Raw genomic sequence first — 121,455 nt, forward strand, 5'->3', positions numbered from 1 at the left:
CGAGTGGAAACCCACATGCTCCAAGGTAGGAGCACCCATGTGGCTGAGCTCCCTGATGTGGGCTAGGTGTGCTGGGGCCCTGGCTGGTGTCTGCAGGCAGCAGTGCCGGAATAGAGAGGCCCTTCAGCTGCGCTGCCACTCCTGCCCCACCTGGGCTGGAAGATGGAGCTAGTTCCCAGCCCTGTGGGGTGGCAAAAAGCCTTGCTTGCCCCCACCCGCCATGGCCCCCCACCCCGCGGCGACCCTCGCCGCGTAACCGCACGCCGCCGCCAGGGGGCGCCCAGGCGCCCGGCAGCCGGGGAGAGCCGAGGGGGCGGTGCCGGCGCTGGCGCGCTAGCGTAGCACCGCCCCTTGGCGAATAGCGTGCGCTACGCGGGTGGCGCAGGGGCTGCCCGCCGCTCGGGGGCAATGGCCCGGCGCAGGGGAAAGCCCTGCCCGGGGGCGGCCGGGCCGTCGCCGCCTCCCGCCTGCCGCTGCTGGCGTAACCGCCCCATCTCTGCAGCTCTCCCCTCAGTAATAACGGCTAATGAAAGGGAGGGCCCGGTTCCCTTCCCGCAGGCTCCTCGCAGGAACCCCCGATGAGGTTGCATCCCCTGTTTGTGATGGGCAAAAGTCACCCGCACCTGTGGGGGTGATGGGGCAGCTCACGGGGGTCTGCTGCAGGGATCAGCAGGCTTCACTGCATCCTCCTGGTGTCATCGCCGTCCTGCCAATCTGCCAGGCTCTGGAGTGTTCAGGGCGTCTCCTGGGGCTGCTGCAGGAGGTGACGTTTGTCCCCCGGGGTGAAGGACGGGGAGAGGGGGCACACCTCTGCCCCAGGTGAGAGAAAGGCTGTGCAGTAATGCAGTGCCCGGGTGCCATGGGACTGTCGTGTGGTTTAGTGCCCAGTCTCTCAGATAGTGGTAATTTTTCCTTCTGATCCTTTAAGGTCCTGCAAATGTGGTGCCAGGACCCACCTCAGAACAGCACAGTGCCAGGGCCACAATCCTGTCCTCAGCAACAGTGAAGCCCAGCAAGGAATCACCACTCTTGGTACAGTAAACTGAGTTTCCATCTTTGCCTGGAATCCTCTTTGCATGCATCTTCTTTCTCAGCTTGTTTTTGGAAAGGAAAACGCTTACTGGTGTATTTACCTTGGAAGCCCATTGTTCACGTAGAGTTTAAACCTGGACTTTAAAGCCTCAGTTTTGCGGGATCTGCCACAGACAGCGGGAAGTTGAGGATCCCGCTAACAGCATGAGAGGGGGTCATTTGCAGGTTGGCAGTTCTTGCCATGCCTTCTGCTTCCTTCAGGAGCCTCGGGGTTGTGCTGTGCTTGCTGTGAGATAATGCAGATTTCTGACCAGGTTACTAAATTTTGGAATCCGCAGGCAGAGACTTCCCTGGGCGGTGCTCTGCAAAGTACCAGCTGGGTACCATTTCTCCTGCAAAAGCAGCCCCTATGCCCCTGCCAGGCTCAGTCAAAACCTCTGATGCAAACCTGGCTGTTCATGGACCTTGGGCATATGTGTACATGTCGGTCAGCAGTGTCCCCTTCCCCAGAGACAATCCCACGGTGCCCTGACAGATGGCTGGTGGTGATTCCTTCCCACCGAAGGCTGTTTGATGTGTGACCCCAAAAGAGGGAGCATTAACCCGCTGTGAACAGCACTGGTCTGCAGCAGTGAATGCAATCACTCTTTCCTGAGAAGAAAAAGTGATGATCAAGGAAAAAAAGAAACCTGAGGGTAAAAGATCATTCTTACTAATTTCTTTACTGGCGGGTCTCAGGTTCCTCACACACAGCTCTCCTGCCTGCCTACTAAAGAATGCCTGCTACCGTGTCTGCATTGTTTTTCCCCAGGTCACAGGTATTGCTCAGCCAACTGATCCGTTCCAACAGAAAGGATGGCAGGCAGCAGAGCACATAGCCTCACACAGATCACCCAGAAAGCAGGCTAAAAGGCAGCCTTAGCCTCTGCTCTGTACTCCAGCAGCCCAGCCCTGGCTCTGATGTTGGGGTGGCCCTGGTGTCCGAAGCAATTTGTCAGAGGGCAGGAGTGCAGATTGGGCAGAGCAGATGTTCCTCAGGCTGGCGTTGTGCTGGTGTAGATGGACTAATGCATCTTTTGTAGCCTGATTGCTCTCAGGTTCGCTGAGGACTTCACTGAAGGAGACAAACCCAGAGAGATCCTGTTCATCTAAACAAAGTTAAGAGATTGACAGAAATTCAGGCAGGGATATGGACCCAGTCCTGAGTGCTAGAACAGAGTAATTGAAGCTTTAACACCCACGTACAACCATTTCAAGTTTTAGGCTATTGTGCTTTGCAGGGCATACCTTCACTTTGGTGGCTCAGGGATTTGCAAACAGTGAGTCATAACTCCCTGGGGTCAAAAATGCAGCTGCTGAGGCACCAGGGATTGAAAAGTGTTGTCCAAGATAAAAACAAAGCAAACCTCACTGCCCACACACCCTTATCCTTCAAGGCTGGGTATCTTTGTCACTTCTTTGAAAACATGCACTCAAAATTATACAGGCTTCTGGTGGTTGCCATTGATACGGAATTTACTTCTCCTTTTAGAGCAGACAAGAGGGGATTGCGAAAAATCTGTGACTTTAGTGAGCTGAGGCAGATAGATCTGAAGCTAATACACAGCACCCCGTGCTTGCAGAGAGGTGGCCGGCGTTTGAGGAGGGAATTTCACTGTGGGACGTGTCCATGTCCTTCCCAGGAAGGGTGCCAGAAGAGTTCCCTGAGCCTCTGCAGACAACTCCTGGCCCTTTGCATCCAGGATGGACCTGCAGATCCTGGCATGCGGCCAGTGTGGTTGCTCGCCATGAAGTGTTGTCTTTGGGACATCTCTTGGCACTGACTCACCGCTAAGGAAGAAGCAACATGTGAGTCACCTGTCCCATAAAGTGTCCCACTCGCAGTGCTCACGTGGCACCAAGCTCCTGTCCCATGACACATTCTGGGTACAACAGCATGACATGGCCACCTTTGCCATAAAACAGCTGGTTGCAGAGCTCACATGGCTGGTCCACCCCATCGCGCAACACCCCGTGCAGAGGAGTGCTGGCACGCAAGCTGTGGGTCCCAGAATGCAGAGCAATCCAGGCACTGCCAGCCATCGGCTTGTCCTGCCTGTCCCCATGGCTTCAAAGCCACTAGTGTCATGAGGTGAGAGGTCTCAGGCACACCAGACCTTCACTGTGAAGGCTTTGGAGCTTGGTAAGTAACAGCTTGCAGAACCTGCTGCTTTAGTAACACACTGCTCTAACAAAACCTTGATTCCTGAAGAAAGGCCAGTTCTGCAAAGGCCTGTGTAGTTTTGTGGTGACTGTGTGCCCTCTCTTTGTACCTATTTTTATACTGTTCCTATGGTTTAAAAAAACCTTTAAGAAATGTCCATGTTTAGAGGGACCCAGATCTGACAAAGTAACTGACTCACTTTGGCCTCAGGAAAGTTACTTCACTCCCTGGATCATCTTCTCCACTTGAGTACTGAGAACAATCATATGAAATTACCTGGTACACCTCCAGCACAGCTGTAAAAAATTAATTAGCTGGTATTTAGCACTGCCTGTAAAAGTGGCAGGGTGTTGGTGTTGTTGGAGAACCTCTGTAGCTGGGGAGGCCAGCTGGGAGTGCTGCAGGGGACTCGGGTGATGGTCACTATTTGTGTGACAACCTTTTGGGATTACGGGCATAAATAGGATGTAGGCACCTCTCTGCCCCCGAGCCCAATGTCTGGACCACCAAAACACCTCTTTGCCCTGTGACGCTTGAACTTTCCGTGGGCTTTGGTTTCTACCAGTCCAGGCTCCAGGTAACTACGGTGGTGCCAAGGGGTAAGCGCAAAGCTGTGTGGTGCTCATCTTACACCGTCTCCCAGCAGCACGTGGTTGTTCCTCCCTGCCTGTCCTGCCAGGGCCAGCATAGGCACTTGTCTACGGGGATGTCCCCTGTGCTCAGCATCCATAGCCTCTGTAGGAGGCTGTGACTCAAAGGCAGAGCAAGGGAGAGATTTGGACCTTCACATCTCAGGGAGTGAGCTGGCATCTAAGGGGAGGTGCCAGCATTGCCGCATCCCAGTATTAAAGGGATCACAACTACAGTGGTTTTGTGGCTCTTGCTATTGAGCAGGGGGAAGCTGTCAAACGAGTCCAAAGCCATTTCTTTTAGGTGCTTGTGTCTCCTTTGGTGGGAGGGGATGTGGCAGTTAGGCTTTGCAGCATTGCAGGTCAGCCCCCGCCCACTGTGTGGGGCTCAGGCTTCCACGGTTGCATTTAGACCCTTTATTAGTGCTTTGTTTTTTAAGATGTTCAACCTCCAGCAGCTGCGTTTTATCAGTGAGTACAGATGGTGGTAATCCCTTGCACTATATGCCATGTCCTCTGCACCCCAGCAGAAGCTTGGATTGGAGATCTGCCGTGAGATAATGCGATTGCAGTTGCTTCCTACAGTTGGTATCTGGTGAGCAAGTCTTGTCCAGACCTAGCTTTTTGCTTTCATGTGTTGCTGCTGTATGACTTAGAAATCAGCTGAGGATTGCAAAGGTGAAAGCATTAGTAGATTACCGGAGCCGTATTTGTACTGGAGGCAGGGATTAGAGAAGAGGGCAGGCAAAAGACTACGGCTGTACTCTTGCCTGTGGAAATGCATATATGGTCATGCAGTAGCAGAAGATTTCTCATGAACAAAATGCCAGCAGAAGCAGGGTGAATCTGCTTTAGACAGGATAAAGGGTGACAAAGGTTGGAGTACAAAGGAAGATATTGTGTGTTTGCTGCATTTTAGTTCCCCTTTTTTTACTTTAGTAAGTTAGATCAGTATAATGATAATTTGAGGAAGCTGGTCTGGAAAGCCAAAGATGACAAAGGAAAGTGTTGCATAGCTAGTTGAGAGAGGACGGCTTTACGTAGGGATCTCTGGACAGTCAGTTTTCACTGAGCAGTACAGCCACTGTGCGCTGGTGCTACATCTTTCTGGGTATAGAGACAAAGAAGGGTCCCCACGGCTGTGCCCAGCAATGAGGAGGAGGCACTGAAGGACTCTGAAGAGCTGAAATATGCTGGACAAGTATCAGAGGAATTGAGCAGGCTCTCCCCAAGTCACAGGTGGCCAGAGGGGAGGTAGCTGTGTGTCCACGGAAGAAGGTGAATGCATTAGGCACTGTGGGGAACGTCAGCTGTTCACAGCCAACGTCAAGGATTTGTAGGTTCTACAGCTGAGGTGCTGTGCTCCCTGGAGGCCCTTCCAAAATCGGTAACCAGCAGGTGTTTTTTTATCTCTGCTATTTCGTTCACTTTGCTGTCTTATGGACTAAGAAGAGAAAGGTCCAAGGACAAAAGCGAAGAGATGGTGTAAGACATATCATGTTTTATTGTCTCTTAATTGGACAGATTAGTAAACAGAGATTAGATGTCACAAAGGGAAGAAAATCAAAGCTGGACACATTCTTACTTCCTGGTTTAGATGGATGAGTGCATGAAATAGGTTGAGGTTTCTGCCCTAGTAAATGTCTTAAGACCTGTCACTATAACCTTAGGGATCCGCTCACCTGTGTGAAGGTCCCTCAAAGGCAGAGAACAGATTTCTTCACAGCAATGTTAGCGATTGGGAATGATCAGCATTGGGTTTCAAACTGATCCTTTTTTATGGGTTTTGATATTATGAAAATAAGTGGTCAGATGAGGAATACAGTTTTCTTCACAGGCTACTGAGTCTAAGTGTGCTGGGCTGCTCACTGCACTGCACGCTGGTTTCTCCCAGGCCACCTGTTTATTCTGGTCGGGAGGCGTGCGTGTGTGTGTCCGTATGGCCAGGCAAAATGCAAGAGCCACGGCTCAATACTTCCATTTGCCACTTTCTTACCACTGTCTCTCTACTTTCATTCTGCCACACTGAACGTAGCTGTCACTGGTGCCAAAAGACAGGCATCCAGCCCGGATAGCAAGGACCTCTCTGCTGGCATTGGCCCTCCCGAGTGCCAGGATTTGTGTGTTTTTCAAGGCAGGCAGGATCTTGCCTCATCAGTCTGAGAAATTGCTGCATTCCCACAGAGGACCAGAAACTCATCACAAACAGCTATTGCATGACACAGCTGTTGGTCATGCCAAGAAAGCTGGCGAGCGACACTGGAACTTGGTGTGAGGTTATCTTCTGCGTACCAAAGGTATGTAACAGACGGTGCCAGGATCACTCTGTGGTAGAGAAGGAAGGATGAAATTTCATTCACAGTTTTTGATTGCTTTTCATATTGTGTAAAAAGAAAGAAAAAAGGAAACTCTTAGGAAAAGAATGCTGAGGAACGCTCTTAACTCACCATTAATGTCTGCTTATAATAGCCCAGCATGTGGGTCTCCTGTTAAAGGAAACGGACTGGGGCAAGCCAGCGCTCTGCCCCACCAGCTGCTGATGTGCCCAGGGCCCATAGTCCTGGGGCTGAGCTGAGAGGGTACTTTCCTCCCCATCCAAAGAAATCGTGTGTTTGGGAGGGGTTTCTCCATAATTTCACTAATCAAACTTTTCCCTCTTTTGTCCAGTCTGTGTTTTAACTGGTACCAGGTTCTTCTGCAGCTTTTTGCATCTAATGGGGCACCTTAAAAGCACTAATAAACTGGATGTCACAGGCTCTCCTCTCTTGTGAGAGAGGTTGGTAACAGTGAGTCCTGCAGGTGGAGAAATGAAGGTGGTACAAAGCTGGTAACGAACTTTCTGGCATATGAGGAAGCCCAGCAGCCCTGGCTCCTGTTCACCTTCTCTTAGTCTGCATTTCCACAACATAAACCAGCCCAAGGACCGGCAGCCGTGTCCTGCCTCACCCGCTCCTTCCCTCGCACGAGAGTGCCCTGCATGCAGCTGGTTCAGTGCACTAAGATGGCAGATTTACCCATGCTGCTTTTCTTGCTAGTTATCAGCAGGTTTAGAGCAGAGGTGGTTCCCGCTGCAAGCAAAACGCACGGGCAACACGGATGCCAAATCGGGCTCAGGCCCCTACGTCACTGTTGTCTGATTTGTCTAAAGTAGGACACCGTTAAGGACACCCCATGTGCTCTACGACAGATCTTCCTCAGGAGGGATTCAGGCCAGGCCTGGCAGGTAACAATGACTTTAAAAACACACTTGCTGCGCCGCGCTACCTTTACACTATTCACCTCCAACTGCTTTGTGAGCATCAATGAATCAAACCCACTAACGTCTTTCTGAGGTGAGCGTTCCCGTTTCCAGGTGACACACAGGGAAACTGTTGTTACCCTACTGAGGAGGCAAGCAATTTGCCTAATGATATGTGGCAGATTTGTCTCAGGACAGAAGGAAGAGCAAAGGTCTCCTGACTGCCAGTTCTGCGATCTCTCTGCAAATCGGTCTCTTACAGAGCTGGAAGCAGTCTGCTGTATGCTGCTCACAAGTGATTTTCTTTTGAATGTAGCTATAAGTAGCTTTGGTCCTTTTCTCTCTTTAATTAACTCTAAAAATATTTTTTTCCTTGGTTGCTTTCCCGAGTTCACAGGCTAACTAAATCCACAATAGTCATGTGACTTGGATAAACTCAAGAGAATATTCAAGTAATTCCTGAATAATAAAACGAACTTGCTGCTGACATGCAGAGTAGAAAATAAGTATTTCTCTTGTACCACCAGGGTGGTTGTTATCCCTTGAATTAAGATGCCGGAGAGTTCACATAGTCCCATTTTACTTGCCTGTAGTATTGATCTTGGAACTGGTAACTGCCTGCTTAATCAACCTGGACGTATCTTATATTGTCATTATTTTACTTTCACTTTTCTTGACAAATACTGTTGCTACTACCTCACTCCAGATCACAGCTGCAAATAAAAAGATCCCCAAAACCCACATTTGTGCCCTTGTGTCCCCATACTTTAATTTCTGAAAGCACGACTTGGGAACATTTCTCCATCCTGTTCCTTCTCTTCTTGGTGCTCTGAGGGAGGGCCTGCGGCCAGGCACGGCGCAGCGGCTGCCGCTCGGGTCTATGGCGGCCGCAGAGGAGGCAGGCCCCTTCCCACCCACGCCCCCCACGCCTGCATGGGCGTAGCGGCTTGCGCGGTGCCACAGGCCGCATCTGGACTCCCGACGGGCGTGCGCGGCCGGGCCCGTCTTCCCACACAAGCTCCCGGTTTCAGCGGGAGGCCCCCGGCCCCCACAGCCGGGGCGGGGCGCGGCCGCCGGCGCGGCCTCGGCGACCCAAGATGGCGGCCGGGAGCCCGCGGTCACGTGACGCACGCGCCACCGCTCCCCTTTCCCCACCCCTCTCCGCTGGCTGCCGGGCGGCGTGCTGACGTCAGGGCCAGCGGGCGGGCCCCGTGACGGGAAGTTGTCGGGGGGGAGGCGGAAGTGAAAGCGGGGAGGCGGTAGGGCCCATTAAAGCCGACCGAGGCGAGCGGGGGGTGGCAGCGAGTCTCGGGCGGGCGCCGCGGCACACGCACCAGGTGAGGACTTGCCGGGCGCCGGGGCCGCGCCGCTGGGGGTGGGGATCCCCTCACGCCGTGGCCTGGGGCGGGGGGTGGCGGCAGCGGCTCCGCCCCGGCCGCAGGAGCCCCCGGGCGGGGGGTACCGCTCGGAGCCCCTCCCCGCAGCCGGGGAGGGGGGCGCCGCCGGGCCCCCCTCCGTAGGAGGGGGGGGGGGGGGGCGGCGAGGGAGGCGCTGCCTTCGTAGTCCCTGGGCGGGCTCCGCTACCGGCGCCTGGCCCGCCGGGGAGGGGTGGTGTTTGCCCGCCCCCGTGGCGGGGTCAGTCGGCCGGCGCTGCCGGGTGCCGAGCTCCCTGGAGCGGTGCCGGGCCCGGTCCTCGCTTTCTTTGGAACAATAGAGCTGGGCCGCGGGGGTCTTCCCGGGAAAGGGACTTCTCCGCGCAGCGCTGCGGGAGTGGGGACCCGCAGGCCTTTCCCGAGATGCGCGTTTCTTGAGGCCTTTGTGGGAGCCTCCCCTACTGAGAGGCTTAGAGGGGCCCGAAGTGGTACCTCCCAGGGAGGAGACCGTATTGTCTGAGACATGTGCTGCTGCTGTAGCTTCCTCTCAAAGCGTGAAGAGGCTTTGGGGCAGCTGGTGGCCGAAGGTGGCCTGAGCGCTGGTCTTCGGGGACGCGCTGGGTTGGGATGGTGAAATGCAGCTCTGGGTGGTCGGTGGATATCGCTTTTAAGATGAAGAGGCTGCTCTGGGAGCAATTACTGTGACAAAACAGGAGGCTGAAGAGACTGGCAGTTATTGCGAAAGCAGCACTCAGCATGTGTAAAGCCTGAGTCAGTTCTAAGACGTATTAGAGTGGATGTTAGAAGTGCTTTTGGCTGTGAGTGTATAATAAGGTAAATTAAATGATAGATACGTTATTAGTCTTCAGGTATATATAGACTAATAAATATGGAAATATCTAATTGTTGTACTTAAGACAACTGCACTGTCTTCCCCATAGAGGGATTATTTTCGTAGTACAACAGCTGTAAAAAGGCTGTCTTAATCTCAAGTAAGTAAGCTTAGCATTGAAATGAGTATGTTTTACCCAGTAACCCTTTGAGTCAAAGCTAGAGTTCTCAGTATTATCTCCCCGAAAACTAAAAATACTTGCTGATAGGCAGAGCTGTTGGGATATGTATGAGGGTTTTCTTATCTGTAAACTAAGAACACATGACACAACAAAGTCCTCCCAACTGTAAGCAAGCTGTTCTTTGACAATTGCCAATATGTGAACTTTAAAATTTCCAGTACTTGCCACTGGCTGGCTAGCTCTGGCCTGTACCTAGCACTCTGTGTATCCATGTGGGAGCTGGGGCTGGGGCAAGTGGAGAGTTCTCTCTTTAGGGGAATGGTTCATAGCCACCTGTGCCACAGTGTTTGGCTGGCTATGACTTAAAGGCTTACTTGTGGCTATACCGTGTTCATGAGCTGCCGTGGTACTAGTATTGAATGGTAGAAGCTGCAGCCTTATGCTGCTTCCAGTAGAGTCAGGCTGCTGGACTCAATGTACCCTGTTCTCTCAGTAGCTGTTTTTGAGGTTAAAGTGGGTGGAGTCATTTGAATATTCCTTGTTAAATAATCAGGCTTCATTGCTGTGCTTATTCAGGAAGAACAAGTATACTTGTCTTCCCCCCCTTGTGACTTCCAACAGCTGACTGAACACATGACTTGCCCTCCATGAACTAATGAGTAGACCCACCATGCCTGGCCTGAGTCCTCAGAATCCAAAGCAGCTCTAATACTGTTACTTTCAAGTGCTGCCCCCCCCCTCTTTTTTTTCTGCTATTATGTTAATACCCTACTTCTGGTGTAGAAAAGCTGTAAGATGGGGTTAATCTGACCCCTCAGTAAGGGAAACTTTTAAAACCCAATAGCAGTTTCTTGCTTTCCTAACCTGCAGTGAGAAATATAATTGGTAAGATGCAAGGCAGTAGCTCATTAAACTTTCTTCTTCCTGTGGTGTCATGCAGTGGTCCATGTCCTCAAATACCCTACTAATAATAGTTCAACATGGCACACTGAGTTGTACCTTAAAAGGCAAAGGTGCCAAGATAAGAATTTAAATAACTGTGTTGCAGAGACTGTACTACAGGCATCCTTGCCCTCCTACCAAAGCCAGTGAGTCAAACTCAATGCTGAGTAGCACAGACATGTTTCAACATTGATGAATCCTTAACTGAAAGTGGAAAATGCACAACCTCTGCTATAGGCTCTCCTCTGAAATCACCTAGGGAAGATACTACTTTGTTTGGTTTGCTACCCTAAATGAATGCCTGTGGGCAAGAGGGCTACCAGATTCAATTTCTGCAGCACCTTCTTAAAGCTCCTGTTTTAAGACTCTTGTGTTGGAAGGTCATGTGAATTACCTGTCGGAGCAAATCTCTGGTAGAGCTTGTCCTTGAGGAAACATGACAATTACAATCAAACCATCTGTGCAAAACTATAAATAGCTTTGTCTCTAACATGTATGGGATTTTGGTCTGACTTCTCTGTGAAAATGAGACTAGTTTATGCAGAACTTAGCATTTGGCTGTAAACAAAATTGCTTGTGCTTGATTAGGGTGCATTTTTAAATGCTGCATTGTGAGATAGGTGTCTGTCAAGCCCTGGTTTGGGAATAAAGGCTCTAGAATAGGGCACTTGGATGTTTGCATTGTCTAAAACTGGTGCATGTCTGGGCTCACGGATACTTACTGGTAGCTGTCTCTGTTATAACATAGCAATTTTTTCAGTTAGTGAAGTATAGTGAACATTTGATAAGCAAGGACAGAACGCTTGCCCTGCATGCTGCCAGTGTTCTCTAAGGTCTTCTGGGCTTCTCCTCAGCTGTGACCTGAACTGCTCTTAAACCCTTGTTAATAGGGCCTAAGATTCCCTTGCAGAACTGTAGAGTAATTTAAAGCTTGTGCCTTGATGGAAGGGAGTCCAGGTAAGACCTTACTTAAATGCTGAACTTAGCTGGGCACTAGCATGCTGCTTGTCTGACAGCAATCCTGTATCCTTCAGATGCTGAAGTACTTCATCCTTACATAGCATTGCTTTGATAATTGCAGTTTAATTGCCTGATGAGTTGGAGTTCAGTTGACTTCCCCCTGCAGCTTCCTAAAATGATCTCTTGTAGTTGCTGTATAACAGGCTGTCTTCAGACATAGTGAAGTTGTGTGGACATAAGTAGATTGTGAGGATAAAAGGATCCTTTTCTGCAGTGACAATCCAAACATGAGCTCTGAATCTCAGAACTGAATTAGGTGTGGGTAATTAATTGAATGACAGTAGTTAATATACCATTTTCAGTTGGGTGATTAGCTGCTCTATTGAACATTGTATTTCCCTTTAAATGCACCTTGAATAAAACTTCCAAATGAGTGCCCAAGGTCAGTGACTCCACGTGTGCTCTTCAGAAATAGCAGGTAGTGAAGGGATACCCCTCAATCACATGGTTGCTCTCTAGCTTCCAGCTTGCTTGTTGCTTTTGTGCTCTGTTCGTGGGGATGCAGTGTTCGAACCCGGTGTGCTGCTGCATTTTCTGCTCTGTGGAGATCTGCTGTGGTGATGTCATTGTTGCTGTTAGTGCTGTTCCTGCAAGATTGCTCCTCCTCTCCGGTGCCAGCAACGAGTGCTCTGTCCATGTGGGAAGCTGTGTCAACACTGCTGTTGCTAACTCATGGTCAGTGGTGGGGAGGGAAGTGAGCTTGTCAAGGCCACTGGAGTGTGTTGATTTACAGCTGATCTCAAATAGCCTTGACTTTTCTCACTAGGGAACCTGTGCTTGCGGCCGTGGCTGTTTTCACAGGGCGGTGAAGCTTCAGGAGGGGTGCACTGCTTTTGAGATGGGATTGAACTTGTGGCCCAGGTTCCTCTTTGTATAATTTAAAGGTGCTTGATATAGTGAGTGATTTGCTCTTGCCTCTCCATAACTACTTAAAATGCTGACTTAAGGTGACTAATTGTTTCTAACTACTTGCATGAGTTTCAAGCAGAAATTCCTAGATGAAACTGAGTAGATCTTTATATTGTCAATTAAGAAAATGGTATTTTTCTGGGGTCTGTCCTATGTCACTGCATGCTGTAACTTTGGTCACGTGCCAGACAAGCTGGACTAGTGAAGTGGTGGACAGAAGTGAAGGCAGGCAGCTGGAGCTGCCTTCAGAGGCTGCCTGGCTGGGGTACCTGGACCTTGGTTGCTGGGGTTACTAGTTTGTTGAACAATTCTGTGCTGAACCCTTAATCTCTCTCCAGCTGGGAAGCTGCATCCACTTGAAAGTAACCTACTTGGTGCTGTCTCCCTAAAGTGGGCTGAGTCACTTGGCTCTGTGGCGCTCTCTTTCTCTCAGCTCCAAGACATGGATAATAGTATCTGAAGTCCAAACTGGCACCATGGTGTCTCAAGCCTGAGCAGCGAGATGGCTGTAACTGAGGCATGCCTAGGCCTGATCTTCCCCCCCACCCCCTAGCAAGAAGATGCGGTTTACCAGCACTGCTCTCTTAATCTTGCCATGCAAGTCACTTGAATGAGTTTTTTTTGGTCCTTTGTGGAGCTTCATAAAGAGAATAGCTGAGCTGGTAAAGTATTGATGCAGGATCTGTGCAAGAGGCATGACGGTATGAAGTATGAGTCTGAAACCAAGTCTCCACAGTAAGAATTCCTTGTTAGGCACTGACTCAGCTGTCATGGCAAGCTACCTGTTACACTCCTATCCTGGGACTGAAATACTTGTCCTTCCTGCTCTTCAAACTGCATTAGCATAGTAAGAGGTATTGAGTGTGTGGAGGATCAGGAGTTCTGCTTGCAGATCAAGGTTTAGTTCTTAGATTGCAACCTGTCCCTAGAGGAAACTGCCTCTCTAGAAGACTCATTACTGAGAACAGGACCTCCTGGAACAGATGTACAGGAGTAAGATTTTTGCCATTAGTGTTGGTCTTGTACTTTTCCACATCTGCTGGTCTAGCAGTAGGCTCTCCTGTCAGTATTTCTCTGGGCTCTTCTATCAAGCTCCTGGTGCTGAAGGAGAGAAATATTCACTCTTGGATCTGAATCTCAGGTGTAAGTTACAAGGTCCAGTAGGCCTCCTGAGGGCCATCATTGAACTAGAAGGCCTGAACCTTGGTCAAAGTCTCCCTTCAGTCACTTGTTTCCTGCCTAGCCTCTAGGAACTGGTGGAAGCTAGCAGCCAGGAGTAGATAAACAAGGCTTGTTTACCACTGACAAGGTCTAAGATCTGTGCTTTGCTTACCACTGCAAAGATTGTCTAACACCTCCTATTTGTCTTTTTAAAACTGAAAGCATTACAGGAATGTGTGAAACCTTAGGAGGCTGTAGACAAAACTAGAAATTAATCTGAGTACTTGAAAAATACTGTCAGATATGGTAAAGATCTCACAACTTTAGCCAGGCCACTAAGAAATTGTAACTTGCAATATGGCCAGCCTTATCTTCTGGACATGAAGATTAAAACCCAGCTGGCCCTGTGATTGATTTATAGAAAATAATGAGGGAATTGTGTTCAGTGGGATGGCCTGATGTGAGAACCATGCTGGGGTATTGATATTCATATAGAGGTTACTGAAACTGTTGGTTGGCTCTACTGGTTGGGTGGCTGTGTGCAGAAGGCTGACAGACACGACTGTATAAACCAGGCTGTATGGGCACTATAGCTATGTTCTCTTTAGTAGCATAAGATTCATCTTGCATGACTTGAAAGCTCTCCACCAAGGAGACTGTGCTGGTAGAGGCATGGCAACATGGAAGCTATACTGGTATAGCTGAAATGCTTTGCGTAGGCAAGGCCCTTAGTCAAGACACATGGCTTGTTGCCTAGTGTCTCCCAGCAGCCAGCAATGTGCTCAACTCTCCTCCCACATCCTGAGATTGTCTCCCCCAGGGCAGAATAGGGGAAGTTGAGCTTGCTCTGATAAAGGGGGAGGGGTGTTAAAGCAAGCATGCCTGTTCTTGTAACAGCTTGATCCTTAGGGAAAATCAACTGGGAACTACCTGAAATCCTGTAAGATTTACAGGGGAACCGCTTCCTTCTGGAAGGTAGCGGCACAGCAATGCTGATGCTTGAATGGCAACATAACTTGAGCCTCCAAAAGAAGGGTAGCTGAAGATCTTCAGTCACTTGCTATCAGCCTGTTAAGGCTTGGTATGTGTCTGCCTATTCCTGGGAGAAAGATGTCCTATGGTATAAGAGCCCTTCAGCTGCTGGAGGTACCGGTGGAGTAAGAAACTTCATGACTGGAAACATCCAGGTTTCAGTGAAGCTTCTGGTTCTTCTCGCAGAGCTGTCTTCCTATAACCTGAAGACTACCGCTTCAGCAGCCCTGGCTTTCCGCCTCTAAATCCTGGTCTTGTTACTGTATGTGACATTAGCTCTAAAAGGGCATTCCTACACTCCTGTGCACAGCTGCAGTCTTCAGATACCTGCTACCTGCTGTGGAGATGGAGGTCATCCTCAGGCTGCATTGCTGTGCAGCATGGCTGGCTGCATTGCTGGGGATGCTTCCTGTGCTCCCTTCCCTCCCTCCCTTTGACTCGGGTTGTTTATTGCCTGGAAGTACTGCTGTAATCTTAGGCAAAGCAGCAGTCTGGGCAAAGCAGTGTTCCTGTAGACAGCAAGAAATGACCTCCAGACCTTTCCCACTGCTCCTAAGCATGCTGGTGGTCTGACTAAACATGCATGGACATGTCTGCCTTGGTACTGTAAGCAAATGAATTTCTGTACTTGTTTTGCTCCCACTTTCAAACCATGTAGTCAGATCAACATGGTATCTCCTCAAGAGAAGGTGGCTGCTGTAATATCTAAACTGGTAGAGATTGGTTTCTAAGCTTTATACCTTCCTGGATGTGGGGGCTCATGCAATGTAGTTTGGACTTTCCTAGGGTAGAGTCACAATTGATAATGGCATCTTTAGAGCAATAAACTTGTTCAGTTCCACATCTAGTATTTAAACATTGTGCAGGCATAAACCAACTCTGATCTGGAGAAATGCCGGGAGGTGTAACAGGGCTGTGAATCGGTGAGGCTTGGACTGGAGAACTTGGCTTTGAGAACTCAGGCTTTGAGCTTGACTGATCATATGCGTCAGTGCCTCTCAGGAATGCAGTGCTCTCCAAATCTCAGCACTTGCAGCCCTAATGGAGCTGCAGCTGAGCTGAGACCTCAGGCAGGGCAGACCCCTTCTCACATGCAAATCCTGTGATTCCACTGCAGAAGTGGCTCCTACCGGTGGCATGGCTTCTGCCTTCCCTGTGTCAGCTGGACTCTGGCAAACTGGCCATTGGCATATCTTCTTCCAGGAAGCTCTTTGAGCCCTTGCCCACAGCAGGGGTGCATCCTAGAGCCTCCAGCTGGGGATTGAGGGTATGTCCAAGGCAAGCTAAAACCTTATTGCCACTGAAAGTAGGGTCTTCCCCAGCACCAACTCTGGAGCTTCCTTGACCACATCGAGAGCCTATTCTGCTCACAACTGTTCCAAAGCTTTTGCTTTCCAGCTCTGTTTCCTACATGTTTCCCCAAGCTGCATGTTGCCCCATTGTTCTCTCTTGAGCACTGAACTTTAAGAGCATGTTACCCAGAAACAGGATGCAGCAGAGTATGCCTGTGGGCCTGGTGCTGTATCCAGCTGGTAGCTAGCTCACAGAGCAGGTCAGTTGGCTGTTGGCACCAGGTCACACCAGTTTGGTGCTCACACTGAAGCAGCCAGTGGACTGAATTTGAAGCCATGTGGCTGAGCTGTAGCTGGCTGCTGCTGGCTGGTTCCTGAGCTTCACTTGGTCCTAGAGCAGCTCCCCTGGCACTGGAGGCTGCAACTCCACCCTCAAAATGAGGTGGAAACTTACTGCAGACAGCTGTAGTCTAAAAAGCCAATTCTTCTGGGATACTGAAACATGTTTTAAGATTCTATTTTGATCTGAGCCATGTCAGTGTGCTAGCAAGCAACTAAAGCTCTAGGCTGTTCTTCAAGAAGGTGAAGCTTTTGGCTTAGGGCTCTCAGGTGGGGGTTGGAGATACTGAACAGCATACCTACACCTGGCAACTTGCATTGTGTTTTACACAAGGTATCAAAAATTAATTTGTAGCTGAGGCTCCCAGCTCCCTGAACAGAGGTAATTCCTGCCTCACAAGGCTGGCTGGGCACTAACTGGGCAGAAGCCTACTCTTGGTGAAACTGCAGTGAGTAGCAGGCAGCCTAGCTGCTCCTCCTGAGAAGGGAACGATGAGCTGTGCTTGAGCTCTTGGCTGGGTACCAGCAGGAGGGAATATATTGGTTAGAACAGCAACATAAACGTGTGGGGAGGAAGGAGGTGGAAAGCAGTTTTGAGATGCTACTGATACAGCAGCAGCTAGAGTGTATCCTTCTGTGAGGCTGTAACAGGAATATCTTGCCAGCTGCTTTTGGTGTGGGCTTCACTTTAACTGACTGCTTCTCTGTGGTGCATCGATGAGGCCTGAAAGCAGCTCTGAAGCACCTCTGATTGTATGGACTGTAGGAGCCTGTTGCCCTGAAAAGCAACCCATTTACAGAGAGCAGTTCTTGCAAGTTGTCAACCCAAATGCAAAATGTTTCTAATTTGCTTTTTAGGCACAAAGCCAGCACATGTCTCCACTAAATATGAAGCTTTCCTAGATGGGATCTTCCAGCCAGCTGGGCAAGCTGAGTTACTGGTAGACCCATCATGGGAGTGGAAGAGGGTACTGTCTTGCTTATGCTGCCCTTGTCAAAGGAAGACTCAACTTGCTGTTAAAACTTCATCTTCTTCTGTAGAAGTGAAAAAAAAAAATAAATCAAAGACAGGCTTATTTCTAGTTTCTTCCTTAAAGACAGCTTGGCACCTCTTAAGCCATGTTCATATGAAAGTAACAGCCCCTGCTGGTAGTCCTCTGGCTAGCACTCAGCTTTTTCCCAGCTGAAAAAGGACCGGGCTTCTGCTTATGGGCTGTTGTGGCACTCTCAGGAGAATAAGAGTGAGCAAGCAAGATATGTTGAAGGTTGATATCTGCTGGCCTCAGGTAGGCATTCATGAATTGCTCAGGCTGTCACTTGTAGCTTTGCATTAGCAGACACTTTGTTAACAATGTCTGCTTGACCAGGTAGTTAGAACCAAGGTGTTGTTATTAAATGACACTGGTACAATCTGTTTGGCTCCACCTTGAGCTCCTGGTGCAATTGGAGTTTGAGGCTTCAATGCAAAGGGTGTCTGGACCACTTGGGTGATTTGGAAGTGGGAACTGTGGTCCTGGTTAACTAATGGTGGTCACAGACTATCTACCTTCCCTCAGGATGAGGCCTTGCATTTCCAGGGTAGCTGAATTGAAACAAATTCATGTGTCTACTCAAAGCCTCAGCTAAACTTAGCTTGATAAATCATAGCAGGGTACAGCGTGACCGTGGGGCAAGTGGTACGTGCCAGTCTGGTGTGCTTGATCCTGTAAGAACAGGATAAACATTCATCGAGCATCTCCTTTCAGTGGATGAAGGTCTAAGCAGACATAACCCCCAGAGGTGCCAAACATGCTAGGGAACTTGCTACTTGTGGAAAGGAACTGGTTCAATCTGACTGAGCTGGTCCTGAATCATTCTTCCAGCTTCAGTTTCCTTGAAGAAATGCAGAACCGTTGGAGAGGGGAAATAAAAATAGCTCTTTGGTGTAGTACAGAGATTTAATGCTATGCAGCTTCCCCCACGCGAGAGCACAGTGAGCAGAGGTGGTGTTTCTGTGTCGGAAACACACTTAGCTGCATTTTGGGACACTTTTCCTGCATTTCAGGACAGAAGGTTCTTCTAGTGTTCAAATGTGGCTGTCTTCTGCTCAGTGTGGTCACTGTGGCAAGCCCACTGCAGTGTGTGGTATCTGATATCCCCTAATGGGGTACTGATCTATGCAGATTGTCTTTCTTATGGTTGGGTGTTCTTGCTAAAGGTCCTGTGACATAGTGGAGCAGTGCTGCTCTGCTTATCAGCCACAGCACCCAGAACAGACCTGCTGTGCTTCAGGTTCAAATGTGCCTTTTTGTGGAACACCTACTTACTCTTGTGCTGCCTGCTGGGATGGGGAGCAGAACTAGATATTCAGAAGTGTTGCAGTGAGTTTAGCTCTGCTTGATGCTTGCTCACCTACTGTTTTGTGCCTTGTTGGCATAGTGTTAAATATCCCTGGCAAAGGACACAAGGTGAGAGGTGCAGTCCAACAGTCTTGCTTCAGACTTCAGCTGGCTTCTTGCAGAAGGTGCGGATGGCAAGCTGGTATATGCAGGAGCAGAGAACTCCTAGTCAAATGTCCCAGTTCTCACCTCTGCATAAACATGCTTTAGTTCTTTGTTAGGCTTGTGACTTGAACTGTTTAATAGCAAAGCTGGGGTGGTAAGGATTGCTCCAGCAGCTTGTCAACAGGTTCAAAACTGATTATGGGTATGCTGCTGCTTAGGGAGCTGTTGTCTTCTGTGGAGGTGAGATTCCCCCCAAGGCTAGCTACTTTCATACTAAAACTGTCCATGACAACTTAACAGGGTGTTCCTATTGCAAGGCCTACTTCTGTTAAAGGATAGGTAATCCAAGAGGTCTGGTGGGCCATCAGTGCAACCTCCTACTGTTCTTTGCTTGTACCAACCTAATTAATATTAAAATGCATGCACTGTGACTTGACACATGTGAATATTTCCAAGGAATCCTTAACCATCCATTTCTGCTTTGAGTTAAAGGAGCTGTCTTAATATAGCAGGTGAAAGGACAGTTGTAATGTACTTTGAAGCAACAACAGAAGCCTAATTAGATTTGACATAGGCTTTATTTGCTCTTGCATCTGAGGTGCTGTAGCAGTATGGAGCGTCACAGGACAGTTTTTTACTCTTCCTTTCAGATCAGCTAAGGCACTAACATGTGCAGGTCAGGTGTTAGGGATTCTCCTTTGCTGCTCCAGCAGGCTGGCCTTATAAAGGTAATAACACTACTGTGGAAGAGAGCCTGTACCATGCTTAATCTTGTGAGGGTCAACATACTGTTAATGGCTTGTTTGCTTAGAGGCATAAGGGTTCAAAAATGAGTGGAAGGACCCCTCTTTTGTATTAGAGGCAGCTGTCTTGTTCCTTTGGCACCAGTTAAGCCAGGAGGAGGAATGATGCTGACTGGCTTCCTGATTGATGGGAACTTTCTCATGACTCTCAAGCAGGGCTAGCTGGGTGTGTTGGTAGGCTGTGTTCTGAGCAGTCATGCAGGTAACATCGCTCCAAGAGACTTCACACAGTGTAAAACAGAACTGATGTCTTGGATCAAATCTTAACGAACAGGTTTTTCTTCATGATATCTCTGAAAAGGGAAGTGTTTGTTCAGAAGTGCTCCTGGGGCTGGATGCGAGTCCTGTGTGAGCTCACACACTGCCATCTTAAGGGCTTATGTGACTCTTAACAGGATGCTGTTGTACAGTGATTATACCAAATATCATAAAGCAAGATGAGCTGCATGTATAGTGCAAAATAGTCTTAGACTTGGATACAGCTGACTCATCACTACCATAGTTTTGGTCTCAACTCAAGCTGACCTTGCTTTTTGCAAGAGCGTGGGAGAAACCCTTTACAGCCTCTGTCTCAGCTTAGGTCAGTTATTTAATGTTTCTTGCAGGTGTGACTAAAGAAACTCATGTGAACTAACTGCTCCTTCAGGTATTTAAACCTGCTTCATCTGTGAGCTAAAGCTATATTCTTCTTGGTCTCCCTTAGTTGATTTTGTACTAGCGAGGTTCACCAGAAATTAGATCTATATGGCTTAGAGCATGTATGTGGGCTTCCTTTCTGGGACACAAGGCAGTAATGAATGTACTCAGTGCCATGTAATATGAGAAACAGCCTGTGTTAACAAGGGAATAATCATAAATTGCCTCTGACATAAGGCAAGGAAGTCTTTTGGGTACTGAACCTGGCCCGGGGTTGGTTGGTTGCACTTTGTTCTACTGACACAGCAAATGGCATGCTGTAACCAGAATTGACTGAGGTATTTCTGAGCTCTTAATTGAACCGCAATGTGTGGAAGCATCCTCTGCCATGCAGGTGTTGTATTTGCTGTTGGCTTAATGTGAGCTGAAGTCACCAAATCCTTTGCATGGTGTTAAGGAGACTGTAGTAAGGCTTCACTTACAGGACCTTCAGAGAGCACTAGTGTCTTTCACTTCCAGTACCTCTGCTTGTTAAAAAAAAACTGGCTGGAAGCAGACATTGGAAGAGGCATGGTATCCTGTCCTTGGAGTTGTCTGACCTTTGGGTTGCTTCATAAGAAACCCTAGTTAAGGTAATGGGAATGTCTTCAATCAGTCTAGATTGAAGATCTCACTAGGAATGGTCAGACCTGTTTAGCACAAATAGCTGCTTTAAAGCTGGAGCTGCTGTTGGAGACCACACAGAACATGGTAAGGGTAAGGAAGTAGCAAAGGTGGTGCTGTAGAGAGCAACTTGGTGCTACTTAGAAGGGTTTCCCTCTACCAGGAGATCAAACACTGGTACTTACTCTAAGACCTGGAGATGTGGTCTCCTCTCCAAAGGCAAGATCTCTTCTTGTACTGAGCAGGGAATAACTCTGAAGTGTTGGTCTGTTTATAGGTGTAATGAGAAGATTAATAAGAGGGCTTGGCCCATCAACTGGCTGGGCTTCAAAGCAGCATTAATCAAGTCTAGTAGAACAGGGGCGGGAAACTCTGGGCAGTGTCCACTGCTGGTCCCTGGCAGGACTGGCGTTCCTTACTGTCTCATGGCCTAAACCAAATACCAAGCTGAGGCAGCTCCTTCTGTGCTGTGGCTCATATCCGTTGCATCACCTGGGATGGAAGCAGAGTGTCTCACCTGACTGGTGTTCATGAGGCAGTAATAGCCCTTCACTCTGATGGGGTAGCCCATCAGCTATGACAAGAAGGCAGTGTCTGGTCTGACTCAGACTTCCTTCCCATGGCTGCTCAGCTGAGCTACTTCCAAGGTAATGAGACTTGACAGGGCAATTTCCCCTTCCTTCATAGTGGGACTCCAGGCTGTGTTGAACTTGGGTGCTAAGCATCCAGTGTGATTTTTTTTTTTTTTTTGTGTTGTAATTTAGGTCTCTGCAAATCCCTCCCTGAGCGTGAGAACTAATGCCAGCTTGTCCAAAGCTGCTTTGAATACCAGGAAATAGTGAGCTGCAGCAGCCAGTGGCAAGTGATACTGAAAGCACTCAGAGGAAAACAGAAGCAGTACATGCTGGGTTCTGGCACAGTCACTTTGGGCTGAATTGTTTTCCTCTGTCTTGAGAACAGGTGACTCACACTGGACCTGAACCTATACAAATGCTTCCATGACAGTTCAGTGTTCACAGCTGTCTTTAAGCTGTTTCAAAGCTCTACTCACTTGCTTCTTGCTCCATCTGGGCTGATTGTGCTGCAGAAGTCTTTTGCTTGGCTAGCACAAGTGTCACTTGTGGTACATGCTTTGAAAACACAGGAGGTGCAGTCTGCTTGGAGGAACTTAACATGGTCTGTTCTCCCCATGGCTATAGATGGCATGAGCTATAGAGTGTGGATCTTGGCAAGAGCAGAAGCAGGACTAAATGTTGGGGTTGTTGACAACTTTCAGCTGGCCGCATCTTGGGTAATATAGCTGGGCTGCCAGTTGGATCATTGAGCAATGCAGTCCAGCGTAGACAGCCTTGGAAAGGAGAGCTGTTTACACTTGGAGAAGCTGTCCTGTGCAGGCTCTCCAGCATCTGTTAACACCCATCTACGGATAGCATGAGCTCTGTGGGTGGCCTGTCACTGCTGTTCACTCAACAGCCTCTGGCTGTTACCTTCTCAACAGTGTTTCCTATCTAGATGTATCAGTAAATCACACCCATGAGGTGGGTGCAGTCCAACAAGGTGTAGCTGTAAATACACCACTACCTAAGGTGGCCACAGGAGGGCTTCTTTAGCTTCTGCAGCTTTCACTGGTGGAAAAGTCTAAAAGACTTGCATGTCTTTTAGTCATCTCAAGCTTTGAGTGTTAAGATGTTTTACAACTGCACTCTGAATCTAGTAAGAGGCTCCTACACCTTGAAGCATGTTACCTGCTGTAGTGGTGGGATGAAGCAGATTGCAGTTATCTAGCAGCTTAGGCTGTTGCGTATCCCAGGAAATGCATGGGGCTGAGCTGTTCAGAAGATGCATATATCCATTTTGTTGAAGTGAAGGCCTCCTTAGCTGTGAAAGTCAGGAATAGCTCCTCAAGAATAGGAGTTCTGTGGTGCAATGGATGTGGTGTAGCAGGATGGGAATTTTAGGGTAACTGAGTCCTCATACAAGGGCTTAATACATGAAGCCTGTTGTCAAGGGTCTTTGAACTTGAGTATCACAGCTATAACCATTGTCAGGCTCCTCTTGCTGTACAGAAACTGCAGGGCTTCTCTGGGAAAGCCAAGGAGTCCTTGTGTTGTGGACCAGGTCAGTACCAAACCAGGTTCTGTGATCTGATCAAGCCTGGGCACCTAAGAATGGTTTGTCCCATTCTCTCCCCAGAGGTCAGGAGAAGGGCCTTATGGTGGTAAGGGCATGTTCAGCCACTGGTAGCAAGACTTTGTACTTGCTCTCGCTGTGCTAAAGCACACCCAGAAGTGTATCCAGGCCTGCTGCAGATGGTGTACTTGTAGCTTCTTCACCAATCTCAAGGAAACGTGGGAGCAAGTAAGAGTAAGGATCTCTGGAGCTCAACTCTCACTCTTGCTAATTGGATGGACCACTAGTGGCCCATTTAGAGCTACCTGCCTATGAAGTGGACTGTAGTCATGGCAGGATGCAGCTGAGCAAACAACTCATTGTCTAACAGAGCAATAGGTTGAATGTTGTGAGGTTTGTCACTGTAGCCTTACTTGTCCTTCCACTGAAGGTGAGGTGGCAGTAGTTAGCTTTATATGCTCTCAGCAAAGCCGTGGAGTCTGGTAGCACTTTGCCGCGTAATTCAGCTGTTCAGCTGGCCTGTGTGGTTGCGTTACGACCACTTCAACCGCAGCGTATCCTTGGGACTCAACTTTCACAAAGCACAGCTGCTAGAGAAAGCTATTGCTTCTCCAGGCTGAAGCTGAAAGGTTGGAGGAAGCCCATTTTAAATTTTTTTCTACTGATTTTTTTTTCTACTGGAGACTACTGAACAGTGTGAAACTTGAGTGTGGTATTAGACACATCTCTGCTTACATGTCACTTTGTAGCATGTGTAAGAATTAGCTTGTGTTGGGAGCTGATATACTTTACTGTGCTGTGTCCAGTGAGGCCAAGGGAGATGACCTAGGCTATTATAGCCACAAAATGGCCTGGAGATAGGGTCCAAAATGGACTGGGTACTGTAAAGGACAAGTGCTTGGCTCATCTACCTGTTGGTATTAAGTTGCCACTACTGGTCTCACATGGCCCTGCCTATGAAATGCACAAACACCTGGCTAGTGCTCAAGTGTAGCCTTGCATTGAAGGAGCCTGGTTTCAGGAGTGCTGGGCCCTGCCTGTTCCAGGTTCCTTGTTGGGACTTTGATTTCTCAGGCTCCAAATTTATTGCTTTCCGCCTTGAGGAATTGCATGCTAATGGTGTCTGATGGGATTGTTCCTCTTCTTTTCTAGTGTAAAAGATGACTTCTAGGAAGAAAGTGTTACTGAAAGTCATCATCCTTGGAGACTCTGGGTAAGTGGAGGAGCCTTTAAGCTGCTAATCTGCATCTGGCTGGAGCAGTGCTCTTGACTAGTGGGAGCCTGGATGCACTGTAAGAAACCAGCAGTGCTGGGAGGAGAGATTCTGCAGCCCCAAATAGCTGTGTTACCTTATAGCTTTAAGAACTCTTTACCACCCTCTGTCCTGAATGTGTCCCCTTAGTTAATGTCTTGGAGTCCTGCCACAACATTAAATAGGGGAAATGCAGTGGGCAGACTGCTCCAGTAGCACAACTGGATAGCCTTTCTGCAAGGAGGATGTGTGGTGTTGAAATGAGCATTTCACTTAAAGAAACAAACAAAAAAATGAAACAAAACCAACTGCTAGTAAGCAATCTTAGGTGATTTCTTAAAACTCTGCCTGTCAGAAACATAGTTTTATACTGAGCCATCTGCTTAGCTTCTTTCTGGTCTGGCTAGAGCCTGCCCCTTGGAGTGAAAGCCTTTGCTCTGTGCTGTTGAGCAAGGAGCCTGCTCTACTGTTGCAGGTTACTTGCTGTGCAGGCTGTAACCTGACTCCCATGACATAAGGCTTATTTATACCACTGTGTCCAGCAAGCTGTTGATCAGGGAGTGTTTCTCAGCCACAGAGAGGGCATGTGAGCCTCTAAGCTGGCTCTCTGGGGAGGATTTCCACCTCTGGGTGCCTAGCAGATGTGTATATCAAGTGTTGCCAGGTGAGATTATCTGTTCCTCCACCACCTCCTTCTGCAGAGGCTGAAGATGACTTTCTGGTGGGTTTCTCTGGGGCACTTAATCTTCCAAAATTGCCCTCATAATCATAATGTGATGCATGCTCCTAAACAAGGATCAGATTACTGATGGGGAAACAAGGTTTCTCAAGATTGTAATCCTTCGTATCCTTAAGTACCTAATGCTCTTACTCAGCATGTTGCCTCGACATCTATTGCTGTAAAAGCCCCTTCTTGCAGAGGTGAGTGCATTTTCCCTCATTGAAAGACCAGGCGGCTATGGTGGAAGGCAAAGGGCACTGGGTGGTTCTGTTCAGGGTGGTTAACACAAACAGTGTTGTAGAAACAGCCTACTTAGTCTTTTTTGTCTTTCTGTACAGGGTGGGGAAGACATCACTCATGAACCAGTATGTGAACAAGAAATTCAGTAACCAGTACAAGGCTACGATAGGTGCAGACTTCCTGACAAAAGAAGTCATGGTGGATGACAGGCTAGTGACAATGCAGGTAAGGAGTGACGCTGCTCTCTGCTGCAAGGGGTGCCTGGCTGCCTAGACCACACTGGTGTGGAAGTATCTGCTCCAGTGTAGTCCAGAGCGGTGCAGAGGTCAGTGTACTGAGTATGAATCATGAATCTTGTTTGCACTGAACTGCTCTTGGCCATAGGTGCTGCCGGGCTCCTCTACAAATCTCTGCATGGGAACAGGGGAAGGCAAAGATCAGTTTGGGCTCAGCTAAGAGCAGCTTTGCCAGGCCCAGTTTAAAAAACAAAACAAAAACCCAAAACCCACACCAAAACCGAACCAGCATTTGGTACTGTCAGTGAACTAGATCTTGTTAGAAAGATGCATTTCCCTAGTGTTCAGGAACTGGAAAGGGCTGGGAAAGGACTTGGGTCAGCTACTTGTGCTGCCCAGAGTCCTGCAGGTATAGTGTTAACCTACCAGTCTGCTTCTGTCTCCAGTACCTGAAGCTTTCATCTTTCTGTGGTGAGACTGACTGCAAGGCAGCAAAAGCCCTGTTGCAGCCATCAGAGGAGTGTTTGGACTGTGCTGGTACCCAAGTGCACCCAAGCACTGCAGGCAGGTCACCTGCTGACCCTAATACCCAGGTCCTGCTTGCCCAGAACAAGGATATGTCCCTTGCTGAGGCTGAACACTAAAAGGGTTAACTATCTTAGAAGGGTGTTTCTGGCTCTTGATACTTAGTGCCTGTAGAAATTCCTAAGCCTTCCCAGCTTGGGAGTTCCCAGCTCCTTTCTGGCTAGCTGGGGACTATAGTTGCCTGGTGGGGAGTTTTGAAATGAATGCCCTAATTGTGGACTGAGTAGGTCAGAGTAGAGCTGGCTTATCTGCCCTGTCTTTTGCTCCAGATATGGGATACAGCAGGACAAGAACGATTTCAGTCTCTGGGAGTTGCCTTCTACAGGGGAGCGGACTGCTGTGTGCTGGTGTTTGATGTCACGGCCCCCAACACATTCAAAACCCTAGACAGCTGGAGGGACGAATTCCTCATTCAGGCCAGTCCAAGGGATCCTGAGAACTTTCCTTTTGTTGTACTGGGAAACAAGATTGACCTAGAAAACAGACAAGTGAGTACTGGGTCTTGCTAGCCTCCTTTTAGGAAATTGCTGGAGTGGGAGACTTTGTAGGAACACAGGAGGGTTATCTGAGAAACAGGAGTGGGAGGTGCCTGAGTGTAGCTCAGCTGTTCTGTGCTGCTGGGGAAGAGTTTCTCCTGCCTGGAGGTCAAGCCCCTGTGTGCAGCATGCTCCTGCCCACTGGTGGAAGGATTGCAGCAGCTTCCTGGGTAGATGCAAGGAGAGAACTGATTCTCCTTCCCCAGAATGGCTGAGAAACTCCTATGGGAGCATGTCCCTGCTCTGCAGATGCCTGAGCAGTCTCTGCATTGTGGTCTCATCTTCCTCAGGTGTGGTGCTCCTTGCTCTGGGGCTGAGTGTATCTGGTGGTGGGCAGCAGTCTCCTGTGCTCTGTATCAAGGCTGTAGTTTTGATGAGGTCAGAACTGCTGTCTTAGCTCAGGTTGGGTATGAGGGGTCTCTGTCCTTGCCCTGGAAATAAAATCCCCTTCCTGCATAGCTGAAGGTGGTGATGCTGCTCTCTGTCCACCCAGGTCACCACAAAACGGGCACAAGCCTGGTGCTACAGTAAAAACAACATCCCCTACTTTGAAACCAGTGCCAAGGAGGCCATTAATGTGGAACAAGCTTTCCAGACGATTGCACGAAATGCACTTAAACAGGTAGGGAGGGGGCCAGTGAGTGACCTGTGCCGGTCCTGCCTGCTGAGCTCAGCTGCTGTGGGCAGCCCTGGGCTCTCCACCAGCTTTCCCCAGCTGAGAATGGTTCCTTGCATGCTGGGAGCTGTCTGTAGAGCTGTGGCACTAACTCCTCCCTTCTCTCTCACTAGGAAACCGAAGTGGAGCTTTACAATGAATTCCCTGAACCCATCAAACTAGACAAGAATGACCGAGTGAAGGCTTCTGCAGAGAGCTGCAGCTGCTGAGGGGAGAGGGAGGGGTTAAGCACAGTCCTTCACAAATGAGTATCACACTTAGGCCTTCAAACACACAGCCCCTCTTCTGTGTTTAAAAAGAAATTGAAAAAAAATTTCCATCTCCAGCTGCCAAAATCCACCCATCTTCCATGAGCATCTGAGAGTCCCGCACTTCAGAGCTCATGTCCCCACACCATCCACATCACACTTCATGGTAACAGACCTTTCTCTTAGTTTAAAATGGAAACTCTTATGTATGTTTGGAACTGAATCTAATTCCAGGTGTCCAATGGAGAGAAACTGTTTACAGGTAATCTGTGTAACAAGTTACATACATTTTTAACTGTCTCGTGTTTTCCCCTGTGAAGGCTGCAACTGGAAAGGCTGATTACCCATAGTTCATTGCAAGCTCAGCACTCAGTCCAACTAGGTTGAGTTTTGTATGTATCTCTGTTAATGCTTGTTACTTTTAACTAATCAGATCTTTTTACAGTATCCATGTATTATGTAATGCTTCTTTAGGAAAAATCTTATAGTACATGTTAATATATGCAACCAATTAAAAATGTATAAATTAGTGTAAAATTCCTGAATTACATGTTCAAGTACTGAAACACAGATTGTGTAGAAAGTGAGGGGGACACTTGTGAACTGCAGCGTGCTAGCAACACAAAGTCCAGATAGAGGCAGTATTCTGTACAGAAGAGATGAACTATGTAAGCCTTCTTGTTTTGAGGCCAAAGAGGCTTCATCTTCTGGAAAATCTGTCTGGCTTCCTTGTATCTAAATTCACAGATTTGCATAACAGCATTGATATGCACACTGGATTATTGGATTTAAAATTAAATACAGCTATGAAATGACCTCATTTGTTCACCTCCCCTACTGCTTAACTCCTAACATCCTGGAGCGAGTGTGAGAAGGAGCCAGAGCTGAGGTGTCCCAGAGGCTCTTTGTACTGTGGAAGGAGCTCCTTTCTCACCTGGGTTGTGGTAGTGGTTTCTCAATGAATGACCTGGACTATGAATCTTCCCTTTCTTCTTACTGACTGCTAATCTGGATTTTTGGTATGGAAAAACCTGGCAATCTAGTCCCTTTTCTCTCTTCCTTTCTTCCTGGTATTTGTTCTTGCGTTTGTAGCTTGCTTAAATGGAGCCCTTCTACCTGTTTTCCAGAGGTCTACATTCTAGTTCGTAGGCTGAGCTCTTATGTAAAGAGACAAACATGATGCCAATAAACTTAACAAGAACAAACCCTCTTGTTTACTCCTGTTTCTGACTCTCTTTTTTTTCCTTCACTAACCTACTTTCTTTCCTCTGTCTAGTCCCCATTTTAGCAAGCTCATTGAAGGATGTTTGTGCCTCCTCCTTACTATAAAGTCTGTGCCTTCCAGATAGGTTTTCAAGAGTGGGTTGAGCAGGCCCTGCTTGCTTGGCTGACCTGGGACTGTAGGAGGCAGCTACCCCTCTGCTGTTCTTGAAGCTGCTTGCAGTGGCAGGAACGGGGCAGGATCCCATGGCTCTTCTGTGAGCGTAGTCCTTCAGCCCTGTCCTGGGCATATGGGAACTCTGATGGAAGGGTGGAGAGGAGGGCAGTGCTGTTAACACTTGTGCTTCCCTCCTCTGGGAGGAGTTGGTGAGAATAGCAGCTTGAGCCCTTCCCAGCTCACCAGTTAGGTGCTTCAGGTGGAGGAGAAGCAAAGCTGGCCTAGGGTACATTGGTGTGAGTGAGGGACTTCTCCTTGGTCCGGCCTAGTCAAGGTTAAGCCTTTAATTTCTAGATGCTTGGCATGACTGTCTGCTTGCACTTAGCAAAGCCCAGCTCACTACTCCTGCACCCACAGGAAGGTGGAAAACAAAGTCTAGAGAAATGAGGCCAGTTATTTCAAGAGCCTTCTAACAGTCTGTGCTCTACATCCTATTTTATGGCTTTGTCCTATCATGCTTTTCTCTCACTTGACTGGGCTCTTGCTGTCTGCATCAATTTCAGATAACTGCTCTGCAGTAGCAGTGTGTCGGGGTGGGACTGCTTTCTTGTCTGTCTTTTTGAAATACTCTGCCCTTCTGCTCATCTCCATTTAAAGCATTGCTCTGCACTTGTTTTCTGTGTGGAGGAAGCTAAGCTGGGGTAGGGGGAAGCAATAATGAAGTGATGTGTTGGGGAAAGGGGGTGGTCTGACATCTGCACCTACCTCCTGCTGCTTTGGCCTTGGGTGGTGGAGCTGAGGCTGGAAGGGCTGCACAGGGCAGCTGTGGATGAGCCCTGAAGAGATACTGTTTAATCTCTCTTCCGTCAAATAAAGTGGCAGTGACACAAGGCAGTGTCCCACAGAGGGTAGGAGCTGTGGAGGGGAGGATTCCCTTTACCACCTACAAACCAATGTTTTTGCAAGTGGGAATAGGATACGTATGCACACAAGTATACAAAAGCCAGTGCAGGAGGCAAGCAGTGTGAGAATTGGTGCCCTGCTCTTACACTCAGGGCTCATGCTAATGGTGTCACAGATGGGGACTTGTGTTCTGAAAGACGTGCTCCTCCTCGCTGTGGTCTGGAGGAGCTGGCTGGACCCATTGTCCCTGCAGGGTGCAAGTGTGCTTAAAACCACTGTTCAAACGCACTCCTCGCATCAATGAGACCTCGTGGCTTTTACTGCTGTGCTGACCTTTCTGCCTGGTGAGTTGCAGGTGCAGCGATGGTGACTTGCTGCTGGGCAAATCGCAGAGGAAGCCGTGCCCTGGAAGAGGCTGAGGTGTTCAGCCAAGGCAGCTGAGCTCTAGGGCTGGTTTTGCTTTTTGTCCAGGTCCCGGCTGGGCAGGAGGGGAAGACCCGAAAAAGGAGGCTGGCTGGTGCAAGGGGAGGGGTTCGGTTCCCCAGTCCCACACCAAGTGTAATAAATAGCTACAACCACCACCTTGACTTTGCAAAGTGATGTGACCCTGGCCCCTGCCAGTGGGTGAAAACGTGTGAGGTTGCAGCAGGCGCCCAGGTGTGGGGCTCGGTGGCTGTGGCTGCTCCCTGCCAAGGGCCTGGAGCCGTTTGCGAAGGCAGCTGTGTTCTGTGAGGTGGTGGTGCCAGTGTGAAAGCTGGGGAATCGGAGAACCGCATCTGTGCCGCAGAGGCTGTGGTGGGGGAGTAGCATCAAGTGAAATAACACCGACTGCCCTCTCTGTACATGGAAAGCAGCACGGAGTTACCAAGCTGTGAAGCCCAGGGCGGGAAAGCTCGATGCATGCCTTGGCCGTGGCACCCAGGTGGGCTTTGGGGCTGGACATGTCCTGCGCTGCAACCTGCCCTGATGCCGCAGCAGGAGCACTCCTGCCAGCTCAGCACGTGCTGCCGCAGCCACTCTGGGCAGGCAGGGTGCCAGCCCTGTCCCTGCACACCTGGAGCCCCAAACGGCTGCCACCAGCTGCTGATGCCCCTGCCCTGGCACTCAGGCATGTGGCCAGGGCTCCAGCACCCAGGTGTGCACAGACCCCCTGCCTGACCTGCACCCTGGGGTGCTCACAGGGAAACGTGTGCTATAAACACAAAAACATGTTCAGGCTTCCATAGGTACATGGAAATATTTGTAGCTAAACATCTGGGTGTACATGGTTTACCTATTCCAACACATTTACGCAAGCAGTAATGTGTATATGTAGACATTTATCAAGACTCATTTGTGAGCTAGAGAGCAAAAGAGCAGGGAGGAACGAGAGCAGAAACAAGACAGCACTGACACAGAGTGTGCGCGTGTGTGTGCTGCTGTGTTACACTTACACGGACACACACCCCAAGGCTCCGAGGCAGCGCAAGTGAGTTTGCCTGTAGGTTTCCATTTATGAGACATGCGTGGTTGCAGGCTTACAGATGTACACACATGCAACATCAAGTGTTTATTTCTTCGTATGCACATATATTCAGAGAAAGAGAAAAAATTCTCTCACACATAGATATGGCTGCCCTTATACATATTTTATTTATATATTTATATAAAAGCACTTAAATATGAATGTATAGATTGATTAGATATAGAATATATATATAGACATATAGATGCTAGATGATAGAGATATACACATACAAATGTGTGTGTATGTCTGTGCATTCTCAATCACCCCCAAATATGATGAGACATGATCATAGACACAAATTATTTTATACTTACATGTTTGTATTTGCATGTGTGCATGGGTGGTTTTTTTCTCCTTCTCTTGCTCTGTCTACACACACAGATACTCCCCATATTATTTTTTTTTTATATTTAGACATTCATATATGTGTGGTTTATATATCTATTTTATCTATTTTTAATATATATTCATATATTATTTCTATATTTCTGTGTTTTATATATATAAATGGGTCATATACATGTGGGTGCATGTGTGTATGTGTAGTTTTGCTATTTTTGTATTTCTTTGAGGAAGAGAGGGGGAGGGAGGCAGAGGGAGAAAACGAAAGAAAATACAGACACGTAAATAAATAATTAAATAAATTTGATGTAGAGGTGGATATGGGGATATCTGCGTGTGAGTTGGGGGGGCCTCCCTCGCGCGCTCGCTCCATATACACACACATGCAGACAGACAATATATATGAAGATCGATACAGACACATGTATAAGTATAGGTATATGCATCCCAGATATTATATATGGGGCAGAAGAGAGCGTGGGAGAGATCGCAACCTCACACACGGATACCCCACATGCATTTGCAGGGGGAAGGGGGGAGGGGGGAAGGGTGGTGTATTTTTTCCCATTATCTGTGCAGGTGTTTTTCTCTCTCTTGAGGGGAGGAGGGGAAACAGCAAATTATGAACAAATACACACGCACACACTTAGTTACATATATAAGTAAGCAAATAAAGTCTATGTGGCAGGGGATACAGGAGATGGGAGCTGTGTGTGTGTGAATAGTGCGTGTGCGCACTCTCCACTCCCTTATACGTATGCATGTGTGTGTGTATATAGCAAGAGAAAGAGTATGTGTGTGAACAGCTCTCACTCACACGCTCTCTTTAAGTATAAATGTATAGATGCACGCAGAGAGAGCAGGTATTGTGTGTCTGAGCATAGATGTACAGATGGGATAGTGGGGGCATGTGTGTGAGACCACCTCTAATTATATATGTTATAATATATAAACATATCTATGCATATATAGCATGAGAGCATTGTATGCTTGTGTGGACAGTGCTCTCTCTTGGTGAGTAGATGTACAGAGAGAGAGGTGAGTGAGTGGGGGACTCTCTCTCCCCACCATGTGTAAGTATGTATGTATATATGCATACATATATGTGTGTGTATTTATAGCAAGAGCAAAGTAAGTGTGTGAGAATTCTGTATATATATGCACATATGTGTGTGTGAGTGTATCAGGAGAACTTGTGTGTGAAGAGCTCTCTATCCCTGTTTCTATATATGTAGTGAAAGACTTATGCATGTAAATAACTTGCATGCTCTCGCTCTGTATGTACATATGTGCACTTTCTCTATATATGAACAGTTTCCCTGTATATATAAATCTATCTAGGTGTATCTGTAACAAGAGAGAGTAGTGTGTGTGTGAGAGAGCAGCTATTGTGTGCTCTCTCTCTCTGTATCGTAGAATCATAGAATACCAGGTTGGAAGGGACCTCAAGGATCATCTGTTCCAAACTTTTCCAGTTAAAAATATAGCTTAAACTATATGGCCCAGCACCCTGTCAACCTGAGTCTTAAAACCATCCAGTGTAGGGGAATCCACCACTTCCCTTGGGAGATTATTCCAAGGCCTAATTGTCCTTATGGTGAAAAAGTTTCTTCTGGAGTCCAATCGGAATCTCCCCAGGAGTAACTAATACTCATTACCCCTTGTCTTTTCCATGTGACTCCTCCTAAAAAGGGAGTCTCCATCTTCTTGATAGCTGCCCTTTATGTACTGGTGCATGGTAATAAGGTCTGCCCTAAGCCTTCTGTTCTCAAGGCTGAACAACCCGGTTTTCTCAGCCTTTCTTCATACGGCAGGTAGATATGTACATAGAGAGGGAATATAAATCAAGATACAAACATGTATCTGTATATATTTATGCACTCCAGACATTATGCATGGGGGTGGGGGGCAAGAGACAGAGAATGATAGAAAAGAGTGTGTGTGTGTGTGTGTGTGTGTGTTTGAAAAGCTCTCGCTCTTTTTCTCAAGTATGTAAGCAAATATATCTGAATGTATATACACACACATCAAGAGAGAATAATGTGTGTGAATGGCTTTCACTTGCTTTGTGTGTGTGTATATGGCAAGAGAGACTACTGCATATGTATTTGTGCATGAACAGCTAAGTATAGATGTATGAGAGAGAGAGAGAGAACACCTCGCTCTCGCTCCATGTATATGTGTGCGCATACAGACATAGATTAAGAAAGAGGGGGGTGGGGAAGTGTGAACAGGGCTCTTGAAAAATACATGCCTCTGTGTGTATGTATGTATATATATATATATATGCAGAGAAATTATGTTTGCGTGCATGTGAACAGTCTCCCTCTGTATATATAGCAAGAAAGTATTGTGTGTGTGAGAACAGTTCTCTGAGCAGCTTTCTCAGTATGTATGTAGGGGGGAGAGGGGCAAGAGAGACGAGAGACCTGCTACTTCTCCCCCCACCCAATATCTAAGTATATATATGTGTGTGTGTGTATATATATATACACGCACGTGCATAGCAAGAGAGAATATGTAATTCTGTGAGTGAACAGCTGTCTCTGTATATGTATATATATATATATGTATATAAATATGTACGTGTGTGTATAGGAAGAGAATTATGTCAACAGCTAAGTCTATATCTGTATCTATATATATATGTAGTGAGATGTGTGTGTGTGAGAAAAGCAGTAAAGCAGTCTCTATATAGAGGACATATATGTGTATATACATATAGAGAGATAGCAAGAGAGAAGTATTGTGTATGAAAACAGCTCACTAAGTATATACATATGTATGCATACATATGGAGAGAGAATAGTGTGTTTTTGTGCAAATACTGCGCTCTCTCTAATTATATATGTATGTTTATGTATAGAGGACTGTGTGTGAACAATCTGTATATGTATATCCATCTATATATTCATATGTATATAGCAAGAGAGAGTAGTCTGTGTGAGAATGGCTCTTGCTATCTCTACTTATGCATATAGATACAGAGAGAGAATATATTGAGCTACATACATATATGTGCATATACTTATGCACCCCAGAGGCTGGGGGGGGAGTGGTGGAAAAGGTGTTTGTGTGTATGAATCGCTCTCATTCATTTTGTTATGTATATATGTGTGTGTATATATATATATAAAATCTCCAAATATATAGCTATAGCAAGAGAGACAATGTGTGTGAACAGCTCTTTCTGTATATATGTATCTGTGCAGAGAGAGAGAGAGAGAGAGAGAGAGAGAGAGAGAGCACTGTACCTGCTTTTGTGTGAAGTAGAGATGTAGCTATGCAATTTTCTGCAGAGGGGTAGCGTGTGTGTGCGCGCGCACGCGCGTGCGTGAGAAACGTGCATGCACTTTTGTGTGTGCCTACAGAGAGAGTGGGTGAGTGTGTGTCAGAGAGCAGATCTCTCTCCTTCCATACCAGCACATACACATACGTGTGTGTAGTGAGACTATTGTGTCTGATCAGCTCTCTCCCCTTTTCTCTACATGTGTGTGTGTGTATCCAGTGACAGACCTCTGTGTGTATGTGAACATCTCTCACACTCCCTCTTTGTATATGTATCCATATATATATTCCTCAAGATTTAAGATTGTATATGTATATATACATATATATGAGATCGTTATATATGTATACATGTGTATTTTTATAGTGATTTATGTGTGTGAACAGCTTTGTGTGTACATATAAGTATGTATGTATATATGTGTATATTTATAGATAGCAAGAGAATTTGTGTGAGCAGCTCTCTCTCTCTCCTAAGTACACACGTATATATAAATATGTAGTGAGTTATGTGTTTGAGAACAGCTCTCCCTGTATATATGTATATATGTGTGTGTATATATATACACATAATACAGTACACATACGTGTATATCTATATATGTATATCTGCCTATGGGGAGAGAGGGGGAGTGTGGTGTGTGAGTGATCAACTCTGTCTCTCTGTGAATATACACACGTGTGTATATATATATATATATATACAGCACAAGAGAATTTGCGTGTGAACAGCTCTCTCCCTAAGTACATGTATGTATATACATGTAGTGAGCAAATTAGGTGTGTGAACAGCTCCCTCCACCCTGTATACACAAACGTGTAAATGTGTGTGTGTGTGTATAGCAAGGGAACCGTGCGTGCCCAGCTCTCTCCCTCAGTCTATGTATGCAGTGAGAACTACGTGTGCGTGAACAACTCTGTGTATGGAGAGTATATATACATACGTATGTATACATACAGCAACAGAAAGGAGTATCGTGTGTGTAAGAACAGCTCAGTATAGATATATAGGCATATATATGGAGAGAGAATAGTGTTTCTGTAAGCAGGGCTCTCTAATTATGTATGTATATATGCATATATAATTATGTGTGAACAGTCTCTGTATATAAGTATATATGCATCTATATACAAAGAGACAGTATTTATATATGTGTGTGAGAAAAACTCTCGCTTGCTCTTTACATATGTATATCCATACAGAGAGAGAGTACACACACACACACACACACACGCATACATTTACACACCCCAGATATTCTACATGTATATGGGGTGGGGAGAGATAAAGGGAATGATAGAAAATGTGCATGTGTGAGAGAACAGCTCATGGTCTCTTTCTCAAGTATATATGCATATGTATCTATATAGAGACAGCAAAAGAGAGAGGAATGTGTGAACAGCTCTCGCTCACACTGTGTACGTATGTATGCATATATGGATGTACACAGCGAGAGGGAATGCTGTGTATGTACTTGTGCACAAACAGCTAAGTATAGATGTATATATGCAATTCTATAGATCAAGGGGGGGTATTGTGTGTTTCTGTGTGTGAAATACCACACGCTTGCTCTCTCAGTGTGTGTGTGTGTATATATATATATATATATATATATATATATGTGCATACAGGGAGGGGTCAAGAGAAAGAAATGTGTGTGAGACAGCAAGAGAACAGGTCTCTTGCCCCGATATCTGTATATATACGCATACATATATGTGTGTGTTTGTGTATAATGAGGCTATTGTGTGTTTGAACAGCATGCTCTCTCTCTTATCCTCCCATTTCTATATATGCCTATATATGTATATGGGCATATATAGTGACAGATAACCTCTTACCTCTCTCTTTATATAAGTATACATGCATATATGCATATATATATATACACCAAGACAGAAGTCATATATGCCTATACATGTGTGTGTATATATAGCAGGAGTAATTGTGTGAGAACAGCTCACTGTCCCTCAGTATATGTGTATGCATGCACATACAGAGCGTGTGAGAGAGAAGCGTGTGTTTATGTGTGAGCAGCTCTGTTATGTACGTATATGAGAGACCTGTATGTGAGCAAGCTGTGCTCTCTGTCCGTATATGTGCATATGGGGGGGGGCTATTTTCTCCCACTCTCTGTGTATCTCTCCCTCTCTGAGAAGCACACGCAGACACACAGCCTCCCCCCACATATTTTATTCAAATATTTATGTCTTCTTACATTTATACATGTGTGTTCTGTTTCCTACTATCTCTTTGGGGGGGAGGGAGAGGAGAGCTCGCAGGGACACCCCAGGTGTGGTGTGTGGGGGGTTCAGGCGCTCACTGCACACCTGCACAGACGCACGGAGCTGCGTGAGCTCGCTGCCCTGCCCAGCCTCGCTCTCACCCCCCACCCATATGTATTTTATATAAATATTTATATGTTTATGTCCATTTTAAAAATATATACCTAGGGGTTTGTGTATACGTGCACTTTCAGTTCTTTTAAATTTACACATAGCTATTACAACAAATAGTACTGTCCTGCATTACACACCTATAGCGCACACACGGCATACACACCCCCCTATACAACCACAACGCACAGCCAGCTTAGCCGCGGGGTTCCGTGTGGTTACGGCATTAGACCCCCACACGCAGACCCACGTCTGCACGCTCCACGCACGCACACGTACCCGTACATCACACGTCCGAACCCCACCCCCCCCCCCCCCCCAGCACCGCTGCGGCCGCGCAGGCGGGGCGGTGGGTGCCGCGTCCTTGGGGTGGGCGTGCGGTGCTGCCCGTCCCGGGGCCGGGGGGCTCCCACTGCGGGGGAACCCGGACCCGCGGCACACACACACCCCCGCATACCCAGGCCCCCTGCACCCGTGCGGGCCGACGCGCCCCTCCTCCTGCCCGAGTGCCTCGCTGCTCCCAGAGGCCGGGCGCAACTCATTACAGGGGTGCCTGGCCACGGCTGCTGGGGGGGGGGCAGAGAGCCCCGCTGTTATGGGGGGGCAGGAGGCGGGACAGGGCACCCCGCTGCAGCGGGGGGGGGCAGGGCACGACAGGACCGGGCAGGATCCGGCACCGGCAAGGGGAATGCCTGGCGGGCGGCCGCGGGGACCCGCACCACGGCGGGCAGCAGGGGCTCGTCCCCTCCGGTGGCAGGGGGGCCGGGCGAGGGAAATGGCGGAGAGGAGCCGGGGGATGGGGAGAGGAGGAGGAAGAGGAAGGGGAGGCGGCGGGGCTGTGCGGGCTCGGTGCGGCGTGCGTGGGCAGGGGGGCGGGGTGCGAGAGTGTGTGCGGGTGTCTACGTGTGCGTGTGCATGTGTCGGGGGGGGGGGGTACCCCCGCGGGCACGCGTGTGCCGGCTCCGGGGGTGTCCCCGCGCGCTCACGCCCCCGGCCCACCCACGGATCCCACTCGCGGGGGTAGAGGGGCCCCCCCCAGGGCCGACACCAGGGCTCTGCACGGAGGGCGTTGCGCACACCTCCCCCCCGCCCCCACGAAGCTTTGTTCCCCCGAGGGTATTGGGGGGTAAGGGGGGGGGGTGTATTTGCGGGGGCTCATAGCACCACTGCTGCCCCCCTCCAGCCCATGCGGAGCTGCGGCCTGCAGCGGGGTTAGGAGCCGCCCCGCACCCCGCGGCGCGGGGCGGCTGCAGGGGTGGCAGGGGTTCACCAACCCCCCCTGCACTGTGCCAAGCCGGGCGTCCCCCCAGTCCCCCCCACCGCCAGCCGACCTAGACCCGCCGCGCTGCCCGCATCCTCCGCTGCGGGGCGATGCCCGCCGGGGGGGGGGGGGGGGGGGGGCACACCGAACACGCAGGGATCCCCCTTTGGGGGCCCGGTCCAGGCAGCCGCGAGGGTGGGGGTCGGTAGGGGGGCGGCCCCCATCGCCGGGGCGGGGACCCCCGGCCTCGGCGCGGCGTCTCCGCGCTGCTGCCGGCGGCCGCGGGAGGGCGTCGCCTGTGTTAGTTCCCTCCGAAGAACCCGGGGCTAGCGCCGCCGCCACCGCCCCCCGCCGCCTGCCACCTCCCCCCCCCTGCGGCGGCCCCTCTTGGGCGGCGGGCGGCGGCGGCGGCGATGCTCGGGGGGGCCGCCGCGAGGCTTCAGTCGCCGCCGCGCCGGGCGCCCCCCTCCTCGCTCCCGCCGCCGCGCCGGGCGCGCCCCCGAAATCGCGGCGGGGGGAGGCGGGCGGCGGGCGGTGGGGGGCGGTGGGGCAGCGGCGGGGTGGGGGGCGGCGGGGCGCGGGGCGCCGGGCGAGCGGGGCGGCGCGGGGGGGCCCGGAGGCCGCGCGGGAGCCCCGCGAAAGGGCCCCAAGAAGCACAAGTTGGAGCTGGCGGCGGACCAGGCTGTTGTTGTTCTCAACGTGGTCCGCCCCGCGCTCATATAAAGGGCGGCGACGGCGCCCGCCCTACCAGAGCGCGGCGGCGGCGCGGAGCCGAGCGGAGAAAGAAAGCAGCGCGCCGCGCCGGGCCTCCGCCACGCCGGGCCTCCGCCACGCCGCGGCTGCCCCTGCCCGCCCCCGCGGCACCATGTCTGTGGAGCTAGAAGAAGCCGATCTGCCCCTGACCGAGGCGGAGGAGGTGCCGCTGTCTCCGGAGAAGAAAGCGGCCGCTAAGAAGGCGAAAGGAGGCGGCGGTGGCTCCTCCTCGCTGTCGCCGTCGAAGAAGAAGAAGAACAACAAGAAGAAGAACCAGCCGGGGAAATATAGCCAGCTGGTGGTGGAGACGATCCGCAAGCTGGGCGAGCGCAATGGCTCCTCGCTGGCCAAGATCTACAACGAGGCCAAGAAGGTGGCCTGGTTCGACCAGCAGAACGGCAGGACCTACCTGAAGTACTCCATCAAGGCGCTGGTGCAGAACGACACGCTGCTCCAGGTCAAGGGCACCGGCGCCAACGGCTCTTTCAAGCTCAACAGGAAGAAGCTGGAAGGCGGCGGCGACGGGGGCGCGGGCAGTAGCGCCCACAAGTCACACAAGAAGGCGACGGCCTCCACGTCCCGGCGGGCGGAGAAGAAGCCGGCGGCCAAGAGCAAGAAGCCCGAGAAGAAATCCCACAAGAAGGGAGCCAGCGGCGCGGCGGCGAAGAAGGACAAGGGCAAAGCCAAGAAGGCCACCAAGAAGGGAGCCGCGTCCCCCGGGGGCAAGAAGGTGAAGAAGTCCGCAAAGCCCAAGGCACTCAAGAGCAGGAAGGCATGAGAGCGGGGCGCAGGGAGCCCTCCGCCGCCCCGCCCCCCTTTCCCCCCCTCCCCCCGGACTGTGAGCCCCGCGGCACAGACTGCTCTGAGGACGGACCCCAGGGGACCCGCTTTGTCTTTGTGTTGCTGACTCGGCTCCGCAGCCGCCGCCGTGCGCGGTGAGCGGGGCTGCGGCTGCTCCAGCCCCCCCCTTCCCTTCCCTTCCCTTCCCTTCCCCTCCCCCTCTCCGGCGCCTTATTTTTTCCACCATCCCCCACCCTACCCCGCGGCTTCTCCCCGATCGCGCCCTTTTGTTTTCGGCCGTGCCCCTCCCCGCGTGTAGATGGTTCCCGACCCCACCCCCCTCTCGTTTCCCCGGTGCTTTACAGGGTTTTTTCCCGCCCGGTTTCCATAGCAGCCATTTTGCGGCGGCGCCCCCGCGGCCCCCCGCGCCACGTGGGCCGGCTCCCGCCGCCCGGGCCCGCTCCGCGCCCCCGCCCCGCCCCTCCCGCCGGGCGCACCGTGCCTGCTCGCAGCGATTTCGAAAAGCCACGGCGCCCCCTATTGGCTCCCGGCCCCCGGCGCCATGGCAACGGCCCGTTGGGCGCCAATTGGCTGCCGCGGCGTCGGGGCGCTCTTAAAGGGCCGGCGGGCGGCCGCCCGCCCCCTGGCGGCACAGCCTGCGGGGGGCCCTCGGGCCGCCGGTTCAGGTCGCATCTTCAATGGCCTTTAATTTTTTTTTTTTAATCGGTTTTGGGTTGGTTTTGGTTAATTTGGGGGGTGGGGGGAGGGTGGGGATTTTGTTTTCGTTGTGTTTTTTTTGTTTGGGTTTTTTTTTTTTTTTCATTTATCGTCGTTTCAAATAAATTGTTAAAAAACGTCGAGCTGTCGTGTGCTCCCTGCCGGCGCCGGGGAGCGGGCGGGGAGGGCCGGGCCGTGCGGCGTTGGTCCCCGCGGAGGAGATGGGCGGGGGGGGGGGGGCGGCCCCCGCCTGCGCCCTGTTCCCGGGGGCCGCTGCGCCGAGCGGGGAGGGCGGGAGGAGAGCAGCGAGGGTTCCCCGGCTGGGGAGGGGAGCGAGCCCTGCGCAGCGGCACTCGGCTGAACGGGGGGGGGAGGGAGTGATGCGGTGTAGGGGTGCCTCGCAACATGGATCCCCCCCCCAGTCGGCATCTGTCCGTCCACAGCACCCGAGTTAGAGCGGGGGCAGTTCCCACCTCCCTCCCAAAGCCGGCTGTGGGGCGCTCCCCCCGCCCCGGGAGCTGTGCGCAGGCCTGCGAGCATGAGAGACAGGACGGGGAATGCGCTGGGAGCCGAGGCCCACCGCACGCCCCGCGGAGCCACCGCTGTGCCTATTTATAGCTCACAGCAGCGAGGTTGCATAAAGCCTCGCCAGGGATCTGGGCCATCTTGTTCCGCCCGGCTGCAGGAGCGCGGGGAAGCCGCAGCTCCACGCTCGCCATGGCCCTCCGCACAGCGGGGCCCCTCGGCTCACACCGGGGCTGCAGGAGAGAGAGGGGACAGGAGCCCGGGCCCGCACGTTCGCTCTCGGCGGTGGGGCAAGGAGGGGGTGCTGCGGTCGCAGGGTACCCCGCGGCCGGCTGTGGTTAAGCCCACAGCAGGGAGCGCTCCCCTCGGGCCGGGCCGGCTGTCACCCAAACCAGCCTCGCACCGGGGTCCTGCTCGGCTGCCTCCACCAGCAAGGGAGGAAAGTGTCACCCCGGCGCTGCTGCCAGCCCTTCCCAGGTGCTGTACCCAGAGCGCCGACATGCTCCCGGTGCCTGGGGAGGGAACAGAGGGACAGCAGCCAGATGGTGCCTGGGGACCGCAGGGCCCTGTGGTGCTCCCTGTAAAGGAGCAGTCCCCCATCCCTGCACAACTGCTTTATCCCTGCGCCCCTTGGAGCACGAGCAGGGTCAAGAGCAGCAATTTTATTGCCTGAAGAAAGGCCCTCGGCTAGAGTCAGCAAGAGGAGCCAGCTGTGCTCCTGGAAGAGACCAGCCATGTTCTGCTTCTGGGAGGCTGCAGCCTCCCTCTGTGTCTAGATGTAGGACAGGCAGCTGCCAGGTCAGGCCAGCCACCACCCCGCTGCCCATGCAAGTCCCACACCAAGCTTGAGCGCCTGCTAGCGACCTCGGGTACCGGGAGGAGGCTGCTGCATCCCAGCACCCAGCGCAGTTGTCTCCTTGGTCAAGAGATGACGCTGCAGGTTTTGAAGGGTTGGAGGGGATGCCACCACCGAGGCCCGGCAGCAGCAGCACTACGTTTCAGGCTCAAGCAGCCGGCTGGAGCACGCAGGGCTGCAGGCAGAGGGGTCTCCCTGCTCCCCAGGAGGGGTGGGCAGACCAGCCATGTCTCAGCGAGGGCACAGCTCTGCCCTCGGCACCGGCCTGCGAGGCAGACTGAAGAGGAGCATCACCTCGAAGGCAAACCACCGGTGGCATTCCTGCAGGCAGGTATTGGGCAGGTGAGGGCAGCGGGAAGGCAGCAGGGTGACATGCCATAGCGGTCCAGCTAGGGCCCTCACCTCTGGGTCAGAGGGGCTCGCAGCATCTTACCTCACAGGTTGAGATTGCCGCGAGCTGCGATGTCGGAGCGTCCCCAGGTGAGCTCCCATGGGTGCTGCCAGCCACAAGGGCCAGGCTCTGGAGAGAAAACCAAGCCCCGAGGACTTCCAGGGGCCAGTGACTCCCATCTCATCACCCAAACACAGCCGGTCCCAGAGCTGAGGTACACAGCTGGAGGAGACTCTGCTACACATGGCGAGATGCTCAGCAGCCTCCTAGAGCAGGCAGCTTCAGTTCCAGCTCTGTGCTTATCTCCCCTTTAGGGGCCCAAGGGGAGGCAGGGGAAGAGCCCCGCAGCCCCCCTGCCCTCTTCTCCAGTGACGCAAAGACTGACAGCCTTCCAGGCTTGCATGACCTCTGGGAAGGCTCTACTCAGCCAAGTCCTTCACATTTTATGAGCTCAACTGCTCTGGTGCTACGAAGCATTCAGAAGAGCCAGGACCAGCAACACTGCTCCAAAAAAGCCACAAGTCCCATCTCTGGAGCTGCAGGCTTGAAGGTGACAAAGTCCAGCTTTCTAATAAAGACCAAGACTTCCACTCTCCTGGTCACAATGATGTTCAGATGTGACATTTGGGAGGTGATAAAGGCCAAGCATTTCAGCAACACTTGGCAATACACCCAGGATTTCCTTCCGTCTGCCTTGCAACAGCTCAGCTTTCCCAGCTGGTCCATCGCATGGCTGGCAGAGGAAGTTCAGAACCCAGCTCCAGCTCAGTGTCGAGGGCACCACATGTACCACAGCTGCAGGTGTCACCCCGCCAGCCTGGGCAGAGCCACCCAACAGCTCAGGTGTCCACAGAGCTGCTCAGCCCTGAGCACGAAGCGCACAAGCCCGACCTGTCCCTGTGCCCTGCCCCAGGGCCCCCCCAACTGCTTAATCCTCCTTCCTTCTTTTTGTTCCGGACAGCACATTTGCAGGGCAGAAGGCGCCGTCCTGCCCTAGAGACCAGCCCAGGAGCTCCCGCCCCAGCCTACACCTTCCGTAGCCCAGCATAGACCTTGCCAGCACCCAACCCTGACAGCACTGGAAGTTGTCCAAGCTTCCCACAACCCTTCCTCCCCAAAACCCCAGCTGGGAGCAACTCTGGCACGCACACCAGACACCAGGACAGCAAACTGAGAGACGTCCAAAGGGAGAGGGTGTCAGAGTAAGAAAGTCCCATATCTCCAGCCCTCCTCCCTCCTCATCAGGATCAGCTTTTCTCATCTGACCTCTGGAGGCCCATCTCCACCTACTGGTCTGCAAAGTTGCCCAGAGGGTCCTGGGGCAGCCCATTGGGTGGGGAAAGCACCTCCAACACTGGAGGAGGGTCCCTGGAGGACCAGAGGAGTCCAGCCCTGCTCCTCCTCTGCTGCTCCCAGCCCAGGGGCAGCTCAGGCACCCTGCCGCTGGTGACACATCAACCAGGAAATGTGGCATTCCCATAGCAGGGCAGGGGGGGAAAGAGTCAGAGAAGGGTTTTATCAGTGCCCAGGGGTAGGAAAAGACTACTCATCCAAGTGAAGGGCAGGTAGGACCACTGCTAGGCCAGATCTGGCATTTTACTAGTCCTTTCCCATTTGGAGTAAACCAAGCCAAGACACCAAGCTGCCACCAGAGAGCCTGCTCCTGCAGAGCCCTGCCAGACTCGGTAGGTTTGGTAAGGTGACAAGACACAGCACATTCAACAGCATTCAACAGGGAACCAGTTTAATCAGGTATTTGGTTTGCACCGTTCTTTTCAGTATCACAAGTTCTGCATTTTTCTAAGAAATACAAAGCACTCTCGGGTTGTACAGAACGCTGGTCCTGGAGAAAACAAGAGGGAGAGAACAAGACACTGGGATACAGACACATCGACCACCGCACTGGGCAGCGGAAAGGAAACCCCTCGTCCCCACCTCACCAACGGTGACAGTCACTCACAGGAGGAGGAGAGATCCCAGGGGGTCCATGCCACAGCAGCGGGGCTGAGCCCCGCTGCCCCCCACCCACCCGAGGTCAGGGTACCCCAGCGTAACCGCAGGACATGTCTGCACCCCCATGAGCACGACACTAACACACCGCTTCCACGTTCCACAACAGAGTGAGAAACCCCTTCATAAAACCAGTTGACAAGCATCCAGGTTCATCTACTCTAGATAACAATAAACTCAGAGCCAGGGTAAGTTACTTCATCCACGAGATTAACAGCTGATTCGATAGGTTGCACACATGCTACTGACAGCACATAAACAGAAGTTGCTCTTTTTTGTTTACTTCAAAAACATGTTATGAAGGTCTACGGTCCGATGGCCTAGACACTGCCGCATGCACACGACTATCAGCCTCCACAGAAGCGGGCTGCTCTGGGCAGCGAGGAGAGCTGTCTGCATCAGCTATTCAGTGTCACGGGACAGCTAGCCTGCCCCCATGCTCGCACAGTGCCCACACAGCCATTAAATAAATACGGTACTAGCTAAGAGTGGGCTTTAATGCAAACTCTAGGGTTGTTTTTAAAAAGAAATATTAATCCATAGAGGGTTACAGTTAACAGATATCATCATCACTTTATTTCTCAGAGCAAGAAATAGTGCTGAATAAACAAACAACAACAAAAAAAAAGACAGAGCATGTCATTTCCAGGAGCGCAACCAGGGTACAGGGTAGCTCTCAGCAAAACGAAGGGCTTCTGCAGCCAGGAGAGGAGGGGAGCCACGGCAGAAGATGGCAGCTCCCGCTCCCAGCGGGCGCCTGACCTTGCGACGCTCTCCGAGGGGATTTATCACCGCAGCCTCCACCCCAACCCACTAGTGGGACCCACAGCACGTGGAACCACCGAGTCCCCCAGCACCCACCGAGCCAGGGAGCTGCAGGAAGGTGACTTTGCAGGGAGATACCCCAAAATAAGAGACCTTAAAATAAATAGGACCAGAGCTTCTTTACAGTAGGCAATGCACTAGCTTTACCATGAACAAAACTAAGACTAACAGTCACTTCTTGCCAACGGAGAAACTTTTCCTCCTTTTCACATTTTCCAGCCCCCTGCCCTCCCCGCTGCAGTGCAGCCAGGATGGCATTGCTGGAGGGGGGGGAGCAGGGGGCACAGCAGCAGCAAGTCCCATCCTCATGCCAGGGCAAGCAGGGCCAGCTGGGGGGGCCCTGCACAGCTGCAGGGCTGGCAGAGGGGAGAGGCAGCTAGGGATGCCCATGTCCATCCCCACACCAGCCAAAACAATCCTCAGCAGCTACCAGCAGCTCTGCACCATGACCCAACCATACGGCTCCGGATGCCACCACTGCTGACAGCTGTGATCCAGCTGCCTCCTCCAAAAACACTTCTTCCAGCAGGAAGAGGGGCAGGGTGGGGGCACAAGCAGGGCCTGACCTCACCCATGCTCCCCCAGCACCCTGCTGCAGCCCAGGCTGGGGGGCTAGCGGAGGGCTAACGGGGTGCTGCTAGGGCTCACCACCCAGCCCGGGCTGGGGGGCAGGAAGGAGAACCCCAGCCCCATTGGGAGGGGAGGTGGGGCAGTGGTGAGGAGGGAAGCGGGAGGGGTCGGGGAGGTGTGTGAGGAGGATGAGGGTCGCGGGGCAGCGCTCACTTCTTGGAGCTCTGCGTCTTCTTGGGCAGCAGCACGGCCTGGATGTTGGGCAGGACGCCGCCCTGGGCGATGGTCACGCCGCCCAACAGCTTGTTGAGCTCCTCGTCGTTGCGGATGGCGAGCTGCAGGTGCCGCGGGATGATGCGCGTCTTCTTGTTGTCGCGGGCCGCGTTGCCCGCCAGCTCCAGGATCTCGGCCGAGAGGTACTCCAGCACGGCCGCCAGGTACACCGGCGCCCCAGCGCCCACCCTCTCCGCGTAGTTACCCTTCCGCAGCAGCCGGTGCACCCGGCCTACGGGGAACTGCAGCCCGGCCCGCGACGAGCGCGACTTGGCCTTGGCCCGCGCCTTGCCGCCGGACTTCCCCCGGCCCGACATGACCGGCAGGCAGCGGCCCCTCGCCGCCGCCTCCCGAGAAGCGCCGACACACAGACGGTCCCGGCGCCTGCAGGGAGATAAACGCCGTTACACCTCGCCGCCGGGCCGGGGCCCCACCGTCCCCGCCCGCCGCTGCCACCGCGCCGCCCTTACCCGCAGCCGCCGCCGCTCCGCCCTGCGTGCCGCCCGCCGCCGCACTGCCAGCGCCGCCGCCGCCGCGCCGCGGATATCCCTGCCCGACCCGCCGCCCGCCTCTTCCCATTGGTTACGGCCGCGGCCGGCGCGGCGCTGATTGGTCCTCGCGCCGATCCCTGATTTGCATAGGGCTCGCAGCGCCGCGGCTCTGCCGCGGGGCCGGCGCCGAGGGCAGCGCCCGGCGGGGAGCGCCCCGGCCCTGGCCCTTGCTCCAGCCGGGCTCCCGGCTCCCAACCGGCCAAGCTCGGTCGCAGCCAGCGCTCCCCGACACCGCGGTAGATCCTTCCCGGCTGGGCCGGGGCCGGAGCGGGGAGCGTGTGGCCGGAGCCCCCGTGAGTGTCCCGGCAGCGCTGCTCCTCCCCGGCTGCCCCTTTTTCCTTGCCCAAACCCCGGCCAGCGGGACGCCTCTCCTGGGAGGGTGTCAGGGTCTGCGGGCGGGGGGGAATGCTCCCCCCCCGGAGCATCCCCCCACGCTTGCAGCAAGAGCTGCCTTCCCTGCGTCAAAGGGGAAAGTTGCTCCCAAGCCAGTTTTGGGGCCCAGGTCATGCTGGGTTGAGTGCGGTCATCTCCCCGCGAGGTAGGAGCAAGTGCTGCAAACAGCACTGGGTAAGCAGCCAGGCTTCAGTTTAAAGGTGATGTGGTTGAGCAATAAAGCCTCAGTGTAGTTGGTTGGTTTTTTTTTTTTTTGGTGATGAAGCTGCTGCTGGAGGGAGGCAGTCTGTACCCTCCCTCTTTGCATCGCCCCTGCTTCCACAAGGGAAGGATTATGTTCCCCACAGTGGGGAAAGCTGAGCATCCCCCAACTCGTACTCAGCATCTTCACTCCCTCCACAGCAAGTGGAGATCTGAAATGAATTTGAGATGAGCCAATGACCTTTGGAAAAGCCTGATTCTGCACTGAGCACCAACCACGCCAGGGCAGCTGAGCTGCTCAACCTGGAGGAGCAAGGGCTGGGCAGGGAGAGAAACCTCCCTTGTGGCTCCTGCAAGGACAGGCACTGAGGTAACAGCTCCAGCACCTGAAGACCTATTGATTCTGCCAGAAGCTGCTAATGCAGCAAGTCTTTTGCCTCAACTCACCGTGGCAGCGATGAGGAGCCAGCTAGCAACAGGCTTTCTGGCTGAAAATCCTAATCCCACCCCAGCTTCCCATAAGCCAGGAGACCTTCTGGGCTCAGCTGCCTCTGTGGCACGCGAGGGATTCAAAGACGGATTTGGCTTTGAGTGCGCTCAGGTCTCCCCGGGTGCCTGTCCTGTGGCTTCTGCCCCAGCTCCACTGTCCTTTCCCAGGGACAAGGCCCAGCTACAGCTGCCCCTGCAGCTCCCCAGGGACAGATCATCTGAGGGGAGCCCTAAAATAAATCTCCAGGGAGTTATTTCCCCCTGGGGAAGGGAGATACTCCAGCAACATGGCTCTGTCATTACTCTGAGCTCAGCAGCAGGTAGCTGGTCTCCCTCTCAGCAGATAGAGAGAAGATACAAGCTCTGCCTGCGAAAGAGGAGCAACAGGGCTGTGGTGGGCAAGGGAGACACAGAGACACATACACAGACAAGGGCACTGTCAACCAGTCAATCCCATCTTATTGTTTCCGATACATAGGAAGTACTGCTTTCCAGCAAGGGTCCCACCATGTAAGGTTTTTGGTCTGTAACATCTGGCTCTGTTTACAAAATCCCTGACCTCAAAAACAACTGCCCTATGCTGTTCTGTAATGGTACTTTGGTTATCTGGGCTTTAATGAATGACCTTTATGAACAAGGCAGAGCACATCCCTCCACAGATCAAGAAAATCCTCTCTAAGTCTTCAAATCCCATTAACAGAATGACTGTACAAACAACGTGACCAAGACATGCTGTCCCACCCTGCTGCCTGCAGGGAAACCCAAGCAAAGTCCAGTTCCCCTAGGCGCCGCTTAAACATCTCCCCATTTAAGAGCCACAAATGCATGTGGCAACACTGGTGCAGAGCGGGATGACTTTGGGAGATCGCCCCAGCCTGGGCTTTCCTCCTAGTATTTATTGCATGTTCCTCTGTACTGCAGCCATCTTCTGAGGGCGAGAGTATTAGAAAGGAAATTGTACAGAATCAAAATGGAATTAAATGGAAAAGAGGTACCGGTTTAATACCAAAAAAAAGGGAAAAGAAATGAAAACAAAAGGAGACATAAACTACGAACGCTGTCAGAAGGCAGAAGCTACTCCTCCCCGCCAGGCTGAGGTGCTTCTCAGGGATTTATCTTTGCTTGGCACGAGTGGCTGGCAGTGAGGGAGGCCAGCAGGTTATATTCACTCCTGTCAGCACATGACAAAACTGAAAGTTTTAAAGACAAACACCAGCCTTCAACAAAACATGTAGAACAGAGATAACAACCTAGAGCATCGGATCAACACCTGATGTTGATCCTTAGAGAATCTCCACACCAGTCTGCAAAGCCTTCCAAAAAAACATTCCTCATTCTGCTTAAGAAAATTAGGAGGAAAAGGGATGGCCAGCCATCCCAGCTGGTGCCTAAGCCTTGCGCTTCTTCGCAGCCGGCTCTCCCTCTTTCCCCAGCCACTGCTGCAGGATACCTGCGCTGGTCTTCTTGGGCGAAGGGCTGTGGATGAACTGACTTGTCCACCTGGGCAAATTATTTTCTTTCTTCTGAGGAGAGCCCTCTTGGGAGTTTTTTAACCAGCCCAGCATCACTTTGCTGCTTGGGGTGGCTTTGACCTCCTGGAGAGATAAAAGACAGTGCGAAAGAAGTCAGAAGCATGGTGAGAGCCGGGCAGACAGCCGACTGTGAGAGCTGGTCCAGAGTGGGATGTGGAGGCTGGAGCAACAGCCCTGCCTGCAATCAGGCACATCTGTGGGAGGTTCCTCAGGCTGCTGGGAACAGGCTTGTTCAAACCCCATTTCACATGGAATTTGCCTCATTTGGCAGAGAAATCCTGGCACGGGGTGACAGTTTATTTCTGGAAGCGGAGGGAAGGGAATCTGTTCGGGGCTCTGCACTCCAGCATCAAGCACAAGCATGCCCTGCAGACGCTGCCTCCTGCTGCCCCTCCTGCAGCCTGGCAGCACCATCCCTGCTGAGGGACATCACCACGGCCAAGCTCTCCCCTGCTGAGCCCATGCCAGCACTCACCTTCTTGGCTCCCAGCTCGATGGGTGCGAGGCACTCAGGTGTGTTGTTGCGGACACTGTTGACAAAGGTGGACACTGGGTGGAAAACGATGTTCTCTGTGGGCTGGATGAGTTTAACCGCTTCTTGGGTTGGCACTTCAGCAAAGTCCAGCCATTTCCTGATGGCCTCATCCCCATCCAGGATGGCTGGCATCCTAGGGGACAAGACAGTCAGTGCTAAAGCCCAGCACTGATATGGCAGAGCCAGGTGGCAAAAGCCAGATTTGTAAGCTAGCAAGGAGCCAGCAGCTCAGGAGGAAATGGGGAAAACCAAAGCAGCAGGATGCTCTTCTGCAAGGCAAAGCACACATTCGCTTTGCCCAGGTACCTGCTTTGCTGGAAGAGGCAGAGGGGTTGACTGCCAGGCCCTGGTCAGGCAGAGAGCGATCCAACTCTGACTGCCACCCACCAGGGCACAAAGATAGTGATTTATGGAAAGTGCATGAGCCAGTGATCCGAAACAAGCTGGTAATGTTGTAGCATTTTCCTCCGAGGGCATCAGGAGGAGACAGGACTCCCTGAGCGCTGGCAGACCGGTGTTTAAAAGCACGTCTTTTCTCCCTTGCCCCCCGCCCCTGCCCTGCGGCCCCCCTTGCCCACTCTCACTTGCCTGTGATGGATGAAGCTCACGTCCTTGGAGGCATCCACAGTGATGATGGTGTAAGTGTACAGCATTTCTCCTCCTGCTGGTGGCTCCCAGCAGTCAAAAATCCCAGCCATGGTGAGCAACCTCCATCCCCTCCACTCCTCGTCTTCTTCCTTCCCCTCAGCCTGCAGGAGAGAGGGCCCCATGGCCCTGGTCAGTGCCCACCCATAGGCAGCCAAAGCATCGCAACTTGCCAGTGCCACGTCAGATCAATGGCCCTGATCTAAGTCACGAACTGAACCGATTTGAGCACTTTTCAGAAGCCCTTCTACTAATTTAAGGTAGCTTCCAAAGAGGTACCGGGAGCCTCAGGCAAGCCAGCACCCTTCTCCCCTTCTGAACATCCCAGCCACCGGCTCAGCTGAAGGAAAGAGGTAGCGAAACTCCCAGCCCAGTCCCTTGTGAGACGCATCACCCACCCATGCAAATATCTGGCACACGGGGAGCAGCGAGCGTGACGGCAGGGACACTGCAGCACCGTTTACAGCCAGGGGACTGCAGTGGCAGGAACCGCTGGCGGCAGAGCGTTGGCAGAGTGCCGAGCCCACCACAGAACACAGCCCCATTGGGAAAGAGACCCCCAGAGACAGACACTGCTGGAGGGAAGAAAGCTTTTCCCAGAGCTGGGTGTGAGCATTCAGACACGGAAAGGGACTCCATACCACAGCGTCCTTGGTCTGAGGGAAGTAAATGAAATACGGCTGCTTCCCCCCACTGTGCTGCTGCCACTCGTAGAAGCCATCTGCCAGGACCACGCAGCGCTTGCCCTGGAGGAGAGCGCCCTGGGGGAGAGAAAGCACAAGTGAGCTGTGAACAGCAGCCTCGGGCAGCCTGTGAGGGAGGACAGGGGCTCCTGGAACCACCCAGCCCACTCGCTCACTCTCTAGGGGCTTCCCTAAATGGCCCTGCAGGGTGCCCAAATGCCACCACCAATGCTGTGATGAAAGATGAGCTTCACCAGCAACAATCTTTTCAGTTGTTCTATTTTAATGGAATCCCATCAGCTCTGCAGTACAGGGCCGTACTCCCCTGTGCAGCAGGCAAACGGTGACTGGTGCTCGCTGGGGAGATGCTTCACCTCTGGTTTTGCCAACTACAAGATCTCTTCAAGCTAGACACAAAGACAGCAGCAACTCACCTTGTAGGAGGACTTCTTCAGCATGGTGTCACTGCGGCAGTTGGAGGTATTATACTGCATTTTGGAGGGGTCATCCTTTTTGAACCAGGAGGGAACGAGGCCCCAGCGCATGTCCATGAGGACTCGCTCGGAGGAATCGGCATCCTTTCGAACGAGACAGGGAAACACCTTGAGTCAGAGCCATGTCACAGGGACCACGAGCATCCCCACTGCTTGAGAGGGGCTTCATGGAGCCCTGTGGAAGTGGCTTTTCCTCCTGCAAGGGGGGAACAGGCCAGCATCTCTGCTGAGCTGGGGCTCGCAGCCTCTCCAGCCCCAAATCTGTTTCTGCTCTTCTGCAGGGATGCAACTCACAGGCTGTGCAGAAACGGCCACTAATTATAACCCTTTGCATACTCCTAATGACTTTCCTGTAAGAACTCACCTTCAGCAGAAAGATACGAATATTCTGCAGGAATATATAACTAAGGGTCTCAGTGAGGCTCGCCCAACAAACTCTCTGGAGGAATGAACATGGCTTTTCGTCAATGGGAAGTGCCTGGACACGTGATCTCCCCAGTAAATAGTAATGCCAGGCTGGTGTTAAGGTCCTCAAAACTTCCCTTTGCAGCGAGCGCCCCGCAGGGTGTAAGCCTCACCTTCATTTTAATAACGTGATTTCTGCTGACCTGGTTCACTTTCACTCCTTGTGCTTTGCATATGATCTGCCTTCGGACAATGGAAACGGCTTGTGGCTTTCACTTCTCCCCCAGCTCACTCTCACTTTCTGCCCGCAGCTGCCAGCCCCAGGAAGCGCGCAGCGAGGGTGAGCAAGGCCCCGGGGGGCATGTGCTCCCAAAGAACTGCAGTAGAGAGATATATATACCTCCTATAGGTGTATGTATATAGGGACGTGTATACGCCCAATTTTGTGAAGTCTTCCAGAGCCTCCCACAGATGAGGAGTGGCAAAAAGGGGCTCCTTACACTGCACCCGTGTCCCAACAGCTGAACAGAGATGCACAGCCACGCAGGTGTCTGCCTGCAACCTGTATCGTGCTCCCAGCCCCGTGTTCCTCTGCTCCACCAGCTTCTTGGCTGCTCTCGGGGGGATGCGGGACCCCGAGGCAGGAAAGAAGGGTACAAAGGATGCCTGATGGCATCACCTACAGCACTCCAACGTGGCCCCACCGAGTAACACAGCCATTACGCAGTGCAGCAGCCCCTTTCGCTGCCCCACCGGCCAGTGGGGGGAAGAGCGGAGGGAGCCCAGATTGGGGTGTTTCAATCCAGTGCGCCCAGCTTCGCCCTGCTGAACACGGAAGAGCAGCAGTTCGCTGGGCACCCTCTTATGCGGAAACCAAGTGAGGTGCACAAAGTTGTGCAGGCTGCTCGGGCTGGCTGGGGAAGGTCTGGTGAGGCTTAAATTAGCTGGGATAACGGTCACCACAGGTGTACCGTTGTTTGACAGCTCTGAAGCTATGTTTTTTTTCCTCTACCCTCCCCTACCAATGCAACCTGGACACTCTCAGCAGCGTTATGAAATGAAAAAATAAACCACGTCAGAAAAGCAGAATAAAAACAGCAGAGCAATTCTAGACATTTTGGAAAAAACTCTACCCCAGTTAATCACTTATACATGAATTTTTACAGAAAACCTAACACCATGCTGGAAGCACGGTACCCATTCCCCATCCTTCCTCAGAACACGTAAATACTAAGATGAAGAGACCCCTTTGCCATTAGAAAATCCAGTACCTGTCACGTACCCCGAACAAAGAGAAGCCGAGCGAGCCGTTACGACCCAGCTCGGTACCACCCCACCCCGGGAGGCACAACCCCCTTCCCAACCTCGAATTTAAGCCATGGGGCCACAGGGATTTTCCTGCAGAGCAGCACCCGACGCAAAGGGCCGCTGCCCGAGCCAGGACGCGGCCCCGGCGCCCTCGTTTCGGTTTGCAAAGCCATGGCGGGGGGAAGGGAGGGAGGGAGGGAGGGAGGGAGGTACCTGCTGGAGGTGCCGGCGGGAGAGCAGCACCGGGCCGCTGGACTGCGGGCCCTTGTTGTAGGAGGGCCGGTACCGCTCCGCCCCGACCCACTCGGGCTGCCGCTGGCGGCCCCGCCGGTCGAGGTAGGCGCAGGCCCGGCGGAGGCAGTCGGCCCCCAGGGAGCAGGCCGTCCGCCCGCACATCCCGCCGCCCGCCCGGCTCTGCGGGCCGCCCGCCCCGGCAGCGCGGGGGGACGGCGCCGGCCGAGCGCTCCGCTCCGCTCCGCCCCGGCGGGGAGGCGGCTGCGGGGCCGGGGCGGGGCGGAGGGAGGGCCGGCCGGCCCCCCGCCGCCGAACCGCCTTCCCTTCCCCGTGAGACAGGCCAGGAGGAGCCATGAGATGGTTTTATTACGGAACGCCGGAAAGAGGGCAGGGAGCGGCGGCCGCGGTCCGGTCTCGCCTCGCCTCCACACGCTGCCACCGCGACAGAAAGGGGCCACCCGCCGCGGAAGCCTGCGGGGCGGGGGCAAAGCGCTGCGTGCAATCGGACCTTGAAAACATCGTTATTTTGCAGACAGAGCCCCGAATACAGCCGTACTGCAGAGAACACAAAAGCTGCTGTAGTGAACGTGATCCCTATTCTGCTGCCAGAGAAAGAAGCGTTGCCCGCGGGGGCTCGGTGTCAGGACAGTCCTAGGAAAGGGGGTTTATCCGACAGAGGCCATGATCACATCCACGGGGAGCTCCTCTCCGCTGCGGGCAGTAACCTGCATTGTCACCGTGTCGGTCAGGACGAGACGAGACCGTACCAGGAGGTCATGGCCACCCCGGAACACACCTGGAAGGGAGAGCAGGAGGAAGGAGTGAGGGCTTCCCTGCAAGCCTAAAAATGAACGCTACCGCTTGGCAAGGGCAGGCTTCCTACAGGTAGTCTGGCAAATCCCCAGCACTGGGCCAGGAGAAACCCTCGAGCAGCACATTGCCCTTTCATTGTAACGTACCTGCGACTCCTGCTACTGTAAAATTCACAAAAGCAAAGTGTAAAATAAACTCCAGCTGACAAGAGATCCAAGTACTCCTTTGGTGACTACCAGTCACTTATCTAAGAGCTCCAATATAGATCCATTTTGCTGGGCAAGGGTGCTGGGCTTTCCCCACAGGCTCACTCCAAACCAGGATGCCACAGATCATGAAGACAGCAAATGCCACCCAGCCGAGCCTGGGGCTGATCCCAGCATCCCCCACACCCTCCCTGATCCCAGCACCACCTGCTCTACACCTGCAGAGACAGAAACCATGGCTGGCACAAGCCTCTAAATCCTACCTGGAGCACAGTGGGCTCCATCAGAAACTCCTGCCCTGATTTTCAACAGGCAGTTCTTGTGCAACCTCACAAAGAGCTGCTCCTCAAGCAGAGACCTCACCCCATAGCTCACCTGCCAGGTACAGCGTGTGAGAGTTCTTGTTATCTGGCACTTTATCCGATCGCTCACAGGGCTGCATCCCCAGGAACTTCACGATATTACTAACTGCCTCTGTTAAGAAAAAATAAATGAAACAGGCTCCATGTCACAGGTATCTTAACAGGTACACACAAAGAGCATCTAAAAGGTGACTTGAGCCCTCCCTGCATGTTGGGGTTCATGTTCCCTGTCCTGAAGAACACAGCATTGATCAGTATCATGTTTTTGGAGGCCACCGTGGAGCAAAGACAGCACACAAAAAAATCCACTGCCACAAGGTGGTTCTGTTATCTGATGCAGCAAAGGTGCAACAGAAAGAAAAGGGTGAATGAGTCAGCCAACGGAAGCAGGAGAGTGCAGCTGGCTGCACACTTACTGCACAGCCCCGACAGCCCGCTTGCTTCTCTGGGGGCAGATGCAGAAGGAAGGAGACATCTTGCAAGACACAGGTCTTCAGAAGTAATTTGAAAAGGCCTCAGGGAGGGTATTTCAAATCCCAGGGGGCTGCACAAGGAAGCACAGAGACAGCTATAGGACAAGGACACTCTTCTAACCCATCAAAAGGGCCGAGTTTTCACAGGGCTTCTCAGGAAAAATAAAAGGACTCTACTACACGATGAAAGAGGGCTTACACCATGAGCCTGCCCACCAACCTCATGTCTTCTGCTCTTTGCATGTTTTCTTACTGGTCTCAAGAAGGAAAGTGTGAGCTCACAGCTGAACTATGGTCTGCTTGGGAGGGTAGAGTGCAAGAGCAATGCAAGATGTTCTCTTGCATCCCACAATCCAGCCTGGTCTCCACAGGGTCCAGAATACTCATTGGTTTTTTGAAACCTGAACTAACCTGTCATCGCAGTACCTGTAGCTCCACATTTAACAGCTGTGGTGAAATAACTTGTGAAGGGTTTTGCCCCATTAATATTTCTGTGAGAGATCTAAAGTGAGCCAGACTGCGCCTCCAGACTCTGCCTGCTGGAGGGAATGTTACGAGCTCTCCTGGGCTCAGACACCCCCTTACCTTCAAGGGTTTTAATAGCAGATAAAGTAAAGGTCTCTTCCTTTTCATACTCATCACCCACTTCATCCCAGGCTGCTCCAAAGTTTGGCTTCAGGACTCGCTGTATGTGATCAGCTACTGTTACCTCCAGGTCTTCAAGCTGGTGGTAGAAGAGGTTCAAGTGAAACACGGTTGTTCTTAACCCTGATCTCTCCAGAGTGACCTTCAGGCAGGATTCCCTGAGATCAGGCGGATGCAGGAGAGTGTCTCCACTTCCACTCATGGATATGTCAGAGCAAACCCTGCCCCTTTGGGTTTGCTTGAGCAAACACTGCTTGGCTGAGCAACTGCTAGGCCTGGGAAAGCCACTGGTCATGCCATTTCCAGGGTTTACAAAGCAGGTTCCCCTCCTGAGCACAGCTCTTGGCCTGACAGAGATCAAACCACTGGACACATGTCCAAAACAGAGAAAAATAACAAAAGCTAAGAAATAGCTGCTTGTGCTCACACAGCTTCAGCATTTACTTCCCTGGAATGCACATGAGCTTGTATTTTGCCTTTCTGGCCTATCATTTTGTAGGCTGGTACAGTGAGACACCGTCAAGACGCTTGTTACCACCTAACGCTGTGTGCTGGGTTAGCTGAACTGCTGCTGTGACTACATGGGTGCAAGGCAGAACTGGGCTTGTTCCTCCAGAGCATGTATCGAAGTGCAGTCAGTGCCAGAGATGGCCAGACACCAGCCTGCATTCACTTCAGCAACCGCTGCAGGAAAGAATCTCCTCCCAATTCTAGTTGAAACACATGGAAGGGTTTGTTTAAATATCACTCAAATGCCCTGGTGACTGGTGGGAAGCAGAGAGAGGGGTTAACTTTGCATATTCCATTGGGAAAAACCCTCCCCACTCCTGGGAGGACGCTGTGTCCCCGGTGACTCACTGCACAGCAGTGCCTCTAATCAGTTTCGCAGCAGTGACAGGCAACGCATAGAAAACAGCCTCTGGAGCAAACATGGCAAGCTGAGGTTGTGTCACAACATCCCTTCCTCTCCAGAGGGTAAACACCACCCTCTGTGAGCCAGTCTCATTTTCTGACCAAGCATAAGTTCAGCTTCTTGCTCTGTGGTAAAACAGCCTGCCTGGAAAGCAAAGCCTGGAAGAGAGGTGCTTCTGGAGCATCAGTGCTTTCATCAGTCTTAGTGCTAGGGAAGGAAAAGCCCCACCTTCCCCAGAGCAAGAACAAGGACAGCAATCTCCCTGTATCAGGCCAGACACTAGGCAATTAAGTGTGCCACCATGGAGAGCAACTCATGGAGAACAGAAGGTGTCCAATGGTCCTCTGTCTCCACAAACCTGACTGTGCAACTGCTGGAGCCGGCAGGGCACAGCCAGCCAAACCTGGAGGACACACCGTGGCCTCCCAAGACACAGGTATCCTGCACAGTCAGGTGTCTGCCTGGGAAGCAACAGAAGGGTACTCCAAATGAGACAGAGCAAGCTCTGCAAACCCGCATCTGCTTCCTGGGACAGACACCACAGGGACAGCAAGAACCCCCTCTTCACATGAAGCTGCTCACATCAGCGTTGGTGGTCACACCATTGCTTGCAGGGATCTGAGCACAGATCACAAAACCCATCGAAAGGACAACAGTTTCTGTGATCGGGTACACAGCCAGCTCCTTACCACATACTCATCCTCATAACCCTCGTCGTCCGTCTCACCCGTGTTCGGATCACAGTCCTTGACGGTGAACTTCATCATGCAGCTGAAGGTACAGGCCACTGGAGGCAGGGGAGGCAAAGGCAAAGCTCACATTACCACCAGGTCCGTGCTCCCCTGTGGCAGAATGGGGCTGGGAGATTTGGGGCAGCTGCGTTCTCCCTGTCACTGTCAGCAGCATAGGCTTAGCCAGCGACCTAGAGAGGGCTCTCCGACAGTTTCTGTCTCTCAAGGACAAGGTATTTATTTGTAATATTAAGGATAGCAAGCAGTGACAAAGACAGGCTCATGATGGTCGTACAAAACCATAATCCTCAGATCAAGTGCTATTACTGACGAACCTCAGGTTGTTTTGGGAATACTAACTAAATGTGTCCCACCAGCGCCCTGTTAAGAGGCAACATCATTTATCTAGAGATCAGTTCATGTGCCTCCAAAACGAAACAACCCTGCACTGCAACACGGCAGCTGATTAACACCACTCGGCTGGGAAAGGAAGCGATGACTCATCCCCAAGAAGATGGGCACTGCTGGGTAAACAGCAGCAACACACACAGGTGAGCAGCCCCAGAATACAAACCAGGGAGACGAAAGCACAGGTAAGGCCTGGTTCATGCTCTGGGCCATGACAAAATGAGGGGATGTTCAGTTCAAACAGACATCCCTGAAATTCTAGCAGTTTGTCCAAAATACCCCTTTGCTACTCAGAGCATCTGGGCACTTGCAGCACACTTCACAAGCACCAGCCTCCCCACACACTAACACAAACAGACAGGCTGAAGGACTTGCCAGGGTGCATGGGAGAACTCAGCAGAGCTGAATGCTCATCTGCTGGCTCTCATAGCCTGAGTCGACAATGCTACAGCACAAGGGAACCAGGAGAGGAGAAGGGGGGCCTGACAGCCCCAAACAGCAAAGAGAAGTCATGCTCAGCATCACTCAGTGCTGCACCCACACACAGGCTATAAATATCTGGCTAGGATGCAAGGTAGAATGTGTGGGGGTGAGCAATACAGTATGCTTAATTTAGGGGACGTCAGGAAAACACAGAGGGCAAACTGTTTACCTGCTGTCGGATCCTCTTCAGACAGTGCCACCAGCGTGTAGCAGGTACCCGGCTGGTTGTACACCAGGGTTTTGGCAGGTACGTAGCCAATGACCTCATACCCCTCTGTTGGCTCCATCTGTACCGTGACATTCTCCAGGATCTGATCGTTCAGGGTGTTTGTGCAGTCAAACTAAACAGGGAAGGGGAAAGCAGCAACAGCTTGAAGCTTCTCGCTATACATCTAATACCAGACTCCCTTTAGGCAGAGTGGGAGCGTGGTGTCAACTGGTGAACCCCCAGCTCTTTGTTTCAACAGCGCAACTCGCTATCGGCCGGCTCGTCATAGGGCTTATGCTTTCCAGTTTAGTCACAGAGCAACTGTGACTAAAAACTACTCATTCACACGCTTTAGGGGAGAAACTAAAACCCTGCAGGGGACTCCAGTGTTCCAGCAAACTTTTTTTTTTTTTTAAAGGCAACAACACTTAAAATGAACGAGCACACAACCATCCAATGCCTGCCCTCTGCAACCCAGGCAGCAGCACAAATTCAGCAAGGGCCGGGATGTGTCAGCTTCTGCGTGTTTCAGTTCACCAGTTGTGTGGAACTTTTTCCTCTAAATGTACTTTGTTCTTTCTCCCTAGATGGTAACTCCTGGGTTAACTCTTTGCTGTATGGAAATGCGAGTACTGTGTTGCCTCCATCTTCTCACTTGATGCTACAGGGACACAGGGCCCCACAGCAGATGGGAAGATGATCCTTTGCACAGCACAAGTTGCAGCAAGTCTAAACTTGCTGATTAGACTTCACTTCAGCTGGAATGACGAGTCACTTAACCTCATACAACTGCAGCTGGTGGACCGACAACAAAAACAAAGATCAACCCCTACAAGCACTGCATAAACAGTTCTGAGCTTCCGAGGAAGGAGCTGGCTAAGGACAAAACACTGCTGCTCACCAGCTAGTGTAGGATTCACCATGCCTTGAACTCCCCAAGGCCCCGGCAAAGATGCTGGCACATCAATCCTAACATCTCACATGTAGCAGCAGTGCGGTACAGCCAAGGCCAAGACGTACAGAAAAACAGCACCTGTACTACACAGGCTAAAATAAAACACAGGGGATGAAGAGCTCTCCCCCACAACATCCATTTCTTGGGTACATTTTTCAGCTTCTCAGATACAGCAAGCTTCCCGCTTTTATGCCCGAACCACATGCCTGGGGACCCTGAGGAAAGAACACAGCTCCCCTTGCCAACTGCTCAGTGAGAACAGCCCCATCTAGTGCTTGTTTGATTTGCCTGTACATGTAAGCATTGTTCAGCCACACACACGCTCCCTAATTAACGTTTTTCTGGGGCTCTGCTGCCTTGGATGAGAAACTAAGGACTCCTCATTGCAGTGATATGCTTTGAACGCAGACATCCCTGAGCTATTTCTTCCCAGTGGAGCTTTTAACCAGTCAGGAGCTTATTTCCCAGTCCTCTTTCAGCACCACATGCCATAGCCACCCACCTGGAACACCATGTGGCTGACAAATGTGTGCTTGGTGCAGCGAACCACGTATTCTGTCTCCAGCTCTGTCAGGGCGACAGGCTCTGGCGAAGACTTGAAGAGCGGGCCCAGTCCTCGAAACTCTGGGATTGCCCCCAGTTGCTCTGAAACAGAGGACACAGAAACCACTGCCTTCGCCAACCCACGGGAAGGTGTTAGCAGTTTCAAAGCATTCATCTGAGCTGCCAGAAGCTGCTGCAGCAAGGAGCTATCCATCAAACATCCATAAACATTCCCCAGGGACTTTTAAAAGCAAAGACAGAGCCATCTATTGCATGACAGAAAGAACAGGACTGCAGGCAGCCTCACCCCCAGGGCGCACAGCTGACAAATCTGGGAGCCCATTTCACTCTCTGAAAGGAGATGGGAAAAAGCCAGAGGGTCTAAGGCAGGCTCAGCAAGAGGTGGCTATACTGTTCTCACAGACAGGCATAGGAGAGGCCTTGCATCAGTTTACCTTGGAATATTTCTTGCCGTGTTGCTGCCACCTTCTCTGGCTGTTTGACTACAGCAACAGGGACATTTTCTGTGAGACAAAAACAAAACAAACAAACAAAACCCAAAAGATTTGAAGGTGAAGAGTAAGAAGCAACTAAATCAGAAAACAGATCAATGTCTGGAAAGTGATTTGACTAAGGAAAGGAAGGGAGCTCATTTCTCATCTTGCCATACCACCCATATTTATCTTCCTAAACACCTTTGGAACAGCAGCAGCTCCAATACGGATTACCAACTATTACTATTATTAGCAATTGGTCTAAACTGAAACACTAATGTGGGAGCAACCAGATTTGCTGGCCTTAGCCTTTACAGAAGATACAATCCCACAAAATTCAAATAGGATGGAGCTCAGCAATTCCCAGCAAGCCCAATGCAGTCTGTTGTCAGAAGGCTGGAGCTGCAACTGAATTACTAGCAGTTTGGACCAGCATTCAGGGGACTGTTCCTCACCTGCTCTTTGCTCGGTGGTGGGAGCTGTTGCCAAAGGAACAGATTTCAAGTCAAAGGGTTTCTCAGATGGCTCCAGGGTGTACTGATGTAGAGCCCTCTCCAGGCCAGGGATGGACACTGTCAAACCTGGGGACAGAAGGGACAGGTCACTGAAACCACGATAATGCCAGCTCTTTGTCACTTGTTAAACCAGGAAAGAGGTACAGACTTGTTTTGAGGGCTTCCTGCATTACCGTTCAGGATGTAGCCAGCATTGAGGGCTTTCTGCTTCTGCTCCAGAACATTCAGGTAGAAGGTAGCTCTGTCTCTCACCTCGTTGTCATCATCCATCACACACCTGAGAGGAAAGTGGAAAACTTTCTTCAGTGCAAGACAGCAGAGTCCACGGGAATGAATCCAGGTGACTAAGCCACCTTACAGGTCCAGAAAGAACATGTCATAGGAGACAGCCAGCAATCTACTCGTAATTGTATTAGAAAAGCAATCCTCCATCACACTTGGCTTCTGTCCACTTTGGGGTGCTGAATGCAGTGGTGATCCCATCGCAGGATCCCAGGTACCCACTGAACCTTCTCAGATCCACAGTTAGAAGAGACTAGACATGCATGGGGATGCCAATGAGCTCTCAAGCAAACAGGGTTTTTCACCCAGGATGCTGAGAAAGTCTGAGGTATAACTCACCTTTTCAGTAACACCAAGATACTGGGTAACATCTCCTCATTCTGGGCTCCAAACTTGGCCAGGGCACTTACAGCACCTATAGCACAAGTCATGAAAACAGAATTAGAAAGCAAAGAAATCAGCTGAAGTTTCCTCCATTTTCTGACCTCGATCAAATGCCTCATCAGAGATGCCAGGACTAGTATAAAGCATTACTGGGACTAGAAAGAGGCAGATGTATTACAGCAAAGTGCCTGCAACCATCCTCTGCTTAGTTTCAGAGTCACTGCATCTTCCTCCCCATTTCTCAGCTGCAGGCCATCTCTTCCATCAATACTACTGCAGGATCTTTGCTGTGTAAGAAGATCTGCGCAGGACTAGAGCCAACCACAATCCTCAAAAGCAGAGGTGTTCATACATTATATTTCCTTGAAGAAATATAGGGCAGACAGCTTTCCAGGTCTGTCTCTTACCTGCCCGGACTTCTTCGTGCTCCAGGACAACCCTGTTGTAGATGAAGCGAATATATTTGGAGGGGTTGTTGGTTTTGGGCCCTTCTTGCCCCAGGAGGTGGAGGATACGAGTGGCCAGCACAGTGAACTCGCAGTCCTCAATGAATTCACAGAGGTGAGACAGGCCTGTCTCTTTGCTCTCTGAGTTCTCCTCAATGATGCTGATGATACAGTCCACGATGGCTCGCTTGTATTCAAAGCCACCCTAAGGAGCAAAAGGGAATTGCTCAGCTGGAAATCTTGAAGTATTAGAGACTCTGAACTAGTCAGAGAGGAAAGCATTTTCTTTGAAAAGGTCAGTCAACTCAGTGCTTTTAACCTGTGTTTGAAAGCAGAGGGCAGGAATGCTGCCCCACTTTTGACCCTTTTTATACCCAGAGGGCCAGCTAATATTCAAGCTCTCTTGCCAGCTCCCTTCAGAAAGGCTGCAGTGAAGAAAAAAACAAGTCCTAAAGAGGGTAAAAGAATCCATCTGCCTGAAGGGTTTATATCTCCTTCAAAATCCTCTGCCACTAGAATTAGTGCATAAAGACAGCCATATGGGAGGAGAAAAAACCCAACTGTCTCCCCTTTAGCTTATCTGAGGATGAATCACGGGAGAAATATATTAAGGATCATATCTGCCACAGCAGGACCCAGCGAACAGCCCCATTAGTCTGGGAAGACAGGCAATCAATACCTCCCCAGGCACACCCCATAGCCTGACATGCTGTTAATGCTTGGTTATCTTCAGACGTTATTTACTATTATCCTCAGTACACACCAGGGGATTAAACTGCACACTATCCTCTGCCAATTACACGCACAGTGCTGGGCATTTGAGGGATCTTTCTGAAGCTACTTTGGATTAAAAAAAGCTTTAAACCAGAATGGTTTGAACTACAAAACCACATTCAAAATGATACCATCCACCCACGTAAGACCTGGGAAAGGAGGATGGTCCATTTCTCACAGGAACAAAATGAGATGCTCCGGTTTGTTCCCAAATGAGAGGCTGTAATTGGCAGAAAGTGATGTCAGAGCAAGCAGTGGTGCCAGCTGTGCTGCAGGCATGTTAACTCATTTAGAAATGGCCTCAGCAAACCTCTGTAAAGCTGTCTTTCTGCAATTTATGTCTGACTGAATGCAGAGAATGGTTATAGGTACTCGTGATCCCTTCACTGCCACAGCACAGAGAACAGAACAAAAGTGGTCCCGTGTCATCAATAAATAGGTTGTTATCAAATCTTTGTGTACAAGACAAAACTTCTTGGAATTTGCTGTCAAAGTATAAAAGGAAGCTGGTTCAAATGTGAAACATGCATGGGCTGCCAACAGATCTGCTGTTGCCTGCATTTGCTTTGAGAGTAAATAAACCCCCAGAAAAATCGAAGAATGAAAACCACATTAAAAATACGCCTGGCAGTATGCGTATAACTATTGTGCACAGCTGGCCATTTCTGCCAGTTGGACTGCAAGCCTTTTGGGGAGGCTCTTACTGCACAGCATCATCAGTAAAATCTTGACTCTCACAGGGGCCACTGTGCAGTCCTGCAGTTCATGCATACAAACAAGGAACACAAAGTAGTTATCCTGCAAACTTACCTCCTCCCGAAGCATAGTGAAGAGAAAGTTCATGAGGACAGCGTGTTTGCGAGGGTACTTCTGACAGAGTGCGTTGATGGCCTGCACCACTACAACCTGGAGGAAAAGCGAGGCAAGTGAAAAACAATTCTGTCTCACCAGGCAGGAAAAAATTAGTTGAATCGCGTCAATTTTATGCTGGTCCCTAGCCTGGAAACTATGGTTTTGCCTTTACTTATCCAACAAACGCAGTTCCAGGAGGTATAACCCCAGGAACTGGATGAGGTTGACCTTTATGCACTGGCCAGCCCCTGCCAAAAGCCCACATCCACTGGAAAGAAGAAAGGGCATCTCCCCAGAAGACAGCATATGACTTTGGAGCTAGATGCTGTACAACCGAGGCATGGCTTAGGCTGACAGCTTCAGATTCTTTCTCTTCCCTCCCCTCCAAATACTCTGCAGCCCAGCTGCTGGAAGCAGATCCATGCAGGTTTCAGAGTGCACGCACAAACATAGACAAAGACCAAGGGGTTTCTTCAGGAACCCTCCTCCTCCCACTTCCTTACTTTGAACTCATCTGAGATTTCTGACATGAAAGAGGAGATCTGCTTCATGAGCCGGTCAATGCTGCTCTCACTGCCGGTTTTCAGCAGTGTGGTGATGGCCAGAGTGGCTATGCTGCGGTTGGAGTCAGTCACGAGGTTCTCCAGGTCTAGATTACAGGCAGTCACAGCGGATGGGTGCTTCATGGCCACCTAGAGCACACAAGGAAGAGTGGAAATTACTTAATAGATGCAAAAGGCCCAGCTGGCAAAATCCACCAAGTCTCTTTAAGCTCTCACTCCTTCCTGTACAAACAAACGCTACAGACTGTATGTGAGGGTCATGTTAGGCAAACAACTAATCTGAGGGTAAAGTAACAAGCTCTTTCTTACTGCAGAATTGCATCTCTTGCTGGAAGAGAAGCACCAGTAATAAATGATCTTTTACTATTTTTAACACTCTCATTCTCCTCTATATATTAAGAAAAGAAAGCTGCAAACTCCCAAGAAAAATTCAGTGAGCCTAGCTGTGCAGAATAGCTTTGTGGGTGGAAGTAAGCAGTTACCAGACACTGCCATTCTGTCTTTTTCTTTTTTAGAGTTTACGAGGTCAAGGGAAAAGCTGGAGCAAAGATTGCCACAGAGCAGGCAAGAAGCAGCATCACGGTTTGATCCCTCTTTTGCAAGGAACTCCTTCACCACAGGAAGCTCAGAAGGGGAAGCAGTAACATGTAAGACCAGTGACACTCATAGGAAAATGATTGCTTTTTTTTTTTTCCTCCTTCTGTAAAGCTTTCTTTGAGGTTTTGTTCCACTCAAAGCTATCAAATGTAAGGCTGCAGCCCAGGGTAGAGGTTATTCACACAAAATCATCACACAATCTGGTCCCCTTTCTCTTCTGAAGTGTGCACCTCCCTGCACTTGAGAAACTATTACAGCTCCCAAGAGATCAGCTCCTACCTTGTTGAGGGTACGGACGGCTGCATATCTCAGAGCTGCTTTTGGGGAGCTGCAGAACAGCTGCAAAACTGCAAGGTGAGAAAACCAACAAAGGCAGATGTTTAGGCAATCTGTTATTGAGAAGCATTTCACACCTAAAGCAAGAGCTTCAACGAAGAGACAGCTGCAAGCACAAGATAACTGGAAGCATGCTTAAGAAGCAACTGTGAATTCACCAGTTCCCTCCCTGTCGTCCCCTTTGCCACACAACCCTGCTGACAACTAGCTGTTACCCACCTCCCTCTTTCCCCATGGTGCTGCTGTCCTTCACTCCTGAAAGCCAATTTCATCACCTTGTCATCTTTCCTATTAAGTCAATTTCAACTGCTGTTCTCCATTTCTATGCAAGCCCTGTTCCTTTCTCAGGGCTGACCCATGAAGGGCACCCTCCCTGTGTACAGAGGTGACACACAGCCTTCCTACCCGCCAACAGTCCCAGTTCAGGAGAACCTTTGGACTGGACTGAGCTGGGAAGGCAGGACCCCAACACCTTTGCTCCTTGCATAGTTACACTCAGTCTAAAGCAGGGAGATTTATCAGTTAGAATTCAGACCCCACACGTGAACACACCAGGCAAATACCTTTACAGGAGCAAAGCCATTCACACACACCACAGGCTCTCAGCAGCAGCATAAAGCAACAAAGGCTACGGCAGCATTACAAGCCTGAAACCACACAACGTCTTGTTTCTCGGGGTAATCAGCAGGTGTCACCACTGCAGGCCCATAAGCCTCTCACCACCGCCGTGAGCGCCACATTTACCAGAGACAGCCGGAGCCAGCTCTTTGGCAGTGCAGTTGGGCAGGTTAACGATGGCAGATGCAGCTTCGTAGACCACCATCTCATGCTTGTTTCTCAGGCAGCTCTCGATGAAATCAAACAGGGGGCTATCGCGGCTAAGGGACAAAAAACCCACAAGAAATCATTAAAACAAAGGTGCTAACAGAAATGAAGAATCTGGCAGCAGAAACGGGCAGGTCCTATAGCCTTTGGAAAGGGAAAAGCAGCCATAAATACATTGTCCCAAGATTTTGCAGTGGTCGTTATACCATATAGCATGCTTGGACTGGAAGTCAGACTGCCTTGTGAAAAGACACCCTCTGCCTCACGGACTAACGGGAATGTCCCTCAGCCCTCGCACACCGTGAGTTAACTGTACACACCACAAGTCTTATCCACTGGGAAGCCACCCTGCATACGTGGTAGCCAAATAGTTACAGAAGACAGATAAAATGAAGTAGAATATCTCAATAAAGAACATCTAGGCAAAACAGTCCAGAGAAACAAGAAAGTATTTGATGTGCAAGCACACAGACAAAACTCGCAGAAGCTCTCTCGTAACAAACATGAAAGCATCCTGTATTTTCTCTGCTGCCTTTTAGCCAACAATAAGAGGGCAGAAGCTGCATGCTGCTCTTCAAAGACAGAAGTAATTGCCCTCATGAGATGGCAAGTGAGCCTTGCAAGAGGAGATGTAAGCAGGACCCGAGAAAACTCTTCCAGCAGGGCAAAGCAGCCCCCTCACCTGCCAGCCTCTTCCTCCAGCAGCTTGCTGGCTACTCGAATCATCATGCAGTAGGCAAACGGTGACTTGAGGCCGTGGCGCGTGAACTTGCTGAGCATCTTGTTGACTGCCAGGCGGTCATTCTTCCGCACGTGGTAGAGCAAGCCCAGAGCGTGATACTGTGCAGGGAAACAGACAGTCACAAACCCACAGTGTGTTCTTTCCACTTTTATACCCTCTGTTGCCCACAGATGTCTGGCTGAGCTCTAGCAGTCTGCTCCACTCCTAGCTGCTGCTTGCTATTCCCTGTGTTCACAGCGGGTTTCCTACCTGCACCATGATGTTGTCACTGGAAGCTGCCTCCTGAGCCTCATTCACCCAGCGTTTTACTACATCATAACTGGTCTTCAGCAGGTGCTGGAGGGAGACAAAGCCACAGACAACCCGTGAGAGAAGGATGGAGGAAGCTTCGGGAATCAGCTGATATTAAGAAGCAACGAGCCTTTCCCCACGAGGGTGCTGGCGTCAGCATCTTATAGAAGAGCAAGGGATCAGCATGGAGAGACCTGGCCATGACGGCTATGGCCTCAAGCAGTCAACGACCTCCCACAAAGTCAGCGCCGTTCCCTCAGTTACAAAGAGGGAAATAGCAACAATGAAACTCCCGAGACTTCCAGTCCCACCACAGATGATTGCTTCCCAGCTTGACTGTCCCTCAGGCCCGCCCTGCAGGGACTACATACCAAGGAAGACACCAGAGCAGAGCTGGATACACTTGGCACTTTGTCAACAATTGCCTGCTTCATGTAGCGCTCGATGGCCTGCAACATGGTACTCTGCAGGGAGAGGGAAACAACAACTGATACAGAAAAGCCCTTAGGAGTGTGAAAGGGGAGAGGCAAAGGCATGAAAAGCAACAGAAGGTGGGATGGGGTGAAGCAGGGAAAGTGGAAGGGCCTAGGGCTGCCCCAAGGGAAAAGCAGCACTTACATCAGTGATTTGACAGAGCGCTCTCACAGCAGGGCCTCGGTAATTGTCATCCTTCCCAGTCATGTCTTTGGTTAAGCTGGTTGAAAACAGGAAGCTCTCAATACTGCACTCCTGAGCCAGCAGCTCTTAGGTGCACGCACAGAACAGCGGGCAGCCAGCATCACAGCTGAATGCCAAGCAGGCACTGCAGGTCTTGGGCAAGTCCCACCGGGGTGGGAAGACAGAAGGAAGAGATCAGCACTCAGGTTTCAAGCCCATCAGCAGGCTGTATGGGCTCCTGATCACCAAGCGAGGCTGGAGCACACACACATAACCCCGAGGTGTTTGCCTTCCTTACTGAATGCTCATTCCTGCCCTTTCCCCAGGGCCCTGGTCAGTTTGAGACCATCTATGAGGGGACAGGAGCTCACATCGCAGCACTTGGGACTGGCTTCTGCCTGCTGCATGGCCTCAGCCCTCAGCAGACCCTATACCCTCAGGCTCCTGTCTCCTCATACTGCACTGGCCTTTCAGTGGTATGATCAGCAATCCAGGAATGACTCACAGAGGGAATTTTTTCCCTGGTGAAGCTGCACCCTGTGCTTCTACAGGAGCAGTAAATCCTGTTGAAAGCCTTGGGATTTATGCCAGAAATCTTCAAAAAGCTTCAAGGCATTCAGACAGGAAAGTAGGAGTTAATGGAACAGCCTTTTGCAAAAGAGGAAAAAACAGCAGCACTGCCATATCATGTAACCAAAAGAGACAATACAAACACCCATGGGCAAGGGATATGGGGAAACAGCACATTTCACATACATCACTAGGAGTTCAGTGTCTGTATTTTAATGGCCTCTTTTAAAGGAAAAAATTTTCCTCAGCAAGGGCATTCCCTATCCACACCCTGCTTAGGGACTACAGTTATCTCCAAGAGGTTGGACAGGCATTACTGGAGGACACGCGAATATATCGGCAAGAAAAAATGAAGTTACTGACCTGCTAGTAACGATGATCACATCTTCTGCAATAGAAGACATCTCTTTGATAGTCAGGTAACACATCCTGCGAAGAGTTGGCTGACAAGGAAAGAGGGAAGACAGATATAATCTGAGAGGATCCCAGATAGGAAGGGATCTGTTTTCCCCGCTTCCATGATTTTTATTGTGAAGATCAAGAACCTGATACTTTCAGAGAGCCCCAGTGCCTGAGTGTAAAACATGTACAAAACCCATACTGATTAACCAAACACCTCTTCCTTTTCTAAATCCCTCAATCTTAGGATGAAGCTGCAGAGATACCAGATTTAGCTGGATCTACAGTTTCATCTTTCACTCGTCACTCACATGAATGAGAAGAAAAGCTTGAAGTCATTAGCTGAAGGCACCCTGTTGCTTCAAAAGCAAGAAAGTAAGCAATTTATATTCCCAAGTGTGGCAATTTCTACACTGGTCTCATAATTTTAATACCTTGTGGTTTGAGGGACAACTAGTGATGGTACTACTGCTGTCGGTGGGGACTAATTCCTGGCCTCCTTCAGGACACACAGTCATTGACTCTCAGCAGGAATCAGGATCTTTTAATGCTGGGCACAAATCATAGTGTGCTCTAGCTAATTATATGCTTGATTTATGCCTAGCACAATCTCAAGAGTTAAACAGCAATTCGAATGGAGGAATCTGTCTCAAGAACAGAGAATGCTTCAGTTAAGCTACTACAGGGTTTGAGAAGGGCTACAAAGCTGATCTCTGTTTCTAAACTTTCATTCTACTCTTCCCACTCAGATCAGGTAGCTCCAGGCAGGATGGAAAAGCTGATTGTATGAAAGCGCACATCTCGAGGCTGAAAAAGACACTGTTGACAACTTGTGCCACCAATACAGCATAAATACAGCAGAAAACAACAAGCAGACTTACATCATTGGACTGAAACAGCTTGGTCATAGCAAAGAAGGCTTCAGTAGCTTCCATGACACCAAGGTGCTCCCCCTGGAAAACATTTGGAAAGAAGGAAGAAAATCCCAGTTATCACAACCAGCTTTAGGCCTGCTGCAGGTGTCTCTGTATAAGTGTAAGTTTTCTTTGCCTTACCTGATTTATGAGGTACAGGATTTTGGTGAGGATATGAGCACATTTTCGTGGGTTTATGGGAGTCTCATTAAACACCCGTGCCTGGAAACAAAGCACAGACAAGGATGCTGACACCAACAACCCCTCGCAAATGCTGTCTTGTCTGGTCTTGGCCACCGACAGAAACAATATACTGCGAGTGAGGTGTGGCAATATTCTTAATGACTTTGGGTCAGATTTCCCCGCAATTCCTGTTAAACATGGAATTGTTTTCAACAGCTGGTTCTACAGCCTGGGATCGCGAATCCAAGCACAATTAAGGTTGAAAGGCCAAATCCTCACCACACTTTCACCCACACAAGTCTGGATTGTGTGCTAGCTGAAACATTGCTTTTCTGATAGATGTATGCATGCGCTGCGAGGCTAACAGGAGCCAACACCATTCACATTGCAAGCAAACAGATGGATGCTGAAACAACAGGGTCTGGGGATCAAGAAGTTTATCTGCTGTTCAACAGGAAGGAATTTTTTCAGAGCAAATTCATAGATTATTCAATAAACACTCACACCCTACTCATTAACCCCATCATCTACAAGACATTCAAGGTATTGAAGGCCAATCTCCCAACCTTCCTGTTTTAGGGTGATCTTTCCCAGATAATTTTATTCATTTTATTACTGTTTATAGTCCACAGTCTTTAATTCATCACAGACACCATTTCAACCTTCTCCCTTCCTCCCTCCAACAACAAAAATAAGAACCAAAGGGAGTGTTGCCCATTTCTTTCCAAGCTAGCAGGACTGGAACAAACCCCCACTTCCTTGCTCCAATGATCTACTCAAGAGAGGGGGAGACTCTACCCAGAAAGGGGTACACAAAGGCGACGTCTGAGGATTTACCTCTTGTAAGACTGCACTCTTCTCCAGGTGCTGGAATGGGTTGGAACCCCCACCTGCAAAATAGAGAGTAAAAGTCTTTTCAGGGATAGTGCTATGGGAAAGCAACTTCCTAACCATGCCTAGACTTTAAAAACAGCCTGGGCATTTTGGAGTAACTTTTTTCATGAACACCAAGCAATCAGAGCTCCGTCTTTTAAGTAATATTAATTTGATGTCTTCATACCAGGTAGGGAAGCAGGGCGAACCGGACATTCTCTGATTTGTTATCCCTTCCAGAAGTAACTAGCCATGAGCCGAGGTAGACTGATTAGCTGTAAAGTAACTGTGCTCCACTGTTATCCCCAAAGACCTATTTCCAGCCCCTTGGCTGGGAGCTTGCTGACAGTTAGAGCATCAATAAGACAGGCCTAGAAACAAAAGCGCAGGCAAAAAGAGGTATCGCTTGCCAGACTGGCGAGTCACGAGTGCTTTATTCTTCCCTCATAAACCAATCAGGAATCCACCAGTAAAGTATTTTTGGCTCTATCACTAATTAAGTGAACAAGACAGTGGACTAGAGAGTCTGGACACAGAGTAATTTTCATTGTTCCACTTAATAGAATAAATTATATTAAATAATTAAAACCCACACCAATTAAGGACGAAATAATCAGAGGGAAAAGCACTATCATTCTGCAGGGTCTCTGTTAGCTTGCCTCCTAAGCATTTGTGAGCTGAAGCTTTTCAAAAGCTGCCAATTATTGATAAGCAGGTTTTAATTAGTACCTATGTTCAGTCTGGCCCTGGGACAAAATGCAGCCATTTCCAGCGCTGTTCCAATGTTTGTTTAACAAGCCTGATCCACTAGAAAGCACAGCTCCTGGGCCCAGCTCCGGTCTGTCCTGGGCTTGAAGCATCCTATGCTGGTGCCAGGACCCTTTACAAGAGTAAGCCTTAAGCTTAAAGGCGAACACATCTGCACTCTGGTTCCTTCCCTGTTCAAAAACTGCCCTCCTCTGGCTCAGAAGTTTGCAAATGCAGTAGGTGGCTGAACAAAGTACGTTTATGTGGGGTTGAGGAGAGAAGAGAAGAGAAGGGGAAAGAACAAAACCAACGTCTCTAGGATGAGTATGAACCAGTTCTAGCATGAGCATGTGAACATGTTCCAAAAAACCTTTACGGCAGCACAGTATTTCCCATGGCCCAGCACATCTACAATCCCTAAATCAGCCATGAACAACAGAGCATCGCGTCTTCGTCTTTTATAGCACTAAGAATCTTGAAATACATTGCACATGAGGTCTTGGTCCTCACAGCACCCTGTGTCAAGGCATTCTTCCATCAGAGAAGGACAAAGATGCAGGAAAGGCAAAGGCTGTGTTCAGAATGCTCCTAGTATGGGATGACTAACAACAATTTGTACTGATTTGCAAAGAAACAGTCACTGACCAAGCAAGGATCTCAGAACAATTATATGCCCAAAATAGCATCTCAAAGCGCATTTCTGAGAGCTAGTGGAAGCACTTCATCCAAGGCTACCTAAACCACCCATGAAAAGCAAAGACACGGAAGCCAATTATGCAGACACACTCATCTCAATCAAAAGACTATCCTGTTAGCCTTTACATGGAAAGAATGAGTATACAAGGCCTGTAAACTGAGGGATGATGCACTCCAGCTAATACAGAGAATGACAAGCACTCAGGCTATACATTTTGGACATATAGAGAATCCACATGAGGAAGGCAGGTGCAGTAGATGTTAGGAATCTTCATTTGAGGCAGAAGCAACAGGATGATAAGTAAATGCAATAGCAAAGAAAAAATATTGGGAAGCATGCAAGCAGCAGTGGCAGAAAGAAGGAGAGCTCTGTGAGCTCTTGGTATGAACAAAAGCAACAAGAGTCAGCACCATAGAATCATAGAATGGGTTGGGTTGGGAGGGACCTTAAAGGTCATCTAGTTCCAACCCCCCTGCCATGGCCAGGGACACCTTCCACCAGACCAGGTTGCTCCAAGCCCCACCCAGCCTGGCCTTGAACACTGCCGGGGAGGGAGCAGCCACAGCTTCTCTGGGCAACCTGTGCCAGTGTCTCATCACCTTCACAGTAAAGAATTTCTTCCTAATAGCTAATCTAAATCTCCCCTCTTTCAGTTTAGAACCGTTACCCATCATCCTGTCACTACCCTCCCTGATGAAGAGTCCCTCCCCACCTTTCCTGCAGGCCCCCTTTAAGCACTGGCAGGCCGCTGTAAGGTCTCCCCGGAGCCTTCTCTTCTCCAGGCTGAACAACCCCAACTCTCTCAGCCTGTCCTCACAGGGGAGGTGCTCCAGCCCCCTGATCGTCTCCGTGGCCTCCTCTGGACCCGCTTGAGCAGGTCCATGTCCTTCTCTGAGGGGCCCCAGAGCCAGACACAGCACTGCAGGTGGGGTCTCAACAGAGCGGAGTAGAAAGGCAGAATCCCCTCCCTCGACCTGCTGGCCACGCTGCTTTTGATGCAGCCCAGGATGCGATGGGCTTTCTGGGCCGCAAGCGCACGTTGCTGGCTCATATTTAGTTTGTCACCCACCAGCACCCCCAAGTCCTTCTCCTCGGGGCTGCTCTCGATCCCCTCATCGCCCAGCCTGTGTCTGTGCTTGGGATTGACCCGGCTCAGGTGCAGGACCTTGCGCTTGGCCTTGTTGAATTCCATGAGGTTTGCACGGGCCCACTTCTCCAGCCTGTCAGGGTCCCTCTGGATGGCCTCCCTTCCCTCCAGTGCGTCAACCGCACCACACAGCTTGATGTCACTGTCAAACTTACTGAGGGTGCACTCGATCCCACTGATTGGACAAAGATGTTAAACAGCACCGGTTCCAATACCGACCCCTGAGGAACTCCGCTCATCACTGGTCTCCACTCAGACACCAAGCCATTGACCACAACACTTTGAGTGCGACCATCCAGCCAATAAATAGTGCAACCATAACACAAGGAAGTGCATCTCCTGCCAGCCTTGGCCATAGGCAACGCCAACACCTTGAACCATGTGGCAAATGCAAATGAAGAATAGCCCCAAAAATGAAAGCCAAGAGCAATTCCCCTCCAACAGTTGCCTCACTAAATTCTCCGCTTGTCAAGATGTCACTGGAGGCTTTGGACAAGAGAAACAACAATGGCAAAGCATTTAATGCACATTAAAATAAAAAGCAAGTACAGTCACACAGAACAATCACTGAGATTTATGCTGAGAATCAATTCACTTCAGGACGTAGTGATTTTTTATGCGGAACAAACTGCGTAGAAAGCTTCATAGATGAAAAAAATACCACAAGGCACAACCATGAAAGCAAACACTGCCATATCCAGCCTCGATTTCACCTGAATTACACACCACATAAAATATCAACCTCTTCCTTACTACCCAGGCCTAAAGTTTCAAAAGGTCAAGCATTCACTTAATCTTTCTTCGGTGCACTCGGCCTTTCAGATCCACTGAAAGTGGCAGTGATCGTGTTGGAAGAGCAGAACATCTGTGTCAAAAAAGTTCCAGAAACTACAAACTGGATTCTACCCTGCTTTAGCATCTGGTTTGAGAGCAGGGCAACTGTGCACTGGGCTAACCTCAATATTTCGTCTCAGACTCCACACCTGGCGACACAGCAGGCAATCACTGTGCTGTGCCAACGCAACTGGTTTAGCCTCTGGTTGCAGCAGCGTCAGGATGGCAGCAGACCACTCCAGCATTTCCACAGTGCTTCTCACTGCGCTTTTGTGCACACCAGCCAGCCCCTGCTGCACAGCTGGTGTACTGAGTCTCCCCTCACGGCTCCCCCCCTTACCCACGGCGGGGGGGGTCTCCCCTCACGGCTCCCCCCCTTACCCATGGGGGGGGTGTCTCCCCTCACGGCTCCCCCCCTTACCCACAGGAGGGGGGGGTCTCCCCTCACGGCTCCCCCCCTTACCCACACGAAGGGTCTCCCCTCACAGCCCAGCTCCCCCCGCCTCCCCTCACCCGACTCCTCGTCCTTCTTGTCGAACTTCTTCAGCATGGTACTGCCGAGCGGCCCCTCGCTGAGGCCCTTCTCTCCCCGTGGCAGTCCCAGTCCCAGTCCCAGTCCCAGTCCCAGTCCCGCTCCCGGTGCCGTTGCCGTCGCCCGCCCCTTCCTGCTCCCCGCCCCTTCCTGCCAGCCTGTCACTGCCGTCGCTGCCCACCACATTGCGCAGGCGCGGCCCCGCCCTCCCTGACGTGGCTCCCGGCGGAGGCCAGAGCCGTGGGCAGGGCGTGGGGGTGTGGCGTGGAGCGGTGACTGACAGGAGGAGAGGGCGGGGACCGATTGGGAAGGGTGTGGCCTGATTGGCGCAGAGGTGGGGGCGGGGCTAGGTGGGGGGCTGGGGCTGGGGGGATACACTGGGCCTGGGGGAGAGCGGGGGGGGGCGGCGCGACACTGGTACCAGGGGACACGCTGGAGGAGACACAGCAAGGGGGGACACGGCACACTGGGACTGAGAGGGAGCACTGGGCTCCCCGGGGGGACACTGAGCAGGGGGAGCACCCTAGGAATAGCAGGGGAAGGGTGGAGTAGGGCACCGGAGAGATCGGGGGACACCGGGGCCGAACCAAGGCGGGGCACACTGGGACTCGGGGAGGGGAGTTGGGCCAGTGGGGCAGCACATGGGAAGGGGGAGACCCTGGCAGGCGCTCAGTGCCCCGAGGGACAAGGGGGATGGCGGGGGAGAACCCCCTCCTGGGGACTGGCAGTTGTCACCTGGACTGCCTGCCCCTCTGTGATGCACCGTCTCTGGCAGCTCTCCCCGTGCCCTGTGTCCCCACTGCCACCGGCACCCTGTCTGTACCCCGCACCTGCAAACCCCCAGGCCCAGCCCCATGGCACCCACTCACTGCAGCGAGGTGTCCCCGGGGTCCAGCGCTGCCCTGGCATCACCTGAGCCCTGGGGCAGGTGGGGAAGGCAAACGACCCATTACCCACCTTGCCACCTCACCCCAACCCACCTATCTGCTGGCACATCCCTTTGCCAGCTACCGAAATACGTCCCTCCCATGGGGTGCGGGGTCACCCCAATTGCTTCTGCCCCCCTCCCAAAGCCAGCACATACTCCAAGGCGAGGGGGCTGCACTCACCCTGCAGCAGATACTCCTCGAAGAGCATGGCCGTGTCCCCCACCAGCTCCAGCGGCCCCCTGGCAGGTGTTCCCCAGCCTCTACCTCGCCGTGCCGCCCTGTACTTTGCACGGGGCAGCCGCACTCTGCTCCGCGCTGCTCTTATCTCCCAGCCTTGCCGAAGACAGTGGCTACGACGGCACAACGCGATGTCCCCGTTGGCCCAGAGCTGCTGCAGGCACCCTGGGCTGGGGGCTGGCCCCACTGCCGGTGCAAGGGCTGACACCCCTCATTTGGGGTTTAATGAGCTCCGGTGCCGGCCCCAGCCTGGGATGTGCCCCTACTGCAGCTGTGGGGAGAGGGAACACAAAATAGGGGTGTACAGCGGTGCAGGACCAGTATAAACCACAACAAGTTGTGTTTGATGCCACCTTTTATTGTGCACGCTCACCAACTCCAGCTCCAAGGCTCAGCCGAGCTTCGTGGAGGGTTTTGTGCACTGCAGCCACCCAGAGAGAGGCGGCACATGGGAAAACCTGCCTGGCTAGCTGCGGCCCCTTTGGAGACATCCCAGTGGTAGGTGAGTGGGGAGCCAAGCAGGGAACCGAAATGCCCATGGTGTCCAGGGCTAGGACCCAGCTGTGCTCGGGTTCTGGCCCTGGCGAAGGCAAACCCAGCTGTATCTTCTCCAGAGGTGCCAAGGTGATGGGTACTAAACCAAATCCTCCCATGGCTGCTGCTTTTGTCATGGGCACCGGGACCACGAGGATGAGGCGCTTTGTCCACAGTCCCCTGTGGGCACACTGATGCCACCCCACGCTCCCCTCCGTCTGTGGCCCCCAGCAGCTCTGCTGCTCTCTCCAGCCCTGGCCAGGAAGCTGTGTCTCAGCTGGAGAGTTTCATAGGTTTATTTCCTACGCCCAAGGCGGGCCATCAGCTCGGCATTGGCGGCCGCCTTGGCTTGCAGCTCCTTCTCTCTGGCCAGGTCAAGCAGGATCTTGAGGACGTGGGTGGGGACATCAAGTGACAGGGACACCTTTCTCATCGTTTTCCCGGGAGCAGGTCTCTTGGCAGCTGGGCTCATCGGCCAGGGCAATGCTTTTCTTGCTGACTCCTCTAGCAGCGTCGGGCTGGTTTTGTCAGGATAAGACCCTTCCCCAGAGCTGTGGTCGCCCCTCCTCATTTCAGAGGGACCCGGCAGCATCGCATTAGCACCGGTGGTTTCCTGCCTTGTCAGCTTGTCTCCATCCCCAGTTCGAGGAGCCGGTGAGAGCCGCTCGTGGCTCAGCCCCTTCCAGGCTCTTGCTGGCACCCCAAGGACCACCAGGAAGGTGAGCAGTGTCCTGCAGCGCAGCACGGCCAGGAGCGCCTGCAGGGAGCATGCAGCCAGTGCTAAACATCACCCCTCTATCACTGCCGTGGCCCTGCAGCCCCCCAGGCAGGATGTTTCCCTGCCGGGGTGCCACACGCAGAGACCCTCCACGCCCTGCGCCAGCAAGCCATGTGGTGGGGTCTGACCTCCCTTTTGGGAAGCCTTCGGTTTTCCACCCCTTTTGGATGGGGGGTGGGGGGGTGGGGAGGCTGAAGGGGACATGGGAAGCAAATCAGCTGGGTGTCCCCAACCTTTCCAGCAGCCCTGGCCAGACACTGGCTCTTGCCTCCATTTCACACTCTCCAGCCTTTTGCCACCCAGGGAGAAGGACATTCCCATCCAGGGGGAGTAGCTGCCTGCGGACAGCAGCTGCTCCCCAGCCCAGACCTGCCTTTTGGCCGGGGAAGCGTGACGTGCCGGGGTTTCGGGGCTGGACGGGCTGTGGAGCTTTCCTCCTCCCACGTCTTCCCCAGCGGATGCCATCCCCTGCAGGGCTACAGGCTCTCTGGGGCAAAAGCCACCCCGCCAGGAAGAACACTTGGACTAAAATATGCAGCCGGTCGGTGGCAGTGAGTTGACAAGGTCACAAGCCCGGCCATGTGCGCTGAGTTGTTCAGAGCCTCAGCATCTTCCTTTGCCCTGTCCCCTACCCTGGTCCCAGGGCCGGCCCCAGGAGATGCAGGGTGCTATGCTGTGGGGTGGGAGCCAGAGTAGGTGCAGGGCACTGCCACACAAATCCTGCTGTACAGCTGCCTCTCCCCCAAATCAGTCAGCCAGCAGGGTTTGCCCAGCTGGAAGGAGGGCAGTGAAAGGCATCCAACCTTCTGCAACCCATCTCTGGGGTGACACCCTACAGAAAGTACTGGACTGGGCAGCCAAAGGCTTACCCACTGGGAAGCGGGTAGTGAAAAGAATCCAACCCCTGCAACCCATTTCCCAGCTAAAAGCCCCCTGGAAAGCACCACCAAAGGGTGCAGCCTCACCATTTCCAGCAGGTCCTCGTTCCCGCAATGTTCAGGCAATGCTCTCACGGTGCGGGTACCACAAGCTGGGGGTTTGCCCTCTCCCTGCCAAGCCCTGGCTCTTATCCTGTCCCCAGCTCCACCTCCGACCCATGGAGGGGGTGATGGTGACATGCAGGGGGCGGACAACATTATTAATACATTTTGCCTAATAGCAGATGAAATCATCCTGGGCTGTGGGTGGGCCCCCTCACAGCTCCACCAGCTGCATTTGGAGGGGATTCCGGGAACGGGGGGCGTCTCAGGCATAATTATGTCACATCTGACTCGCAAGATGGTTTTTCTCCATCTAATTGAGCCTTCCTGCTCCTGTCAGCCTTGGTTAATTACTTAAGGAAGGGAGAAAACACGCATGCATATTGCTGCCGACTGGCGTCCGTGGCACTGGCGGTGAGTGCCAGCCCCTCAGGCGTTGTGCCACAAGAGGCTCCAGGCCATCTCCCGGTGCCAGTTTGGCGCTGCCGTCCTGATGGACTCCCTGGCCAGCTGGGGGATACATCTGGAGACACGACATCTCCCCACCGTGTCAATCCTGGAGCGCTGCTTGGGCCACTGTTTTGCAGCCAGCTGCACCAGTCCAACTGGGATGCCACTGGTTGCAGCTCACTGCACCAGTCCAGCCTGGCCCAGCCCCTCTGCTAGCTGCCCACAGTGAATAGCAGCCTGTGGGTGTTGCTGTGGGGTGAGCCCCACACAGAAGGGTTTTTCCCCAAAATTGCCCCCTTAGTGGCTGTGGGAGCACCCAGGGGCTCTCAGGCTGGGCAGGCACCTGTGTGAGAGGGCTGGCCAGGGCGAGGAGCCAGGGAAAGCGGGCCTGGGGCTCAGACTGCTGGGGGTCTTGCCCAGCCCTGTGGCCACAGAGTGACCCATCCCATGCCAGCCTCCCTGGCAGCAGCAGGGAGAGGAAATAACGCAGGCTCTGTTCTTTCTCCAGGGGATGGCCAGGAACTCACCCCCAGCATCCAAAATTAGCCAGCGGAGCTGATTCACCCGGCACATCACGCAGCACCGCAACCCCGCGTGCCGATACGTCACGGCCCAGCCAGGGGGTCGTGGCCTGGCTTGCATCAGCCGGGCATGTGCCAGGCACGGGGATGGGGCACGGGAGTCCCTGGGGGCGGGGGTGAGGACCCCCAGCCAGCACTGAGCAGCTGGGAAGGGCATCCCAGCTGGGGTGGGCAGGGGGCACGCTTGGCTCAAGCTAGCCCCAGACCCCATGGGTATCTCCGGCGGCGCACCAAGAAGCATGGCATCTCCCTGTGAGCGCAGCTTTAATATCACACACACCACACCCCCCCCGCCGCATTGGTACACATGTACATTTGCTGTATACAGATATACACAGAGAGCAGTGGTACGTACAGGTGCCACAAAGCCTGCCCAGCAGCCTGCAGCCCCCTGGGTGCTGAGGCAGTGGGAGACATGTCCCCACTTGACTGTGGGGCTGGGGGGAGGCAGGAGCTGTGGCCCCCAAGACGCCAACATCGCTTTCACAAAGACTTTGAGAGTGAGTGTAGGTGAGCAGGAACCTTCTCTAACATAGCACCATTCTCAGGGTTTCCCCAACAAGCCGGGGGCTGCAGGTGAGCCCCCCTGGATTAAAGACAGATGTGCTGCTGGCAGGTGTGCGAGCTGGAGGGTGGTGCATGGAGAAAGCCTCTGGCATCCCCACAGGTCTTTGCCAAACCATCGCAGCCACAAAAGAGGAACTGGGCCCTGGTTGTGGTTAAGGTGAAATTTATTCAGATGGAGCTGGTTGCAGGGTGGGGGGTGAAGGATGCCCTGCAGGGAGGCAGTGCCTGGCCCAGGGATGTGGGCAGCCTCCCCTGGCAGAGAGCAAGGGGTGGCATTAGGGGTCCATGGGGCAGTAGGGAAGGGGACAAGGGTGTTAGATGAGGGAAGGTGAGCCCAACCATGCCAAGTCCCAGCTCTGCTCCTGGACCACCAGAGAGGGGGCATGGGGCCAAGCACCATCCCATTGGCAGCAAATAAGTTAAAAATCGAACTGCGAACAGTCCAGGAAACCTCTAGGTGGGAAAAGGGGGTTAAGAGCCTTGGGGTGGGGTAAATTTCACCTTAACGGGCAATAAAACTGATATGAAAGGAAAAACCCATGAGCAGCAAAAAGACACGTGAGAAATAGCACCAGGTTCCTGCTGGGGGCTGGTAGGCACACAGCCCCCGCCACCACGGGCAGCCCAGCCCCAGCCAGGGTGGCAGCCAGGTCCTGCCGCCAGGCAGCCCTGCCTGCCGAGACACGGCCCGTGCCTATGCCTTTGTCTGCCCTCCTGCCTTGCCACCGGCAATGCCATGGCCATCTATGGAGAGAAGCAAGGCGGCGTCAGAGCTGAGGCGGGGGGACCAGCATCATCCCCCTGGTTCTGCATCAGCCAAGCTTGCGGCACCAGGTTGGGATGCTGCTGGACCTGCTGGTGCCAGTGGCTGTGCCATGCCATGCCTACCTGCCCCTGGGAGCTGCCCGCAGTGCAGCTCGCACTCCTCCTTGCTGTCGAAGCGGTTGAGGTTGCCCTGGCAGCCGCTGTAGACGAAGGGCCGGCACTCGGTGACTCTTTGGTTGTAGTACCACCGCAGCGTGTAGCGCTGGCAGTCCCCCTCGTCCAGCGGCAGGCTGCAGGGCTCAGCTGCGGGGGGCAAGCGGCGATGGTGAGGACAAGCAGGAGCCAGCAGCACCTGGCAGCTGGACCCACTTGGCAGAGGAGGAGAAACCCCAGAAGGGAAGGCAGGGGAAGTCTCCCAGCTGAGCATGGGCAGGGTTTGGCTGGAGGGGACATCTCCATGAGGGCAGGAGACACTGCTCAGGGTAAGCCCCCTCCCAGGGATAGTTCTCAGCAAAGGCTGGAGATAACACTGGGAGGGAAGTGGCATGGTGACATGATGGCCACAGCATCTCTTGGAAGGGTACCGGAGGGATACTCCATGCTGCTGCTGCCATGGGGGCTTCCCTGCTCCACTGGGGGCTTTGGGATCCCCTCCCAAGGCTCATGACCAGGAGCCCAGGAAACCTGCCAGGGGCAGCACGTCCCACCGGCCCAGCAAACACCCTGTCACTACCAGTGACGGCCTCGGTGAGGGGGATGGAACACGAGGTCTGCACGGCATGCACGGCACAGTGCTGTGATGGGGAATATGCACCCTGCCCGGGTGCCTTCGAAGGGGCTGCAAATCCCAAATCCCCCCAGCCAGAGGGCACAGGAATGCGCTGCCAGGGAGGATGGGGAGGCATCACCCCAGCAAAGGCCAGGCAGCCCCGCGGTCGCCCTCGGTGGCTCCATCCTTGGTGCCAGGCAGGTGCAGGGAAGCTTACCACCCATCGCGGGCTGCTCTGAGATGCCCGTCTCTGGAACCTCATCGTAGTCTTCCTCCTCCCCATACATGCTTTCGTACTCGAGGTCATCGGTGTCAAGTGTGACCCGCCTGTCCTGCCCTGGGAGATAGCGCCGGGCATGAGCAGCCCTTGCCTCCCCCTCCATCCCCTCCGTTCTGCTCCCGCAGCCACAGCCCCAGCACACACGTATACACACACACACACACACACACACACACACTCCTTGCTGCCCTCTCCTCTCCCCCCCTGGCACCGGCAGCACGGCCACTGATGGATTATCCCTCAGTGCCTGCAAGTGGAGGGCAGGGGCCTGATTGGCCACACACATGGAGGAGGGGAAAAGAGGAACAGGAACTAAAAGCACAGGGATGACACTCACCCTCCTCTTCCTCAGTGTGTGACAACTTGAGCACAGGGACAGCATGAACACTGCCAGCGGGGAAAGGCTGGGTGGGGAAGAGCCCTGCGAGTGGAAAGGACACGGCCCAGGCATGAGAGGAGGGGAGGGGGCCTGGGGTGCTTCCCCACCTGCCTCCAGGGGGGGACACCACCCCTTGCAGGTGCAGAGCAGCTCAGCATTGTCCCAGCACTGCTGCAGCCTGCAAGTGTACACAGACAGGGACGGGGAACCTGGGGACACCCTCTCCTCTCTTTGCACTGCAGACCAGGGCTGCTGGGGGCCTCCCGAAGGAGGGACAGGCAGGAGGAGCTGCTGCCCAGTGAGATGGGGATGAGGATGTGGATGACGATGGGCATGGGCAGGTACATGTGCCCATGGGGCTAGATCTCGCAGATCCTCCAGGCTCTCCATCACCTGTTTGGCCATGTTCCCTCTCCTGGCGTATGCTTCTTCCTCCTCCCTGGACAGAGTGGAGGCTGCTCCTGGCCTGAGCCCCCCAGCCTCCTTGGAGAGAAAGCACCCGCCTCATCTCAGCCCACCCCTTGCCCCTGTCCCTCCATTCCACTCCTCCATCCCATCCCTCCATCCCACCCTCCCCTCCAGCAGCCCTGGCCCCCGCAAGCCCACCCGCCCTGGCTCCAGCACCTAAGCACAGAAGGGGCACAGTCCCCATGGTCCCTTCTTGATCGGGCAGACCCTGGAAGTGCCCAGACCCCGTTGGCACCATCCTGAGCCAGCTGCCCCTGGGGATCCCTGCTGTGCCATCACTTCTGCCACGCACCAACCCTCCTCCCTGTGCATGGTCCCATGCTGATGCTGGCCCTGTCCGAGAGGGTCCTGGAAGGTCCCAGCTGCCTGCAGCTCCCCCAAAAACTGGCAGCACACCTAGATGCCAGGACCCCTTCGGTGCCACACGCATGGGGCAGGGGGGTAGGAAGGGAGAGCTGCAACCTGAGTGCTCACGTGAATCCAGGCGCCGAGGGAAGTGGCCACTGCAGGCTGCGGGAGAGAGGGAGCAGGGGGTCAGGGGCAGGGGGGGCCAGACCCCTGGCCCCAGGGCAGTGTTGTGGGGGATGCTCACCACAGTGCTGGCTCATCTCCTGCCTGACGAAGGCACGGATCTCCTCCTCCTGCGGGGGACGTGGAGGGGCGACGGACCCATGTCACAACAGGGGACAGCGCAATTAGAGAGGAGGAAAACCCTTTCCCCAGGCCCATGTGCCGGAGCAGAGCCCAGAAGTGGGGGAAGCCCCTCCACCAGCAGCAGTAGGACAGATCCAGCGCCCCATCCCACCCAGGTGATCCAAGTGCTGTGAGCCTGTGCCAGCTCCCTCCCAGCTCCTTACCATCATGCCTGGCTCCCCCTTCTCCCCACGGAGCCCCTGGGTGCCGGGACTGCCCTAGGGACAAGCAAAGGGGAGGTGGGAGGCTGGCCCCAGCTGGGGCTCACCCACTGAGGGCCAGGCACCCACTCACCCACCTGCTCTCCTCTCTCGCCGGGGATGCCAGGCACACCACGGGCCCCTGGCACTGACTGGCCAGGGGGCCCTCTCTCCCCCTGCAAAGGACATATACTCAGGATCTCGCTGGTGGCTCTAGAGCCTCTCTGCTCTCCTCATCACCATGGATGTGCTGCTTTCCCTGTCCCCACATACTGGGGATGCCTGTGCAGGTGGGGATGGGTTCAGCCCAGCCCCAGAATAAGCAGGGTCCCACACCCCCAGGCTCCCTTCCCCTGGGCAGGGGAACACAAGGGAAGATCCCAAAGCCAGCGAGCTGGCAGGGCAGGGACAGAGCTGGGACATGGCTCCTGATGCCACCGACCCCTTCTCACAGCACCCAGCATGGGACCAGCCACTTGCGGTGGGGACTCACCTTCTGGCCCTGCATGCCCTCAGGACCTCGTGGGCCAACACTCCCTGGGGGCCCAGGTGGTCCAGGAGCACCGTCACTGCCCCGGGGACCAGGGCCACCGATAATACCCGGGGCACCCTGTGGGAGAGCAAAGGGTGAGGCTGGGGGCATTGGAGCCCCCTGGCCCCAGAGCAGACACTATGGGCATCCTGTGACACCACAGCTGGGCATCCATGAAGCACCAGCACTAGTGCCTTCTTCTAAAGAGTGGGGATTTGTTAGCACTTATAGTTCAGTGGCATAATTTAGAGTAGTGTTGGATGGCCCTTCTGGGAGCATCAGACTCTGATGTGCTTCTGACCAAGGCCAGACCCTGGTAAAAGCAAGGCGGTGCAATGCATACCATCCCTTTCCAGCCCGCTCACCCGGTCTCCTTTCTCCCCCTGGTCTCCTTTGGCTCCCTGCTGCCCGTCGAATCCCCGGTCACCCTGCAAAGCGGAAGAGGCAGGGAGTGGGAGACAGGCAGCTGGGGACAGGCAGCCGGGGGGCTGAAGTGCCCGCACAGCTTTTCCCAGCACTGCCCTGACCTACCTTGGGTCCCATGAGCCCCTCCTTCCCGGGGATGCCTGGTGGTCCTGACAGACCCAGCTCCCCCTGGGGACAAAGCAGATGTCCATCAGCCACCAGCCGCACATCCCCATCCCTGCCCAGCGCCAGCGCGGTTCTTACCGGCTCTCCTTTCCTTCCTGGCAGCCCCGAGCGCCCCGGGAACCCTGGCTCTCCCTACAGCAGACAGGAGAGAAGCAGGACAGTCAGTCCTGTGCTCCTCAATGCTCACCCCAGAACTGCAGGCAGAGGAGGGGACCCCATGCCCCTGCCACAGGGCCAAGCTACAGCCTCAGCCAGCCCCCTGCTCCTGCTGGCTGGCGGAGGGGATCCAAAGGGCCACAGCCTCTAGGCACCATCTGGGCTCCTGCAGCACCCCATGGGCACCCACTCACCTTCTCGCCCTTGTCCCCATCAAGGCCACAGGCACCTTTCATGCCCCGGTCACCCTGTGAAAAGGAGGAGGGAAGTCAGAGCCTCAACGAGCCTGCGCAGGGCCTGGCTGTGACAACACTGGTGGACAGAGTGACCAACCCACCTTGGGGCCACGCATGCCCAGGGGTCCCATGTCGCCCTTCTCTCCCCGGGCTCCGGGGATCCCATCACGGCCGGGCTGGCCCTGTAGAAGAGCACATATCGTGATGGGAGTCTGCTCCTGCCCCATGGTGGGGTGGCAGCGGCACCGAGACTTGGCTCCTCACCGGCTCACCAGGCTCTCCTGACACTCCGACCTCTCCCTGGGGAAGGCAAAGGCATCAGCCAGGGCAGGCAAGGGGGACAGTACCCCCAGCACTGCCCCCTAGTAGCAAGGGATCCCCAGCCCCTTACCTTCTGCCCGCCAGGGCCACGTGCTCCAGGGAAGCCCGTGGAGCCCTTCTCGCCTTGCTCGCCCCTTGCCCCCTGCAAGCAGAAACCCAGATTGACACAAGGCAGAAGGGAGAGCTCCAGCCATGGCATGGCCACAGCATGGCCATGGTGGCCTCGAGGCCAGCTCTGGCAGTTCCACTTGCCAGGGTGCCAAGCACCGTGCCAGGGTGCCCACAAACACCAGCAGGCAGGGCATAGGGATGCCACCATGCTCTGGTCCCTCTGTCCATCGTCCTGTCTGCTACTCTCTGTGGTCTCCACCCTAGCACTCCCCAGCCCCATACAAGCCCCCCCAGCCCCGTACCTTCTCTCCAGGCATGCCTTGCTCCCCCTTATCCCCCTTGTCCCCTTCTGTGCCCTTCAGGCCACGCTCTCCCTGCAAAGGGGGAAACACAGGGAGGGGTCAGGGGACAGGGAAACACTCAGACACACATTGGGGTAGGGAGGACAGATCCCTCAGGGCAGGGACAGGGAAGGGGTCCATGGGGTGACTGAAGGAGAGGGGACAATGTGCTCTGCAAGAGAGGGTCCCTTGGTAGCAAGAAGCCCTCCCAGCTCTTTTGGCAGGCAGAGGTGGAGGGTGCTGTCCTGTGACACTCGGGAGAAGGGGGGCAGGATCAAACCTGTAGAGTTGGGATGTGCCCTGGGCCAGGAGCAAGGCAGGCAGGGCCTTGGGGAGGGGGTGCACAGGAGAGCCACTGCCCATCAGGACAAGAGGGACGACGCAGAGGGGGACAGGTTGAATGGGGACATCTCTTACCGGCTCCCCCTTGCTGCCCCGTGCTCCAACAGGCCCTTCCACCACCACGGTATCGCCCTGCATGCCCAAAGGAAAAGGGGGGAAGGTGAGCAGAAGGGCCAGTGCTGCTGCCCCCGCTCCCACTGACCCCTGCCCCAGGGACTCACCTTGTCTCCTTTGGGCCCCGGGGCCCCAATGTCTCCCTGAGAGAAAGGGGAGATGATGAGAAGCAGCAAGGATATGCGGCAGGGAGCAGGCAGCACCTCCCTGGCATCACGAGACCACTGAGTGGACCGCGATGCCTGGGGACCCCAATTCCTGGGGGTGCATCATTCGCCCCCCCAGATCTCCAGACCCCGGGGTCCCTTACCTTGTCCCCACGCTCCCCCCGGTTCCCAGGCAAGCCCTATGGGAGAGAGGAAATGGGTGGTCAGGGAGGGGCCTGACTGGGGGTGCAGCTGGAGAGAGGGGTATTTACCGCAGGCCCACGATCGCCTTCTGACCCTGGGCGCCCGTCTTCACCCTGAGAGAAGAAAGGGAGGTGAGAAGGGGGTGTAGGCACCCCCAGCACCATCCCACCCTGGGGACAGGCGCGGTACTGGCTCCCTCCCCTCGGGCCTGGCACCATGGGATTTCTTGTCCCTGGTGGTGCAGACATGGGGGGCTGTGGTGAGGATTCAGGGGGGATGTGGTGGTACCGACCCGCGGCCCTGGGTCTCCACGCTCGCCTCTGGCTCCCGGCAGCCCGGCCCCTGGGGCACCCTGCCAATGGAAGGCAACAGCTCATCCTTGTCCTTGCTGCCCACTGCTCTTCCCAGCCATGCCATGTCGCCCCCCATGCCAGTAGACACCCCACAGACCCCCCACCGCCCCAGGTGCCCAGCACTGAGCAGGCTCCCACATGCCACCATCCAGAGTGGTTTCAGCACCACCCAGGGGGTGGCTGCAGCAGGGTCACCCCACGAGAGGAGTGGCCCCACATCCCTCGTGCTATAGTGCTGCCCCCATCCTACCTTGTCACCCTTCAGGCCAGAGGACCCTTGTACGCCCTAAAAGAAAGGAGAGGGGCAAGTGAACCTCAGGAGAAAGGCAGCACCAGGTGCCCTGCAAAGCATCCCTAGGGCTCCCACAGCAGCTCCTGCCCCATACCAGAGCCCCTAGCAAACCCCAGCCCCAGGGGCTGGGACCAGGAAGGTGCTGGGTGGCTCCCCATCACCTTGCCTGAGCTGGTGAGTGAGCCAGGGGGGGAGCCTGCACCCCCCAGGTATGCTGTGGCACCAGAGCCCCATACTCACAGCTGGCCCTGGGGGCCCAGCAGGTCCAGGTGGTCCGGAGGTGCCATCTCTCCCGGGAAAGCCAATCAAACCCTGGCAGGGAAACACGGTGAGCAGGCAGGGGCCATGGCCAGGAGTTGGTGGGGCTTGTAGGGACCCTGCTGGCACTGCCTGAGGGTCTGGGGTCACCCAGACTGGTGAGGCTGAACACTAGCCATAGCCTTTACCCTCTCTCCCGGGGGACCCGGCGGGCCAGGCTGCCCATTGTCCCCTCTCAGGCCTGGCTGTCCTGGTGTTCCAGCGATGCCTGCTAAGCCTGGTGGTCCTGGTAGTCCTGGCAAGCCGATGTCACCCTGCAGCAGGAAGGAAAAAGATGGGGCCCAGGGAAACAGCCCCCAGGGGCGTGCTTCTCCCATGGCTGGCTGAACCAGAGCAGCACCTGGGTGTCAGGGACAGAGTGAGAGCCAGGGTGACATAGGGGCAGGGGTTACCTTCAAGCCTGGAGGCCCGTCCTGTCCTGGAGGTCCCCGCACACCGACACCCGGTGATCCCTGCATGGTGCCAGAGCACATGGTGTGTCCCCTGGATGGCAGGCACGGAGGTGCTGGGGGCACCATGCCTCACAAGGTGGCTTCGCAGGACTGGGGAGCACCCCACTCTGCTGGGACCAGGGGACACTTACCTTCTCCCCTTTGGCTCCGGATGAGCCCTTGGCTCCCTGTGAAGACACCAAGCCACCAAGAAGGGTGGGGTGGTGGGTGCTGGGGGCACAGGACACCCGTGCCCAACAGCACCCACACCCTAGCGCCCCTGTGCCTCCTACTCACATCTTCCCCAGGATCCCCCGGCTCCCCAAATCCTCCTGGCTCCCCCTAGCAGGGAGAAACAAGCAAAAAGCAGGGTTGGGAGATGATGTGCAGGGTCAGCGGCTGCAGGCAGACAGCTGGGGAGCCCAGGACCCCCATGGCTCTCTTCCCACAAGCCCCCCAGGGCAGCACTCACCTTCTCGCCCTTGGGGCCAGGCAAGCCTCGGTCGCCCTTGGAGCCCTACCAGAGAGAAAGCAGCATTAGGGGAGAGGGAGAGCCATGGGGCTGGCTCGCCCCCCTGAAGTCATGGGGTGGGGGAGATGAGGTCAACGGCAGGGCGGGGGCAAGGTTAATGGGGCCAACTCACAGGTTCTCCCAGCAGCATGCCCTCCAGCAGCGCCGGCTCGCCCTGCAGTGACACATGAGTGCTCAGGCGTGCCCGCAGCAGGTACAAGTGCCCTTGTGGACCCCTGCCACCCTGGGGGCTTCAGCAGCACCCAGGGATGGGTGTTCCCCCACCTTGCACCCTGGCTCCTTACCTTCTCACCTTTGGCACCGGGAGGGCCAGCGATGGCCTAGGGCACAGAGGAGAGAGGGGGCAGGTGAGAAGGGCTGCAGTGGGATGCTCCCTCTCATCCTGGCCCAGGAGGCAGCTCTGCACTCACCTGCCCTGGGGCTCCGGCATCCCCTGGCTCTCCCTTGGGACCAGCAGGGCCCGAAGGTCCCGGCACACCCTGGCACAAGCAGCACAGCCCTCAGCCTCAGCTGCAGACACCCTGGGCTGAGCCCCGTTGGGATCCCCTTGAGATGGGACGGGGTGAGCAGCACACATACCATCTTTCCAGGCATTCCTGCCTCACCGTCCTTCCCTGGCACGCCGTCCCTGCCTGGCACACCTGGCTTCCCACTCTCCCCCTGCAGGCAGTAAGAGCAGGGCTGGGCTGCGGGGGTCCTGCAGTCCCCCAAGCAGCCCCGAGCACCCACACGGATGGCAGCTGGGCAGGGGTGGGGATGACAAACTCACCACTTGTCCCGGCAGCCCAGGGACACCTGGTGGGCCCTGCAAGAGAGGCGTAAGCAGAAATCAGGTGGTAGTCTGGGCACCAGGAACAGCCAGAAGGCAGGTCAGGGGGCTGCAGATACTTACCCCTGGGCCAGGGGGGCCGGGGGGGCCAGGCAGCCCCACACTGCCCTGGGGACCGGGCAAGCCCTGCAATGGAAAGAGCCACGTCAGAGAGGGGACACTGCACTGCCCTGGCACAGCCGGCACCTGGGCTGTCCCTGCGGGAAGGTGTGTGGCAGCAGGGCCAGCTGGATTTGAGGGGGTTTTGGGATCCAGGTGGGCCCTGGTGGGGAGGGAGCAGGTGCTCACCCGGATGCTGGAGCCAGGGTCCCCTGGATCGCCCTGTGAAGAGAGAACCTGTGTCAGTCCCACCGCCTCAGTCCGCTGGCCACCACGGTCATGGCCACGTCCCCACGCCTGCCATGGGGCTCTTGGCCAGGGCTGGCTGGATCCAGGAGAGGGGCCAGCCCAAAATGTCCCAAAATGTCACTCTCCCTCCAGCCCCCAAATCTGGCAAGGCACTGCTTTCCTCTGCCAGGTCAGATGTGGCGACGCCAACACAGATGCCAATGTTGATGCTGTACCTTGGTCCCAGCTGGGCCCTGGGTCCCTGGTGGGCCAGTGCTGCCCTGCGGGGAACAAAAGGTTGTTGTGTTGGGGTGGTGCTTGCTGGTGGCACAGGCTGGGGAGGGGGCAGTGGGGCACTGCAGTTCCAGCACTGCCACCCCACCCCTGCTCCCTGGGGGGATGCCTGCCCTGGCTGATGTCCCCCTTGCATGACAGTTCCCTGCATGCGGTACAGGGTGGCTCCTTACCGGAGGTCCTGGGGGTCCTGGGTCTCCCTGGCTGCCCTGAAGGGAGGAAGAGATGGGGGTCACTACAGGGGTGGGTTTTCCCCAGTGGGTGCATGGGGTGTTCCCTGGGAGAGGAGACCCAGACAGTGCCAGCGGCTCTGGTAAGCACCCACACCAAGTGAAGACAAGCCTGGTCAGCTCCTGGCAAGAAGCTTGTGGCCAAGCACCCACCCAGGCAGCAGGGAGACCCCACAGCTTCACCCAGTGCCCATGGCTGAGAGCCCCTGGCTGCATGCTGAGGTGGGGACGCACAGTGACGTGGGGGACACACAGATACCTACCGGGCGTCCCAGCATGCCGGGGAAGCCTGGCAAGCCCTGCAAAAAACTATGTCAGAATCGGTGGGCGAGTGGGAGCCCGCCAGCCCCAAGCAGCCCTGCCTGCCCCCCAGGATGCTCCCCATTGACAGTGTGTGGCACCCAGCTCAGGAGGCCCCCTAAAGCCCTGCAGGCCCTGCACAGGGGGGAAAGGGGTGAAGGAGATGCGAATGCTCCTGCTGGTGCCAGTGGTGGCTGGTGTGGGACTACAGGACCTTCACCCCATCCCAGCTCACATCCCCCCACCATGTCCCCACTCACCGGCTTCCCCTCAGGGCCAGCCAGCCCTCTTTCCCCTGGGAGGCCCTGGAGCAAGAGATGGGGACACGGTCAGTGCCACGCAGGGGTCCAGGGTCAGCGCCAGGCAGGGGGACAGTGCAGTACTCACCGGGGCACCGTCCCTGCCCTTCTCGCCGGGCTCCCCTCGCTCTCCCCGTGGGCCACCCTCACCCTGTAGCGGGGAGAGGTGCAGGGTCACAGGACAGGCAGGGACCTTCCTGTCCTCCCCTAAACCCTGCTGACACCTAAAGGGGGGTGCCCCAAGCAGCGTCCCCGCCTGGGGTTTTGCTCCATGGGACCACCCCGTTGGCAGCAGGAGACTTACGACCGCAGACCTTATCTCCTTTGGGTCCCCGCTCGCCCTCGGCTCCTGGCTCACCCTGCATTGGGGGGAAGACAGATGCCATCAGCCCCTGCTGTCCCCCTGGAGATGTCTGCCCCGCCACCATCCTCAGTCTCAGTCCAGCTCATCACATTGTTCCCGGCTTGGTTGCCTTGGCTGCCCCACTCCTTTTTGCCCATCCACGCACCTTCACTCCCTTGGGTCCGGCGGGGCCACGCTCGCCCGGGAAGCCCATCAGGCTGCCCTCTACCACGTCTGCCTGCGGGCAGGGTGCAGTCAGGGCTGGCACTCAGGGGACCCCAGGAAGGTCCCTCCAGGGGCACAGCCCTCCCCAAGCCCCTATGCCAGGGGTCTGGACGTGACCATCCATCCCCAGGGGTGCAGGCTGTCACCCCTTGGGGATGGTCCCCAGCAGCAGCCATCACCTACCTTGGGCCCTGGGGGCCCTGGGGGGCCAGGCAAGCCATCCCTGCCCTGGGAGGGGGGAGAAAAATAGGTTGAGCATCAAACAGACAGGAGAGCTTAGGGGAGCAGAGCCATCCCACTATGGCCACTCCTGCCCCCCACAGGGCTTCCCCCTGCCCCCCAGAGAGCCACCCACCCCCCCAAGAGGTGCACAGCACAGGGTGGGTATGGAAGGGACCATGTCCTGGCTCACCTGCTCGCCCCGGTCACCCTTCTCACCCCGGTCGCCCTGGGAAAACAATGTGGTGGCCATCACAGGGCTGTCCCCAAGCCCCTGGACCAGGTCCCCCAGCCCTCACCCCGCACCCCTGCACACACTCACCTTCTCACCGGGCCGCCCAGCCTCTCCCAGCTCCCCGGCCCGGCCTGGCACCCCGGGGATGCCCGGCTTGCCAGGCTCCCCTGGCTGTCCAGGTGGTCCCTCAGGACCCCGCTCGCCCACGGCCCGGCCCGTGGGGCCCTGGGGACCGGGGGCACCTGGGTCCCCCTTGTCACCTTTGGGTCCTCGCTCGCCAGGGAAGCCTAAGGAGCCCTACAAAACATAATGCCGTGCTGCCAGAGCCAGCCCTGCGCCGGGGGCTGTCAGCCCTCCCTGAGCACCTCAGGGCTGAGCTGGCTGCATGGCTTCCCCCAGCCAGCCCAGGTCAGGGGGGCACGGGGCAGTGTGTTTGGGCCAGCTCCGCTCACCTCTCGGCCTGGAGGCCCCCTCTCTCCCGGCTCCCCCCGGCTGCCCTTCTGGCCCCGCAGCCGCTCAGACAGTGGCAGAAACGAGTCCGAGCTCCCATCGTAGGCACCTGTGAGCTCCTTCAGGGATGAAATCTAGGAGGGAGGAAAGAGCCACCAGTCAGGGGATCAAGTGCAACCCAGCTGTGGCAGCACACCACGGCCCCGCCTACCCATCCTGGGTCACTCAGGTCTCCCACTGCCTCCTGTGTCCCCCCTCCTGCTTCTGTGTGGCAGGAACAGCCCCCAGGCTGACAGCCAGGGACTACGTACCTTGATGCCAAGTGCTTCCAGGCTGCGTTCAATGTTCTGCAATAAAAATATATTAAAAACAAAGTGAGTGTTGGCCTGCTCCCACCACGGCGCTGTAGAGGGTCCTCCATCCCCTGGGGCTGACATCCTAGCCCAGCAGGTCAGTGGGGACTCACCACTGCAGTCCCAGGGTCTCCACGTGCTCCAGGGTTGCCAGGTCGCCCCTAGGTTTGCAGAGAAAGAGGGAATGAAAAGATGTACAGAGATGTGGTAGGTGAGGTGAGCAGTGCTGATGCTGCCCTCAGTAGGTTTCAGAGTCAACACTGCTGGTGCTGCCTGCACAGGGGTTGCAGTTGCCACCACCCTGGGGTGCTTGCAGCTTGTCAGGTTCGGTGCTGAGTACTCACTGGCTCCCCTTGCAGCCCGGGCTCCCCTGGGTCCCCCTAAAACACAGCAAAGGCATCAAGGGGAGCAGAGCCAGGCTGCCTGGTGCCGACTCCAGTGCCAAGGTCCAGCCCTACCAGACTGGGGGCAGGGAGTCCCACCAAGGACTTGGCCCCTTTGGCACAGGGTCCCCCAGACCTTTGCCTTGTGGGGCCTTGGGGGCAGGAGCACACCTACCTTTGGCCCAGTCACCCCACGGAGGCCCGGTGAGCCCTGGAAGATGCAGAGGGGACACAATGGCACCTGGCACCCTTGGACACAGGGCAGTGCTCCAGGGGACCTGTGAGCAGGGGTCCTGCCCACCTCACAGCAGCCCAGACTCCAGGGTCCAGTGCTGGGTGGCACCATGGGCTCAAGGACTACACACCTGGCCTGGGGGTCCAACCTGCCCCGGGACGCCGGGGAGGCCGGGGGGGCCGAGGGGCCCTGGCACACCTCTGTCCCCCTGCTCGCCTTTGGCACCACTGCGGCCCTGCCAAGAGAGCAGTGTCACCCCAGGACCTGGGTGCCCTGGTCTGTCCCCAGTGGGGGCATGTACCCAGCACCCCCCATCACCTCGCTCCTCTGCGGGGAGGTACTCACCTCTCTGCCAGGGGGTCCTGCATCACCTTTGTCTCCCTAACCGGGAGGAAAACAAGTTAGAGGGATGCTGCCCCATCCACATACCCCAAAATGATGCTCCTGGACCGAGGCAGGGAGGAGTCACGGGGCATGTGTGGACCATGCAGGCACCATGCAGGGACCACACGGGGCTCAGCTCCTTACCTTTCTCCCATCCTCTCCTGGTGTCCCGTCTTCTCCCTGGGGACACAGGCTGCCAGTCAGCGCCCGACTCGATCAGACCAGCGTGGGCACCACATGGGACAGGGACCAGGGGCATGGTTCAGAGCGCAGGGGCTCTTTCCCACATCTCCCTTTGCCTTTGTGTTGTACTGGGATCATCAGCCCCCAGGACCCCTAGGCGAGCCCCAAAGCCAAGCCCTGTTCCCCCTACTCACATTCTTGCCACTGAGGCCAGGTTTGCCGTCATCGCCAGGCTTGCCCTGGGAGGAAGCAGAGGCAGTGAGAGAGCCCCCCCAGAGCTCCCCCTGGCACCAGCAGATGGGGGTCCCCAGGCCCCATCACAGCCCCAGGGTGCAGGGAAAGGGGAGCTGGGCATGGGGCAAGCCCCCACAGATGGAGCCAGCTGGGACCCACTGCAGAGGGCATGAGGCAGGATGTGTCCCTAGGACACAGGATGGCTGCTACTTACAGGGACACCGGGGGGTCCCAGGGGACCCACAGGGCCAGGCGGTCCCTGCTCCCCACGCAGACCGGGCAGCCCCTGTAGGAAAAGAAGACAGGGAGGAAGCACAGGGTGGCAGGGCACCCACCTCCCCCAGCCGGCTCTGGGAGGAGGGACTGTGGCCAGGACAGTGGCACACTGCTGGGGACAGGGGATGGTCCCGCTCTGCTGCCCCGGACCAAGAAGCATGGGTCAGGATGTTGGTCCCTTGCAAGCGCGATGGCCCCAGCGGGAGCACAACCCAAATCTGCCCTCTCCTGAGGTACTTACATCCCGGCCAGGGTCCCCCTGCTTCCCTGGGTCCCCCTGCAGACAAGGAGGAGGTGAGGGCAGTGACATCCCTGCCCTGCCATAGGGCTCCCCCATGAGCATACCCAGACCGGAGCAGAGGGTGTCCGGGGGGCAGCTCCTCCTGCCCCATAGCCCCTCCATCCCACAGCCCCCACTCGCAGTGCCCAGGGCGGCCGTGCCCCCCACCATGGACCATGCTCACCCGCAGCCCGGTGGGCCCTGGGGGCCCAGGTTTGCCTTCTAGCCCGTTGCGTCCATCCAGCCCTGGTGGGCCTCGGTCCCCCTGTAAGAGAGCAAGGCAGGAGGGCTGGAGCCATGGGGCAGGACCGGGATGCCTTGGGGCAGCCCTCAGCCCCCAGCCCCCTCACCTTCTCTCCCTGCAGACCTCGGTCCCCAGGGTCACCCTGTGGGGTCAGAAGAGGAATGAGCATCGTCCCCCCTGAATGGAAGCAGAGCAGGGTACGGACCTCCCCATTCAGACCCCCATGGGGAAGGGGGCACTCACCCGTGCACCGGGGGGGCCACGGGGGCCCTCCACACCCTGCAAGAGAGAGAGACACACTCAGCAGTAGGGCATGGGGGGAAAGGAGGGGGTCCTGGCTGCTTGCCCACCGCCCCCTGCACACCAGGACCCCCGCCTCTACCACAGAACATAGCCCATCTTGCTGTCCCGCCACCTCCCACACCAGAGACCCAGCACCTACCCTCTCTCCGGGCAGGCCAGGGGAGCCGACATCGCCCCGGGCGCCCTTCACGCCATCCTCACCAGGGTCCCCAGGGTCCCCCTGCCAGGGAAGGGCACTGCGGTTAGAGGGTACTGCCCTGCCGCCAGCACAAACGCCTGTGCCAGAGCCCATGCTGAGCACCTCTGCTTATGCTGCGTGGTTTAAGAGTGGGATAAGAGCAAAGGTCTCAAAATACAGGCATGGGCTGAAAAAAGGGGTTGCTGGGCTCAATGCAGCTTCCAGGTGGCCAGATAGTGGTCACAGAAGAAATGCAGTGAGCAGCACTGCTGATCCAGGAGCCCACTGAGCCACAGCTGGGGACCACGATGCCATCCAGCCCAGAGCACAGCCCGTGGCCAAAACTGCCCTGAGCCTGAGCTGGCTCATAAAGCAGAAAACCCAGAGCGTGGGGTGCTCCTGTGGGACCCATGCGGGGCTGGGGAGCCATAAGCATGCTGGCTCCTTCAAGGACCTCAGCCCTACGGGGACCTCCTACCCTGGCAGCCTCCTCCCAGCACTGGGCAGGAGCATCAGCCCATGTGCCCCCTGGATCCCATGTGCCCCCCAATCCCACATTGCTCCCAGCTGTGGTGTGTGTTGGCTCCACATGGCAAGGGCTGTTTTGGGCAGGGAGGGCTTGATGACCAGGATCTCAGTGCAAAGGCAGAGCCCAGCACAGGCCAACACAGGGCACCCCACTACGAGCATCCCAGGGGACCCACTCATTACCTTCTCACCCTTCTCTGCTGCTCCTCCAAGCCCCACGTCAACCTGTGGGGCAGAGAGGGGCTGTCAGAGCACACAGGGCTGCGCACCAGCCCATGAGCAGGGAGAGGGGTGAGGGCAGAGCTTACGGTTCGTCCTGGGGGTCCGGGAGGCCCCTGAAAGAAGGGCAAGAGAAGCAGGTTAAGGGGAGCTGGCATGGCCCCAGGGAGGGTAGGGCTGGCTCCGGGTTGGGGGCCAGGCACGTGGCCCCATGTCACTTACCGGCTCCCCACGGTCACCCTTGCTCCCTGGCACTCCAGGGCTGCCCTGTGGGAGAGAGGGACGGGGTGAGGGGAGGAGGGAATGGGCAACGAGTGCGATGGTGAGTCCCGGGGGGTGGTAGGCCCCGGGGGGTGTAGGGTACCCCTGGGGTAAGGGTGGGTGCAGGGTGATGGGGTGTGTGGGGTGGTGAGTGGGTGCCCACGGGGTGGTGGGCGCACACGAGGCGGTACTCACATTCCTGCCTTCGGGACCTGGGTCCCCTGGGTCGCCCTTCTCACCAGAGGGGCCGCGGTAGCCAGGGAGGCCCTGGGTGGGAGCAGAGGGAGGGCGCACATTAGGAGCCACCCTAAGGCCGCTGGGCATCTCAGCTCACCAGACCCACACTTACCCGCGGACCTCTGTCTCCAGGTTTGCCAGGCAGACCTGCTTCACCCTGTGGGGAGAGAGGGGGTGAGTGGAGGGCAGTGGGGAGGTGGGCAGTAGTCCTGGGGTGTCCTCACTTACCGGGGTGCCTTCATCACCCTTCTCTCCACGCTCTCCCTGCGGCACAGGTCAGCAGGCACCAGCCAGGGGGAGAAAAGCACAAGTCACCGGAGTCCCCCTGCTCCCCGCCAGCCCCCCACCACCTTGGAGCCACAGTGCCCCACAGCCCCCGGTTCTGCTGCCCCACTTGCCCCACGCTACCTCTTTGCCACGCAGCCCGGTCTGCCCCGGGGCACCCCCTCGGCCCGGCTCGCCCTTCTCCCCTGGCTCCCCTGGGTCGCCCTAGGCAGGGGGAAGGGGCAGCGGGTCAGGGCAGTGTGGGGGGATCATGGGGGCTGCCAGGGGGAGAAGGCTCAGCATGGCACCTGCTGCTCCCCAGCATGGCATCGTGGCACAGCCTGCAAGGGCTGCCCCTCCAGAGCCCAACTGACTGATGGATGGATGGACAGATGGACGGAGGGGCGATGCCTCCTACAGTGACATTACCTTTGGGCCGCTCCTGCCTGTGAGACCAACGATACCCTGGTTGTTGGAGAAGGAGAGCATGTGTCACTGGGGACCAGGTGGTCCCATGCCGGGAGAGGGACCAGGGCCAAGACTCAGTGCCTCCGATGCAAAGCCTGGCCATTCCCAGCCCCAGGGGTGCACCCAGACTCACCCGATCGCCCTGCTCGCCTTTGGGGCCGGCCGGCCCTGGGATGCTCAGGCCAGGGGCACCCTAGACACAAAGGGATGCAGCTTAGAGCAACAGCATGGCCACCGTGAGCCCGAGGTGGCTGTGCCATGCCCCCTGTGCCCCCCATCCCCAAACAGTACTCACACGGGCACCTTTATCTCCCACGTCGCCCTTGGGGCCAGGAGGTCCTTCTGGTCCTGGGAAGCCTCTGTCACCCTGGAGCGGATGAAATGGCACCATCAGCCCCCTAAAACCACCCCCCTTCCCCCCACTGGAGCTGGGGACAGCCAGGCCTGGGGACCAGCATGGGTATCCCCTCAGGTCGATGTCCAGCTGTACAACCCCCCTCCCCAGCCCACAGCCATGCCCAGGGTGTGCTGGCACAGGGCTGGGGCAGGGTTACCTTCTCTCCTCCAACACCAGCCACGATGGGAGCCTGGGGGAGAAGCAGAGGAGATCGTGCTGGGTGCTGCCTGTGGCTCCCTGTCCTGGGGCTGGGGCAGGCAGAGGTAGAAACACTGGGCAGCATCACTTACCGGCTTGCCGGGTGGTCCTGGATCGCCCTGCGGAGAGACGGGTGTCATTGCTGGCCCCTTCCCCAGCAGCCCCCTGCCACTCTGTTGGGACCCCACTTTGCCCTCACCTTCTCCCCCCGGGGGCCAGCTGGTCCCGGAGCTCCCTGTGGTGAGAAAAAAAGACCTCAGGGGGTTCATGGTGCCTGGGCACACGCATCCAGGACATGGTAGCCCCCTACTCCCGGTATGCCAGGTCCACAGCACTGTGGCCACTGCCCCAACTCACCTCTCTGCCCGACGGCCCTGGGCGCCCCGGGGCTCCTGCCTCACCCTAGAGGAGGTGAGGAAGAGGAAGGTGTCAGGGGCATTCTCCCACCCTGTGCCAGGGTGGCTGCTCCAGGGCAAGGCAGGCATCATCCTGGCATGGCTGCAGCCGCTCTAGCCCACCTACCTTCTCGCCCTCGGGGCCTGGCACACCGCGGTCCCCCTGCAGAATGAAGCAGAGGAGGGTTTCAGGGAGCCTTCTTCCCTTCGTGCCACACTGTCCCTGCCCCACGTGCTGCCCCAGAGTCCTTTGGGGCCCAGCCCCAAAGCCCATCCGAGACCACCGGGCTCTGACAATGACCCCCAGGCACAGCCACCATGGGACCACAGGGACAACAGGACCCGCCACTGCTGCTGAATGGCACGGTCCCCCTCTGGCGCCATCTCACCTTCTCGCCCATCTCTCCCAGCTCGCCTGGTGCCCCGCGGTCTCCCTGGCAGAGGAGGAAGACAGGGTGAGGGGCAGCAGGACGTGTGGGGATGGCATGGGTGCCAGCATGGCACCCAGACCTTTTATTTCCCTGCTGAAGGCAAGGCGAGAGTATCCCTTTGGTGCCCGCCCCACTCACCTTCCTGCCCTGCTCCCCCGGCGGTCCCCGAGGGCCCTGCAAAGGAGGATGGAGAAGATGTCACCTCCGGCATGGCAGGGCAAACACCCAGGCTGACCGGAGCGGGAGCCCTCCGGGGCGTCCCAGGGACTTGGCTCGCCGGCAAGACCAGCTCCTGCCCACCTTACCTTTTCTTGGGAAACTCACCCGGTCTCCTGGGTCCCCGGAGCGGCCAGGTGGCCCTGGGAAACCTTCTTTGATGTCACCCTGGGGATTAGGAAAGGTGACAGCCATGCCCATGAGATGAGGATGCCCATGAGATGGGGATGGGCATCCCCGCTGGGGAGCAGTGTGATGTCTGGCCCCAGTGCGGAGCATTCCTGCTGCCCTCTTACCTTCTCTCCCTTCAGGCCGGGGGGCCCAGCAGGCCCCCGGGGCCCGGGGTCCCCAGGCAGACCCTGCAAGAGAGCACAGCTCAGCCCCTGGGGATGCAGCTCAGCCCCAGGGACACAAGGCCACTGTGGCCCTGCTGCCCTCTTGCAGTCCCCGCTGGCCTAGGGGCCACACTTACTGGGAGGCCGGGCTCCCCTCGAGGCGCTGCCCCATCCGCAAGTCCGGGGGGGCCCTGCAGAGACAAGGGTCAGCTCCTGTGTGATGGCCCCGGAGGGGCTCGGTCCTTCCCAGCACCCTGGAGGGGCTGAAGTGCCCTCAAGCACCCATGAGACCTCTTTCCAGGAGGGCAGGGGAGCCAAGCAAATGGAGAGCTACTCACCCTTTCCCCTCGGTCACCCTTCTCCCCCTGCAAGGGTAAAAAAAAGTAAGTGAGGGCAGGTCTGGGCCCTGCCCATGCCCTCCTCAAACAGAGGGGGAACACGCCGGACAGAGCCCCTCATCAGTGGTATCAGGGCACAGGCATGCCATATGCCTCTCCGCACACCGCCCAGCGCCAGCAACAGCTCATGCACGTGTATGTGTGCGCGGGCACAGCTGGTGGGGCGCACAGCCCATGAGCAGGACCAAGAGGAGTGCATGGGGGAGCAGCTTCAAGCTGCTGGCTGTTCCTCCATGCATCTGTCCACACATTCCCCCCAGCTGTCCCCAGGCAGCACTAGGGGGGATGTACCTTCACAAACTCTCCCGGAGGTCCTGGTGGCCCCACAGGTCCAAGTGGACCAGGGGGGCCTGGATCACCAAAGGGCCCCCGTGGGCCAGGGCTCCCGGGGGCACCAGGGCTGCCCTGGAGGACAGAGATGCTCTGTTAGCTGGGGCAGCAGCATGGGCTGGCAGAGACCCCTTGGCATCACCATCCCCATACCTACCGGTGTCCCTGGCTCCCCTTTCCGCCCTGGCAGTCCCTGTGCTCCGTCCACGATCACCCTGGGCTCTCCCTGAATGAGGAGGGGGAGGAAAAATCAGTGTCCCCATGTGTCCTGTTGTGTCTCCAGTGCAGGATGGAGGCTACAATGCCAGGAGGCCAGAAGCCCAGCAGGGAGACAGGGAGACCCTGAGGTCACCCAGATACCAAGTACCAGGAGATGCCAGGGGCTGAGATGTGCCCTCCAGGGTCCCGCTGCTCCCCAGGGATCCCCATGGGGCAGCCCCATGCCCATCACCTACCGGCTCGCCTTTCTCCCCCTTCGGGCCAGAAAGCCCCGTTGGCCCCCGCGGCCCCTGGGAAGGAAAGATGAGAGTGAGGGGGGGGGGGGCGTGGGGGGGGGGGTGGTGGGAGGGGGAGTGGGGCTAGGGAGGGATGGGGCCATACTCACAGGATCCCCTCGGGGGCCAGGGGTGCCCTGGGTGCCCTGGAAAACAACATTTCAGGAGGTGAATGTATGTCCCTGCCCATCAGAGGAGTGGGGATGGGATGGGACGGGATGGGACGGGACAGGACAGGACAGGACAGGACAGGATGGGACAGGGGCTCCCGTCAAGGCAGGCATGGACAGTCCCTGCCCAGTACACTTGGCCTGGGACACACACACACAGATGACGGCAGTGACTCTGCCAGCTACGGAGACCCCCCGGCACAGGGAAAGGGTAGGCAGAGGCCAGCTCAAGGAGCAGGCAGGGCAGCAGAGTGATGGGAGCACACATGCAGCAGCAAACCCAAGGGACACCTCCACTGACCGGCTGGCCGGGCGATCCGGGGTTCCCAGGGCGGCCGGGGCTTCCTGGTGTCCCATCGGCTCCAGGGAATCCCTGTGGGAGAGAGGAGTATCTTGCCAGCAGCTGGCAGTGCACCCCAGCACTGCCAGACACCCCCAGTGCCCCAGGCAGTGCCGGTCCCAGCACTGGGAGCTCAGGTCAGAGGTACTCACCCTGTCCCCCTTCTTGCCCGGCCGCTCGACACTCTCTCCTGGCAGACCCTGTGGCCCCGGGGGTCCCGGAGGGCCAGGCAGCCCATGGCGGCCCTGGAGGGACAGTGGAGAGGACTGTCTGGGTGGTGGCAGGTGGTGGCCAAGAGATGTCCCCCATCCACCCCTGTGGCAAGGGCTGGACAGGTCCATGCCCCATACCCACCTGCCAGCAGGACAAGGGGACAAGGGGATGCAAGGGACCATGTCGCTACACCCTGCCAGGGAGCTGCCCCCCAGCTCCCCCCACCCCAGTCAGGATATTACCGGCTCGCCAGGGGGACCCGGTGGCCCCATGCGTCCTTGTGGTCCCTGCAGAGACAAAGCCAGCAGTGAGCATCCTCTGAGAGCTGGCATCAACACAGTTTGGGGGACAGAGCTCCCCCCGCCCCCCAGTCACTAGGGACGCCAAAGCACTCACCGCCTCGCCACGGTCTCCTTTCTCGCCCTGCAAGGGGACAGAGGGAAGGGGTTAGGGGCTGCACCCCCATGCTCGGCTCCCCGTTGAGCTGCTGTCATCAGCAAGCTGGGGGGTCCCTGATCCATGCTGAGCCCCTACGGAGCAGCATGGCATGGTACAGCATGGCATGGCGTGGGGATGCTCACTCTAGGGCACTGCATGGTGCAGGGCTTCGGCTTCGGCTCCGGCTCTGGCTGGCAAGATAAGAGAAGTCCGTGTGAACCTAGGGGTAGAAGCCCCTGGCCCCACAGGGCTGGTCCCACTCTGCACTCCACAGGGCGCCCTGGCCCCTTACCCTGGTGGAGATGATGGTGCAGAGGTCGTCAGTGAGCTCCCCCTCCAGCTCTGCCAGGGCACCGCCGTCATGGTAGATGTACCGCGGGTCCTCACCGGTGACCATGCGCCGGAGCTGCTCCCGATCTGCCCCCTCCAAGCCCACCGCCAGCACCCGGACCCCTAAGCCAAGAGCACACTCAGCATCCTGCAGGGCTCCCCCCACACCCTGCTGGGACCCCATCCATCCTCACCCCCAGCCTTGACATCCCTGGCTGCAGCAATGGCATCGTCCCCAGAGGGGCCGTCGACCAGGACCACCAGCACTGCCGGCACACTGGCCCGGCGACCAGCGCCAGGGCTCAGCAGGTAGGTCCTGGCGAAGGTGATGGCTGCTCCTGGGGAGAGACAAAGAGGAGGGGGCAGTCAGCAGGATCCCACCAGCCGCTGCCCCAGCTATCAGTGCCGCCCCTCACCGATGGCATTGCCACTAGGCTCCTCGTAGCGTATGGTGCGGATCTGTTCCAGCACAGCGGGAAGGTCGCTGGAGCGGTTGAGAAGCAGCCAGGGCAGGCTGCGGTAGCTGTACGTGGCCAGAGCCACCTGTGAGGGTGCAGGGAAGCAGTGGGCACTGCTGCCCGCCTGTCCCCTATGGGGCCCCCACCGCTGCGGCAGCCCCCTACCTGGGTGCCCTCGGGGCCCAGGCGCCCCAGGGCAGACACAGTGTTGGAGAGGAGGGTGCGGACAGCGTCGGCACTGGAGGAGCTGTCGCGGGTGCCATGCACCAGGAAGATGATGTCACCACGGGCATCCTTGCAGACTGCGGGCAGGGAAGGGGTGAAGCCGCCACCGGAGTGGAAACACGCCCAGCCCGTCCCCGTAGTGACCCCACTGTACCTGTGCGCTCGCTGACGGAGGTCTCAGCACCTGGCACGCTCCCCACGAGCGGGCGGAGAGTGAAGGTGTAGCGCTGGCCCAGGCTCAGCCCGGAGACCTGCTGGGAGCTGGCAGTGCCAGGCAGTGTCCGCCCCGTCTCCCCACCAGCTGCCATCCAGGGGACAGAGTCAGGGGCGCCCACAAGCCTCCGTGGGGATACTGTCCCTGTCCCAGGGCCACCCACCCATCTCACCTGCAGGGGGGCTCCAGGAGAGGACATAGCCAGAGGCACCAGGGACAGGAGTCCAGGTGAGTGCCACCGAGTCTCTCCGCACCTCTGTCACCCGCAAGGTGGTGATGTGGCCCGAGGCAGCTGCTGAGAAGGAGCAAAGTGTGTCCTAGCCCCACGGGGCAGCCCCTACCCCACTCCCAGGACCCCCACCCTCCACCGTCCCCAGGCCAAGACTGGAACAGCCCAGTCCCCGGGTACCCCTCTGGGCTCCAGCCCCATGCCAGGGGTCTGATGCCCCCTTGGCCCCATGCAGTCCGTTACCGGTGATGGCAGTGACAGTGGCCGGCTCGCTCTCTCGGCCACTGGCCAGGCTGGTGATGCTGATGTGGTAGCGCTGGCCTGGCTCCAGTCCCCCCAGGTCATAGGAGCTGGTGGTGGCTGGGAGCTGCTGGCTGCGCTGGGGTCCTCCTGCCCAGGGGGAGAGAGGGGTGAGGGGGTGCAGTAGCAGGGACGCAGGGGTGCCGGCCAGCCATGCTCACCCTCGGCCGGGCGCCAGACCAGGCGGTACCCAGTGCTGCCAGCCGCCGGCACCCAGGCCAGGCGCAGGCGGTGCTCCGAGGCCTCGGTCACTTGGAAGCTGCTGACGGGGGGCACTGGGGCTGCCTCCGCTGCAGGGCAGAGGAGCAGGCGTTAGGAGCAGGGGTGCCTGGTGCCATCCCATGGTGCTGCCCCCTGCCCCAGCACTCACGAGTGGTGACAACAATGGAGACAGGGTTGCCCTCCCGGTTGCCGATGAGCGCCGTCACCTTCACGGTGTAGGAGACACCACCCTCCAGGTCAGGGATGTCAAAGGAGCTGGTGTGGCCGGGAACCCGCCGGCTGCTCTCCGAGCCCCCTGCCAAGGACCATGGTGTCAGCCACCCATGCCGCCGCCCTCGCAGCCCACCCCTGTCCCCATCACACGGTACCATCCCTGCGGCTCCACACCACGCGGTAGGCGGTGGCTCCCGGCACACCAACCCAGCTGACACGGGCAACGTTGCTCCTGGATGCTTGCACTTCCAGCCGGGACACCGTCCCCACCTGCTCGGGCGCTGCAACACCGAGAGGGCCACTGTCACCCAGGCCCAGGGCAAATGGCACCAGCTGGCACTAGTGGGTGAGGGGATGCCTCACCTATCCGCCCCGTGGCAGTGACAGGGCTGCCCTCACGGCCATCCACAACGGCTGAGACGCCGACGGTGTAGACGATGCCAGCACGCAGCCCCTCGATGGTGAAGGCAGTGGGGTCAGCGGGGAGGAAGCGGGATTGCTCCACACCTAGAAGAGGCAGTTGGGCTGGGAAGGGCCCTGGCACCACCACCACAGCATCCCTCAGACCCGTACACTCACCATCACTGCTCCGCCACGTCAGCAGGTAGCCTCCAGCACCTGGCAGCCCTCGCCAGGTGACCCGCAGCTGGCTGGGACCAGCCTCCATCACCCGCAGCTCCGAGATGCTTCCCACTGCTGGGTACTCTGCACCGCCCCACAGCACCGCAGCGTCACCTTGGGGTGCCCAGAGGGGCCCCGTGGCCGCCCCGGTACCCCGAGAGCTAGTACAGGCATAGAGAACCAACTCATGCCAGGGGAGAGGAAACACAGTACCAGGACTGCCAAAGCCCAGCATGGACTTACTGAGGCGGACGGTGAGCGTGGCGGCACTGCCCTCTCGGCCACCTGCCAGTGCCGAGACACGCACCAGGTAGGCGATGCCCTCCCGGAGGTCACCCAGCTCCAGCCCCGTCTGGCTGCCGGGGATGCGCCTCGTCCTCTCTGTGCCATCTGCCAGGAGTGGGGCAGCCGCAGACCCTCAGCACCAGCCAGCCGGGGTTCCCCGGGTGCTGCCTGTGCCCCTCACCCGCAGACTCACCCTGGTTGTTGCGCACCACCACTTTGTACTCAGTGGCACCAGGGACACCAGTCCAGCCCAGCCGCACTCGCCTGGACGACTCCTCGACAAGCCGCAGGTTCGACACGGCACCCACAGGCACCTCCACACCTGCAAGGGGACATGGTGAGGCATGGCTGGAGCCCAGACAGTATGGCCCCCATCCTCACTCTATGCTATGACTGGAGAGCTGGGGGGGGGGTGTCTCATGGCCAAGGGTGTTCCCAGGCTGAGCAATGCCATGTGGGATGTCCTTCTGTCCCAACGGCTTGGGAGGATGGAGGAAGACCCAGGGGACCCACAGAAGTCACTCGCCTGTCTGGAAGGTGGTGACAGGGGTGGCCACCTCCCCGCCATCATAGAGTGTGTAGAGGGTGATGCGGTACTCGGTGCCTGGCTGCAGCCCCGTCAGCTGGTAGGTGTTGGTGCTGCTGGGGAGAGACACTGTCCTGGGGGGCTCCAGTCCTGTGGGGAGGGTCGGGTCACTGCCAGCTGCTGGCACGGGGTGAGTCTGTGGTGGGGACCAGGTGCCCCAAGCACACCTGTGGCTCTCTTCCACTCCAGACGGTAGCCACGGGCATCACGGGCTCCGGTCCAGAGCACCTGGATGGACGTGGGGCCCAGGATGTTGGTTCGCAGCATCTGCTCCACACTCGCCTCTGCAAGAGGGACCCCGTGGGCCGTGCTACCCTGTGCTGCTCTGCCACCAGACACCCGCTCCGGCACGTGCCCGGTCCCCCGCACATGGCCGGGTGGGAAGCATCAATGCGGTGTGGGGCCACGGGGGCTGGTCCCCACCCCATCCTGCAGCAATGGCACTGGGGCTGAGCCAGAGGCCAGTGACAGGGTGGCACCACCCATAGCCACTACCTACCCGTCCTCTGCCGCACGGTAGCTGTGGGCCCCTCCAGCTGCCCGAAGAGTGGGGCCACTGTCACCACATAGTCGGTGTTGGGCTGCAGCCCCCCCAGCACATGCGATGTCCGCCCAGCATCCAGGTCCACCCTGTGCCTGCCCTGTCCTGCAAGAGCCGGCGCAGCAGTCTCTTGGGGGGTCCGGGCAGCAGGTGCCACGGCCACCACCTGTCCCTCCTCCCTGGGGCCACCAGCAGAAGGGGCACGAGATCTGGGACAGGCACCTACCTGCGAGGGTCGCCCAGGAGAGCCGGTAGCCAGTGGCACCACCAACGGGCTGCCAGGCCAGCAGCATGCTCTGTGCTGAGACGTTGTGAACAGTCAAGTGCTGCACGCCCACCGGGCGCCCTGTGGGCGAGAGATGCCTGTCACATCCCCATGCGAGAGTAGGTCAAGAGGCAGCGGGAAGCACCTTTGCCTGCAAAACCGCCTGCTCTGGGGCAAGGAAGCCCCCTTGCCCCTGCTAATGGATGCTGAACTGCACTGAGGTCACCGAGTGCAGCCTGCGCCCGGGCAGCTGCTTCAAAGCACCCCAGCTCCAGCAAAGTGGAGCTCAAATGCCTTCCTCTTAATGCCTTAAATACTTTCTGCGGGTTAAGGCTGCCTGGGGCAGCTGAAGGATTTGGTTTGCCAAAACTGGAGCCTTGTAAAGGTGTTGCCCCAGGGCCTCACCCCCGCTCCTGCCTGGCAATGCTTTCCACCACCCTTGCGGAAACAGTGCTTTCCTCCCAAAGAGAACAGTCCTTGAGTTTACAAAAAAACCTGCATTTTTTCAGTCGACATTTTTACGTCACGTGGGGAAAGCTCTAGCGGAAACACTCCCATAAGGCTACAAAGGAGCTAGGAAAGCACACAGTGCTGCATCCCTTGCAGGAGCACCTTTTGGTGCTCAGAGCACCACCTTGTAGTCATGCTCACCTGCATCTCCATCCCAGCCCCCCCCAGGCAGCAGTGGGTCAGGCAGCCCCATCCCCAGGGGGTATGGTGACTGGAGGAGCATCCCTGTGCTGGGAATTCACCTCTGTCCCCGGCTGAGCCCGGGACGGGCATGGTGCTTACGTGTCCGGGCGGTGAGGGTGGTGGGGACAGTGGGCTGCTGAGCATAGCGGGGTCGCAGCGTCACCACGTACTCAGTGTCGGGGCGCAGGTTGCTGAGTGTGGCCGACTGTGCACTGGCCCCCAGGCTCTTCTCCTCCCCCTGGGCTGTCCCTGGAGGGGAGGCAGACGGGTAGGGGTGGGCACAGGGGCACAGCACACGCCAGAGGCCTGGCAGGGAAGGGGTGTCCGTGGGCCAGCACCCTGCCCTGGGGATGCCAGGCGGTGCCAGGGGTGGGGAGCGCTGGGAGAGGCTGGGATGGTGGCCAGGGAAGGGGCACCCATCTGAGTGCCCGGGGCCAGGGAGGGACTTCCAGGTGCACAGCTCCAGCCTAGTGCCTGGCTGAGATGAGGGTCTGCCACCCGCCCCCCGCACGCAGTGACTGTGAGGGCACACACACGCCTGTGCTCTCAGCCCCAGGCAGGGGCACACATGGGCCCCCCGGCTGTTGCGCACACCCACGCGCACACTTTGAGCCCTGCACACCAAAGCCTCTGGGTGTAGGAACGCGCACACCGCCTCCACATCTCTGTACACACACGTGCCCCACAGCCTGCGCACGGGCGCTGGCTGCCACGATGGAGGCAGGCATGCACCCACCTGCGGCACTCTCAGCACGCACCCACTGCATCACCGCCGTGAGCGTGCACCCCTGTGCATGCACCCTGCCGCGCCACCCCCTGCCATGTCCTGCCCGGCCTACGGGGCTGTGCAAAGCCAGGGCATCCAGGCAGGACCGTCCCCTCGCAGGGACCATCCCCTCACCTTGAACGGCGTAGCTGAGGCCATAGCCCTGGGGTGGATCGTCGCCGGGCTGCCAGGCCAGCCGCAAGAAGGTCAGTCCAGTCTCCACCACACGGAAATCCAGCACGGAGCCAGCACGGCTCTCTGGGGAGACAGGGAGACAAGGATGGGCCCCCAGCCCCATATGCCGTGGGCACTCCACACCTGCCCGTGTCCCCGTTCCCGTGGGCATGGACACTCACGGGTGCGTGCTCGGCTGGACACTGACTCGCCGATACTGTTGGCATACTGGGCAGTGACGGTGACCAGGTACTCCGTCCCTGTGCGTAGCCCCCGCAGCACAGTGCTCGTCTCCCGTGGCCCCAGGCTCACCTGGGCAGAAACAGTGTCACCCCCTTGCCATCCCCAGGCCATGCATGGATCTGCCGGGGACCCCTCAGGGACTCTGAGAAGGTGGAAACGCTCACCTCCTGCCTCTCTGCCACAATCGGCTGCCCCAGCCCTGTCAGTGGCACACGTTGCACCCGGTAGCCGGTGACAGGGCCGCTGGCTGCCGTCCAGCGGATTCGCAGCTGGTCGAGGCCCCGCTCCAGAATCTCGAGGTTAGAGGGGCCAGTGTGGCTCGGCCCGTCTGTATGGGAGCACAGGGACCGTTGGCTCCAGGGTGCATGGGGCATTGTGGAAATCTTGCCAGGGTGGCACAGCCATGTACCCGGCAGAACAGGATGGCCAGGAGGGCATTTTGGGGAGGATGGGTGCTAAGTATACACCCAGGGTGAGCGCAGCCTGGCACCCAGCACCACTGGCAAGCGTACACCACAGGAAGGAGGATGGGTGTCCATACCCAGAAGGCGCAGGGTGCCCCCAGCACTCGTGCACACCCTGCGTGTCATCAGTGGCACCAGTGTCCCCAGTAGCTTGAAGTCACCAACATAGAAGAAGAAGGCATCAGTGGGCATCGAAGCCACGCGCATCAGCTCCTTGTGGTCAGCGTTCTTGACCCCTGGCAGAGATGACGGGTGAGGGTAGGGACCCTGAACCTGGCAGGAGCCCCCCCAACCTGACACCGAAGCCTCACTCACCCACAGCGAAGACCTTAATGCCCTGACTCTTCAGCTTTGCTGCTGGGCCCTCAGCATCGTCCTGGGACTTGCCATCCGTGATGAGGATGCAGATCTGTGGGGCCAGGTGAGAGCCATGAGACCCAGACCAGGGCCTGTGGACCCACTGCATCCCCCTCCACGTGTTCCCAGAGCCACTGCCCTGCACATACCTGGGGGACCCCAGGCCGGAGCTGCGTGGGGCCAAAGAAGTTGTCAGCAACATAGCGGAAGCCGGCACCGGTCCGTGTGTTGCCGCCCTTGTAGCTCAGCTGCTGGATGGCCCTCCGGACACTCATGCCATCCGTGTGCTGGGAGAAGGGGAACTCTACCCTGGGGGGTTACAGGGGGACGTCTCACCTCCCAGCCCTGCTGCCCCACCACCCTGTGCGCCCCTTCCCCAGGACTCACCGTGGCTCATCGCTGTACTGTGCCACGGCGAAGCGCACCGCCTTCTCGCCCACCACCTGCACGAAGGGCCCCACCAAGTCATCCATGAAGGTGCGGATGGCACGGAAGTTGTTTCTGCCGATGCTGGATGAGCCATCCACCAGGAAGGCGATGTCAGCCTCCAGCACGTCCTCACACACTGCTGCGGGGTGGTGACACCACTCAGGGCACAGACCGGCACCACGGCACGGTGGTGCTGGACTCCTCTCGCACCTCTTGCCACAGGCACCCGGTGCTCAGCACCCACCTTGGCTCCTCTTCTGCGCCACAGTGGCCGGGGGGCCCAGGAGCATGGGAAGCACAGTGAGGAGCAGAAGCCAGCCGCTCATCATGGGAGCCTGCAGGAGAGGATGCTGCCACCACCGCCCCACACCAGCCCCACGCCTCTGGGGAGAGCAGTGACAGAGCAGCAGGACCCGGGAGGTCCCAGCACCATGTCATGCCAGGACATGGCAGTCTCGAGAGGGCAAGGTGCCAGTGCCACCCTGGGCACCGCTGCTGGCACCCCATGGCGCAGGGGAGAGCCCCCGCTTTGGGCCAGGGCAGGGAGGCAGCGGGGCTGTGCCCGGCTGTGTTACCACATGTGCCCGACGCCGGAGAAGCATCCGGCAGCACCCACGGCCTGCACAGCGTGCCGGGCGGGCAGCGGCTGGCCTGCCTCTGGCCGGGCGGCAGCGGTGCCGGTGGCTGCCCCATGGCACGGCACAGGCCAGCGGCGGTGCCGGGCGCAGGAGGGCACGGTCGCGTGTGTGCCCCACGCCAGCCACCGCCTGGCCCCGCTCCAGCCCTCGCTGTTCAGCCCGGCCGGGCCTGGCCCGTGGCCCCACTCGCCGCCCGACGATGCCCGGGGGAGCCGTGCCCCAGCCGGCGGGAGGCTGCCAGCCCCGGCTGCGGGGTGTGCAGGGGCTCTGCCTCCACCAGCCCTTCCCGCTGCCTGCCTGCCTGCCTGCTCCCCGACTCGGCACCGGCACCAGCTCACCCCGGCTGCCCCTGCCCACCCGTCCCCGCGGGGGCTCCCCGCCACCCCGGGAAGGGTGGCAAAAGCGGGGTGCTCTAGGGCGGTGGGGAGCCAGGGTGGGCAGCCAGCCCCAACGCCCTGCCGCTTCCCACGCTCAGGGCTGCGGGGGGGCACCCGGCCTGACACCACTGTGATGGCCACGCCGGCTCTCACCCAGCCCAAGCCCGGCCCGGCTGAACCCAGGAGGTGCGAGCCCGGCGGCTGCCCCGGCGCGGGAGGGAGCGGAGGAGCGCCCATGGGTGCCCGTGTGGAAGGCTCGGTCCTGCCCCGCAGCACCCCCCGCCTGCAGAGGGACCCCCGCGACAGCCCCCCCGGCCGCACGCACTCACCCACCGCCCCCCGCAGGGCCGCTCCGTGCCGTGCCGTGCCGTGCCGAGCCGAGCCGTGCCGAGCCGTGCCGAGCGGAGACCAGCCGGGCGCAGGCGGTGCCGGCGCGGAGCGGCCCCCGGCGCTCCCGCCCCTTTATTGAGGGCGGCTCGGAGCGCGGTGCCGGGGGGGGGGTGTGGGGGGAGCGGGAGCGCCGCGGCCCCCGCCCAGCCCGGCCCCCCAAAAACGGCTTTTCCCACCCGCTCCCCCGGGACGGGGGGAAAGAGGTTTTTCGGGCTGTTCCCCACCGAAGTGCCACCTCTGGTTCCCCCGCCGGCTGCACCCCGGGCGGCGGCTGGAGGGCTCCGGGATGGGGATGAACCAGGAGGGAGCTGGACCCTCGGGAAGGGTTTCTGCTGGGCTTGCCATGGAGACCCCAGTGCAGGGCTCAGTGGGCCCCGGTGAGGGTCAAGGCAGTTTTTCCTCCAGCATCTCCATCCTCCATGTCCCAGGAACATGGTGAGCAGCTCTGGGACCTGCCAGCCGGGAGCCGGCCACACACCTCCATCCATCTCAGGGCAATGTGTCCCCAGGGACCTCAGGGCACTGCCTGGCCTAGGGCAGAGCTGGATGGAGCTGCCACGGAGACCTGAGCCCCTGGCCCCCGCCAGGTTACAGCCTGGCTCTGAGCACCATCCCTGGGAAGGATGATGGTGGTAGAGAAGGGCTGCTCCCCATGCCAGCACAGCTCCCACGATGCTGCAGGACAGCTGGGCCTCAGCCAGGACCTTTCCTGCACCCACAGCTCATGGTACCCATCACGTAGGACTCTAGCACCCATGGCTCAAGTATGGGGACTGCCCTGGAGCCAGCTGTGGGGCATCCTCCCACCCTGCCCTGGACACCATCTCTCCCAGCAGCCATCAGAGAAGACTGATGGCCGAGACCTATCCCAGAGCTGGAAAAACACGCTGGAAAGCCACTGGTGGTGTGACTGCAGTTGGTGGGAGGAGATGAAAGGGAGAGGACGCCCAGCACAGGGACCCTGCGCTGACCTGGCCTTGCTCTCTGCCAGCCCAGCGACTGGCAGGACTGTCCCCTGGGGCTTCTTCTTGGCCCAGGGTGCCCCCCTGACCTGCAGGGTGCCCCTTGCCCCCAGGGCACTGCATAGGACCACACTGCTCCTTGGGGCACATCACACTGCACCCCATCTTCCCTGCTTGGTGCCTGTGCTCACCTGGGGCTGACCCCAGCCCATAGCCCCAGCATGTGCCCCACGCCACCTCCCCTTTGTCCCCTTGGTCACCCCACATCACCCTGTCCCCAGCACCCGTCGTACCTGTGCCCTCCTGGCCGCTGGCCCAGGGGCTCCCCTCCAGCTCCTGGCGGGGCAGCGGGCAGGTCCGGGGGCATCTTCCTGCGGGCAGCGAGGGGAGCAACAGTGGGGGTCCCTGGGGCCCAGGGCCACCTCACAGCTGGGGGCCCGGGGCAGGGCCACCTGCCACCGAGCAAAGATGCTCCAGGGCCGGCTGCAGGCAACTTTCCCAGGCACACACTGTTCCCAAGCAGGGGAGGAGCGGCGATGCCCCCGCTCTTCTTAAAGGCACAGCAAGCAGTGCATCCCCTCCTCTTCTTTAGCCTTCCTCTCGTTAGGCCCCAGCCCCGGCCCCCAAACCTGGCCGGCTGGCTCCAAAGTTGGCCGTGGCCACGCGTTTCCCCCTGCCTGCCTTAGCTCTATGGGTCTGGCCGTGGGTCCAGCATCCTCAGGTCAGGACCGTCCCCAAACCCTCCTCCCGCCAGAGCTCGCTTAATGAAGGCAGGGCGGCCTGTCCCAATTAGACAAGGGGCTTCGTTAAACAGGGAGTGGAGGGGTCTGCCAAGGGCTCTGTGGCTGGCCCCGGGCCCGGAGCTGGCGGAGCAGCCCCACGGTGCGGTGCCGGCAGCAGGGCACGGGCGGCCGGGGGTCATCACAGCTAACAAGGGCAGTGCCGGAGCGAGCATCGTCCAGTGGGCACCGCAGGCAGAGGCAGCGGGGCAGCGATGCTTTGTAGCTCTGCCGGAGGCTCTGCCTGTCACCTTGCCCCAGGGTAACGTGGCAGGCATCAGTGTGGGGTGGTTCCCAAACCCAGCTACCCCGCAGGCAGCCCAGCAGCCCAGAAGCATCTTGACCGTCTTGCCAGCAGCAACCCCCTTGCTTTGGCACTGGAGGGGGGCATGCAGGGGTGCTGGATCCCCCAAACCAGAGTGCCTCCCCCTCCACGGTGTTTCCCAGCTCCCCACTGCATACCAGGGCCGGGGAAGGAATCCGCGGCCCCGGGCGCGGGATGATGCTGCCTCGGCGGAGGGAGAGCACCAGGTGCGAGTGACTCATGAGGCCGCCCGTGCTGCTGCACGCCAGTCCCTCCGGGAACATCCCGAAAAGCTGTCGGCCCTTTCCCAAGCCTGCTGGGCTGGCAGCCAGACCGCTAGTCCTTAATCCCACAGCCCAGGCTTGGGGTTCCCCATCTCCCAGCTGGCACAGCCTCTGCTGCCCCATAAATCTCAGATCAGGAGAAGCTCCAAAACATCTCCCCAGGTCTCACTGGCCCTGGTCCCTGCAGGACACTGCCCTGGGCTGCAGGCACGGGGGATGCACCAGCTCCAAGCCCTGCAGGGTGTCATGCCACCCCCAGGGACAGGATCCTCACAGTTTGAGAGTGCATACATGGGGCTGAGCCTCACCCTGCCCTGTGCTTGTCAGACGGGCAGCCTCACTACTGCCTTAGTGGGAAACAAGAGAAAAATCTGTTTTCTTCAGCCCCAGGTGAGGTTTCAGCTCTGCGTTGGGCGGCAGGAAAGATGAGTCATGCGGCACGGTGAGACGCGGCACGGTGAGACGGGTGCTGGGCTGCAGAGTCAGCTGAGGCCACGGTGCTGTGTGTCCTGCGCCCCATCCTCTGCCCACCGTCTCCACATTTTGCAGCCGCTGCCTTTGGTGCGGATTCGGCACAACCCTTACAGGATTTGAGTTTCCTGGCCCTGCGGCAGTCTGGCAGTGCTCCCTGCTCCAGCACGATGTGGACATCCCCAGCCGATGGGGATGCATGGGGCAGCTCCGTGGATGCAGAAAAAGAGCTGCCCTCTCTCCAGGCCCTCTTAAATTTGGGGGCTTTCAGGCAGAGGGGAGTAGCGAGGGGCTGGTGCCGAGGCGGGTGAGGGGAGGAGCTGGCTGGAGTAGGAACCTTGCCTGCCTTAGGGGCCGGTTGGGACATGCTCCAGGAATGTCTCCCAGCACCAGCCACCACCAGCTCCCCACCCCACCACGGCACCCAGCTGCTGCCCGCCCCCAGCATCCCAGGAAAGGGGCCCATGGACCCCCGCCACCATCACCAGCCAGCTCAGGGAGAGTGCTGGAGGGCCAGCATCATGTTCATGGTACAGCCTCAGGGAAGCCCATGCCACCACGCAGGGCTCCCCAGCAAGCCCAGGGTCAATGAAATGGCCCAGGGCAGGGAACTGGTCACACCTTACCTCCTGCTGACCTTCCTCGAGGGGCTTGGGGTGGCCCTCCAGGCTGCACTTCACAAGGGGAACGGACAGCAAACCCCCACCTCCTCTGTGCCGGAGGGGACATCTTGCAGCATTCCCCGTCCTGCTGCTACCCAAAGCCACATCCCTGCAGGAAAGGGAAGCGAAGTACCACATCAGGATGAAGCCGTGACTGGTGAGCCCAGCGCTCTGGAGGTGCCCAAAGCGAGGGGGATGCTCCCAGCTGCAGGGACCACAGTGAGTGTGGAGGCAGCAGCAGGGAGGATCTGGTGAGTGAAGGACGATGGAGGCAAGTGGTCCCACTGCAGCCAGACTTAGGGTCAGGCTGAGCCAGCTGTGTCCCCACGCCAGGGCTCCCTGTGGGGCAGGCGCACACCCCAGCTCCCCCCGACAGCTGCTGCAGAGGGATGGGAAGTTTTTGCTGGCCATAAACTGTTGTGTCTGGAGGCTGCTGCTGGCCTGGCCTCACACCAGCATCTCACGAAGCTGCGCTGGACTGCAGCCAGGCCCTGCTCTCCACGCGGGCAGGGCTCAGGGAGGGAATGGTGACACTGCGGAGATGTGACCCCCCCTCCTCGGCTGAGTCAGGCAGGAGAAGGCAGCCTAGTCAGTTTGAAGGCCAGGCTGGCTCTCAGGGACAGTGAGGGAGGGGAAAGCCAGGCACCACCAGGGCTCTGCCGAGGGCCGGCGACACTTTGCAACAGCAGAGCATGTCAGAAAGGGAGGCTGATGGTGGGGACGATGGCAGCAGGACAAGGAGCCAGCAGCACTGCGTGAGGCTCAAGAGTCCATAGTTAACAAACTACCTTCATCAGCTGCATCCTGTGGCTGGGCTTTGGGAGATGCTGGGGATGCCCAGAGAGGCTGCACAGTGGCTGGGGCTGGGTGTCAGGGACCCAGGGGGAGGCAGGGGCAAGCAGGGTGCAGGCAGGGGCTGAAGTGCCCCCGGGGTGATGTGCTCCATGGCACACCTGACCACCCACACAGCCTGGCTCATCCCACATGAATACGGCTTCTTAACGGGTTGAGGCACAAGCTGCTCCCCTTCACTCCTGGCCCCGCAGACCCCACCTGCAGCAGGGACCAGGCTCCATTAAAATAAGCCTAGCCTGCCCCTGAGGAGAGGGTGGAAACACAGGGACCGGGTGCAGCAAAGCTCCCCCAGCACCTCCATGTGCGGCCAGTGCCGCTTTTCCCCATGCTGACAGCCCCACAGGGTGCACATGCACTGGAGATGTTCCAGCCAGCCCAGCACACGCCACTACGGAAGGGAAACTCCTGCCTCTTCATAGAGGCACACAAATTGTGTGCCTCGAGGGCATGGGGGGTTAAGGCACTCCCGGCCCAGCCCTGGCTGTAGGGTGTGCAGGCAGCAGCAGGCAGCATCCCACAGCACAGCCGGGCTCGCGGTGGGTGCACGGACCCAGTGACCCACCGTGGTGCCAGAGCAGGGGCTGGCAGAGCAGAGGGAGTGGTTTCCCCTCAGATGCCTGCAGGAAGGAGAAGATGAAGGGAAGCCGAGAGAGCGCGCGCTCAGGGCATGTGCAGGCTGGGCCCGTGGTGCGCAGAGCGTGACTCGACACGTTGGGTGGCTGAGCCAGCCCATGCCCGCCTGCACCCACCGGTGCCGCCCAGCCTGCCCGCCCAGCCCCCTGCAGCCACGGGGGTCCTCAGGGCCCAGCGTCATGGGCAGTGCAACGCCCTGGGCCAGGTGGCGGGACACAGAGGGGAAACGTGGCATTCCTACAGCCGTCCCCTGCGAGAGCGGTTTGGGGCAAGGCCAGGTCACTGGTGCTTCCCTGCAGTGCCGTGGGAGGTGAGACAGTCTTACCTCCAAACACCGAGGTGCCACATCTCTGGCTGCCCCAGCCTTCACCAGCATCCCTCTGGGAAGGTGTGAAGGCAGATGGGGCAGCTCAGATCCCACTAGGTGCGGAGGGCACTGTCACTGGGGCAGGAGCTGCTCCTGGCCTCGCATGGTGCCTGCCACTGTGCACCAAACCTGGCTCGCAGGCACAGCGCAGGAGGGGCACCACAGCTTCAGGGGATTAGAGGGCACACAGGAGCCTGGCACTGCTCCTGGGGACCTCACGGGAATGCTCACCAGCACCGCAGGCAGGATGGCACCACTGCTCTCTGCTTCAAATCAGACTGACCCAGGGAGCGGCTGAGCAGGGGTGCCTGCAGGAGCCCAGGACACAGAGCCCAACCCTGCAGAGCCGGGGTGCTTGCTGTCAGCACAGCAGCCCTTGCCCCATGCAGGGGCAAGCTGCCCTTCAGCTCCCAAACCCTGCAGCACCTCCGCACCCTATCAGAGGGGGATGAGCGCCGCAAAACCACGGCTGCCCCATCCCTCCTCCCCCAGCCCCAGAGCCGGGAACGGCTGGTGCAGAGGGAGATTAGCAAGGCACCGTCACCTTCCCTGTGCACAGGAGCTGCTCTGCTGCCCGACGCCAAACTTTTCCCATTCCCAGGGCTGGGAAACGGCAGCTGCCCAGCTCCCAGCACGGCACTCAGGGCCACAAGGCCATCTGCAGGCTAACCCAGCCATGGGAGTCCCCACGGACCCTGGAGAGCTGTGAGGGGAGACCCTGCAGGAGCAGGCAGCAGCGTGGCAGGGGGTGTCGGGGGGGGTGTCGGGGGGGGGGGGTGGAGCATCGCAGTGGCAGGGGCACACAGCAACCGCTCGCCAGGCAGGGAGGAGGAACGGCAGGCAGGCAGCACGCAGGCCTGGGAAGCTGGAGCTATTCCCGGGACGCTGCCAGCTGTGCTGCAAGAAGCTGCTCCTCGCAGGGGGTTCACACAGCTTGATGGGGCCGGGAGTATTTCTTCCTGCCCTCCAACGGCAACAGCAGATGCCTCCCCGGCTGCAGAAGCTCAGGGCAGCTGTATTCCCAGGGGAGGAGTGTTGCCAGAAGGAAGAGCTGTGAGTCCGAAAAGCCAGCCCTCAGGGGCCCCTATCCCAGCCCCAAAGGATGGGAGTGAGGACACACTGGACCACTCTCCTAGGACCCTGCTGCTGCACCAGGGCTCGCTGTGGACGGTCATTGCCTTCCCAAGAGATGGAAATAACGAGTCACTAACAGCTTGTGCACAAGCCCTCCCGCTGCCAAGCCGCCGGCAGAGCCACAGCCAGCGCTGGCAGAGCAGCATGCCAGCCTGCACTCACAAGTGACCGGCGAGAGGGACCCACGCTAGAGCAGCACAAAAGGGAGTTTGCCCATCTCAGCTCTCCCACAGCCCTGTGCTCACTCCCCATTCAGCAATTCTGCTCCCGCTTCAGCGCTTTTGCATCTGGGATGCAGCTCCGGCGCCTGGGAGGATGGGGTTGTTGCTCAATGCTTCCGCTCTGCCTCTATTCGAGTGTTTCACAATCTGCACCAACACCCCCCAAAAACTACCTGTGGCTCCATATAAATTTCTGGCAGGGCTCATGAAAGAGCCCCCATCCCGCTCTTCTCAGGGCTTGGCCGCTCCTTGCGCAAGGGGCACCCGACGGAGCCATGGGGAGCATCGCCCGCAGCTGGAGGGCTGCTGGGAGACGTGCAGGGCGGCACTGGAGCCCAGCAGCCAGGCGCCGGCATGTGCTCTGCCGGGGAGGGGTCGGCACAGCTTGCACCGAGGCGCGGCAGGGGCCCTGCCGGGACAGGCAGGGGCACGGGAGGGGGCACGTACCGCTGGAGAGCCAGGGCTGCGCTGGAGCCTCCAGGGAAGGGGCTTTTGCAAGCCTTGGGTGCTGGTAAAGGCACACGGATGGCACAAGCTCCTTTACGTGCGGGATGCTGTCGCGCCTTCCCCTACCAGGGGTGTGCCAGGTAAGTGTTGGTTCCCCAGCAGCTGCAGGATATGGCCCCAAATGTTTTACACAGCAGCCACGGTCCGTGGGAAGAGGATAAAGGTTTGGCCATCACTCCGCTGTGGTGGCAAGGAAGCTGGGGATGGGGGGGGCCAGCAGCCAGGAGCCAAGGCTGCAGGAGGGGCTGGGAGCACCCCTACGTGTGGGGCAGCAGGCAGGGTGCAGGGGGGACTGTGCTCCGGAGGGATTTGTGCAGTTCACGAGACCAGACTTGTCCTCACGGCTCTCCCCCGCGAGGCTGTGCCATTGCTCCTTCAGCTCTTTGGCTGGGTGCCCGACGCCAGAAGAAAAGAATAAAAAGGACGGAGCACCCGCCCTGCCCTGTCGGGTGAATCGCTGTCTGTCACCATGGGAACTCCTCCTTCCCCAGACACCCCCAGGATGACTTCATATCTCCATCGAGCAGGAGGGCTGTGTCACCAGGGTGGCACGGGGCGGATGGACACATACATCTCACACGAGGACCCCCGCAGCTGCGGACAGCGGGCAGGATGCTGCGGAGCTCTGCGGGGAGGCTGAGCAGCCCAGGTGAGGGTCCCGCAGAGGATGGGGGTACGGTCTGCACCCACACAGCACATGCCCAGGGGAATGATGACTGGGGGCTCTCAGAGCTCCAGCTCCTCATAGAAAACATGTCTCCAGCACCTCTGCACCCCTCCTTGTTGCCATGGAGGAGGGAGGAGCGCAGGATCCTGCCTCTGGCCACCCACCACCTTCAGGAGTCACCAGCCTGGGACCACGAGGACCTCACCCCTCTCCATCCTCCTCAGCAAAGCTGGGGCAAGGTCACCTGTGAGTCACCACTGCGCGTGTGAGGCAGAAACAGGAGATAGTTGTGTTCCCATGTCACAGGGGCTCCTGCCAAGTGCTGCACATCTGGAACAGCTGTAAACAAAGCAGGGGAAGCCAGAGAGCCATGACAAGAGCAGCTGGGGGCAGCGGAGACCTCCAGCTTCACAGCAGCCGGGCGGGGGGGAAAGGGTGGAAATACAGAACCACCACATGGAGCCCAGATGCTCTGAGCTCAAGCACGCTCACCACCTCTTCCTGGCTGCCCCTCGGCACACTGGGGCATCCTCCGTGCCAGGGGAGTGGAGGCAGGCACTCGCCACAGACCCACTGCCTGCTGCTCCCGTTCCTCGAGCCTCCCGCAGGAGGCCCCAGCCCCATGGGCTGTGCCTGTGAGCAACTACCACTTCACGGATGCCCACCTGGAAATCACACCCTCCGAGATTCATCAGTAGCACCAAGTCTGTTTCTCGATTGCTATAAGCATTCCTCAAGAGGGATGTGGTCTGAATGGAGAGGTCATGGGTTTGGTATAGATGAACCCGCACAATTCCAAACTGTACCCTGAGAAACTCAGAATACAGTTTTCTGAATCTGAAATACATCAACTGCTAAACCTTGAAGCAACACAACTTTAATTCCCTAGATTAAATGTTCAAATAAGGAAGAAAAAAATCTGTCCCCCCTGAAAAGTCAGCTCACTCTAACTTATGCATACCAAATAAAAGATAAGCACCATATTCCCTTTATAGCATTATCCAAATGCCTACTCTGAATAAGTCACATGCAAAGTAGGAAATCGTGCACAGTACTGGGGCCGTTTTACAAAACGCTTTGCACACCTGAGTCGCTGCGTGCCGAGGGCAGGGCACACAGAGCGGCTTCATGCTGCGTATCGCACCAAGTGTTGGTACCCACGCTCATGGCAGGGCAACGTTGCCCAGAAAAGCCAAACCTCAAGGTCACACCGCAGGCTCTTGGCGAAACTAGGAAGAGCACTCGGATATTCAGGCTCCTGTTTCAATATCTTAATCACACAATTAGCCTCACTCAAATCAGGTCACGTGGTATTCGCTCCAGCTTCCTTCACTGTCCTTGTGCTGTCTGCGCCATGCAGTTCTTGCACCAAGGCAGCGTATGGAGCCTTAAATAATCCCAGAGCGCAGCGGAGGCCCAGCGATGGATGGTGGGACTCCAAGCAGGAGCAGCGTCTCCAGAGCACCTGGCGGGTGATCCAGCACAAGTCCTACTCCTATCGGCCCATCTGTACAAAAAATATCTCCCGTTTTCAGACCAGGGCTGTGACCTCCCCAGGCTGCCACCCCCAGCAGCTCCACTTTCCATTCCCAGGCAGGTGAGGAACCTGGGCAGATCCTCCTCCATGCACCACGCTTCCAGTAGCTTTTCTGGGCATCCTCAGCAATAGGCAGCAAAGCCAAACCTGAGCCTGGCAGCCCCACTAAAAACCTCAGAGCCCTGAGGAAGGAAAACGTGTAAGGGGAAAGAGCTGGAAAGAACAGACTTGCATGGAAAAGTGAGAACCACTGATCCTCTTTGGATGGCGTGTGGGGTAAAGCAGCTTTTAATGAGGGTTTTCAGGGCTCAGACTCGTCCCCTTCCAGACACGCCATTGAAAAAAGAGCTGAGACAAAGACGACAAGCCCTGCCGCCATGCCCCGCTCAGCCTCGTGTCTCTCGGCAGCCCGGGATGGCTGTAGCTGGCAGTCAGGCCTGGATGGGCCCTTTGTCCTTTGCTTTACCACACAATGAGTACACTGAAGGTTTAGATGAGCAGCTTCCTTTTCCAAATAGGAAATGGGATTTCTGGATATGCGTCCGGATACCGCTGCTCACTGTTCCTCTCTCCTGGTGTACCAAGTCCCAGCGCTGACAGAATGCCAAGGTGAAGTGCAGGAGGGCTGGGGAGGGCAAGCCTGTGAGTCTGCCGAGCATCAGGTACCACCCTCACCCTAGCAATCCTGCAGCTCGGCTGGGTGACGCTTCATCACAAGGAGAACTCAGCCCTCCTCCGAGCAAACCCCACTATACAGGGGCTGGCTGGGGGACCTCCGGGCTGGTCACAGCCATGCTGATGCCTCAGTCAAACCCTGCACCAAGGGGTCCAAGCAGCGCAAGGCTCCAGCAATAGAAGACACCAGCAGAGCTGCACTTCTGCCCCGTCTTCTAAACCCTGCTCACCTACTGCTCCCACTGCCATTTTTCACCAGCCTCAGCAGGAGAGTGGGTAGAAAATCAGGCCCAGAGGGCTGCAGGCTCTCCTCCCAAAAAGCTCTCTGGCACCAAAGAGGGGCACAGCTCCAAGCCTCTCATTTCTGTGAAAGCCTCTCTGCAGCTCCCTGCTTCCCCGAGGACAGGCTTGGCTCAGCACCTATGATTAGTATCAACTGTACTTTCCAGGGCGGGTAATTAGTTCAGGTGAGGCAACTACTGACAATTGGCTGCTGTGGCCCCTCTCTTGGCAGGCACCCGAATCCTAAACAAGCAGCTCACATATCAAAGGGGCTGCCTGCTCCACAAGCAGATCCAC

At 56.0% G+C, this 121,455-nt stretch overlaps 6 protein-coding genes across 6 annotated transcripts; 2 read left to right on the forward strand and 4 right to left on the reverse strand.

Annotated features, from left to right (window-relative positions):
* Positions 1-8,382: 8,382 nt before the first annotated feature.
* RAB7A (RAB7A, member RAS oncogene family) lies at positions 8,383-28,208 on the forward strand. The gene is made up of 6 exons (XM_086470609.1): positions 8,383-8,439; positions 24,051-24,111; positions 25,210-25,336; positions 26,202-26,420; positions 26,962-27,090; positions 27,258-28,208. The coding sequence occupies exons 2-6, from the start codon at positions 24,059-24,061 to the stop codon at positions 27,351-27,353; spliced, it is 624 nt and encodes a 207-aa protein (XP_086326735.1). The 5' UTR covers positions 8,383-8,439; positions 24,051-24,058; the 3' UTR covers positions 27,354-28,208.
* An 11,123-nt stretch (positions 28,209-39,331) lies between these two features.
* On the forward strand, positions 39,332-40,004 carry H1-10 (H1.10 linker histone). The gene has a single exon (XM_086469932.1). It carries the CDS (start codon positions 39,334-39,336, stop codon positions 39,997-39,999), a length of 666 nt encoding a protein of 221 aa, XP_086326058.1. The 5' UTR covers positions 39,332-39,333; the 3' UTR covers positions 40,000-40,004.
* Positions 40,005-45,954: 5,950 nt separating this feature from the next.
* Positions 45,955-46,485, reverse strand: LOC147414855 (histone H2A type 2-B). Its single transcript, XM_086470580.1, has one exon. It carries the CDS (start codon positions 46,483-46,485, stop codon positions 46,105-46,107), a length of 381 nt encoding a protein of 126 aa, XP_086326706.1. The 3' UTR covers positions 45,955-46,104.
* Positions 46,486-48,660: 2,175 nt separating this feature from the next.
* HMCES (5-hydroxymethylcytosine binding, ES cell specific) lies at positions 48,661-53,800 on the reverse strand. Its single transcript, XM_086469931.1, has 6 exons — positions 53,618-53,800; positions 51,632-51,775; positions 51,156-51,275; positions 50,458-50,618; positions 49,810-50,002; positions 48,661-49,397 (listed from the first exon to the last, which is right to left on the reverse strand). Exons 1-6 carry the CDS (start codon positions 53,798-53,800, stop codon positions 49,191-49,193), a joined length of 1,008 nt encoding a protein of 335 aa, XP_086326057.1. The 3' UTR covers positions 48,661-49,190.
* Positions 53,801-54,078: 278 nt separating this feature from the next.
* COPG1 (coat protein complex I subunit gamma 1) lies at positions 54,079-75,114 on the reverse strand. The gene is made up of 24 exons (XM_086469712.1): positions 75,014-75,114; positions 71,040-71,092; positions 70,161-70,241; positions 69,987-70,058; positions 69,070-69,149; positions 68,098-68,173; positions 67,851-67,943; positions 67,438-67,524; positions 67,129-67,286; positions 66,366-66,499; positions 65,565-65,632; positions 64,629-64,817; positions 64,084-64,179; positions 62,461-62,704; positions 62,009-62,084; positions 61,561-61,664; positions 61,328-61,453; positions 60,834-60,902; positions 60,338-60,480; positions 58,842-59,013; positions 57,740-57,837; positions 56,078-56,216; positions 55,033-55,131; positions 54,079-54,434 (listed from the first exon to the last, which is right to left on the reverse strand). Exons 1-24 carry the CDS (start codon positions 75,048-75,050, stop codon positions 54,304-54,306), a joined length of 2,625 nt encoding a protein of 874 aa, XP_086325838.1. The 5' UTR covers positions 75,051-75,114; the 3' UTR covers positions 54,079-54,303.
* A 79-nt stretch (positions 75,115-75,193) lies between these two features.
* COL7A1 (collagen type VII alpha 1 chain) lies at positions 75,194-113,147 on the reverse strand. The gene is made up of 119 exons (XM_086470633.1): positions 112,975-113,147; positions 112,074-112,151; positions 110,582-110,711; positions 109,658-109,796; positions 109,372-109,552; positions 109,134-109,293; positions 108,943-109,036; positions 108,678-108,863; positions 108,322-108,491; positions 108,103-108,232; positions 106,249-106,368; positions 105,981-106,127; positions 105,649-105,765; positions 105,422-105,571; positions 105,089-105,217; positions 104,854-105,000; positions 104,569-104,724; positions 104,353-104,496; positions 104,145-104,270; positions 103,925-104,071; positions 103,716-103,835; positions 103,498-103,644; positions 103,189-103,317; positions 102,966-103,112; positions 102,752-102,888; positions 102,545-102,671; positions 102,323-102,466; positions 102,091-102,251; positions 101,942-101,977; positions 101,757-101,783; positions 101,603-101,647; positions 101,330-101,392; positions 101,109-101,180; positions 100,748-100,783; positions 100,599-100,652; positions 100,301-100,369; positions 100,105-100,218; positions 99,754-99,780; positions 99,377-99,439; positions 99,189-99,248; positions 99,003-99,038; positions 98,823-98,867; positions 98,561-98,596; positions 98,238-98,273; positions 98,131-98,157; positions 97,998-98,030; positions 97,739-97,810; positions 97,577-97,636; positions 97,405-97,440; positions 97,120-97,200; positions 96,940-96,975; positions 96,824-96,868; positions 96,670-96,741; positions 96,436-96,480; positions 96,303-96,329; positions 96,178-96,219; positions 95,428-95,508; positions 95,229-95,264; positions 95,092-95,127; positions 94,926-95,006; positions 94,703-94,738; positions 94,400-94,471; positions 94,146-94,190; positions 93,913-93,948; positions 93,730-93,765; positions 93,515-93,619; positions 93,325-93,360; positions 93,111-93,146; positions 92,725-92,760; positions 92,416-92,547; positions 92,051-92,260; positions 91,922-91,957; positions 91,693-91,737; positions 91,451-91,522; positions 91,256-91,300; positions 91,030-91,092; positions 90,903-90,947; positions 90,744-90,777; positions 90,286-90,389; positions 89,780-89,812; positions 89,555-89,617; positions 89,432-89,467; positions 89,242-89,322; positions 89,073-89,141; positions 88,947-88,982; positions 88,775-88,816; positions 88,603-88,647; positions 88,428-88,472; positions 88,283-88,318; positions 88,092-88,151; positions 87,828-87,953; positions 87,622-87,693; positions 87,340-87,375; positions 87,029-87,088; positions 86,805-86,849; positions 86,697-86,732; positions 86,494-86,529; positions 86,348-86,404; positions 85,892-85,963; positions 85,549-85,620; positions 85,422-85,457; positions 85,259-85,339; positions 85,116-85,169; positions 84,844-84,897; positions 84,706-84,768; positions 84,540-84,602; positions 84,136-84,252; positions 83,741-83,818; positions 83,607-83,660; positions 83,342-83,390; positions 83,212-83,259; positions 82,240-82,323; positions 81,840-81,959; positions 80,977-81,156; positions 79,468-79,683; positions 78,476-78,597; positions 77,039-77,489; positions 76,142-76,384; positions 75,194-75,351 (listed from the first exon to the last, which is right to left on the reverse strand). The coding sequence occupies exons 1-119, from the start codon at positions 113,145-113,147 to the stop codon at positions 75,194-75,196; spliced, it is 10,218 nt and encodes a 3,405-aa protein (XP_086326759.1).
* Positions 113,148-121,455: the final 8,308 nt, after the last annotated feature.

Source organism: Leptosomus discolor, chromosome 9, assembly GCF_034619465.1.
Source record: "Leptosomus discolor isolate bLepDis1 chromosome 9, bLepDis1.hap2, whole genome shotgun sequence".
Classification (NCBI taxonomy): Eukaryota; Metazoa; Chordata; class Aves; order Leptosomiformes; family Leptosomidae; genus Leptosomus; species Leptosomus discolor.

What these genes read in the sequence shown, in the direction of transcription:
- RAB7A (XM_086470609.1), top strand. Translation starts at nt 24,059, where the DNA reads ATGACTTCTAGGAAGAAAGTGTTACTGAAAGTCATCATCCTTGGAGAC. An exon ending in ATCATCCTTGGAGACTCTGG is followed by an intron (nt 24,112 to 25,209) that starts GTAAGTGGAGGA and finishes CTTTCTGTACAG; the next exon opens with GGTGGGGAAGACATCACTCA. An exon ending in TTGACCTAGAAAACAGACAA is followed by an intron (nt 26,421 to 26,961) that starts GTGAGTACTGGG and finishes CTGTCCACCCAG; the next exon opens with GTCACCACAAAACGGGCACA.
- H1-10 (XM_086469932.1), top strand. Translation starts at nt 39,334, where the DNA reads ATGTCTGTGGAGCTAGAAGAAGCCGATCTGCCCCTGACCGAGGCGGAG.
- LOC147414855 (XM_086470580.1), bottom strand. Translation starts at nt 46,485, where the DNA reads ATGTCGGGCCGGGGGAAGTCCGGCGGCAAGGCGCGGGCCAAGGCCAAG.
- HMCES (XM_086469931.1), bottom strand. Translation starts at nt 53,800, where the DNA reads ATGTGCGGGCGGACGGCCTGCTCCCTGGGGGCCGACTGCCTCCGCCGG. An exon ending in CTCAGACCAAGGACGCTGTG is followed by an intron (nt 50,619 to 51,155) that starts GTATGGAGTCCC and finishes TCTCTCCTGCAG; the next exon opens with GCTGAGGGGAAGGAAGAAGA. An exon ending in GTGAGCTTCATCCATCACAG is followed by an intron (nt 50,003 to 50,457) that starts GCAAGTGAGAGT and finishes CTTGTCCCCTAG; the next exon opens with GATGCCAGCCATCCTGGATG.
- COPG1 (XM_086469712.1), bottom strand. Translation starts at nt 75,050, where the DNA reads ATGCTGAAGAAGTTCGACAAGAAGGACGAGGAGTCGG. An exon ending in TCCTGTACCTCATAAATCAG is followed by an intron (nt 70,059 to 70,160) that starts GTAAGGCAAAGA and finishes AATGTTTTCCAG; the next exon opens with GGGGAGCACCTTGGTGTCAT. An exon ending in CGCTCTGTCAAATCACTGAT is followed by an intron (nt 67,944 to 68,097) that starts GTAAGTGCTGCT and finishes CTCTCCCTGCAG; the next exon opens with AGTACCATGTTGCAGGCCAT.
- COL7A1 (XM_086470633.1), bottom strand. Translation starts at nt 113,147, where the DNA reads ATGTTCCCGGAGGGACTGGCGTGCAGCAGCACGGGCGGCCTCATGAGT. An exon ending in TGGGACCCCCCGGTGTCCCT is followed by an intron (nt 94,191 to 94,399) that starts GTAAGTAGCAGC and finishes GCTTCCTCCCAG; the next exon opens with GGCAAGCCTGGCGATGACGG. An exon ending in CAGGAATGCCTGGAAAGATG is followed by an intron (nt 89,142 to 89,241) that starts GTATGTGTGCTG and finishes TGCTTGTGCCAG; the next exon opens with GGTGTGCCGGGACCTTCGGG.